This window comes from Megalobrama amblycephala, linkage group LG21, assembly GCF_018812025.1.
Source record: "Megalobrama amblycephala isolate DHTTF-2021 linkage group LG21, ASM1881202v1, whole genome shotgun sequence".
Classification (NCBI taxonomy): Eukaryota; Metazoa; Chordata; class Actinopteri; order Cypriniformes; family Xenocyprididae; genus Megalobrama; species Megalobrama amblycephala.
The window spans coordinates 25,018,629-25,162,807 of NC_063064.1; the positions used below are offsets into that span (position 1 = coordinate 25,018,629).

Consider the following 144,179-nt stretch of genomic DNA (forward strand, 5'->3'; position numbering starts at 1 on the left):
GACGTCTCCAGTCATTTAGTTCACTTAAGTCCTATCCCCTTCTTACAGTCGATTGCAAGCTCACTTTCAGATCTGAACCAAGTCCCCACTTACTTTTTTTTTTTTTTTTTTTAGTCTGTTTTACTCAGATGTAGGGTTGTCAAAAGTACTGACTTCAGTACCATGTTGGTACTGAAATTTTAAAAATGTGAAGATACCAGCATTTCCCCCTAGCATTTTGAGCACTGTTGAGCAGATTCTTAAACACCTCTGATTGGCCATTGTGTTCATGCACTCAACAGATTTGTTATTGGCTACAATGATCAACGCTTCAAAAACATGTTTTAAATAGACATCTTTACACTCATCATTGAGCGCATAGACAGATACACACGGGAGCATTTGAAAGCAGGCATCTACTGTATCAGCGGATCCTGATTTCAAATGTTCCCGTGTGTATCTGTGCAAGCGCTCCGTGAAGAGAGTCAAAAATGTCTATTTGGAGAAATATTGATGGATTCTCATGTTTATGTCAATTTTCTATACAGAGGAGTAATATTTATTCAATATTTATTGTTATCACTATGAACGCTGGATACTGTGTTTACAATTCATACTTGCAGCCGGAGGGCGCTCTGTACACTTTTAGTCCACAAATGCCAATGCTAAAGAAGAATAGGCAATCCAGGAAATAACAACTAACAGAGGCCAGAGATCGCTAACTATGGCTATTCAAAACACTTTTCAAGACAATAAATACACGATTGAGACGATGTATGCATGTATTGACTGAATTTGCGTCTGAATAGCGCTGGCTCCGGGGGCGTGAAAAAAAAAAGTCTTTGCAAGCCAAAAATCCAACAAAAGTTCCTCTCAGACAGAGGAATTAACTCCATTAACTCCAAATTAACATGAGAGATAAATGGGAAAATAAAAACTCCACAAGGGGAGAAAACAAAACTAGAGCACATAAACAATCAAATAACTAAGAACACCTTACTTGAGGAAGCTTGGAAGGACTTGGAAAAACAAAGCAGGTAGCATGCAGTCAAGACTCAAAAACCAGGTGAGGAACAAAGGGGAAAACACAGCTTGGGGACGGGGTTAGTAATATGCGAATGAATAACCAGACGATTCATATGACATAATATACATTAAAATTTATGCTGGCAAAAAAATGAAAAATATACATGGATGAATCATTCACAGAAAGATCAATTACATACATTTAGAAAACAGATAGGGTGAATTTCCATTTGATGGGATTTTAAGTTAGTAAAGTTGCTACTTTAATTAGTTACTCCCCAACGCTACTCTTCGTGATTCGACAGATCCCTCTGCTAAACAATACTATCCAGGATTCTAGACATTGACCACAGGTCTTTGCAAACTCAGAAAACAGCAGAGACACATCTCGGCTGATGCCATAATTTGTCAGAATAATTTATTGAGTTTCTGCGGCTCTGCAAGGCGTTTTGATAAATGGTACAAGTCACACTGAACTGTTATCAAAAGAGAGGGAGAGCGAGCACCGGGTAGGACGAGTGGGAGAGAGACAGATAAGAGAGAAAGAGAGAGGGAGTGGTACGGCAAAGGAAAATTGCAGCAAACATTTCCATGCCATCATCCAATCTGTTCTGGGAGATGGGGAGATGACAGCTCTGAATCCGAGCAGGTGTCTCTTCTACCTTCCATTACCTCCGCTATGTATGAATTAGATTTATACAAAATCTCATAAAAAACCAGCCCCCGCGTTTTTACCTTCAAAATCTCTCCCCATATCCCTTTTTTCATATTATTTGCTATGCTGCAGAGATTGGACGGCTACTACGGATCGGGAACAGTAAATAGCAGAAGCGCACTGGAGGGGCCTAGCGCGGGCAGCTGGAGAAATAAAGGATGATTTACAGAGCAACGCCAGGGCTTGAAGCGCCGCAGACTATTGAGTGAATAAACCACCATTGGGTGAATAAACCCAATACATTCCTAAACATATGACAGCACCAGGCGCTCACAATCCCACCAATCGCCCAACACAAGTCCTTGCTCTTGGTAATATTTAGTTCATAAATCCCCAACTCTCCTGTTCTGAAAGCACACATGGACAGGTTTTAATTCCATCATATTTTCTGCTGAGTTCGAAGGGGATTACGCCGTCTGCTCTCAATAGAGTGATGCATTCTTTGTACTTAGATAAATACACCTCCCTGACCATGTCTTTTCTTCTCAGATTTTAGCTCTGTTCCAAAACCTAGAGAGCAGCCTCACTGCCTACTGCCAAAATAGGAACCTGCTTTCTAAGGAAGCATACTAACCATCACTAAAACACCATAAGTGGCTGATCTGGGATGTTTTCTCTATGTAGAAACCTCATGCAAAGTGCATGGGAGATTTCAAATGAGACTGACATTAGTATGTTGCTATATGATTTAAAGACCCCCGTGGTGAAAATCAAGTTTTTAATGTTGTTTATATATGTGGTGATTTAATATGCTTTAAGACAAACCATGTGCAAATTCATATGTCAGCACCATTGCAGAGTATTTTCTCCTTAAAACTGCAGTGAAAAAAGACAGTCTCAAACCCGTGGTTTGAAATTGCTGGTGTCTGTGACATCACAAACTACCTTGTAACCAATCACGTCAACGTGCCTGCGTGCTTTAGCATATCATTAACAGCAAACTAGCAGGGGAGTCTCGAGAGAAGCCAGGGTATCCCAGTATATTTTTCTGTTGATATGAAAAATCGTGTAGATTTAGCCATATAGCAGGTGTATGATGTATATTGTGATGTTATGATGAACTAAATGCCTTTCTCCACTGACGTTCTGAGTTGTTCAAAGCGTTTGTAAGGATACTGATCATTAGAAGGCAGCTGTCTGACTCTGACATGGCGAACAGGAACATGGTTTGTGTAACATTAGCAACACATTATTAGCTGTATGTCAAACAAAAGGCTAATCATATTAATTACCATTATGTGCTGAATCAGATTGCCTTATGCAAATACCCTAAGAGCATTCGCTAGCCAATTGAGTTCATGCAACACTGAAAAGTAATGTGATTGGCTGTTGTCACTATGACGGTTGCATCAGCACCAAGCTTCAGACACGCCCTCCATCAAGCATTGACACAGACGCCCTGTGTGAATGCAGCATAATGCTCTAGGGCAGTGGTTCCCAAACCTGTCCTGGAGTACCCCCAGCCCTGCACATTTTGTATGCTTCCCTCATTTATCACACCTGATTCAACTCATGTGCTCATTAGTAGAGACTGCAAATCCTGAAATGGGTGTGTCAGAAACAGGGAGACATACAAAATGCGCAGGGCTGGAGGTACTCCAGGACAGGTTTGGGAACCACTGCTCTAGGGTAATTGCATAAGGCGATCTGATTGGCTGACGCCTGCGTTGGGGCATGAAAAGTTGAGAAATTTTCAACTTCTACTGCGAGCAAAGCGAGTGAAGCGACGATGAAACCTACAATTCAGTTCGGCAATGCGTGACGTCACCCATTCAAAGTAAATGAGAAGCGCTAACGCTTCAATTCATTCCCTGCTGAATAACACAATGTTAAAAAAAATGTACTGACCCCAAACTTTTGAGTGGTAATGAACATGCATTCCTGTAGCTCAAATAGGAGAGCATGTCACTAACAAGTCTAGCCTACCAAATGCGTAAAATATGTAAAAAGAAAAATATATATGTATAATTGACACCTGGCTCACCTCGTCCATCATCTTTAATTTATTTATTTTTCCCCATTGCTTGTTGCAATGCATTCTGCTTTCTCCATGAAAGATACACACGTTGCTGCCTTTTTTGGCCAAAACAAGGTATCTAGGAAAACAGCATAATTAAATTGCCTACCTGTTGGAACCTACCTTGCCTACAGGCAGCTCACTAGTTTCTGGAACAGAGATTTTTTCAGTTTTGTTCACTTTATTCTGCCATTTGATGTGATCAACCTTTGTTTTTCGTTTGTGAATTGGGTCTGGGGAATGTGATTGTTTACAGGACTGAATGAGGGAAGCATCAGAAATAGACTAGAGCTGTTTCGGGGTTGCAGACAGACTGAAGTTATCCTGCCTCAGGGCTTAAAACCTGGACTTTCAAAAAGTTGTCTTGCTTAAATGGATTTCATGCTCTCTGTAGACAAGGACTACCCATAAGACACCTGTTGCAATGCTTCTAAATCACATTCCTAGCCTACAAGAGACTAAATCAATAGACTTATTTTTTCTATGTCTGAGATAGACATACATCTCGCCAAAATAACAACAACAACAACGTGTTAAACAGCTGAAGGAGAAAATACTTTGTCGAGTAAAGTGAAAGTGAAATTAATAATTTGCGAAACATTTCTATCCAACAAAGGTCCTTAAGTCAGAAAGTGTTTAAAATCTTACCTTAAAGGGTTAGTTCACCCAAAAATGAAAATAATGTCATTTATTACTCACCCTCATGTCGTTCTACACCCGTAAGACCTTCGTTCATCTTCGGAACACAAATTAAGATTAAGATTGTTGATTAAATCCGATGGCTCAGTGAGGCCTCCGTTGCCAGCAATGTTACTGCACCTCTCAAGATCCATAAAGGTTCTAAAAAATATTTGAAACAGTTCGAGTGACTTCAGTGGTTCTATCTTAATATTATAAAGCGATAAGAAAACTTTTTGTGTGCCAAAAAAAAACAAAACAATTAATAATAATAATATAATGAATTTTCAACAATATCTATATCGGTCAATTTCAATACACTGCTTCATGAAGATTCTGAGCTTTATGAATCTTTTGTTTCGAATTCGGATCTCCAATCAAACGGCTAAACTGCTGAAATCACGTGACTTTGGCGCTCCGATTCAATGATTCGATTCATACAGCTCTGAAGCAGTGTTTTGAACTCTGCCCACAGGCTATAGATATTGTTGAAAAGTCGTTCATTTGTAATGTTTTTTGGCACACAAAAAGTATTCTTGACGCTTTATAATATTAAGATAGAACCACTGAACACATGAACTGTTTCAAATATGTTTTTAGTACCTTTATAGATCTTGAGAGGTGCGGTAACATTGCTGGCAATGGAGGCCTCACTGAGCCATCAGATTTTATCAACAATATCTTAATTCGTGTTCCGAAAATGAACGAAGTAGAACGACATGAGGGTGAGTAATAAATGACATTATTTTCATTTTTGGGTGAATGGCTGTCTGAGCCTGGGCGATGCTTGGCGGTAGGGTCTGATTCAGCTTAATGATTTGAATATCAATCTGTTCGCCAAAAAGATTAATTTGTTGATTCGTTCAATGACTCGTACATTGTTACGCCAGTAGGTGGCGGCAAGTGAAATGAGACACAGCTAGAATAGAGGGTATGCATCGACGTCACTTTCCCGCCGAAAGCGCGCTCCCTCAGCTGGACTAAACCTAATCCATGGATATTGACATGCAGCCCCGTGTTTCCTGACATTTATATGTGCCTGATTTGACGTCGAGGAAATACATAAAGCAATCTGCCTGTGAATATTTTAACTACAATATAGGTAGGTTTAAATCAGAGTAATCACTTATATCATTGTTATATATATCGTCATATTGTCCAGCCCTAAAACATATATGTAGTTTTATAGTATAGTTTTTGTCAGTGTTTATTTAAAAACACCCAATTATGCAGAATATAAGATGGTAAATATTTAATTGATGAGTTGTCAACACAATATATAACAATACAATATATACGGCATGATTTTACCTCAAAATCCAACAATTTGACACAAAATGACAACTGCAAATCCATGTTTCTCTGCCTGGAGTCCAGCTGTTTCTGTGAATTGCAGTGATCCATTTGCTTCTTTTTTTCTGTAGCTTTTCGGCAGTCTTTAAATATATATCTCAGGTTTTGTATCAAATCTATTTGTACAGTCAATCACAAAGCTCTTTTCCGTTTTGGATGTGTTTTGTGTGTTTTTCACGACATTCACGCTGAAAACCAATGCTGCCGCTCTTTTGCCACTTAGCGGGCTTGACCGCAGGCGTAACGGTCGACGGTGATGTCACGTGCATACCCTCTATTTGAGTGACTAAATGACAACAAAGCAGATCAATAATTTTCCTCCATTTTGGCAAGCTAATTGGCCATAACTTTTATCAAGCTATAAAAAACATCGATTTTTTTAATCAAAATAATACGCATAAAAATGTCACATGACCTCATCACATTCAGTAAGTGGCGTCGAATTATCTTACCTCATTAAATATTCATGTGCGCTGTAAAGTTGAGAATCACATGATATTATGAAAATACTGAACGGTAACTGCTAACTCTAAGAAAAGTTGGTTTTGGACTTTATTACTTATGACATTTCAACAGATGTTTAACAAAAATTTCTCAATGTAACTGAGCTGATAATTATGCAAATGTAAACGTTAAACCAGGATTTATAGATGTAGGCTATAACGTTAAATTATGAAGCCCGAATATATTTTAGTTAATAGGCCTATAGATTAATTAACCCAGGATACGTGAACAGTGTAAAACATGATACAACTTACATTTACAAATGGCAATGTGAAAAATTCTTTTAGTTTGATTTTAAATGTCTACCACAGTTGCTGCAGTGCATAAAACAGAAAAAGTGCCATTTACGTTGAATGGAATTGCAATTACTTCATTCTGAACAGTGAGATATGTAAAATGCTTGTAGATTGTGTTGACCTGGTGACCCTGACCTGAGGAGTGAAATTACTGAAATGCATTTTCCACTTTTCCCTCATCTAATTTAATTCATCAGTTTTACTTTCTCTCTTTTATATTTGTTCCTAGGTGAGGATGAATGTGGATAGAAAAAGTGAAGGGGAAGAAAAAGACAATCCAATCTCCCTCCATTGGAAGAGTCTCAAAACAAGTAAGAAGCGAAACGTTTTTATCTTTCAGATTCAGGTTCCTTCTCAAACTCCTCACCTTGCATCCACAAAATGCATGGGCTTTAAGCAAAAAAAAAAAAAAAAAAATTCCAGCATGTTCCCTTTTCTCAGTCATTCACAGAACATCTGAAAATAATTCGTTTCAAAGAACATGATCTTTGAAGTGTGCTTCCAAAACACAACCTTTTAGAGCCTTGTTACTGTTGCAAAAACCATCATGTTTGACAGGTGCATGTTTCTGGATGCTTCGAAGGTTGATGTTTAGGTCCATATATTCCATGCATGTATATAAAACCCATCTCATATGATTACCAGTGTGTTATGCAGTTATAGTATGCAACCATGCAATGATGCTGATTGTAATGGTTCACTCTTCATAGAAAATAGCTTTAAGAAAAAGAATAGCTGGACTGGATACAAATGGATTATATAAAGTCGGTCTGAAGGGAAATGCACGCATCCACTAAGAGCATACACAACACATAATGAATTACATAAGCAACCCAACTAATGGATATTAATGGGCAATTAACCATGCACAAATTGCCACCAACGAAAATAATTTGCATAGAGCTGCCTCATTTGAGATTATTAGGCATTAGGAGATGTCATCCATTATTAGTGTGGGATATTGTGACTCAGTCTTTTAAGAAATCTTCCTTCATTTAAAGTGGTGAGTGTGGTAAACACTTAAACTCAGACAGTAAAGCCAGCAAAAATGTGCATGAGGTCAGGTCAGTGTAAAGAAGATGCATTAGCTTCCACTCAGACCTTTAAAATCAATGAAAGCATTCTGAAATGACTAGCAATTGAATACCTTTACTTTAAAACACGGAGAACAAAATTAAATCTATACCTCAACGTGTAAAATTCAGCTCTTCTCCTGCAATATCTAGCTAGAGCACAAGTGATCTTCTTCATATATTATATATGACACGCTGATAGCTTTCGTTCACTGTGGTGAGATTCCTACCAGGGATGTCTCCCATTTAATAATGGGAATTAAGTTAATATCAGTAACTGAAAAAGAAAAATTTGAACTTGAATCTATCGATCTATCTCTGCCTGTCTGTCTATATAATCTTCAAACTGTTGTAAACTCCAGGCAAGGTCTTGTCAAGTGGATGAACTTTATTCTTAAAGCTGGAATTGTACTGCAACAGTTAAGGTCTTTGCACACTGAGTCGAAATTTTCGTGTCTGTTTTTTTCTATTCGCCGTCCTAAAAATTTGTCATGTACAGAAACAGTCCGATGCGTATTAATCAATCTGCTGCGAAAAAAAAAATACACAAAACAATACAAAATGGAGTCTTCAAGCAGTGAGGATGATTTTGTTGTTCTCTCTCTTCTTAAAAAGAGATAAAGAAAGAGGAAATATTGTAATTATTAAGTATTGTAAGAACTGTTCCTTTAAATAATCCCTTAGTTCTCTGCAATTAATCAACATGGAAAAGCAGGATAATAATCGGTAACGCTTTAGATTACAGCCCGAAAAGTACTGCGTAATTACAACAAATTTACAGCGTAACTTTCAATAATTATAGTGTAACTATACAGTAAGTATGTGTAAGTATAGGGGAACAATATGTAAATTATTGGGAATAAAGGGGTAACAACCAGGAAAATAACAAATTATTTATACTGTAAATATTTTATAACTAAGGGGTACGTATGACATATAACTAAGGGGTAAGTATGACATTACGGGCCGTAAATTAAAGTGGAGCTTGTTACACTCTTATTTCATATAGTTACAGGGTAAGTAATTAATAAAAAATAAATAAATAAATATATATATATATACGCAAACAGTCATATCACTTGGAAAACTTTATTTGAAAAACAACTTATTTCAAAACAGATTTAAAGTTGCAACACTTCTTATTTGTTTCTCTTGCTTGGCTTCCTCCTCCTCTTGTTCCTCTTTTTCTTTCTTTTCACTGATGAATCTTATTTGCTATTCTGTATTATAAGAAAATACAGTACACCCGGAAATGTGCTCACTGTTTACTCATCTTTTACCCTCATGCCATCTGAGATGTATATGACTTTCCTTCTTAAGATGAACACAAAAAGGATTTTAGGACAAAAAGTAAATCATCTGGGAACGCTTTATAATGCAAGCTCACGTGTTCCTAAAAGTCGAAGCATCAAACAGCACATACAGCAATAACTACAGTAATCCATACGACCCTAATGGATGAATCGATGTCTTCTGAAGTGAAACGATACGTATTTGTAAGAAAAATACCAAATATTTGAATATTTTTAAAACTTTCGACCAACTGTCTCCTGCGCGTGCATGCGAGGGTTGAGAGTTCATGCTTGACGTAACTTGAAGCGTGACGTAAGCGTGCCGAGAAACTCACGCAGATGTTGGATGCCGTCAGTTTTTTTTTAATTATTTTTTTTAGTAATGCTCACAACAAAATAGACAGAATAACAGAGACGGCAGTTCTCGCGCGATTTTCACACAAATCTCCCGCGAGAACGTCATGAAAGCTTCACGTTGCTCATTAATATGCTTTGTCAAACGCAAAGTCGACTCTCATGCAGGCGCTGGTGACAGTTGGTCAGAAGCGAAAAGAGGAATAGCCTAAACCATGAGAAAATTTCGGGGTGTACTGTATTTTCTTATAATACAAAACAGCAATGAGATTCCTTCTTAAGATTCATCAGCTGAGAAACAAGAGCAGGAGGAAGCCAAGCGAGAAACAACAACAACCAAAAAACGGACAAAACTTGTTACTTTCTGTCAGGAAAGTAACTCTTTAGAGTTTGAAATGAGAAGTTGATTTAAAAAAAAATTAATAATAAGTGTTGTAGACCTGTTTTTAATGAAGTTGTTTTTCAAATAAAGGTTTTGGAGTCAGTGATATCAGATTGTTTGCATTTTATTAATTACTTACCCTGTAACTACATGAAATAAGAGGGTAACAAGCTCCACTTTAATTTACGGCCCGTAATGTCATACTTATCCTGTAACTACATGAAATAAGAGGGTAACAAGCTCCACTTTAATTTACGGCCCGTAATGTCATACTTACCCTGTAACTATATGAAATAAGAGGGTAACAAGCTCCACTTTAATTTACGGCCCGTAATGTCATACTTACCCCTTAGTTATATGTCATACGTACCCCTTAGTTATAAAATATTTACAGTATAAATAAGTTGTTATTTTCCTGGTTGTTACCCCTTTATTCCCGATACTTTACATATTGTTCCCCTATACTTACACATACTTACTGTATAGTTACACTATAATTATTGAAAGTTATGCTGTAAATTCGTTGTAATTACGCAGTACTTTCCAGGCTGTAATCTAAAGCGTTACCTAATAATCTAATTTAATATACACAAATAAGCAAAAAAACCCTGATAACCAAATCTTAGATACCAGACACGTTTATTTTTAATCCTTATGCACTTTCTAAGTAGCATTGCAGTTTGGCCCAGTAATTTAGAGCGCTATCTCAGAAAGTAATTGTTAGCTTTGTAAACAGTTTTGATGACCGGGTAGCTGAGGAACAGAACGGCTGATTGCGTATTGATCAGGAGAAGGTGTGCGTTGAAGTCAGGATGGAGGTAGCAGGGCGGAGGGGGCTCCCTCACACAAGGTGAAGGAGGTCAGAGACTCGTTCTGCATCCCAGTGTGAGTTCAAGCGAGGGTGGCGAACAAAAAATGTAGCTGAGATGATGAAGAGACAGTGTATTTGCAGAGGGTTTTTTTCTCCATCCCTGTGTGTGTGAATCAATGAAGGGTCTCTGTAAATAAACACACGCCTCTGCCTTCCTGACCTTCCCATGAGGAATAGTTAATAGTTATGTGGATATTTTATGCTGGGTTACAAGTGCAGTGTTGAATACGGGAAAACACTAAAAAAATTGTGACATGTCAATACTAATTTGACCATTTGAGAGCAGGAGTTAATGTTTTAATTGAATTGAGAATGGGTTTCACACCACCTATGAGAAACACAAAAACAGAAAATGTTTTCTGTAATGTTGTTCTGACCTACATTGCTTTTAGTGTTGTGCCTAGATACTTTATTCAGAAAATCATGAATAATGACAAATAATACATGTTTTCAAATACTACAAACATATTTGTTGGTCTGATGATCTAATTAAAGCAATCAGCAAATCTAAAATTTGAATCAGTATGTCCGCTGAGGAAAGCGATATCTTTGTCTTTGTCCTTTTAACATTTAAGGGGATTTCCCATGACAGCACTAGTCAATGCATGTCAGCTGCGTCTTGTAAGATGCTGCTTAATGTAAAAGGAACTTCCTTGCTTACAACCTTGTTTCAGTCCCTTTCAATTTAAAAGTCTTTGCGACTGACTCACTCATAAAGACAGTCTTTGCCGCCATCTAATGGCGTATCAATGTAACTTTTGCTGAAGTCAAAATCACATCACTATTGGGCCCTTTCTTAATAACAAATACAGCATGTTATTTATATAAAATATTATTTATTGAACAAGAAAATTTAAATGAACAACAGTAGCCATTATAACAGCATAAGAAGTTTGTACAGTTGGAAATAAACACAAGCAAACAGTTCAGTCAAAAGTACAAAAGCAATGTTTTAGTTAGTACAGGATTTAATTTCAATGTAAATATAAAGTTATGAAACTTAATATAGCCCAAAAGCCAAATCGATTTTGTCTGAAACAATTAATAGATTAATGAGACCAAAGATTGCCCATGTGATATACCCGAAACAAATTATACCTCGTGTTTAAACACTATCTACATAAGAGCCAGCGGCAAATTCCCAAAGGACTGGCCGAGATGAAGCTTTTCTCTGTGGGTGCATGAGTGCTGAACTGCCGCTGGCGGCCTGGAGCTCAAATCTGTGAAAGAGGCTAAACAAATTTTCAAATAGTTGCTATGTTTACATATTTGAGTTTCGCATATTTGAGTTCTAAATAACTACATTCTCACCTAAAAACTCTTAAAACTACATTCTGTGACATAATAACAGTAGTATCTGTAAAAATATGGTGGACTTGCTTGTCCGCCATGACATTTGATGAGAGAATGCTGAAAGCAGATTGATTCAAATGGTGAAACAGTTCCCGTGGTGATACTGGTAGAATATAACACAACTGGAAAGACCTCTCAGCCAATCAGATTCGAGAACCAGAATTAACTGTTGTATAAATATAAATGGGATATATATTGCATAAGTTGCATAAAATGATTAGAACCTGTCCTAATACCCACACTTGTGGCATGTGCCCTCGTAATCTTTAATCAAATGAACTTCCCCTCCCTCTTTCAGGGTCATCTCTTCTCTGATGACATGTTTACTGGTGTGAGAACGGGACAATCTGTTAAGATCACAGCAATAACAAACCACAGCTATCCAATCAATTACCAATGCACAAAAGCAAGTCCCACCCTACATTTTTTCTTGTTTGAGAAGCCATTTCACTCAGATATTTATCACAATAGGGAGGCAAAGATGATCACAACTTCCGTTTCATGCCGACTTTAAGACACAAGACACTTTGGACGCTAATATACTTATTGTTATAGTTATCTTTATAGTTATCATCCTTGGTGTGAACAGGCTTTTAACATAGAGGCTAATTTTATGCAACTGGCTCCATGTCTTCCTTGGTCAACCCGCTTTATCAGAAAGACTTTGCTGGTTGAGTGTAATGTTTTGGTCATGAACGGCTATGTTAGTCCACCTGCTAAACTGGTGGTTTCAGCAGGTCAACAATACAGACCTAAGCTAACCTTGACTACAAGTAAAAACCTCAACTTTTTCAGTCCGCTTACAGATTTAGAGACATCATAATGATGATTTTGCCCTGCAGTTTGGAGATTTTACTAATACAAAAACACAGTCTAAGCACAACACCGCAATCCTTGTGATATCAGTCCGGGTTTTATAGAGGTGTAACCCAAATCTTACCTGGAGTTTAATTATCAGGCTTAAGAACGTGTTCTCAGCCCACCAACCAGAGACTAATAAACACTCCGACTCCGATTGAACGCATTAAATATTACCCTGATGGCCCTGGCAACTGGTTATTGATAGTGGAAAAGGAGGGGCGTGTGTGAGAGAGAAAAAGAGAGATGGAGAGAATGAGCAGCCTTGGCGGGTTTCGACACTCACCGCTGAGCTGACGGTGGATGAGCAGGGTGTAATGACAAATGAGTGAAGAGGCCACAGCATGAGGTCCAAACGAGCAAACGGGAGGGAGAGGGAGAGAGAGAGAGGTTCTTCCTCATGCTCTGTAAATAGATAAGATTTGGCTGCTGTCAGTGTTCCTGTGTATTCATCACTATAATGTCTACCTTGGGGTTGGTTAAATGTTCCAAGGAAACATCAAGGTCATTCTCTCGGCTAAATAATGTAATAAACTTTAGCAAACGCCTGATTTGTGTGTTTCTTAATGTGCTGGAAATGACAGAGACACCAAGCTGAGCTCATTGTTGTGAGCGATCTAATAAGCCTCTCTATCTAGTAAATAAGGTTAATGTATTTTGTTGGATCATTTACTTCCTGTGCTTAAAATGCCCTCTGATAAATCTCCCTGTGCAACACAGGATGCTATGTTCTTGTTCTGTTTCCACGATTCTGCACATGGCTCATTAGTTATAGAGGAATGTATGAGGTTAGATGAAGTATTTGAGAAATAAGAAATAAAACAGCCCTAGTTTGGACTGTGAACAAATTGAATTACCGGGTCCGGTGGCAAACTCTGCAAATTTAAAGCGCTCAATTTAAGATGCATCACATGGACTTAATACCCAAACTCCCTGACCTTCGCAATACGAATGAAGCGAGCCGTCATAATGAAATGTAGAAGCGGCGCCTTCCTGCGAGAATGACAGGTGCAGGAAATTACATCATCAAACACTGCCACCTGTCAGTTGATTGCCTGTCCTGTTTTGATGACTCAAGAACTCTTTTGACCTCTGAAGGTTTTATCATGTAGGATTGGAAAACAAACTTGCAATAATATAGGCCCATATATATATACTTTTTTTTTTTTTTTTTTTTTTTTTTTAATTAAATTAAAAATGAAAGCCAAGCCAATAGAAACTGATTGACAGTGCAGATACTGAAATCTGAAAGTGGTTGAGTTATTAGCTGGGTGGTTAATTGGAATGGGAGAACTCAAAAGAGCCCTATCACTCTCCTCTACATTGAATTTGTCAAGATAAAGTTATAATTGTGACCATGAGACTGCTCTCAGAACACAGCATTGAGATTTTCTCAAATTAAACCATTTTGTGTTCTTTTTAAATTTCTTCTCTTCTTGCATCGGCCTAGCAGGGGTCTCAGAATGGATTCAGAGGCATTTGCTGAAGATTTATCACTGCATCTCCACACTTTAGACTGCATAAAAACGGATGCTTGGAAAAAAAATGTTAAATAGTCAAGGCCTGAATGTCACAGGGGAATCGCATTAACATCCTGCAAGGCCCTGGAAGCTTCAGTTCAACCTTGACTGTCACATTACTGGACTTTAGACTGCTCTTCCTTAATGGAGGAACATTAAGATTCACACATGATTTCACCCATCAGCACTCTTAAAACATAAACATGTAGTAGCCAAGACTACAGCAACATTTCAGGATGGGTTCATCTTTAAAAGTCAATTTCAATATCCACTTTATTTTTCAACTTGGAAGTAAGAGGATTTCTGTAAATGTGCAAGACGTCTGATTCATTAGCCGCTATAGGGCAATAATGTGAAGAATAACAAAGTGCAGTAAATGGTAAAATATTTGCGCTACAAACCAGTGTGTTATAATTGACAATACATTAAAATAATAGAGTAGGAAATTCCAGTTTGAAATATGGAGTAGCAAAATGAGCTGTTTTGTACACCTGGATGGGAAATATTCAACAGCTTTTTTGTAGTTAAGACTTTAAGGTATGAGTCCTATACTGAAACCCAAAGACAAAAAAATATTCACAAAAGGATGGATGGATGGATGGATGGATCGATAGTAGGTGGGTGGGTGGGATGGATGGATTGGATAGATAGGAAATATTCAACAGCTTTTTTTTGTAGTCAAGACTTTAAGGTAAGTGTCCTATGTTGAAATTGACTGGTGTACCCAAAGACAAAAAATATTCACGATGAATGGAAGGAAGGAAGGAAGGAAGGAAGGAAGGAAGGAAGGATGGATGGATGGATGGAAGGATGGAAGGATGGATGGATGGATGGAAAGGATGGATGGATGGATAAAAGGAAGGATGGATGGATGGATAAAAGGAAGGAAGGAAGAGGATGGATGGATGGATGGATGGATGGATAAATGGATGGATAGAGACAGATGGACAGATAGACCAATAGTGGATGGATGGATGGATGGATGGATGGATCGATAGTGGGTGGGTGTGTGGTTGGTATGGATGGATTGGATAGGAAATTGTAAAGTTTTAGGAAAGTTTTTTCAAGGTATATGTCTTACATTGAAACTGACTGCAAAGACACAAAACAATATTCACAAAATATGTAAAAAACAAAACAAAAAAACATTTTTACTATTTTTATATATAAATAAAAATGAAAAACTAGATGTTTGAAACCAGCACACAAAACCAATGCTATTGACACACATTTATAAATATATTCATAATACATTTTGTAAAGAATGCTTAAAAACTGTTTTGGGGAATTTTTGTATCCAGCTGTCAAAGTTGTGCTTCAGAGATGATCAGTGTAGTTCATTGATAGCGGGCTGCAGCAAATTCCTCTCAGCTGGTGTGACAAGCATGGTTAACTTTTGTTGTGATAACTGTGGTTCATTTAAGTTCATTCCACCCTTTTTCAAAAGATGAAAGAGAAAGATCTTCTTGGGAACTTCTTAATATTTACACCACATAAATACAGTTTTTTAATGCTGCCATAAATGATGGAAAAATTGCACAATTTTTATGCGTAGCCTTTCATCGTCAAGGTTAGAGTATCCCAGCATGCCATGCCTGTCCCCGTGAGAATTCATTCTGGATTTACAGCTTTCATTCTATGACAAGGCATTCACCTGAGAGACGAATGACCAAGTTAACCAGATATGGAAATGATTGCTCAACAAACCTTAACCGAAGACAGCTGGCCCTCTAATTCAGCTAGACTGACCTTTTCATCAGACCCTCTGTGCAGAGTATTAAAAAGATCTGAAGGGGACAAAGCTATTGAAGCTTAAAAGGCAGGTGAAGCTGAGCTGAATGTGAATGAAACATCCTACCTAGCTTATAATCAACGAACAGGGAGTTTAAACCTACTATGTAAACTACTGTGTAAATCGTTTGACCTTCTGATGAATATAAGTCATTTTAGTATCTGTCTGGCGGCAGTATTGTTCTCAGAACTTAAACTCATTTTACTCAATACCTTGGGTAAATTCTCAACATCTTCTGTTATTAAATGTATTTTCCCATGATGAGAATGTTTACCGATCGCACTACTATGTTGGTGTAACGTAGAAACAAGGAAGAGGAGGATCCAAGTAACAGTTTATTAACCAAAGTAAATCCAGTAAATCCAAAGTAATTTCCTCAGGAACTAGGAACTTTGGGGTGGTACTCTGTGTGTTTCGATCGCAGAGACCAGGGTCTAAATGAAGTTCCAGGTAAAAAATATCCCCCTCAGAAGTCCCTGCTCACGAGGTAGTACTTTTCAAAGTTCAGGAATTTTTGGGGGTGGGACTTGAATACAAAAGTGGACTGAAAAAAATATGACTGATGGACCGACAACGAGGTTCAGGCTTTATTAACTCTCTGGAGTCTGAGGCTGATTTGGGGCTTGGAGAAGTTTTGACATGCCCTGACATTTGTGCTTTTTTCAGTTGTTCATAAACATATTAATGACAAAAGTGTCATTACACTGTATTCAGCACAAACTAGGCTACCATAATATGTGAGGAACATGTATGTACATGTTTGTATTTGTGAAGGAATAATGTTTATGCGTGGTTATTGAAAAAAACAAGGTTGTAGACTAGAGTTTTTGCTTCAAAATTATGTAAAAATTATAATGCCTACTTGTTCATATAAAACAATATATTGATTTAGTTTTTGTAAGACACTTTTTGTCAAGAAACACAGTATGCGTGGAGGCATGAATCATCATGAATAAAGGGTCATTTACACCTGAGAAGACAAAAGAATCACATAATAATGACCTGAAATGACTTGCATATTAATGAGGCCTTTCAGTCAGGTAGGCTGTGAAAAAACCCTCTGTAATCATGTCTCAGCTCAATTTAAAATAATGATATTCTATTATATTCTTTAAAATATAATATATTTCTGTGATGCAAAGTGTCTGAACAATTATGTAACCTCTATGACATTTAATATAGCCTTTTAGCTTAAAAGCATGCATATTTGGAGAAATATTGATGGATTCTTATATGTTTATGTCAATATTCTATACTGAGGAGTAATATTTATTCAATATTTATTATCATCACTATGAGTGCTGGATACTGTGTTTTCAATTCATACTTGCAGCCGGAGGGCGCTCTGTACACCTTTAGTCCACAAATTATTCTAAAGAAGAAGAGGACATTTCAGGAATGGTGTTTTCAATTCATACTTGCAGCCGGAGGGCGCGCTGTGCACCTTTAGTCCACAAATTCATATAAAGAAGAAAGGGAATCAGGAACTAATGGCATGTCTTCTAGAGGTCGCTAACCATGGCTTTAACATCCAGATAAACACAAAAGTATTGCCTCTGAATTTGCATCTGAATGGCACTCACTCCGTGGGCGTGGCCGCATTAGCGGATAATGAGCTGAATCACGGACTTCTGACATGGTTCTCTTTTCATACAGATTACATAAACACAGAATGTTTGTTTTCGATTTGACTTGCATGATTTAAAACCTGACATTTCAACGTTTTTTTAGACATGTCTTTTTTTTGTCATTAGTATTCATAAGTTACAGTTCATTTTCTGAGAACTATCAGATTGGACTTCGTGCAGAGGGAGATGAGAGATCATGCATCATTTTAGTTTTCTTTATTTTACAAAACGCACAACATTGTGTTTTTACTCTGAGTGTACACAAATAAAAGAAGACATTCTATAGTTTCAATTGATATATTACTTATGTCTCTATGACAAGAAATGACGGAGTATTTTAAGTCTGTTTTGCTGCAATGTGAAAAAAATCCTGCAAAACGCGCCGGCGACCTCAGGGAGTTAAGCTTATATGTGGAGGACAAAATCGGGCTCTGAGAACGTCAGTGATGTCTCGCGCTTATAATTCAATGAGTGCGAGACATCACTTCCGTTGTCAGAGCGCGATCAGACCTCACTAAGCAAGTACTGAACGCAGTTGGACATAGTGGTGTTTTAGAGGTAAAAAATAATATAAATACTGTTCGGTTTCTCGTACAAACCGATCGTTTCGTGTCTTAGGACATCAATGTGTCGTCACGAGCCGCAGGGTTTAATTTGGATTTGTCTAAGCAAGTTTTATTGACTCTTATAGATGGAGTTCCCATTCACTCGCATTATTTGACTGACAGACATCAACGGTTGCAGTTAAAAATCATCATTTGTGTTCTACTGAAGAAACAAAGTCACCTACATCTTGGATGCGCTGGGGGTAAGCAGATAAACATCTAATTTTCATTTTTGGGTGAACCATCCCTTTAACTTGATCAATAGTGACATTTAAGACTTTTACGTTGTTACAGAAAAAAACGCAAATTTCAAAAAAAATAAATAAAAAATACTGCTCTTTTGAACTTAAAGAATCCTGGAAAAACATATGACATTTCCCACAAAAATATTATGCAGCGCAACTCGTTACAATAATGATAATAATACAAAATGTTTCTTGAGCAGCAAATCAGCATATTAGAATGAACTCTGAAGGATCATGTGACACTGAAGTCTGGAGTAATGATGCTGAATTCAGCTTTGCCACAGCAGGAATTAAATACATTTTAAAATATATTAAAATAGTAAATAGTTATTTTAAAATGTAGTAATATTTCACAATATTACTGATTTTACTGTATTTAGACCAAATAAATGCAGCCTTGGTGGACTTTTTAATAAACTATAAATAATCTTACAGATCCAAACGCTTGAAGGGTATGAACAAATAATGCTCTTCTAAGAAATAAGAAAGCCAAGTAAACTCATCCCACAAATGTTGTAGTTTGATTTGACAGTGTTGCTAAAATATTTTTCATTTTATTTAGATGAGGAATCTGGAACATTTTTAAAACAGTTACCTAACAAATAACCAAACTGCAATGTTGTACAAACATGTTGTAAAGCTGTGAACATCACTTCACTTCCATGCGGCACAGTTTCTGTACAAGCCACTGAATTTCCTCTCTCCATTTTGTGTTTACGAGCTTGTAAATAACCCGGAACAGACCATTCTGCGGCAGAAGTCATATCTGCTTATCATAATAAATAAATAAATAAATAAAAACTCCCTGGATCCCAGCCAGACCACTGAGGTTATGCAGGAGGAGAAGGAAAGTTTGACACCCTGCCTGACGGGACCCTAGAGAAGCTCAGTGATAATGCATAAAAATGTGGAAATGTCAAGTCCACAAAGATGTAGGAAATGAGATGAAAAAACAGTATTAATATTCCATTGCGGTGCGGGATGAGAAAATGTAAGGAGAAGAGAAGAGTGGGAACGAGCCGGTGTGAGACAAGCACTAGAGAATGACAGAGACAAATAAGAGAAAGCCAATATAAGAGTGAATGGGAAATGAAGGGAAAACTAAATATAGAGTTTGTGTGTGCGAGGGAGAGAGAAAGAGATTAGGAGAGGAGAGGGAAGGTGTCATGTTCACAGCCGCAGCGGGGTGTGACATCCACAGTGGTGTTCTGTGATAATGGCGTCGTCGGCTGAATCGAGGAGCCGACTATTTCGCTTTCGTCTTCCGCTCAGCCCTCCTGCCTCGCCTCCGGTTTGCCCACCTTTATCTTTTGAAACGTTTTTTTTTTTTTTTTTTTTTTTACTTCAGTGTATTTTTTTTTCCCCGTGTTTGTTTTTGTTGTTCTCATTTATTGAAATCTCTGATGCTTTGAGGCCTCTGCAGTATTGAGCCGTAGACGATTTGGCAAATGAATAAAACATGTCACATAGCGTCTGCCTGTTTCTCTGTTATTTGTGAATCTGTGTATTTGTGTGTGTGTTTGCTATATTTACAGTTTGTGCTATGGTTTTGATTTTATGTCGACATGAGCCTGAGGGTGAAGACATTGAGCTGCAGCATTGTCTATTCAGTAAAGAATCCACCTCGGTCTGTATTAATTCATAGGAACAAAACTCCCTAACTGAGCAATTACTTCAATATCTCACTCACCTCGACGAGAGCCATTTGACATCTGAAACACAATGAAAGCTGGTCAACCTCTGCCTACACGTTAACATAACACAGCGGATAAAACATTTATTCCTATCTTTGTTGAATGCCCTAAACAAATAGGTCCCTGAAAAGTGTAGTTTTCCTAACAACAGGGCTGAAAGGCTTCTGTTCCTGAGAGATGGAAGAACAAATTTTACCAGTAGAGGAGTGGAATAGTCTATTTGAACAACTAAACAACTGAGATGCCTTGACTTAAGCATGCAGTACCGTTCAAAAGTATGGGGTCAGGAAGATTTTTTTTTCTTTTCATTTCTTTCTTTTTTTTTTTTTTTTTTTCAAAGACATTAATATTTTCCTTCAGCAAGGATGCATTAAACTGCTGTTCTTTTGAACTGGCTAATCATCAAAGAATCCTGAGGGAAAAAATGTATCACAGTTTTCACAAAAATATATTAGGCAACAACTGTTTTCAACATTGATAATAAGCATGAGCAGCACATTTCAGAAGGATCATGTGACACTGAAGACTGGAGTAATGATGCTGAAAATTCAGCTTTGCATCACAGGAGAAAATTACATTTTAAAATATTAAAATACAAAATAGCTATTTTGAATTGTAAAAATATATTTAACTGTATTTTTGATCAAATAAAAGCAGCCTTGGTGAGCATAACAGGCTTCTTTCCAAAATATAAAAAATCTAATAAAAGAAAGACCCAAAACGTATAAACTGTAGTGTATATACCTGAGAAATAGAGATATTTTTTGTATAGCCGTGGATTGATGCCTCTCTTAAAATCACTATAGAATGAAATTCGTAAAAAGAAAAAAAGAAGAAAAGTGGGTGTTACTTACGAGAATGGAGTCAGGTGGTTGGACAGCTTGATGACATCAGCAAATAAAGTTGTATTAGAGCATTGCAACATCGAAATGACTGATGAAATATTACCTAGACCAAATTTCGTCAGCTCATTAGTGGGTGATTAATTGCCTTGAATGCGATTAATATTTGCCTCCAACAAAGTTCAGACAGTATGGGAAAATGGGAGGTTGAAGTCCTGAGAAAGAGAGAGAAATAAGTACAGTTAAAGCTGCAGTCTGTAAGTTTTGCCTCTTTGTCGTCATCTCTGTTTGAAACCTGCAATTGCAGTTATTTGCGGAATTATCATCTTTATGTGGGTTGTGCATCGGCATGACTCCTCAGCTAATGTTTGCTATCAGTCACCACACTGGTGGATACTGTACTTCAGAATCACAGATTCTATGTTTTGGAAAATGTATGACCAAAATATGAATTTTCACCTGAAAATGTCATCTGAACAAGTAAGTAATATGTCTGGAACCAACATGTCTGACCAACTGAGAAAAAAAGCATTGCAATAAGGCTCGCTGCCAATGGTGATTAAATCTAATGACCATGCAAATGATTATTATTGTTATACTTTGTTCTCAAATTGTTAATGTTAACAACATCAGCATTGCATGACTATGTGTATACCTGTAGATTCCAATTTCTGTAGCCACTCCAGAGTCCGAAATCTTTTGTTTTTGACTACGAATTAATCTCCAGTTGTCACTGAAGATTGTCATTTGGACCTTTCTGGATTACAATCCGTCATCAAAATGATAAGTTAGAAAACTGTGAGAAAAGGCTATAAATGATCCGCTACCAGCAGCATCCTCACATGCCATGTAGCCTACAAGCTGGGACTCCTTTATGTAAACAGACGTGAAGTAATGATGCAAAGACGAACGGCGCCATGCTTGAATTTCCCGTGGAAACCTACCAGTACCACTCTAATTAGAAAACATTATTACAAGCTTACCATTGTGAATCGGGCTATCAAGATAGTTTTGAACACTGGCTGGTTTATGCACTTGCTCAAAAATTGATTTTGGATCATTTTTAACCAAAATAAGAAATTGCAGCTTTAAAATGTTGTTAAAAGGTCAATATAGTGCTAAATAATTAGTGTTCACTTCACATTATGGTGCTATCAAAATGACCAAGTTCACTCTGAAGAATAAACGGTTAACAAATTACCTCTTTTATTGAAGCCACAACATCTTTCAGACCAGCAGAAGGACTTGCTTGGGTTGGTTCAGTACCTTTTAAATTACACTTGTCAATGAGGATGTCAGAACATGGCATAATGGATGATGCAAAACACAGAGCCAAATGCTGTCAAAATGTCAACAATATATCTGAAAAGCAACTATTAAAAGGAACAGGGCAATTGCACAGCAACTGCATTTATCTAAAGGCCAGGAATTTATATTAAAGGCATAGTTCACGTAAAAATGAAAATTCTGTCATTATTTACTTATCCTTATGTTGTTCCAAACCTGTATGTTTTTTCTTTCTTCTGTGGAACACAAAGAATGTTGGTAACCAAACAGTTATGGTTTTACCAAATACCATTGTATGGACAAAAAACAAGTATGCTGTATGGTATGGACAAAAGACATTTAGTGCAAGACATTTCTAAAAATGTTTATGTTCCACAGAAATAAATGATATGCAGACAGGTTTGGGATGACACGAAGATAAATAAATGAAGACAGAATTTTCATTTTAAGTTGAACTATCCCTTTAAGAAAGTAAATGGGGTCAATTTTAAAGCATGATGGGAGTAACGAGGGCAGAACTTTGATGTTAGCCATCCTCTGGAAAGTAGCTGATTGCTGCTGCTCTGTCAGAAATCATAGTGACAAGAAGTTCAAGAACAGACATTAGCCCTCAAAACTTTCAAAACCAATTAGGAGTGTGAGGCTTCAGACAAATCCGCTCAAAAGCTCGCCTGGATCTACTGAGAGCTCAGGGGGACACGCGTTTAGCTCGCTATAAGCATCTAAATCACTTCCTCTGTCTTTCTGTTTTAATAAACAAACCAGTTGTCTTGTATAATCTGCAAAAGAATTAACAGAGTGAAAGACAAATCCAATTACCTTATCCATTTATTGCTAATGCCCACGTGGTGCTAAGTGGCGCCCTGTCAGTATGTATTTACAATCTGCTATTTGAGAGAAGTTTGAAGGTTTATTAAAACAGAGAGAGAACAAACTTTCGTTCATGGTTGTTTAGAGATAAATGTCAATGTAACAGCGACTTAATGGATTATCCTCTTTCATTTGGCCTTCTTTTCTGTCATTACAGTGTATAGACCTCATTTATTGTCTTGAGACCACATAAATGTGGCCTTTATTTTCATCTGGATCTGGGTCTTGGCTGAAAAGAAAGAGAAAAAAAATGTCCCTAACCATACACAACAACTGAATGTTCGGACAATTGTTTAGTTTCTATTTCTGTCGTGTTTGCCCTGATTAGCTCCGCCCACTGCGTAATCTCATTGGTCAACAATCTCACTGCACATAACTGTGATTAAAAGTTTCTCGTTCAGTGTGGACAGACAAATTGCCTGGTGCTGGAAACTTCTGTTGCTTAGCACACTGTGTAAAGATGCAGTAATTCTGAACAAAATATTTTGTTTGAAAATGCCATTGTAAGCAAACACTGGAACAGGGCCGAAGCTTCTGGCACAGATATTCTCAGGAGAACTAATCAAAAGAAGGTAAATGCCCAACACATTCTCACAATCTCCAACTATACAGTGAGGCGCTGAAAATATATATATATATTTTTTTATCATTTATACATCCTGTCTCTCTCTCTTTGATAATCTGTCGTCACCCCTCCTCTGCTCATGGATCCTGTCGGATGAGGAGGTGTGGAATATTGCACCCCCATTAAAAATGATCACTCCGTGGTGTTCTCAGCTAAACACACACCGAACACACACTGGGCCTGACAAGACCATCACCGGGCCGACACTGGCAATATTCCAATTTTAGGCCCATAAAAGAACCCTGTAATGGGGACAGTTTCATTACGGCTGTTCCTGAGGAGAGAGAGGAGGTGAAAAAAATAATAACATGACCTTGGGCTGTCAGGACAATTTCAGCGTATGCCGCAAGTCCCTTAGCAACCCAAACATGAGCAGTGGGTACCGCAGGACTGAAAATTTGCCTCATTTATGAGATGGGAAGTGATGGAGCAAAATAAGAGGCGTTAGAAAGGAACCGCACAGTCATATGAAAATTAATTTAACAATACTGTATAAAATGAAAACACATATAAACGAAAGACTGAGAAGTTCATTAAAGTTTATATTTAATTAATGACATTTAAATGTATTCATTTAAATTATTAAAAATTCATTTAAATGTATTTACAAAATAAGACTTAAATGTACAGAGACAATATTCATTCTATTAACACTCATTAATTTTATATTATATTATTATAAATTCATATAATATGAAAGAGTGAGAACTTCATTAAAATGTACATTTATTTATTGGAATTTAAATATATTCACAAGAGTTAGATATATTATATTACATTATATTATATTATATTATATTACAATTAAACTAAATAAAAATTGTAAGACTTATATAAAATTAAAACTTAAACTTTAAAAAATAAAAAAAATTAAAAAATATTCATAAAATATACATTTTATATAATTAATTGTTATTAAATATTATAAAAACAATTGTGAATATATACAAATATAAAATTATGAAATCTAAAGTCAATATGAAACCACTTTGCAACCAACTTTTTATCTATAACGACACATTTCTGGGTAGATACCTGGATCACCTCAGCTGCAAATGTCATGTGACCATTGACATCATGACAACACTGATTGCTTGATGTCACCATACGAATGTACACAGTCCTAAACCTTTAGTGACTATGAGCTGTGATGTTAAAGGTTGCAGACAAGAAACACTAACGTCACAACATCATGAGACTTAACACTGCCTCTCTGAAACAGATCAAATCAATTAAAAGTTTGGGATCCTCTCACTTTTGTTGCTTTCTGGTAAAAACCGGTTTGGTTTGGAGAGCTGAGTGGCGTTTGGACTGAAATCTGATCACTTGTGCTCTATAATGTGGGATTATCTCTACATATGTACTTTGGTGGCCATATGTTGAACAGCTGGAAGCTCATACCATAGAACGGCACTATGGTCTGACAGAAAACCAATCAGAAATGGCAGACAGATGTTTTTTATTTCATCAATGAGGACTCATCCAAGCATACATACAGCTGTTGTATCCAAAGAACAAACTTTAGTTCAAACATATGTTTACTTGAGTGATGAAGACAAACTACTTTTAATACTATTTATCTGAGTTTTTGTGTCACGAGTTGTGCAATACTGAAGCTTACGATGGTGAAGAGTCGACAAACGAAAACTCAGGAGATCGCTGGAGAATAACATACAACCATATTAACACTGGCAATACCGGACAAAGAACTGAACAATCACAAGGCTTAAATACATGGGGAATGTAATCAAGGATACATGGAACAGGTGTGGGAACTAACCAGAGAAACTAACTAGATTAGAACTAAGTGTACATTTACACAGCAACGATGTACTAAAAAAGGAAAGGTTTTTTTGTGTACAGACTACAACGTTGTCAAAACGATCCCCATTCACATGGATCCGCAAAATGATTAAAAACTCTGTATTCTGCTGCCAGGCCAGTAGTTGGCGATGTCACTTTGTAAAGAAAAACTACATGCCTATAAACTGAACATGTAATACGCCTCCGTATGACGTCAAAGTTTCACAAATTTGAGTTTTTGTAGTTTACACAGAGACAATAACGGTCTCTTTTTCATAAACTTGCACTTTGAAACGCGTTTTCAAAAGTTTGCGTTTTCAAGCCGCTAAAACGCCGTTGACGTGTAAATAAATGAGCAAAATGCATTTTTAGTGCAGGCAAAACAGGAACAGAACACAGAGAAAACTAAACTAAAACTGAACATAATCATTACAATGTGTATGTATCATCATAATTTAAAGGAACAGTTCACATAAAAATTAAAATGTAGTCATCATATACTCACCCTCATGTCATTCCAATCTTGGATGACTTTCTTTCTACAATGGAAACAAAAGGACAACATTTATATATGGACTATGTTTATGATCCTTGTATAATGCTTTTACACTCCATTTTAATTTAAAAAGTGTCAGTCCCTATTCACTGCATGAAAAAAGCAACCAGTATGTTATTCACAGAAGAAAGATGTTAGAATTGCCTGAAATCTTTACGAGTGCCATTTCAGTGTGTTCATTGCACTGCCTTGGGCATACAATTATTAACCCTCTGGAGTCTGAGGCTGATTTGGGGCCTGGAGAAGTTTTGACATGCCCTGACATTTGTGCTTTTTTCAGTTGTTCATAAACATATTAATGACACAAGTGTCATTACACTGTATTCAGCACAAACTAGGCTACCATAATATGTGAGGAACATGTGTGTACATGTTTGTGTTTTTGAAGGAATAACGTTTATGCGTGGTTACTGAAAAAACAAAAAACTTAAGTCACTGATATAAGGCCAATAAAAGTATATTAAATCTGTGTTCACAAGACTTTTGGGTATTGAAGGTTGTAGACTAGAGTTTTTGCTTCAAAATTATGTAAAAATTATGCTGACTACTCTTTCATTTATAACAATATACTGATTTAGTTTTTGTAAGACACTTTTTGCCAAGAAACACGGTATGCGAGGAGGCGTGAATCTCCATGAATAATGGCTCATTCTCACCTGTGAAGACAAAAGAATTGAATAGTAATGACCTGAAAAGACTTGCATATTAATGAGGCATTTCAGTCAGGTAGGCTGTGAAAAAAAACTTCTGTGATGTCTCAAGCTCATCATGGTATATGAAACATACAGAAAAATTTTATTACAATATAAAATAATGGTTTTATATTATACTTTAAAATATAATGTATTTCTGTGATGCAAAGAGTCTGAATATAGGCTTTTAGTTTAAAAGCATGCACATTTGGAGAAATATAGGATTCTCATATGTTTATGTCAATTTTCTATACAGAGGAGTTATTTTTTATTTAATATTCATTGTTATCTCTATGAGCGCTGGTGTTTGCAATTCATACTGCAGCCGGAGGGCGCTCTGTGCATTTTAGTCCACAAATTCACCTAAGAAGAAGACGATATTCCATGAATGGTGTTTACCAATTCATACTACAGCCGGAGGGCGCTAAAGAAACAAAAACTCACTTAAAACTTATCAATAGAAGAAAACAAACAGGAATTTACTGAATGTCTTCCAGAGATCGCTAACCATGGCTTTTTCATCCAGATAAACAATTTTCAAGGCAATAAATACACGATTGAGATGATGAATGCATGTGTTGTCTCTGAATTTGCCTGTGAATAGCGCTGGCTCCGTGGGTGTGGCCGCATTAGTGGGTAATGAGCTGAATCACGGACTTCTGACATGGCTCTCGTTTCATACAGATTACATAAACACAGAATGTTTGTTTTCGATTTGACTTGCACGATTTAAAACCTGACATTTCAACGTTTTGTTAGACATAAGTATGAATTTTTTGTGATTAGTATTCACTAAGTTACACTTCATTTTCTGAGAACTATCAGATTGGACTTCGTTCAGAGGGAGATGAGAGATCACGCATCATGTTAGTTTTCTTTATTTTACAAAAAGCACAACATTTTGTTTTTACTCTGAGTGTATACAAATAAAAGGAGATATTCTATAGTTTCAATTGATGTATTACTTATGTTTCTATGACAAAAAATGACGGAGTATTTTAAGTCTGTTTTGCTGCAATGTGAAAAAAAACCTGCAAAACGCGCCGGCGCGTTTTTAGACCTCAGAGTGTTAAAACAAAGCTCAAAATGACAAAAAAAAGCAAGAGAATGCCAAGATACACCACAAAGTGAAGCCACGTCCATCTGAAGGCTATAGTTAAAGTGAGAGAGACTCACAGGGGGCATGTCTCTAACACATGTTAATGGATCCTGGCATTTCTTTGAACATGAAAAAATGATCTTCTCTCTCTCACTTGCTGAGAAAAAAGGAGGGGAAGGAAAATATCTATCTACCTATCTATCTATCTATCTATCTGTCTATCTGTCTGCCTGCCTGCCTGCCTGCCTGCCTGCCTGCCTGTCTGTCTGTCTGTCTGTCGCAGAACCTGATTTCACCAAGTACAACATGTTCCTCATGGATCAACATCTCTGTTGATCCTAGAACAACATCCAAATCAGATTTGAGGAACAAGTTTACAGTTTATGTCAAGTTTAGGCTTACAATCAGGGTTTGATGCTTTAACATCAGTGTTATTCACCTATCACTTCTTTCTGATTTTGTCTAAAAGCACTTCAACAACCAATAAGAAACATTCTGAAAATTTCCCCAGCGACTAATCCAAACACCCTGGCAACCACCTAGCAACACCCTTGCAACCACCCAGAACACCAACCTATAGACCTTCTGCGTCAGAGAAACAAGTGTGTGGCCATCTTTAGAATTTTGTGTTTGAACTTCCGTTTTTGCGATAGATTTGTATATATCTATGGCATCGCTGTCGAAGAGTAATAAGCTGGTGAAGTGGATTTACTGATTGTAGAGTTAATGAAAGTTATCATAGGGATTGTAATGTTTGAAGAGGATGTCATAACAAATGTCAGTAGACTGGGACGATCTATTATTCCGTAAGATCTTACCTTCATGCTTTGGTAATACAAACCAGAACACAACGAGTGCAGCGCTGAGAAGGGACGGGGCTACATAAGGTATATAACACCCTATCAAAGCCCTAAGAAAACACCCAGAGTACCCTTGCAACCACCTGGCAACAATCTTAGCAATACTCTTGCAACCCTCCAGAACATCTTAGCAACCACCTAGTAGCCTATATCAATTATCTAACATTGTTATGGCACATCGTGATCTAGTCTCTTTACATCTAGTCTTGTAGACATTGATTTAATATGCTTCAGGTTCAGGATTAAGCTCCTTTGGTTTACAACACACGCACAGTTGCCACTCATCATCGAGACTGGATGGCCTTGACCTCTGCTCTTTTGTGCCATGTGTACATGTCAATGTGAGCTGGGTTATCAATCTTCCTCCGCTATTCCATGGCCAATCAATCTTCATACGCATGGTCATCTGTCCATCCATCCATCCTTCTTTCAATTACCTCTTTCCGGGATTGGTTGGCTGAAATCTCCAGACTTATTACTGATAGCTGCTTGTCCATCCTGTCTTCCACATCTTTTTCTTTGACAGTTGACCTCCACCGTCTACCACAGACCCCTGATTTGTTATCGGCATTTGCTCATTGTAAGCCCAAACTATGAGAAAAATATACATGCTATAGATATGTTAAAAAACGTATTTAAATTTCCCTAACAAAAGCTCTAAAAAAGCCCTGTGAAAATAAACTGTCCCCTTTCAATGTTAATGCCGCTGTTTTGTTCTGACCCTCACGCCGGATTTGAATTTCTCATCATTTGGTGCGATACAATTGTTGACAGCTTCTCACTCTCTTCGTCAAGGCGCGCATTTCATTCCAAGTGTCGTTTCTTGCACTTTCTCTGGTTTCAAAGCATCTCTCACTTATGGGAGGCTGCAGGTTTTGGCAGGTGTATTGCTTCAACACGGGTTCTTTGTAAGAGAGGAGTGAAGGCGATCAAGTGATCATTCTAAGCCTCTCCTGTAGATGTGAAAGGAACAAAGTGTGTACCTCTCAGGAAAAGTAAAGAACACGATTGTAAGTCAGCTAGATTTTATCATCGTGATATCCGCTGTTACCACCAACCTGCCTCAACTGAAAATCCTTGTACTGCACTTCTAAACTCTGAAGCATCCATGGGACAGCAACACAGAGTTCTTTTCGAATAGTTTTCTAAGCTTGGTAAGAGTTTGGTGAAAACAGTTCAGTCACACGATTTTTAAAAACAGTTTTTTTTCTTTGTTGTTGTTTGTTTCTTTCTATTCTTGGCAAAATAGCTACTGTCTGCCTATCTAGACAGCGAGGGGCTGCTTTCACATGACACGTTCTTGTATTTAACAAAAGTTAAACAGAGCGCAATGAAATGGAACAAAATGCAGGCATCTCGAGATGTGTTTTGGGTTCAATTATTTTTAACTTGATTTAGCATAAAAAAATACAGTGCTTGCGGTGCTCCACACTGAAAAAAAAAAAGCTCAAAAAAGATTTTGACAACATGTGTGACAATTGCCACAAACTGAAAATAGATGATATACCTAAATATCTTGAGTTGCTTCACTGTGTATGTCTAATAATAAAGCAACTCTGCGTAAGATATTGCGAATCTGAATCAGAAAGAGATTTATTGCCAATGAATTTACCTTGGTATTGAAGATTCCAGTACACACACATATAAATATAAAAAGACACATGAAAACATTTAAGAATAAAAATATACAGACTTGTTTGCAAAGATTGTGTCTTGTACATAAGTATATCTTTTCTTACTTGACTAGCAGATTGGCAGATTTCACTTGTTTTTATGATAAATTATTATTATTAAAGATACATTATATAAAGTCTTATGAATATGCAGTGTTGTTTCTCAAATAAATGGCCTGTTTCGAAGACTTTCAGATATTTTAACTTGAAAAACCAGACCAAAATACTTGAGTTTTATTTGCTGTCTAAGTGAGACAACTCCCAACGTTTGGGAATAGAGCTTATGAATGAGGTCTGCAAGAGGATTTACCAGTTCACTGGGCTGTTTTTGAACTCATCAACGTGTATTCATGTCTATTATCATATAAAGAAATAACAGTGTTGTGTGTGTGCACTGTTGTAATTGATTGCTTTGTCTTTCCCTTTGTACCTCTTGTCCAAATTGCCTGGTAAAGTTCAATGGAACGAGTCAGACCAAATATCGCACTGGCCTCTTGCTCCTCTTCCCCTCTGATTGGCCCATAGTCCAGACAGACAATAACAGAGGGATTGTCTTCACCTGATGATAGAGAAACGGTTTAGTCTTTCTCAGAAAGTCAGCTTTGTTAAGTTTTGATTTCCAGCGGCAATGCCCTTAAAAAAGGTACTGCTTTTCTCCACATGAGCGCAAGCAATTTTGGGTCTGTTGGTACGATTGACTGATGTTGTTTGACAGTCCGTGATCCAATTTTTTGTCAGTTTGTTTCCTTTTTTTCTTGCACGTGGATCCGAGAGACCAAGAATGAAAGCATTTCCAATCTGTCTTCAACACAAATCTGATTCCTCTACATCTGTTCATCAAAATGACCCCCTGTGGATGCCATTTCAAATCTTCCTCTAACAAAAATCAATCAGATCTTTGGCAGAGCCATACGCATGTAACAAGTTTCACAAATGTGTTATTACAGAGAAACAGATTAAGTCTACATCACTATTCCATTCGTCGTTCTTCTAAGAGCGCATTACCATGACCCGTTTTTGACCGAATGTGCCGCGTAACATCGATTCTTTCACCTGAATCAGTCAAACATCACCTCCTCTCAGCGTTCACAATACATATTATTCTCTGCCGTACTATAGCGCTTTCTCTTAGTCAGTTTGCTGTCAGTCCAGATTCAGTGGACGGGCGTACCAGCTGCTCACCAGGCTGTTGCTCAGATCGGTGGGGAGGAGAGAGACGGACGTCAGTTCTCTGTGTTTCACCAGTTTGCTAATTGTTCCGAATGCTTTCTGTCACCTAATTATGCTTCTATCAAAGTAATGAATTCTCTCTTTATTCTTTTAATGCCAAGCTGTGAAAAGAAAAGTCAGGAAACGAACAAAGATTCCTATCCGAGAGAGCAAAACCTCTCAAACTGAAAGAGATATCTCGTGTAGAGATGAAACGCTTGGTTGAGTGATCATGAGGATCAGATGAATGAAGTACAATGTGGACTGCAGGTTTAGCTCTTAGTAGGAGACACATTAGAGATTCCTAGAAACAGGTTTTTTTTTTTTTATAAAACCATCTTTAAAGCACTAATTACTGGTGCTTTAAAGAACTAAGAAACCAACATACCCATCTGGAGAACCCACTTCTCACAGGCAAAATTATGTCTCTAACAATGAGCTTTTGTAATTTTTATAATCAATTAACTCTGCTTTTGTCATTTTTTTACAAGATGGACAAAATTTGTCACCAAAAAAGTCATTCGGTTTAAAGGGATAGTTCACCCAAAAATGAAAATTTGATGTTTATCTGCTTACCCCCAGCGCATCCAAGATGTAGGTTACTTTTTTTCTTCAGTAGAACACAAATGATGATTTTTAACTCCATCTGTTGCCGTCTGTCAGTCAAATAATGGGAGTGAATGGGAACTTGGATCAATAAGAGTTGAAAAACCTTGCATAGACAAATCTAAATTAAACCCCGCGGCTCATGATGGCACACTGATGACCTAAGACACGAATCGTGAGGTCTGAACGCGCTTTGACAACGGAAGTGATGTCTAGCACTCATTGAAGTACAAGCGCGAGACATCACTGCCGTAGTCAGAGCGTGATCAGACCTCACTAAGCGAGTGCTGAACGCAGTTGGATATGGTGGTGTTTTGATATAAATACTGTTCGGTTTCTCGCACAAACCGATCGTTTCGAAAGGTATATACCACTGATTAACAATATTGTAGTAATTGTTCAAAATCAATTCCTCTATAGATAAATTAAATGTGAATTTTATTTCCGGAACCCAACTGTTGCAAGAAAATGGTTTCTTAAGATGAAACCTAAATCTATGGTATTGCAAAGGACTCTTGAAGAACTTGTACATGGTTGAATTTTCATTCTTATTGCAGTGTAAAAATGATCAGAAGACACGGATGAAACCACTGAACGTTTATTCTGCTGATGTTTTATAATAACTTTTGTTGAGTAATGCATGTGCAGTTTACCAACTTTCTTTTTTCTTTATTTCTTTCTTTCACTCCTCTCCTCCATGTGTTGACACTTGACTTGTATTCATTTGTTCTCAACAGTGTTTTGATATACACAGTGGGTGTTTCCTGTAATGAATAATAATCACTTCAGAACAGGATCTCACCTCCACACGCACACAGCTGATGGAATACACTTCATTTTCACGTTGGCAACATGTGGCAATATATGCTTGTAATTGTGTTTTGTGGCAAGACACCCAAAATAACACCCCGACAAAAAATTATTTCTTACAAATATTTATTTTAACTTTTTATTTATTTATATTTCAATTTATTTATTAGTTCACCCAGAAATTAAAATTCTCTCATCATTTACTCCCCCTCAAGTTGTTCCAAACCTGTATGAGTTTCTTTCTTCTGCTGAACATAAAGGAAGATATTTTGAAGAAAGTTTGTAACCAGGCTGCTTTGGGCTCCTTTGACTTCCATAGTAGAAAAAAAAATACTATGGAAGTCAGTGGTGTCCCAAAACTCTTTTCCCATATTCTTCAAAATATCTTCCTTTATGTTCAGCAGAAGAAATAAATGTATACAGGTTTGGAACAACTTAAGGGTGAGTAAATGATGACTGAATTTTCATTTTTGGGTGAACTATTCCTTTAAGATTGCTGGCACATTCACTATGTACAGTGCACAGCATAAATGAGTACACCGCCTCTGAACAAATACAAAAGATGTATTTTCTTTATGATCACTAATACAATTCATGGAAAGATGGCAAAACTAAAATGTATTAAACATATACAAAAAAACTGAGAAACGTATGTCATTAATAGCCATAAAATAAGTAAATTAGCCAATTTTGTTTAAATTAAGGATTGGAGAAATAAGTACACCTTAGATTTAATTAAACAAATGTATAATATTCTAGTACTAAGTATGCGCTCCATAATTTTGAATATACTGCTCTGACCCTTCTTGGCACGGAGTGTACAAGTTCATGACAAATTGTCACTTCTGTCCTGTTTTACTCCTGGATGATGAGCTCCTTAAATGCCCAGATCTTTAATGGGGAGTTTTGCTCAACTCGTCTCTACAGAATCCCCCACAGGTGCTCAAGAGTCTGAGTGCAATACATGTCCACAGAAGGTTTTTTACATTGGGAGAATGCATATCCTCATTGTCATGTTGAAAAAATGCCCAACAATGCAGGGAATGTGGAAAGGGTAACATCTTCTTTTTCAAGTTTGTGTATTAAATTACACAGTGGTAGTGTTGTCAAAAGTACCGGTACTTCGGTACCAAGTTGGTACTGAAATTTTGAAAATGTGACGATACCAGCATTTCTGTAGTACCGGTAGTACCGAGAATCCGGGTATATTCGGTACCCACTGATAGGGCTGTGCCAGTATTTACTTGAATATGACACGAGTGAAGCACAAAGCTTTGTTTACAGAAGAAATAATAGGTTAGCAATTAAATGTGACATCGCAGCCATGGAAACATTTTAGTTAATGCCGAATAAGAGAGGTGCGTGAGTCCATACATTTAAGCTTCGTATTCTGTTTTCCGAATCGCGATCTGGTCACCTGATTAGCAGAGAATTTAACAATATTCCATTAGTTATTCCACTGAACATGGAATCTGTTTCTTTTCCCAAATCTTCACTCACGCAGGGGATTATAACGTTTCTTTCGTACGCATTCGGCTATTCGCATTATTTACTGTGGTAAAGTAGAAAAACACCGTAGGACAGAAACCTTTTTGCTTGCACGTCAGTTTCTATTTAACAGAGTTTGTGCTTGTTATTAGACTTTATAAGTTTATTTGTATAGCGCGTTTCACACACCAGTGATTTTTACTTTCGTTTTCTCTGGCAGCGCTAAATCAAACATAGCCTGAATGTCTTGCCCCTGCGGAGGATAAAACACGCTCTTCAGACCTTTTACAATAAGTGTCAGTTGTTTGTAACATCAGGAGATAACGAAGATATTATTAAAGAGAAATCTTGCTCGTGTCCCACATCCCTCTCAAATCGCAAAGCGGCTATATCAAAGTAATAACGGGACTTTGGCTATATATGACGCGTCTTTGTGTGGAAATAAAAAACGAATGCTTTTTGAAATAATATTTAACTTTCTTATTATTTAGGTTACCATTATTTAACGATATTTATTTCATAGTTTTACAGGCTGTAGTGTGTTGTTTCTCTGACGGAATAGCTAAAATGAACACGCACGTCTGTTACCCCTGTTGAAAAAACGAGCATTTGCTGGTAAAGTAGGTTTTGAAGATGGTATGCTGGTTTGAGCTGGTTTATGCTGGTCCAGGACCAGCTTAGGACTAGTATGGACCAGCAGGACCAGTTTAGGACCAGCATTTGACCAGCATACAGCTTCAAAACCTACCTTACCAGCATATGCTGGTTTTTTCAACAGTACACAATGGATGTTTGAGCATTTAATTATTCATTTTTTATTTTTTTATATTTCAAAATTTATTTCATTGAGGTAGCCTATAGGCCTATATACACACACAAACACACACACTCCAAATCATATTTAAAGTTTTTAAAATAGGCTATATAAAATAGTAAAATAGTTCCAATAGATTTTACTGTGGTACCGAAATTGGTACCGAGAACCGTAAAATTTTCATGGTATCGGTACCGACTACTGGAATTTTGGTACCGTGACAACACTACACAGTGGTGTGGGAATTCATGACAGCATTGATAAAGCACAACTCTCTCACACCTTCAGCACTCATACATCCCTATATAAGAGCTTTACTACCACAAAACTTTACTGTGGGAACCAGGCACTTCTCACTGTACTCCTCCTCTAGCAACACCAGAGGTTGCGTTAACCGTTTCCGTCATTGACGGAATTTTTTTATCAATGACGGAAAAATCTGAAGGCCGTCCGTCACGGTGACAGATTACACTCAGGGTGATCTACTGTAAATTGTAACTGTAATTCCCACCCCTGTCCAGTTGGTGGCGAGTGCGCTCCAATGTAGCAGCAGAGCACTGGATCCAGAACAAAAATAAAACTGGCAGGAATCTTTTGCTATGCGTTTGATACTGATAACGCACAGGCGAGTACCCAGAAGCTACAACTCTCTGTCACGCCACATTAAAGAGCGCCAAAACGGTATTTATTGCTTGAATTTCTTAATGAAATGGACAGAATTTGAAATCTGAGACTTTTGTTCCATATCAAAAGCAACACAAAGCGTTAAACCTATTGCGATTTATTGGATGGGAGGCGCACAATGCACTGTTTAATCATCAACTGAAAACAGCATATAGCCTACCAAGAGATCGATTGTGATTTACGAATCGATATTGGTCTCATGCATGCGCAAAACAGCAAGGAGACATTTTAATTGTTTATTAATAAAGTAATGTTTTCTGAATCAGTGTCGGCTCCAAAGATGAAGTTGATATTGACTCTCATCATCTCCTCATGGATGCGCTAGAGAGAGAATGCACTTCATTCGGTTTAGTCTACATAATCAGAGTAGCCTATTTCTTTTAGGTTTGAATTAATTCGTTTTCGTTAAAGTAGGTATTTAAAGCTTTCTGTAGATATATTTCTCATGTCTGTGAGGCAAGCAGCCGCTGAGTTTCGGTTCATTTAGCTGACGCGTTACAGTTCACGCGCCAGTGATCGCGCCCGCGCCTCCATGTCATGATTATATTGTCTGGTATATTTGCTTCTTATTTATTACATCCAGGCAATTGGTTAATGAAACATTGATTAAAATTAAGATACAATTTTTACAAAACGAAATTCACTTTAAAGAAAGGCTTTCTACAAAATAAAACTTAATGAAGTGTTTAAAATCATGTCTGACCCTCTCCATGTCTCCCGATATATTGCGCATCTTATGATGCATCTTACTCATGCTGTTAACTTTTCATAATCAAATAGATGAATTTAAAATATAACATAGGACTATTTAAACATAAATATGAAACTACGTTTTCTTTAATAGCTACCATCGTAGTGAATTACCCGTCATTTTAATTTTCATATTTTAATTATAATAACACATTTAATTGCTTTTATTTTTGTTCAAATGTTATAATAACACATTTAATTGCTTTTATTTGTGAACAAAAATATTATTTTAATAAATAATATTAATGTTATTATAATTAAAATATGAAAATTAAAATGACGGGTAGTAATAGATTATGACAGAATTTTTACGACCCTGTCCGTCAAAATGACGGACAATGTTAAAGTATAACGCAACCTCTGAGCAACACCATAACATTTTGGATGCTGTTAGATCCAAAATGATTGATTTGGTCTCATGAGACCAGAGTATTGATTCCTAATATCTATATTTTGTAAATATGGGCTTTGGAAATGACTAACTGACTTTATTGTGCTTTGGCTACAGTAGGTGGTTCCAGTGAGAACAACAACCATGCATGTCATTTCTGTAGGCTGCATCTTACTCTGTGAGATAAACAGTCACTCTTTTCATAGCCTTTGCTGGCTCTGAGACACCCGCTTGGTATTTCTCCTGCTCTTTGTCTAGCAAAAAAATCCCTCATCACTAAATGAAAGCTTAAAATGAAGGCCTGATTATTTCAGGGGCTTTGTCACAAGTCCATTGTTTTTAAATTTCTGTGTTACTTTTGCTATATTTATACACTTAAAACAATGATTTGGTAATCCTCCTGTACCACTGTCCTCTTTTGTGCTAAGAAATAAGTCTCCTGACAGTTCTCTCCCATGTGCTTCCACTGTTGTCAGCATTAAGTCTGAGAATCATTCAGTGGGCTATATAACACTTTTAATTGTCAAGAAATTACTTCTCTTTAAATGTGTTGGTTCAACATACTTACCTGTTGATCAAACATTTCCATAAACTTACACCAGAAATTTTTAATTTCGTTTTTTTTTTTGGTAACTTTTAGGAGGGTGTACTCATTTTTGCTACACAAAATTTTATCACCTTGATAAGAAAATCTTATTTTCCTGAATAATTTTGACATGCTTCTTTGGTAATTGATTAAGAAGACTTGCTGGAACATTATATCTATAAAGAACCCTAACATGTCTTCTAAGTAATTAAGTAATTGCTGACTTTCAGAAGTTTCAGAGGGGTTGTACTCATTTATGCTGTGCACTGTATTTCTGAAAATAGCTTTGTGAATTGCTAAAAGGGACAGTTCACCCAACTTATTTACTCTCATGCCATTCTAAATCTCATGCCATTCTTATTTACTCTCATGCCATTCTTAAAGGAATTCTAAAAAGACACAATCACTTTATATCATGAACATTTAATTTAGGCATTAAATCACAAAGTGAGTTATGAAAGAATTTTCAATTTTAAAATGTAAATTTTTCCCTTTAAAGCCCTGTTCACACCACAAAAAAAGTGGCTGCATTCAAAATCGCATACTAGTAGTATGCGGCAACCGCTCTAAAAGAGTGTTCTATATGTGTGTTGTATGAATGTAATCCGGACATACTACATTCGCCATGTTGACATTGTCATGTGACCTACTGTATCAGCTGCATAGTACTATATTGGGAAGTATACGATTTTGGATGCAGCCAGTGTCATGATCTCATACATTTCAATTGAGAGCTAGTGATTTCAGGTGACACAAATGGCAGTGACCATTGACAACAGGATGAAGGCGTGTCCAACGAGGCAACAAATTTGAGAAATTTAACTTTATAGAAATGAAGTGCGACTTTTAGGGGTGACAGCTAATAGAAGCTAATAGGCTCACATGTCATACATCTTGAGTGCAAGCAAGACAGAACAGATAATTTATGTAGCGATTTCACTGTTCTGTATGATTTGTCTGTAAATACATAAATTGGTATAATAAAATGATGTGTGAAAAAGTCACTGATGGCAGTCTTAGTGAGTTTGCCTCATACATTGATAGTTCTTGTTGATTATATGATGCAATGAGTAGTTTAGCTCTGTAAAGCATTGTAAAATTCGAATTATGTTTTTTGGCAACATGAGTTAAAATTGTATTTTGATTGATTGTTCATCTGGTAAATGCACTAGCACTTCTGTAGTTTATGTAACAACTCTCTCCCAATAACATTAGAGCCAAAGCACTAGGAACATTCACAAGTGACAAAGGTGGTGTAAATGAGACTCAAGACATTTTTAGCTTGCTTTGGTGAAATATCAGACACTTTATTGTTGCTACCCTTTCTTCATACATTAATACATTCCTTATTTAGGACCAATTAATATGAATTTAAGAATCTATGCTCTTTTCTAAAAACTTGACCTTGTCACAGTGCATTCTGGGATTGGCTTTTTGTGAATTGAGAAATCAACTTTACCTTATGCTTTTGATATATAAGAGGTCATTGTACTATAAGAATATCCTGTAAGTTTCAGAACTGAAAACTTCCTTGTTAGTCCAATAAAAGCTTTTATTGACACCAGGCCCAGCAAACGACTCATCCCAGAATGTGCCTATCTATGAGGTGAAACGCCGCCTCCACAGAAGAAATCAATGCCTACTTCATTATTGCAACGTTAGCCCCACCCACTGGTGTGTTAGTGAGATGACAAGGAGAAAAGAGAGATACAGGACTAAAAATAACATTACTTTTCAAAGGATCCTAATGCTAGGATTGTGGTCATTTATTTTCAGCATTGTGAATGTCTCAGTTGAGCTTTATTTGTATGCAGTACATTTCACTCTGGATTCTTTGGTAAATCAATTGCATTTCAGCGCAGGCTTTGCAAACAGACTTTTACAATATGGACTTGACAGCAATGCAACAACATGTAAATAACTGTGTTAATTCTAATGCCTGATCTGATGTGTAATGATTTACAGTATGTACAGTCAGATGTTCTTTGTCTATGTGTCAGTAAATCAAACCAGTGACTAAACAGTCAACTTCACATTGTTTCTTTTAGTAGGATGAAAATAATCTGTTTGATTAAACAGTGATTAAATTATATATAGAAAGCAATCAAAGAACACTCCCTTTACAATCGCAGGAGCTGTCAATCAAACATGAGTTTATCAGTGACTGAGTTCTGGACTCGCGTCAAAACTCCCATTTTATTCAACTAATCTCTAAAGCCCGGTGTCACGTTTCAGTTTGCGTCTGGACTTTCAGTTTGTATTTTGATTTGTTCCTGTGCTCCTTTGTTCAGTTTCCCGCCACTACTTTGTTTTCATGGTTACCATCATCATGAGTTTGAGGCTGTGCTCCATGGCTAACTGGCTAACGCTACACTGTTAGAGAGATTTATAAAGAATGTGTTTATGAATTATACAGACTGCAAGTGTTTAATAATGAAAATAGCGACCGCTCTTGTCTCCGTGAATACAGTAAGAAACGATGGTAACTTTAACTAGGTCTGTCAACTTTAGTCATTTAGTCGACTAATCAGTCGATGCCGTTTTGGTCGACTGACATTCTCATTGGTCGACCAGTTGCAAAAATTCTTTTTTTTTTTTTTCTTTTTTTTTTTACCAATAAAGAAATTTTTATTGATTTACTCCTTGATATTTATTCCTTTATTAGCAGTTATATATTACTGTATTCTAAATATAATTAGCCTATGTTTTATACCAAACTTTAAATGCTTTAATTTAGGCTATTTTATAACGGCGCCACAGTTTAGCGCACCACATGAACACTCGGGAACCGCACCTGTGGCTGGCTGCACTGCTGCTTCGCGCTCAGTAAGGAATATAGGTAGTTTTGCTGTATTCATTCAGTTAGAACGCTACTTGTTTTGGGCTTTAGTCGAAAAAATGTCCAAGAAATGTAAATCTTTTGTTTGGCTGCATTTTACAAAAAAAGATGACAAGACTGTGGAGTGCAAGCTATCTAAAGCTAACTTACCATAGCTCAACGACCAATATGACCTATCACCTAAAAGCGGCAACCGACATATAAATGTGTCAGACAGCTTTGCTATGTCTAATGTCGAAAAGTTTATATATTTTATTGGTTATGTACTAGGCGCATCCACAGGCCATGCCACAGGCGTTTGTTTGTGTTTGTTTTAAAACGCCTAGATCGGTTGGACAAAAGTTAACCCATAGCTTTGAAAGTAAAGAAGAATATACAGCCTGCATAATCGAGAGCTTTTGTTAGGGTTTTTCATTATTTGGCAGTTTTAGCAGTTATATTTTTTGTAGCGTGTGATGTGGTCAGGTGCACGATTGTGACGGTCACTATAGACCTAGGACAGAACTCCTCACTTTGCAGTTTAAAAAATAACCTAATTTTCAAAGAATTGTATTATTATTATAGTTTTATGTATTATTGATGTTTTTCGTTGTTGTTTTATAAATGCTCTATTATAATTGTTTAATAAATGTTCAATCAAAAAAGACATTGCGTCTTTTTTTCTTTTTTTTTTTTTTAGTCGACTGATCGTTGCGCAGGACAGGACTTTGGTCGACTAAGCATTTCATTGGTTGACTACAGCCCTAACTTTAACCACATTTAACAGTACATTAGCAACATGTTAACAAAACATTTAGAAAGACAATTCACAATTATCACTAAAAATATGATATCATGGATCATTTTTCCATTTTGTCCTTGGTTGCTTACCTAGTCTGATGATTTAGCTGTGCACAGATCCAGACGTTAATACTGTCTGCCTTGTCTAATGCCTTGAACATGAGCTGGCATATGCAAATATTGGGGGCGTACATATTAATGATCCCGACTGTTACATAACAGTCGGTGTTATGTTGAGATTCGCCTGTTCTTCAGAGGTCTTTTAAACAAATCAAATTTACATAAGAAAGAGGAAACAGTTTGAGACTCACTGTATGTCACTTCCATGTACCGAACTCTTGTTATTCAACTATGCCAAGGTAAATTAAATTTTTCATTCTACGGCACCTTTAATATAAAATATACTGAAAACATATTTTAAAAATATTAATATTTTACTATAGTTTTTATTAACATTATGATTACTATAATGTATTAAATGTAAACATTATTAATATTTTATTGTAATTTAATGAAATATTTGTTATTTTCATAACATTAAAAACACTTACTACTTTATAATAATGAAGACTTTGCATCTGGAGCACAGGCAGCTCTCAAGGTTTTGGATCACAGCCTAAGAAGATAATAGTCCTATTCAAGATGAATAAAATGAATCTGAATATTGCTGGCAAATGATTTTGCTGTGATGTCCAGCTGTTTGGCTGGAGGCAACATAGTCGGTCATTGTGGAACATTCAAGGTTTAAGTATCCCATGATGCATTTGAGTCAGCCACCATTATCGCAGTGGTAGGTTCTTTGGTCTTGAATGAATATTTCAACAGATCAAAAAATGCATTAGCTCCCTTATTAAACGATTGGTTTTATTAATTGTGAGAAATGAAATCAGTCTGTTCACCAGGGAGGCAGGGCGAAGCCAGAGGCCTGTTTGCTATGCGGAGAGACGGCACTTTCCCAAGGTCAGATATTGTGAGTGGGGTTCAGGCTGCTTTGTGAGAGGTGAGACGAGGTCAAACCGGCCTTTCGTTGCTGTGCCACTGGGTCTGGATGCATAAAAGGCCGAAAGAGAGTGAAACGGAGAGAAAAAAAGAGAGGTGTGGGAAGGTGTGCATTTTTAACACTGTCTTGTGGGACTCAAGTGACCAGCCATGCATTAAAACACACGTACGCTTTCAGTACACGCATCCATTCGTGTGCCATCCATCAATCCGTTCCTCTCTTCATCACCTCATCATCCATCCATTATTCGGCTCCTGCCTCACGGGTCTTTCCCCAGCGGACCGCACCGTTCCAGCCTGTGGCGCAAACATCAGCCATTACGGAGCGTGTAATGTTGGGATTACACCGCTGTGCTCGGTGTTGAGTGCTCCCACGCGGCAGCTCCTCTCCACAGACGGGACTTCATCACTCCAGCCGGCTCCCATCCTCCTCCGCTCGGGCTGCTCCTTTATGAAAGCCAAATCACATTTGCAGGGCTTCAATAATTGATTACATGGGGACATATGATTTGCCTCCTTTTGACTTAGTCCTGTAAATGAGGACCTGGCAACCGAACGCAGAGGAGGGGATGTACTAATGTGCCATGCAGGCAGAGCTGGGAGTGTGTCTCAAAAACACTCTCGTTTCTTTCTGTCCCTCTGGCTGCTGCATTAAACAGAGCTTCTTCTTTTTCCTTTATTAGGCATTAACAATTCCACTGTTGTTAATGAAGGGAAATCTTTCTCCCTGGGTCTCTGCGGATGCTAATAGCTACATAAAGGGGAGGGGGAGCTGTCATTGCTGTTTCTTTAATTAGTTCAAGACAAAAGATGTCACAATGTCACAAAGACTGAAGCTCAGTGATGGAACGCACAGAAATCCGAGATGTACTTGACGTGAGATGAGGCTTAAAATATGAAAGTCACAGCCATTTTCATTTGTTTGGGTTTGCTTGTGTAAGTTGATGACATGACAAATAGCAAACAAACTTTTTAAATCAGTGGTTCCTAACGGTTCCTACCTCATCAGGGCTGATGAAAATGTTCAATGCATATAAAACAATGCAAGTAAACATAATTGTGCAGTTTATTTGAAAAAAAAAAAAAAAAAAGTTGAAGTTGATCAACTTCAGTGTCTAATAAAACTATGATATTTAGCAGCAAATGTATGTGACACTTGGCAGAAGTTAGTTAAATTTGGCAGATGGCTAAAAAAAATATAAATAAATAAATAAAATAGTCAACATGGGCAGATTACTAAAACATGTCAAAATGGGCAGGTTAATAAGTAAATTAAATGAAATAAATTAGACATCAATATGAACAGTTAATAAAGTCAACATGAGCAGATTAATAAAATTCAACATGTACAATTTAATAAAAAAATAAATAAAAGTCAACACAGGCAGATTAGGTCTGGGCAGTGGTCAATGGGCAGATTAATAAAACATGTTAACACAGGCAGGTTAATAATAATAATAATAATAATAATAGTATAAAATAGATGTCAACGCCCTTCTTTAACGCCTATTATATATTTTTTCAGGACACTATTTAAACGCTGTCCAATGTAAAATCTCATGAAGGGTCTTGAAGCAAAAACAGTTAAGAACCATAGTTTTAGAGTAAACGTATAAATTAGGGCAGTTTGTGCATTCACTTGGCAATTTAACCTGGCAATTTAAATTGAATCGAACAATAACATGGTCATTAATGAGGTTTATATGCTAATGTGAGAAGGAAATCCAGGCTTTTTCCTCTTTTCGAACCAAGCTATATAGGCAGTTCGGATTTTATTGCTTACCTCAGCCCTGGATGCAAAAATGTTGACAGGTCTGCAAGTGCAGCTGTACGAAAATGTTAAAGAGTCACAGTCTCGCAGAGCACTCTTTATACGCAGTGCTATGTAATGCCATGAGAAGGAGGGAGTGTAATTTTGTCACAGTCCTGAAATATTTCTCCATTTTTTTTCTTGCTAATGGCGCTGAGTAATTTTCATTTCATGCTTGACTGTGGCCTTACCGCCTTTAGAAGTAAATCATAAACACTTTTTAGCGAGCAGGATGTCATAGGTGGTTACTAGGGGTCACGCAAACTTGAATTTTGACATGATAATGTTATGGCTGCTGTCACCTCTAGACGCTAATGCAAGAGCTTGAGGTCTAGCGTTATAGAGAAGAGCAAAGCACTTTCAGACCATCTCTTTTCCGTGTCTTTAGTGAAGCTGATACTCCATACGTTTGTATTTATGAGGCCGTAACTTAAAGGCCAAGTGTCACACCCCTTGCAATGTTCATTTATGTATCCAAAAACAACATTTACCATGTTTTACACACAAATGCACATCAAACAATATGATCTTTGCTCTGACTTACCAATCTTTGCTCAGGTCGATGATCTTTGCTCTGACCAATGATCTTTTCTCTATAATGAAGTGGCTGCTCTCTTTCTGTCTTCCTCTCTTGCCTCCTCTGCAGTGGTTGGTAGACAGGTAATGCAGAGGAGGATATTGATGGTTTTATCTCAACGTGAACTTCCGATTACCTCCTCCACATTGGAGCCTTTACCCTCACTTGGCACGACAGTCCTCCATCTGACAAACTCCATCCTTGAGAGGCAGAACAGTGAACAAACCTGCAGCTTAAGAGAGAGTAAGTCAAACTGTCAATATGGAATGGACCTTTAATTGCAGCCAAGTCACACAAAAGGAACATAAATGGCCTTCTGGTTGCTGCGAGGTGAGATGCTGTTGGCTGACTTACACTTGAGCACAAATCCAACATCAGCAATGTGCTTTTTTCAAGAGCCTGGAAGATATTTAACTTGATTAGAACTGCCAATAAGCCTGCAGGTACACTTCAGGCTCTGCCATGGATCCTGGAGAAAGAGGATGCTAAAGAAGGGATTTTCTGCCCGGGAGGACTTCCTGTTCTCCCATGTAGCCATAATACCCAAAGCATGAATGCTGATGTTGTTTTTGTCTGTCAGTGTTGCTCTCACATTTCTGTATTCTCCTGGTATCATTGTTCGTCTTGCCTTTCATTGACAAGCAGGGGTGTATATAGCTAAACCTGATTAACTTTGATTTTATTATAATAAAATCAAATACAAGACAAAAATGTAAAGAGGGATGTATGGGGAAGTCACTAAATACTTGCCACTTTAGCCTAATACTTTTGCCCAGTACTGTATGTGTATATATATATATATATATATATATATATATATATATATATATATATATATATATATATATAGGGCTGGGCAATATATTGCATGCGATTGTCACGCGCATTTCGTCAGTAAAGCCGGTTCCCTGATTACCGCAAAATCGGCATTTGCGTAGCTTGTCAGTGAACTACGGCTCTGTCTATTAAATGGCGCTCCATTTGAAAGCAGGTGATGCCGATTTTGCGGTAATCAGGGAACCGGCTTTACTGACGAAATGCGCGTGACAATCGCATGTGATAAATCGCCCAGCCCTAATATATATATATATATATATATATATATATATATATATATATACACACACACACACTACCAGTCAAAAGTTTGGAAACATTACTATTTTTAATGTTTTTGAACAACGTTTCTTATGCTCATTAAGTCTGCATTTATTTCATAATATATACAGAAAAAACAATAATATTGTGAAATATTATTACAATTTAAAATTATGGTTTTCTATTTTAATATACTTTAAAGGGTTAGTTCACCCAAAAATGAAAATTCTGCCATTTATTACTTACCCTCGTGCCGTTCCACACCTGTAAGACCTTTGTTAATCTTTGGAACACAAATTAAGATATTTTAGTTGAAATTCGATGGCTCCGTGAGGCCTCCATAGGGAGCAATGACACTTCCTCTCTCAAGATCCATAAAGGTACTAAAAACATATTTAAATCGGTTCATGTGAGTACAGTGGTTCAATATTAAAGGGTTAGTTCACCCAAAAATGAAAATTATCATTAGCAGAAGGGGGCGGTAATGCACCAATAAGCTGGATGCCAACCGTCGTAGAAGAAGAAGAAGCAGCGTCACTGTGGATATACACAGACCCGGAAGAGAAGACAATGCTGAATAAAGGCATATTTTTTGTTATTTTTGGACCAAAATGTATTTTAGATGCTTCAAAAACTTCTAACTAACCCACTGATGTCACATGGACTACTTTGATGATGTTTTTATTACCTTTCTGGACATGGACAGTGCACTGTACCTACACTTTCAATGGAGGGACAGAAAGCTGTCGGACTAAATCTAAAATATCTTAAACTGTGTTCCGAAGATGAACGGAGGTCTTACGGGTTTGGAACGACATGAGGGTGAGTCATTAATGACTAAAATTTTCATTTTTGGGTGAACTAACCCTTTAATATTATAAAGCGACGAGAAAAAACAAAATAACGACTTATTTAGTGATGGGCGATTTCAAAACAATGCTTTGTGAAGCATCATAGCATAATGAATCAGTGTATCGAATCATGATTCAGATCGCGTGTCAAACTGCCAACAGCTGAAATCACGTGACTTTGGCGCTCCGAACAGCAGATTCGATACACTGATTCATTTGTGCTCTGATGCTTCACGAAGCAGTGTTTTGAAATCGGCCATCACTTTATAAATTGTTATTTTGTTTTTTTGGCACTCCAAAAATATTCTCGTCACTTTATAATATTAATATTGAACCACTGTACTCACATGAACCGATTTAAATATGTTTTTAGTACCTTTAAGGATCTTGAGAGAGGAAGTGTCCATTGCTCCCTATGCAGGCCTCACGGAGCCATCGGATTTCAAATAAAATATCTTAATTTGTGTTCCAAAGATTAACGAAGGTCTTACGGGTGTGGAACGACATGAGGGTAAGTAATAAATGACAGAATTTTCATTTTTGGGTGAACTAACCCTTTAAAATATAATTTATTTCTGTGATGCAAAGCTGAATTTTCAGCATCATTACTCCAGTCTTCAGTGTCACATGATCCTTCAGCAATCATTCTAATATGCTGATTTGATAATCAGTTATTATCAATGTTGAAAACAGTTCTGTTGCTTAATATTTTTTTTGGAACCTGTGATACTTTTTTCAGGATTCATTGATGAATAAAAGGTTAAAAAGAACAGCATTTATTCAAAATATAAATCTTTTCTAACAATATAAATTTTCAAAAAAAAAAAGAAAGAAAGAAAACAATTACTTGAATGGTAGTGTATATTGTTACAAAAGATTTCTATTATACACATACACACATATATACACTTACACACACACACACACACACACGCACATATATATATATATATATATATATATATATATATATATATATATATATATATATATATATATATATATATATATATGTATATATATATATATATATATATATATATATATATATATATATATATATATATATATATGTATGTATGTATGTGTGTATACACAAAAAAAAATTATTTACATAAATTACATAAAAATATGGTACTTTTTTACTTGTTTTATGGTGAATTATTTAAAAAAATACAAGTTATAATTTTACTTGGTCGATACATCACAAAATAAATTAAGTAAATTAAAATTTAATTAAAGAAAAATATAATACAATAAAATTAATATTCTATAATAATATTGTACCAGTATTTGCCAACCATTTATTCAATCTTTTCTAGCAAACCCTCATGACATCATTAATAGGCACATTAAGAATTCAGATAAAAAGTCTGGTTTGAATCATTTACATGTGTATCAGCTTATGATTGCGGCGCTATCGGTTTAGCCCCATATGTTGTTATATGTCTAGTGACGCCCCCGCTAACTAGATAACTGTTTTTAGACAAAAGACTTTGAAGAGGTGGAATATTTACGTCATAATGATCGCAAATACATTTTGTTCTTCTATTAACCGTTTGGCCGAACATTTGTATCCCGTCCCTCTAATTGAAGTCAATCTGTTTTAGCTTTCGCGCCTGCTTAATATGACAAAATGAGACACAAATGGAGAATAATATTTTACCTCATGAAATTAAATCTGAAATACATTCTGATTAGGTTCATTCTCTGCATGGATTTCATAATGCCTGCGATTTATACGGCCCCATGAGAGGACACTAATGATGAGAAACATCAGTCAAAACTGCCTTCATCTGGAGAATTGGGTTAGCATAGCGCTAACACTGGTTCAGAGGGAGTGGGGAACTCTAGAGATTATTTTGTGGTCTAAATCAATATAATCACACCATAAAGTTTTAATATTAGTTTAGGCTGGTTTCAGACGTGATAGTGGTTGATATTAATTAGGCTTATGTTTGTGAGGATATTGTATATGAACAGTCAAGACACTTTAGCATCTCTGCTAAAAAATGGTTTTCGTGTTATTGCTGCAGGTAAACAAACACTGGCCAGTGAAGCCATGCTAAAACAAACATGAAAGTGTCCAAAAGCATACCTTTTACTCGTTTGCTGGTCATTTAAACTAGTCGCCAGTTTAGCTAAACTAGTCTATATGCATGTTTTTCAGCAGGGGTGCAGCATCTAGGACATAAAAAGAAATACACTTAAAACATAAAGCAGTTTTATAAATGATGTGATAGATGGCAAGTTTCTTTTCATTCACATTGTGAGCCACAGGAAGGCAGCACAAAGTTATGAATACCATAAAATCTACACTCCTGCTTTATAGCCTGTCCTAAAGTGAAAGTTCAAAGCTGTTATTCTATAAGAGTTCAGATCGTAGAGCTTTAAAGAAGCAGAGCAGTAAATAATGAGAGGAAAAGTTAGTCATCACGTCCTATCGCACACCTCCTGATCTCAGTTGTACCCCTCTGGCCCAAACGCAGCAGTCTACCTTCCAAAAATCATTACAGGCTAAAGTTTTGAGAAACAGAGCAATGAGGAGAGAAAATTCACTCTAAGGCCTGACATTTTTAGCACCTCTCTGCCATGTTTCTGCCTCTATCCACTTTTATGAGGCTCATTCCAATGAATAAATGGTCAGGGAAAGGTCACTGGATTCCCTGGATGAGTGTTAGCTTTGGCACAACCTTACTGACTATGAGAGAACTTTCGGTTCAACACAGTTCAGAGGAAGTGAAATGGCAGAAAGGCTGTTAATGAGCACTCAAAGTGAGAAAGAATTGATGTAAGTACAATTATTGTTAGTTATATATATAGTTTTTTTTTTTTTTTTTTTTGATAAACTCATAATTTTGTACAAGCAAAGTGTGATTGGTTTAACATGTCAGTCATATGGTCTCTTCATATTTGAAGGGATGATTCATGTCCAGAATAAGCTACTAGCTCTCTTGTCATTTGGTACTAAAGCGAGCACCAGTAGTTTATAAGAGCTGCTAGGATGCAGGAATAATTACCGTTACTCTCTCATTTCCAGTCCACTTGAAGCACCAGGGTTCCAATGAAAAACGTTGAGTCACTGAATGAAGTGTTCAGCACTGTGTGCTCAGTCATGGAAGGAATGATGACAGTTGAGAGTCTGTCTGATGTTTTCTGTCCTCTAATGTCATTAGCTTGACATGGTAAGAGTTGGTAGTGTTTGTGTAGGGGGCTTGTAGAGTGGTCAGTGGGCTTCTCAGAATAGATTTGCATCCTTTTATCATTTGCAAGTGCGTGGGTTTGTGTGCAAGTCCGCATGCAAGAGGTTGTGTGTTCATGGTCACGCATTAGTCAGCCACTGAATCTGCTTGTTAAACCACCAACATGGCAGCAATTAAAATCTTTCTGAATTTGAATTACCAATGTTCTACAAAGTCTCTAATTAGAGAGTATTCTTGACTACTGGGGACAGGTTGTCCATCAGAGGCAGCGAATAACAGACGTTTGTTTGATTAGAAACTTTCTGAGACCTGCATGAGCATTTGGAGAGATGTTCTGCCCCCTTGTGGCCAGACTGAAACTCTAATTGCATGCCAGTTCAATTCAGAACAGGACACAAAAGCTTTGGGCCCGTTGACATACAGAGAGGCTCAGGATGAGAGCGACAGAGAGTATCTAATCTCCTCTAAGAGTCCGTCCAATATATTCATGCGCTATTGGATGGGTTCTTTACTTTAAAAGGAATGAAAAATTGAACATGGTGAAATTTTTAAGCTACATTTTAAGGCCTACTTCAAGGTTAGTGAGGTCAGAATCAATAGTTTTCCGAGCGTATCTTAACTGACAATTCTTAGGAAATTGCAATACAATATAGTACATTTACAAATGCAAATGTGTATTTATATTAATGATTATATTTGTACATTTTGAAAATTCCATAAAATGGCACTTGTAAATTTGCAAATACAATTATTGAATATTAATTATTATATATTATTACAATTTAAAAATGTCAAAATAATAATAAATAAATAAATGAATCTTACTGACCCCGTATACACTAACGATCAAAAGTTTCGGGTGAGTAAGATTGATTGACTGATTGACTGGATTTATTTATTATTTAATTATCTAAGAATATATCTAATTTTAGTTTTCTAAGCATATTTCAACCGACAAGTACTGAATTATGAATACTAATCAAATTTCATAAGCAAAAATGATATTTTTACACCTAAAATTTTAATTTATATCTCCACAGTAAAAAGTATATTTCCTGCAGGCAGCCATAACTTAAATCTTTCCACTTTTTCTTCAAATCACATTCCCAGCTGGACTCCTGCAGCAAATGACATCCATTTCAGTGCAAAAACTGTATTTGGACAAAACCAAGGTCAGTGGTTCTTGTAAAGGGACATCTTATGAGTCGCAATGACACCGTCTTTGACCTAAAGCAGTGCTTTTTAATTGCAGATATTGCTGAAGATGGACTAACTTGACTGTGTGTGAACACAATCAGTCCATAAACAACTACATTCAAATGTCAAATAACTTAAAATCAGGAATGTGGAAACATTTGTACTTTTGCTCAGGTAAGTTTATGGCTTGATAATCTGACTTTTTACATACTCTAAGAAGCTTTTACACATCAAAACATCTTCATGTGGTCATCTAAATCAAGAGATAAGAGAGAGAATGTCTGGAAGTAGACATGCCTTTTTAACCATTATTCACTGTGTAGTTTTTACTCTTGGGTTTTTTTGTGAGCTTTCAGGGGCCCATATTTCAGCCATAATATATGAGCCCTTAACAGCATTACCTGGTTATTATCATACCAAATGCACACCTAGAGCGGAGACAGGGGGAAATTACCTCGGGCTATGTGAAGTGTGGCTGTCAATCCCCGCTCAATGAGGAAAAATGTACATGAGTTTAAGATGGAATGCCTTATCTGTATATAAAGCACAAAGACTGTACAATTCCTCATAAAAGAGTACCGCAGAGATACCAAGGTACAGTGATGCTATCAGATAATAATACAATGGTATTTTGACATATATCATTAGCAGGGTACTTGAAAAATGTCATGGTACAATCTCACCTCTCCAATATAATTTTCATATTCCTTGTGACACCAAAGGCTGCCATGGTTCTCATGTGTCTTGCAACCCGTTTGAATATGCAGAAGTGCAGTTGTCAGTGATTAATGACATTCATTTTAGTCCGTTCCCCAAACAGAGCTATCGCATGGCTTCAGAAGATCTGTAAAAAAGCGTTTGAATCATATTTACATTTGCATTACTTCATTTAGCAGACATATTTGTCCAAATCGACTCACTTTTATGATGCTTATTTGTCCTAACTAACAGCCTCTGGTCTGTTTTCTTGCACTTTATGGAGAAGAACAGTGTGAACATTTATCAAATCTCCTTGTTTTGTATTCTACAGAATAAATAAATCTTACAGGTTTGGAATGACATGAAGGTGCATACATGACATGAACTATTCCTTCAAAATCAGCAACAATATGACATCTTCTACAACCCAGCTAACAAAAATACTGTGTGTTCTAAGAATGTTTCATTGATGTTGCCATTTCAAGATTTTGCAAATATTATGGGAATGTGACTTAAATGTAACTAAAATGTTCTAAACATTCTAAATCAAGCAGTAACGTTTAATAAACATTAGATGAACATCCAACTAAAACGTTTTCAGAAATAAAACATTCCATGAACGATGTATAACTAACATTTTTGTGTTAATGCTTTGGGAACATTAATAAAGACCAAATAACTTTGAACGAAAAATTCTATTAACATTAGTGGAAGAATTTTGGTAATATCCTTAAGAGAACCTTTCCAGAATGTTCCCTGTTAGCTGGGAAGTCAGTCAACCATGCACTATTTTCCTTATTTCTTTCAGTGCAAACAAGTCATGTGTCACGCTGGGTCAAAAATACCTGTTTTGAATTTCGCCCTCAATTAGGAGTGAAAAAAGCAGTTTCTGAATGTGCTGGAGCCATGTTCCATGAAACATTGATATATGCATGACTGTCTCTCTTTTCTTCTCATTCTTTTTATTCATCACATTCTCTTTGTATGTTCACGGTAGTTTAGGCACAGACTGTATCTTAGGCCAGCATGGAGCAGAAAAATTGCTATCACAAGAAATTAAGGTTGCAGGTGGTTTAGTGGCCCCCGTTGCGACACGTTACAGCACTAGCTGAAGCCATGTGCTTCACAAACAAACACATGTACATTAATATGGCAATGATTATGGGCTTCTTTAAATGTATACATCAGAAGATAAGAGGGAAAAAATGACCTTTTCCCCCTTCTGATTTTCTGTAGGGAAAGGGAAAAAAAGAAGCCATTGAATTTGATTGTTCATTCGCTTCAGTGGTAAAGTATTTCATTACAGCAACCTCTAAAATGTAACTTACTAGCAAGAAGTCAAGGTTTGGCTAGTGAGCATGATTTTCCTGAGGTTTCAAAATGTGATTAGTCTCATGATAATTATAACTCAAGTGAATTGCTCAAAACGTGCTTCAATACCAAGAGCGAAAACGTTTAAAATTGCGCACTTCCTTGCTAAGCAACTTCGATTAAGATGAAAGCAAATTGTAATCGATAACTTTCTCCAGGTTTTCGTATATTTTTGCACCAATTTTGTAGAATTTCACTCTGCAGTCTCTTTCTTCTCATATCTAGGGCTGCAACAACAAATTAATAAAATCAATTATACTCAATAATGAAAATCATTGATAACGAATGTCATTATCGATTAGTTGCGTCTGCCCACAGTGCACAGAAAACTTCCGCCAGTCGCGTCAAAGTACAGCACTGAATAACGCATTTCCATGGACAAAATGCATCTAAAAATAGTGGAGGAAGCAGTTGCGGGAAAGGTACGTGATCAAAACATGAGACTTCTTTATTTTAAGCTTCAAACTAATGCATTAGCATAATGTTTAACATGACTTACCCTGTCAGGTGCTTTGACAGATGCATGTGCTTCTTTAATGTTTGATGTGTTTCCTCAGGGAAAAACTTTAATTTTACGGTTATATCCTTATATGTGTTAAAAATTCACACGAGTATTTCCATTTTGCATGAAGGCTCATCCTGACAGTCTGTGTTAAATTTCAGATTTTACTGAAAGAGCGCCAGTGCGCGCATGCGCTTCAAACAGACTGGACGAATTAGAGAGGGAGACAATTGATATTTAGTGCAAAAATATTAATTTTGCTGAAATATCTGTTGTTGGACATTACATTTAGATTTAAAAGTCAACATGTCATTCAGTATTTTATAAGAGTAGTAACTGTAAAGGAATAACAGCGTGTCATTGAATATAAATGTAATAACAGTAACAGGTTTTCTTTATTATCTTTATTATTATATTCAGTTATGTTCAGTTTTAATGTAGGGATTTAAACTGTCCTTTTGCTTTATAGCTCTTTTGCATATAGCACAGATATAGATGTACTTAATTTAATAGAAAATTGGGCTATTTAAACGTTCAATTGATTAATCATATAAATAATCGGCCAACTAATCGATTACCAAAATAATCGTTGGTTGCAGCCCTATATCCAACTCAACTCAAATTGTTACAAATTGCATTTGGCAGACGCTTTTATCCAAAGTGACAAATACTGCATTCAAGTTAAACATTTTTTTAGTTTTCACATTCCTCGGGAAATGATTGGTTTGTGCTGTATCAGTAGCCAATGAGCTCATTTCAAACACTGGTCAGCATTTGCTGTTTAGCAATTGCAGCACGCTTCAGAAACCCTCCACCTTCCCCAGCTCCACCTGTATATATCTGCTACGGGTAATTCATGTACGCTATATTGTACAGCTGCAGCACGTCTTACTTGCTCACAGCAGTGTGTCATGTATGTATTAGCAGTAAGCCCCGTACTTGCTCTGCAGCAGCAGCAGCAGCAGCAATAACAGCTGCAGCACAACAGATCTATTCCACCAAGACCAAACATACAACTTTGTCACATCCATCACCATGCCAAACACTCTGAGAGTTGTCGTGACAGAAATGTCTTTGTCACTTTTGATCAATTTAATGCATTTTTATGCAGAATAAAAGTATTTTTAGTCTTTTTGATCAAAAACTTTTGAACATTAGTGTATTTATTTGGTAAGTATCCATGTAAAAAGTGGGATAACATACGGTCAGCGTACATCATAATGTGCAATGCACATTCTCCCTTACAAACATGAGCTCTCAGTCCATAGTTTCCACTCTATTCTGACTACCTGCGAGCACAGCTCATATTTAGTATTCGAAAGATAAAGAGAGTAGGAGAGAGGGTGGACTCCAGCCCAACTGGTCTGATGTGTATTCTCCTCACAGGAAGTTGACCTTGAGGTGAAGCTGTTACTGCCACACGCAGCACACAGCATTACAATGGCCACTGGCCCACATCATTCCCCTGTCCTATCAGCTTTCTCCTGCGTGCTTGCACACACGTCTGTGTATGAGATAGGTGAGGAGAGAGAGGTCTATCTGCACACACACGCGCACACACACAGGCTTTGTCTCAAAGTGATGGCAGACATGAGAAATATTCTCTCTGCAGTCTCTGAGGAAGTAAAGCTAAGGACTGCAGAGGAAAATACAAAAAGGACCAAATAAAAATGGAGAGAGAGAGAGAAAAAAAAGAAATTAACAGGTTTTTCTTAACATTACAGACAAGGCACATGTCATCTTAACCTGATATTAATGTTAGCATACATATTGATGTTGCTTCTCCTATAGTGAAGCATGTTTTGTTTTATAACTTGTGCATTGGTAGCAGGAACAGATCACCCAAAAATAAACAAAAATCACCTACACCAAATATTGCGACAAACATTACTTTAGGTCATGTGATGTGGAAGAACCAATGAGGTTTGTCGTTAGTTGGTGTTAGAGGCTCATGTCACCATATTTGATATATGTTGATTAATATTTTGGGTGCGATTTGAAAGTGAATAAAGTACCATTAGCCCGTTTTGTCCTAAAATACTGTATTGTTTTATTGTTTTACTAAGACAGGTCAGAAATAAACAGGGCCATTTTAAAGTCCTTTCACACAAGCAAACTCTTTTGAGTTTAAAATGCATATTTAAGAGTCTCTATGCACCTTGTTCATTTCATACTGTGCTTTTTTGTCATGTTTTAATAGCACTGCACCTGGTGTGAATACTGTAGCTAAGATATAAAACATGAGCCCCGCTGGGCTCTAAAATAGTAAGTAAGTTAGCATTGGTAGCCATTTTCTCGAGTGAATAGCTGTAACACACTGACACTCCAGGCGAGAACAACTCAACCTCTCACCGAATGGTTCGCAATGCAGCCCTTATATTCTTATCAAATATAGAGGGAATTAATGGAGTTAGATGGAAGGAGAGAGGGGGGGGGGCTACAAGAAAGACGACTGGAAAAAGTTCATGAGCAAAATGTCATAAATCTTTTTTAATTTTGAGCTTTCTCTCAATTCCATTAGTGGGGTAGTTTGACGAATATTCTCTGACACGTCAACGACAGAAAAAGAAAATGAGGGCTGAAAAACCAGACAGGTAATGTGACTTGGCGTGCCCTAATTATGTATGAAGACAGCTAAGACCCAGAGTTAAGTGGAAGAGAGAGAGGGAGAAAAAGAGATTGGAAAGTGTGTGTGAGAGAAAAATGAAGAAGCAACAGCTTGTTCCTCTAAAATCCTCAAGATTACAATTGCTAATTTATTGTGAAAACCACTCAATCAGCTTGGCAGGCTATGGCTTTGCATAAGAACTCGAGAACATGCGTGCAAAGGCTGGCATGTTGAACTTCACATTGCATAAATTCATCTTCTGACTGGCTGAGATCATTCTGAGAAGGAGGAGAGCGTGTGACTCAGGAAAAGGATGATGCTGAAAGAGTAATGTCAGGGTTTCTGAAGGTGCCAACGTGAGGAACATGCACATGCACAGCAGTAGACGTTCAATGGAGCTCGACATTTACAACATTTCATGTTCCGTTATCATAACCTGAAAAAAAAAAAAAGCATTAAACTGTCATTTTTACTTCGCAGACTGACATCCTAGACACTGCGTTTTTTTTGTGTGGGCATTTAAGTGTGTCGGTTTTAGGTTCAAAGAATGGTGTTTTAATATTAAACTTTATTTTAATAAATATAATATAACATAAAATTAATATTAAGTACATTTCTGTTGTTATAGCTCGACTAACCCTCTTATAAAAGCACATAACCTGGTTTACGAAAGGCTCATTTCCACCGAAGGATAAGTTTATGAGATGTACTCGTCATAGACGGAAATATCATTCATACTCACTCTAATACACTCTCCTGAGATCCAGGCAACCGACGGCAGCCAATCAGTTTGACAAATCACTGAAATAAAGGTGTGATTTAAACCCATGAAAATATGCTGCATGAACACAGATGTGCTAAAACAATAAAATAAAGGAAGAGTGAGAACTGCTGTATTTCTGAGGTGAAGAAATGGATTTAAAAATCACTATAAATGCACAACTGTTTTCCATGTAACTCTACTCCTATTTCTGTTATCATTCAGTTTAAAATCAGCAAGGCACATTTACTAATATCATTTCATTCTCTAATCTGAAAAAAAAAGCTAAAACCATCCATTGCAATGGACTCACAAGTAGTTGTTCACACTACTAAACACATCTCTTTCTCAACTAGACTCTAGCCGTATGAAGAGGCACTATATGTAAATGTACAGCTCTACTTGCCATCAGTCTGATTTATTCTCTGTGTTCAATTCTGAAAGCACTTTTTGGTTTATTTTGTAAATGTTTTTGTCAAAAGTTTAACTGTATTGTGTCTGAATTTCGTGATTCCATTCATCATGGACAGCAAGCCAAACCCTCATTCTACTGAAGAATTTTATTGACATGAACTTGTGAATATCACAAACAGTTCAGCAGTCTAGTTCACATTTTATCCCAAAATTTAAAAGGAAAAAAGAATATATATTTTACATATAGAAAATAAAGCATTTACACAGTCTAATATAAATGAAAATGGATATAAATATATACATTTTGAATTATTTATACAATATTCATTGTAATGTCTTAAATATGATTTTTTTTTTTTTTTTTTTTTGTAAAACGGTATTTTTAATGTAAAACAGAGTAATGAGAATCATTATTATAAATATAGAGAAAGACGATATCAGATGAACTAAGAACTTGGGGGTAAAATGTGCTTAATTGTTCTGAAAACAATATTATGATACCTGATGCAATGCAATAACTATGGAAGCTTGTTTCCACCACAAAATAAAAAAATTTAAAAGATAATTTCAACTTTTCTCTCACAATTCTGACTTTTTTCTCACAATTGCGAGTTTACAGTACATCTCGCAACTCTGACTTTTTTTTCAATTGCGAGTAATAAAGCCAGAATTGCGCGATATAAACTTGCAATCGCAAAAAATACATTTGCAATTACGAGATATAAACTTTTTTTATAAACTCTATAAAGTCTTTTTTTCCTCGGAATTGGACTTTATAACTCGTAATTGTAATAATTCAGAGAAAAGTAGTCAGAATTGCGAGATAAAAACTCGCAATTGCGAGAAAGTCAGAAATGTATTACTCGTGAATTACTTGTGCAAATTTATTTTCCGTAGTTTATATCTCATAATTCCAAAAAAAGTCAGAATTGCAAGATATAAACTGTGTTTATATCTTGCAATTGCAAGATTATACTTTTATTTTTTTTATTGCAAGTAATAAAGTGAGAATTGTGGGATATAAACTCACAATTGCAAAAAAATATAAGATTATAAACTCTCTATTGCTAAATATACTATTTATATCTCACAATTCTGACATTTTTTCGCAACTGCGAGTTTATATCTCACAATTCTGACTTCTTTTCTCAGAATTATGAGTTATAAATTCCAATTCCGAGGGGGGGAAAAAGACTGACTTTTTTCCTCAGAATTGTGAGTTTATATCTCACAAGTCTGATTTTATAACTCGCAATTTTGAGTTTATTTCTCACAATTCTGAGAAAAAAGTCAAAATTGCGAGATGTAAACTCTCAATTGCGAGGAAAAAGTCGCAAAAAAAAAGTTGCAATTACCTTTATTTTTTATTCAGTGGCAGAAACAAGCTTCCATAAATAACAAAGCATATTTTGCATACAGAAAATGGGATCTCTTATTTCTTTTGGCTTGGATTGATTAACTCAACTGATAATTTATGTAGTAAACAAATAATATATTTCATATATTTTATTGTAAAACTGTGATGTGTACATAGTACTTTTTTATTATTTGTTCCACTTGTTGAATATTCATAGCTTTGGGGCTTTCGTTACATCGTGCCATCAGAGGGAGGCCTACACACAAGCCTATAAGAGAGTCAAGTATGTGCAGTTGAATGACAGATGGGAGGCTGAATAAAGCTTCTCCAATTCCTGTCAAACACAGCGCTACACTGTTGCTATGGAGGCAGATGCAGCCTATGCTGCAACACAGCACTCCAGGCTAAATAATGAAATGTAAATGAGTGGCATAGGAAGTTGGGTAAAGACAGAAAGTATAGCACAGAGCTCAAGAGAAATCGCTACTGAGATCTGGCTATCTCATGACTCACTCTTTTCCCCTCACCTCCACCTTATCTTTTTAGCCTCAGGTGGAGTTGAATAAACATGCAATCCCAGAGCAAGGACTTCAAATCTCAATGTTTGGTTTTGAGGTGCTGTTGTTGGAAATGTACCAGATAGCGATGGACCTGTCCTGAAACATTTACAAAAACATACTATGATGGTACCATGGTACAATTACAGCTTTAAATGGTAAAACCATGGCACACTGACATATAATTCATACATAATACCTTATATACTATACTATAAGGTGCTTTAAAAAATAACATTGTATAATTCAGATTCCTGAATTTTTCAGTGATTGTAAAAAGCTTTTTATTTGCCCATGAAGTTTCCTAAAGAACACGTAGTTGAAAAGATGGGAAGAAGATTCAATGAATCTGTAGCACACAATATTCAGTTTGTTTGCACCAAAAGTTTAGGATCGGTGTGTGTGTGTGTGTGTATAATATATATATATATATATATATATATATATATATATATATATATATATATATATATATATATATATCAGTGACCTTAAGGCATTCTGATTGGACAGGCTTCATCAACATGGACTACTGAAGCTTTTTCATCAGGGACCAACTACATTTCTCTCAACAACACCTGCTTAAACTCCCCAGGTTTCAGTTGAAATAACGGTTTACTCTGGTGTTGTCCGGAAAGTAAAGCTGGAGAGGAGGTGATCAATCACCGCAGGCACTATTTAGGTTTGACAGAATTACATTGGTGGACTGTTCCACTGAGGGAGACAGTGAACTAGGGGACGAGTCTCTCTGAGTGGACGTATACCAGTTGAATTAGGCAATTATGGCCAAATAAATCAACTGCCTTCCCCACTGCAGCTTACAAAGACAGGACAAGGGATCCAAGCCAAACAACCGCTGAAAACACAAAAAAACACACATGAAAGCTCACACATGCAGCGTGATTTTATATAATTATTCAAATGCAACTCTCTGTAGTTCTCAATATAGAATGCAAACTTGTGAATACAAACTTGTGATGTTCCCGAACAGAAAATAATGTAGCTATAACATAAAACATTGATGGGATCAAAACTGTACCATGGTGAAACTTTACAAGGTACTAATAATACCATGATACATGTCCAAAAATACTATGGTACTTTTTTGGTAGAAGTCCATTTTTCTCCCTATCACTCTTCCTAACACACAAAAAGCCACAAAGGCAGACGAAAACAAGCCATTGTTTATATCTGTCACAGTCGTAAGACACGGCACTCTCTCAAACTCTCCTTTGATCTCAGATGAGAAAGAGGTGAAAAGGAAAGCATCTGATTTGAAGTTGTGTGAACTCTTTGGCTCATTATTTTAAAGGCTTCCCAAAGAGCACAGAAAGTGGAGCACCGCAGGTTCAGGCAGTGACCTTGGCGGAGGGGGCTCTGTTGATCTTTTTTTCAGACGTTTGTCTTAAGTTCGTCTGCTCTGAACTGTAAAACACACTTTGATCCTGTCTGCACACATCTGGTTGCGTGTGAAACACAAAGAAAGATAGATGTTTGCGTATAAAGTCTTCTTTTAAAAAATTATCCGTTGAGAGAAATATACAGGTTTACCCAGTCCAAATGTTCATAATCTGACTGAGACCAGATTCTGAACTTTTTTAGCTTCATTAGATACAATTCTTAATTTAGGAATTCACAAAAATGGTAAGATTTTTTGGTAACACTTTATAATAAGGTCTCATTTGTTAATATTAACTAATGTATTAACTAACATGAACTAACAATGAGCAATACGTATATATACATAAACAATAAAATTACAATTTAAAACCACCTTTCGATCTATTTTTTAAAATGTAATTACAAAGCTGAATTTTCAGCATCATTTCTCCAGTCTTCAGTGTCACATGATCCTTCAGAAATCATTCAAAAAACATCTTATTATCAATGTTGTGCTGCTTAATCTTGTTGTGGAATAGAAAGATGAATAGAATAGTAAGTTCAGAAGATTTGAAATAAATACTATGGTTTTATTTGTTTATTTAGTAACATTATAAATGTCTTTACTGTCACATTCTATCAGTTTAATGTGTCCTTGCTGAATAAAAGAAAATATACACACAATTTATTATTTACCTGCTATGGTATTTACATGGTGCTTCATGGTACATCAAATTTAAAAATTGGTAATTTGATATATACAGTGTACTAAATGATTACTATATGCACGTCATGTACGTCAAATAATACCATCATATTACAGTGTACGTCCATAATTTCTAGGTACTTTTTGGTAAAAACTCAATATTTCTGAAGTAAAATCAGGGGTACAAACCAAATGCTGTTGGCATAAACACTTTTTATACTAACCCTCCTTAAAAACAAAAACAGATTAATATAGTTTGCTGGTCTCAACTAGCCACCTAGATAGTCTAGTTTGATGGTTTTAGACAGGTTTTGGACACTTCTAAAAATTCAGTCTGGTAAACCAGCTGTCACACCAGTTAAACACCAGCTTGGCCAGGCTAGGAAACCAACTCAAACCAGCAAACTATCAGGGAATAGCTGAAAACATTGGTAATGTTGCATCAGCAATACTAAATTTGAAAAACGCAGCCTAGATGATCAAATAAATGTTGAAGTATTAAACGTTTCAGTATGACAAGGAATATGTATCTAAGGTGATGGCAGCAGTTTTAGAAACAGTAGTAACGGTCACCATAGTGACTGTGCGCAGCAGTGTGAGATTTGAAGGGTCTGATTTTCTCCTCAGGGACGGTGAGCGTCAAAGTGGATAGACCAGCGATGTCCGCTGGTTTATTGTGTTTCATGGCCATAAACATCCTGACCTTGGGTTTTCTGAACAGACGGTCCATGGCATTTTTTACTACCGCCATAAAACACATACATCTGAGCTGTCCGCACACCGTGCCCACACACACAAAAAACACACATATTTGGATTGTGTCAGCAGAGTAAGCGCAGTGTTTAAAATAACTAAAACATCTAAGTCATAAGCAATGAAGTGATTGTGTTTGCTGTTCTTGGAAATACTAGTTAAGTTAATGTGACAAACTGTAAACAGATTAAACTGAAACAACACACTTCAGAATGCACTTGCCTGTAACTTCCTGTACGATGGTATAGTATGATGATGCAAACCTTCTTGATAGGTGTCTTGTGTATCTAAGCCTGAATAGATAAATAAATAAATATTACTCTAAAGCAGCCGTTTTCAAAATGAGAACACGTCAAGCGTGGACAATGACGATTAATTAAAAATGTTTTTAACTAAAATTAAATCAATATGTAATATTTTATTTAAAGATAATTGAAAACGTTGACGTAGTGGAAAATACAAGATAATTAACACTTTCAGATGCCCGGAAAGCTACTAAAGACATATTTAAAACAATTCATGTAACTACAGTGGTCCAACCTTAATACTATAAAGCAACGAGAATACTTTTTGTGCGCAAAAAAACAAAAACAAAACTTTATTCAACAATATCTAGTGATGGGTGATTTCAAAACACTGCTACATGAAGCTTCGAAGCTCGTGTATTTCAGTAAATGAAGCTTTATTACGTCATAAGTGTTTCGAAATTTCAATGGCTCACCACCGGGGGGCGTGACTTTGGCAGTTTGATACACGCTCCGAACCACTGATTCAAAACAAAACATTTAAATCTTCTGTTTATTCAGCTACAGCGATATGACACGTGTTCTACTTCGGCAGCAGGGCATATTTGCAGTTTCTGCGCGAGAGCGCCCTCTGGCTTTCAGATGGAGAAGCATTTACTACTGATCACAGAGCCGAACAGCTCTGACAAGCTGCGCATAAAATAATAGCAGCCTTTGCCAAATCTCGTGCGATAAAATACCGATAAATCGTGCAGCCCTTACTTGAGGGTAAGTAAATGATAACAGAATTTTCATTTTTGAGTGAACTATCCCTTTAAAAAAGAAACAACTAAATACTCCTGCTTTTTACACTGAAAATAAGTGCAAATAGTAAACTTTTCACAGTAATAAAATAAAATAGAACAACACATAATTAATGATAAAACCTTGATAAACAATTTTTTTTTCGAAGGGAGGCCCACTGTCTTGACTAAAGTATAGAGGCTTGTCATGCATTAATGACATTATAGTGTCACAGCTTTAAATCCCATTAAGCTTTATAAAGACTGTTATAAACAATAAGACCAGAAGTTGAATGCAAAGATTTGGTGAAAGAAGAAAGGTGTAAAATGGAGGCTGGAGAAAGGGAAGAGAGAGAGAGAGAGTTTTTATACAGTCCTGTACAGAGTGTCAGTCCCTCCCTTACACTCCACTGAGCTCTGTATCTCATTCTTTCTATCTTTCTTTTGTTCTTTTTTTAATTTCACAGGTGCTTCTCCTGTCTTGTTTTTATTTGTTTCCCCAGCCACCACATTAGACAGGCATCTCCAGCATATGAAGTGCTAGTCTTATCATGATGTGAGTGCGCGCGTCCACAGGCAGAGCTGTAAATGGGTCGTGCCTTTCTGATTTCTTTACAAATAAAGCAGTCAATGTGTCTACACAGGGAGCATCTTCACATCCCCTGACCTCATGACCCCAGCCCTGTCAACTATGTGGGGAGGCAGATGACTATCATTGTGCTATCCCACAATCACCCTCTTCCTTGTCAGTTCTTCTCACCCTGAGTTTGAGTGCAGCCTCCAGCAGGATATTACAACTGCCACATCAACCAGCAGCCATCTGACCTCTCTTACTCATTTAGTACTAAGGGATGCATTTAATACACTGAAAAGTGGATTTATGTCTTAGTTCTCTTAGGAAGTTCACAGTACAATCACTTACTAACTTCCCATCTTGAATTCTATTAATGAAGGAAATATTAAGCTGTTCTCAACATTGATAAGAAGAGAAATGATGACACAGAAGCAGGCCCGTCACCAAGGGGGGGGCATTATGGGGCAGTGCCCCCCCCCAAATGACACAACATGCCCCCTAATCTTATGGCCGTTCAGCAAATTTACGATTGAGAGCAAAAACCTTATTTCTGTGGATTTGGCCATTCACGTATTCCCTTACGAAATGTCTTCAGCAGCATTTATCTCACAAGAACACTATTTCTACAACGGTATCTTTAAATAACACATTATCCGAGATCGCGAATGAATTAAAATGAGTGAGATTTAGGGAGCGCCCTTCGCATGCTTTCTGCCAAGTCCAGCGCACGTAATCTGTTAAAATTAACAGTGGTTTGTGAACATCAAGTCAAGTTGTGCAGTGGCAAGTAACTTAAAACTATTGCAAGGAAATCTATTTAAATGTGTTTTTAAATGGGAATCTCTTTACCCTGGAGTTGGTTCACCCTCCGCCTATGATCAGAAAATTCATAGTTAACGCATTATTACACAAAACGGAACTTGAAACATAATTAGGCTATATTTATAAATGACTATCACTTGAGACCCGTCACCTTCAATTATTTTAATGGTGAGTACACTCAGTCTTTGTTGCACATCAATATGCTACAAAAACAGGACATTTTTGTGTGGTGTAAATTTAACTTAATCTGAAAAAAAATATTACATCAGTGTTCTATCAGCTTTAACATTTAAACCTGCATTTTTGTGATATTTACCCTGAAGACGTTTTTTTAACCTTTATAAAGGGTATTTCCCCTAACCTTATTAAATGTGTGCTGCATCTTTCTTTTTTTTTTTTTTTTTTTCAAACTTTCTAATTTTTTTTATTTGATCATAAATTCAATTAGAATAATTAGACACACAGGGCTATTATCAATCAAATCAAATCAAACCATTACTTATAAATGACAGCTACTTTAAATAAGAGATTATTTTAAATATTTTTTGAAAATACAAATAAGAAATATTGGGGAGAAAATGATGATTTTTAAACATGAAACTAAAACGGCAGTAGTTGGCGGCATTTGACCGCCTTAATAATTGAGTCATTGAGTCATTCATTCAAACGATTTGTTCAAACGGCCGATTCATTCAAGAATGAGTCAGTTGTTTATGAATGGGTCATTGAATCTTTGATTCAACCGTTTTGTTCAAAACGCTGAATCATTCAGTAAACAAAGACGGCTGAGTGTTGCTGTGAGGTACGTGCGCAATGGTTCCGCTGTGATCTTTGTTTGGAACCGTTTTCGCTGCTGAAATAGAACAAAAACATTCAATATTGTGTCTTATGTAAGTGACTATATATTATCTACTTGTTTATTGAACTGTCGTGAAATCAGTGTTGCATTTTCATTCGTGATGGTAACGTAATTGAGAGGGCAGCACTCTTGGTTGTGTGATGTTGCTTAACTGTATTATACATTATAAATATAAAAACTCCACATTTTGAATTTTTACCACAATAACTGAGTTTCTTTGTGTGTGCTGTACTCATTTGTTTCAATTTCTGCTCGAGATGAGCTGCATGAGCCTCAACAATTTTATGTAATAAAATCAGAGTCATTCTTTAATTTTTGGTGTAGTTTTGTCTAATTACGATGGACTATCTTGTGTTTTGGTGTTAATATAGTTTATTTCATTAATAATAAATACGGGATATTATTGTTTTGGTGAGTCTGTTTCTCAGATCTGTTCTGGTGACGGCCCTGCACAGAAGAGAAGATATTGATGAATAAAGTTGTTATTTTTGTGCACAAAATGTATTCTTGTGACTTCATACAATTAAGATTGAACCACTGCAGTCATGTCGACTATTTTAACAATGTCTTTAGTACCTTTCTGAATCTTGAAAGTGGTGGTTATATTGCTGTCTATGGATGAGTCATACACCTATCGGATTTCATCAAAAATATCCTTTTTAAAGATATCTTATTTTTATTAAATAAATTTTATAAATTTGTGTTCCGAGGTTGAAAGAAGGTGTTACGGGTTTGGAACGACATGAGGGTGAGTAATTAATGACAGAATTTTCACTTTAATGACGTAAATATTGTCAGTGTAGATTTCAGGGATTGTTTAATAAATTTGTTGTTAATTTACTCTCATGCCATCCAAGATGTACAGTAGGTGTCTTTTTCTCTTCAGTAGAACAGTAAATAAGATTTTTAGCTGAAACTGTGGTCCTTTGTGATTCATTTAATTCAAGTCAATGTCTACCGTCACTTTGAGAGTCAAAAAAACAAACAAAAAAAACAACATATTTAATTAATACCTGTAGCTCCTGACGATACATTGAGGGCTCAAGAAGCGAAACTATGTGCAAGAAATTGTACATGGTTTACAATAACAACATTATTACCTGTAATCCACAGCCTCAGCAAATGGCGCGAGTCTGGAGCACGAGCTTCGGCTTCCTGTAGCATAAAGACGTATGCACGAGAGCAACCTCACTTGAGCTTATGCTGTGTTTGTTTACATCAGCGAGGGAAGACGCGTGCGTTGTGTTGTTCATCAAAATGGTACTTATGCTTATCCTGGATGCCGCAACCTATATAAAAAATTAAGATTACGTTTGCTTGCGCAATCTCATCGCTTACAGAGGCTATGGATTAACGTTACAGGTAATGATGCTGTAAATAACAGACTGATCGTTTCGCTTCATAAGACCTCAATCAATCGTCAGAATCCACTGGTATTAATATTTATGACTGTATATGTTTTGTTTTTTGATTTTGACTCAAAATGACGGTATGTCATGATAGCCATTGAATCACCAAGGACCACGCTAAAAATCATCTTCACTGCTGAAGAAAATAAGTCACCTACATCTTGGATGGTCTGAGGGTGAGTAAACTAACTGCACATTTTCATTTTTGGGCGAACTATCCCTTAAAACTCAAAATAAAATGGCATTCACGACCCATTTTACTTTCATAATGTGATGCATTTTAAAGGGAAACAGGATATTCAGCAGATATTTCTTTCTTCAGTTGAAAAGAAATGAAGGTTTTTGAAGAAAACATTCCAGGATTATTCTCCTTATAGTGGACTTCAGTGGTCTCCAAACGGTTGAAGGTCAAAATTTTATTTGAAAGTGGATTAATCCTTTAAGCAGACGTTTTTCTCCAAAAAGTTATAGTTCAGCCAAAAATAAAAATTCTGTCATCATTTACTCACCCTCATAATTGTTTCAAACCTGTACAACTTTCTTTGTTCTGTGGAAGACAAAAGATGATATTTTGTAAGTCAGTGGGGTCCAAACAACAGTGTACGAAAAACAAAAACACTGAGGCATCTTCTTTGATGACAAAATTTCATTTGTGGATGAACTATGGCTTTAAGACTGCAAATCACTTTAAGTTCTCTTACTAAGTTCAAAATAAGTAACACTGGCATATTTAGAATAGCTTCTCATCTTCAATATACCCTTTATAGTCAACATGAAATGGTGCTCGCAACCCATTTTACCACATACTACGTACTTTTAGTTCTCTTAGAAAGTTTAAAAGAAGTTACACTGACTCACTCTGTTCCCTTAGCCTCCTATCTTCAACATTTACACTTAAAAAAGCACAATACTCCAGAGAGAGCATAATTATATAATGTTTATAAGAGAATGCTTCCATTTCTTTGCCTACAGCTATTCATATCCTTCACAAAACAGCAGACCACAAAACATTGTTCTTTGAGGCTTTATTGCGGGTTCTCTGCCCCCTCTTTAACTCAAAGCGGAGGATTTTATTTGACATGGTTAAACTGTCTCATTGTAGCAGCTTCCTATCTCCCACACATGCACAAAAGACACTAATGCGGCTGCAATGTGACACGTCCGCATATCGGGCCACGCTTAACATATGTGCAAAATAGACAGATCTCTCTCTTTATTTGCCTTTCGTTCTTAGTTATTATCTCTCTGCCACCCAGAGCAGGGTAAGCTCACAGAGATTCAAGCCATGGGGGATCTGCTTTAGCTCAGACTGAGTAATATGTGCCCAGGCGGGCATGGGATCAAACGGACGTTTGCCTGTCACATGTGTTCAGACTTCGCATGCGCCTCTGAGCGGCATTATCAAACACTCTGTGTGTGTGTGTGTGTGTGTGTGTGTGTGTGTGTGTGTGTGTGTGTGTGTGTGTGTGTGTGTGTGTGTCCGTTCATCCCTCGACCTTTTTGTGCAGAGCAGAGAGAATTTGAACTATGAACAAATGACATTAAGTCCCTGCAGATTTACATGTCATGTGTACCTATCTGAGTACATGTGTTATTGATGACAGGAGTGATGTTTCTATGAAGTTCACTGATGTGATGAGTTGACTGATTCCAACCGCTGTCATGATCTCTTTCTATCTTTAAGAAAACTATTTTCCTTCTGTTTTTATTCACTGTAGAAAGAAAGAAAGAAAGAAAGAAAGACCAATGAGATTTCAAGAAAGTTTCAATAAAGTCCATTGAAGAAAGAAAGAAAGAAAGAAAGAAAGAAAGAGAAAGAAAGAAAGAAAGAAAGAAAGAGAATTAATTAATTAATAAATTAATTAATACATTTTGGACCAATGAGATTTCAAGAATGGTGTTTCAGTAAAGTCAGTTGAATTAATGAGAAGAAAGAAAGAAAGAAAGAAAGAAAGAAAGAAAGAAAGAAAGAAAGAAAAAGAAAAGGAGAGAAAGAAAGAGAGAAAGAAAGAAAAGAAAATGAATGAAATAATGGACCATTGAGATTTGAAGAATTGTTTCAATAAATTGATTAGGTGAAACAAACGAACTAAAGAATGAATGAATGAATGAATTTTGGACCATTAAGATTTCAAGAATTATGTTTCAATAAAGTCCATTAAATTGATGAGGTGAAACAAACGAAAGAAAGAAAGAAAGAATGTATTTATTTATTTATTTATTTATTTTGGACCAATAAGAGTTCAAGAATTATGTTTCAATAAAGTCCATTGAAAACGTCTCAGGTTACCTATGTAACCATGGTTCCCTGAGAGGAAACGAGACGCTGTGTCAAGCGCTTTGGGAACGAGATACCCACGCTGCCATAAAACCAAGTGCCTGTCCTTGTGAAACTGTCCAGCACACACTAAGACTCCAGCACTCTTGACCCCGGGGTCGAGACCACATCTAGGTTTTAAAACCTAACAAAGGTGTGTGGCGAGGACCAACCCGCCGCATCACAAACTTCTTGGAGGGACACTCCAGACAATAAGGCCAAAGACGCCGCCATACTCCATGTAGAGTGAGCACAGACCTTAAGTGGTGAAGGATGTCCGGCAGACTCATACGCAAGTGAGATAGCCTCAACTACCCACTTACTCAACGTTTGCTTGGATGCTGGGTGCCCCTTACGTGGGGCCCCAAAGCACACGAACAGTTGATCCGTTTTACACCACAGGGCAGCTCTGTGGACTTAGGCATCCAAAGCCCTGACAGGGCACAGCAAATGAAGACTTTCCTGGTCTGGATCCAGAAATGGAGGAGGACAAAAGGCCTGCAACATAGTAAGGCCCGCCACATTAGTGGGGACCTTAGGAACATAACCTTCCCAAGGAAAGAGGAAGGATTTAACCATGCCTGGCGCAAAGTCCAAGCAAGATGGTGAGACCGAAAGGGCTTGTAGGTCACCAATTCTCTTTAACGACGAGATAGCGAGGAGGAAAAGAGTCTTTAGAGTGAGAAACTTTACATGAACCTCTTCAATAGGCTGAAACGGAGCAATAGATAGGCCCTCCAACACTATGGCCAAGTCCCAGGTCGCAACTCTCTGACATGCCACAGGCCTCAACCTCAGAGTACCAAGAAGGAAGCGAGTAACCCATGGGTGTCTGCCAAGAGAAGCACCCTCTAAAGGCACATGGTTAGCCGCAATGGCAACCACGTAGACCTTTAGCGTAGAAGGAGACAAACCAGAAGAAAACTTTTCTTGAAGAAACTCCAGAACTGTACCGGCTGGGCAGTTAACAGGATCAAAGTTACGTTCTCTACACCATGAAGAGAAAACATTCCATTTCAAGGAATAAAGCCTCCTCGTGGAGGGAGCTCTGGAATGGAGCATGGTCTCCACTACCTCAGTAGGGAGACCAGAATCTATGAGCTGTGCCCCCTCAGAGACCCCGTCCTGGCGCACTCTCTCCAAAACTCCCGGAAACAGGGCAATCAGGGGAAAGGCATACAGACGCAGCCTCGGCCACGTCTGCACCATGGCGTCCAACCCCAGGGGGGCTGGATGTGTAAGGGAGAAATATAGGGGACATTGGGTCATTTCCAACGCAAACAAGTCTACATCCGCTTTCCTGAAGTGCTCCCAAAGGATCTCCACCACCTCAGAGTGGAGTCTCCACTCCCCTGGCCTCAGCCCCTGCCTTGACAGGATGTCTGCTTCCTGATTCAGATGCCCTGGGATGTATACTGCCCTGACTGACAGCAACTTTCCCTGGGCCCACAGAAGGATCTGGTGTGCCAACTTGCATAAGGGGCGTGACCGCAGACCCCCCTGATGGTTTATGTAAGAGACCACCGCTGTGTTGTCCGTGCGGACCAACACATGATGGCCCCTGAGATCTGGGAGGAAATGTTTGAGTGCCAGGAACACAGCCATCATCTCCAACTGGTTTATGTTCCAGGAAAGATGCATCCGTCGTTAGTGTTACGGGACGACAAGGAGCCCCCAACACCGGGCCTTGGAAAAGAAATCAAGGAAATCAAGAACGACCCCCTGAGGGCACCGAGGGGAGACGGGCACCGTGCACTGAGGTGGACACAGACTCACCCCGGAGGTGACGGCCCTCAAAGGCCTGATACCACTGGCGTCAGGACTTTTTTACCCAAAGCCTCCCGTTGGATAATGACAGCCCTCAGATCTGTCTTACCCTTGGTCGACTTCGGTTGTGAGCGCTGACCCGACCCCCAGTCTTTCTGTGGGGGGGTGCGGGAAGCAACGCTGACTTTTTGTTGCGCCCGATATGAGGAGCTCGTACTTGGCTGGGACTGCACTTTTTGACTAGCAGTCCCAGAGACCTGAGATTGGCGGGGAAGAAATTTAGAAAAAGCAGCCGTCTGTTTTTTAGCTTCCTGAAACCTCTTGACGACTGTGTTAACTGAATCGCCGAAGAGGCCAGGCGGTGTTAGTGGAGCATCGAGAAGAAAAGACCGATTTCCCCATAACCATGCCTTTTTAGTTCCATTATATTGCTGTTATTCGATATCTGCGGACTAAAGACCCGATAGGACATGGGTCTGTTCTACGACCTCGACACCTCGGTGTGGAGGTCGGGAAAAATGGCAAGCCCCGACACGGAACTGGAGCGCTGCAGCATCGGCGCTTCACCAGGGGCAGAAGAAACCGCAGAGCGTGCTTCTGCCTCCTGAAATGAACCGCTGGGTCCCGCAGGTAAAGGCAGAGAAAGGGCGGGGCCCATCTCTAACCCCTCTGCGAGATCCATTTGCGAGCCCCACGACGCGAGCCTTGGGGAGCGCAAACCGAACCGCTTTCCTCGAAAAGCGCCCGGCGGGAGCGGATCGTCTTCATTGACATTTGCTCGCAGTGCACACAGCCAGCTCCCTCGAGAGCTGACTGTGCATGCTCCACTCCCAGGCAAACAACACAAAGCTCGTGTGCATCTCCCGCCGTGATGTAGCAAGGACAAGGAGGTGCACACGGCCTGAATTGCTGCACTTGCTTAGTCGCCATAATGTCTTAAATGTGTGTGCTTGAATAACTTGGTAGACAAACAACAGTAAATAAGACAGACAGTTTCACATATAGTGCTTGCTCAAGACACATAAGCTAACTCTGTTTGGGTCAGGTGTGCTTTATAGTTTCCTGGTCATGACGTCACCCGCCTATGACGTTCCGCCACACCATTGGACAGATTTCACATGTGCTTCACGACGCAATCACGCAGAGGCGTTCCCAAAGTGCTTGATGCAGCGCCAGTTCCCTTGAAAGGGAACTATTACAACACCACAGAAATACAAAACAAAATATATTAGGTATCATCACTTCTAACCATCTAAATATTCACCACAATATCTACTAACAATTCTCAAAATTTCTTATTTCATGTCAGGTTTAAAAGTTTGTGAGTGTGAAGTCTGAATTCTGGTTTAATTCCCTTTAACTTTTTTTTTCCCTTTGTCACTTTTAAGACTTTCCAATTTGTCTGTTTATCTTTCATTTCCGCCCTTTCCTCACCTTTCCTTCCCTGGGTGGACTTTTGCCCAGTCATGTCCAGATTTATCCATCTCTTCTTTTTAACAATGTCCTCCTCTCCTCTGCTGCATGAACCCATAAGAGATAATGTTCAGAATTCAAATCAGAGATACATCTATACTTAGAATAGAAAAAAATGTACACTTGCATTAATACCAAACAGGTTATTTGTAATATAGACTAACAATTAACAAAACAACATAATTATGTTTTTGAACACATACTGTATCATGCTTTTTTATGTTTCAGGACACATACCAAAAGATAACATGATAGTATAATGTTTTTCTGAAGGCATTTTTGGAAGTACTATTATATATTTCAAAGTACCCTAGTATTACAATCTGACACCATAACTGCACCATACCACCACAGTACTTTTTTGTAAAGGTAGATTTGAATCTACCTTTATAGCAACTAAAACACCTTTGTTACTGTTTGTCAGTCTGAGTTCATTATATGGTGAAAATTTCTCAGATTTCTGAACCTTACATCAGCTGAATCTATGAATTTCAATTGCTCAGTTTGACATTGGCTTTAGTTCACAATGCACAGAATTTTGATCAAGGCATAGATTATCTGTGAACAAGTCTGACAGCAGGTAAAGTTCATTGCTTGAAGTCTCAAGGCTGAAATAGGCAAATCAGCCATTGTACTTTTGAGTGTAAACATGGTACTTATGACTCACTTCTTCCCAACTCGGTCCCCGTCGTTTCCAGGTATGTAACCTTCTCTCCCTTTTCTACCCTCCCTCCTTCTGTCCTCCACAACATCCCACACAATCTGCGTCAGCTTCTTTCTTTCGGTCTCTGTCATGTAGGCCTACGTTTTTTCATTTCTGCTGTCTTATTTGAAATGTTCTTCTCTCCAGCTATTTTTCTCTGTTTGCCTTGCTCTCTTTCTGTCCACCTGTCCCTTTCTCCTCTATGTGCCGTCTCTATTTTTCAAACTCGACATGTCTTTTCATGGAGTTGCATGAGAGTCCCGGGAGAGCCAGGCTGTTGACGGTTTTGGAGGTGAAGACCTCTCCTCTTTGTGGACTCATCATGGGACAGACCGGGTGAAGGAGGGTCAAAGGCACACATGTACACAAACAAACGCAAACGCACGCAGTTGCTCTTTTCAAATTAGTTTGAAGGGGATATAATTTGAGTAGGAGAGGGTTGCTGTTCCTTTGTTTTCTTTGTCTGGTCCAGACTGCAGCTTGTTCTAGCCAAGTAACAAGAAGACACCATCTGACCAAACATGTTAAGCCACCACACTTTGTTTTGTTTTTACGTGAGTGGTTTTATCTGATGCAACTGATATTACAAAAATAAATTTGGAAGTCACAACAATAAATATTAATAAAAAAAAAGGTTTAAACTTTTTCTCTCTCAAAAAGTATTATTTCACAGACAGAAAAAAAAAAAAAAAAAATATATATATATATATATATATATATATATATATATATATATATATATATATATATATATATGTTCACATGAACATGAGTGCTGTAGTTTAATATCTCATATTTTTATACAAGTTCCAAATGACAGTTCACTCAAAAGTGTCATCTCACCCTCAAGTTGTTCCAAACCTGTATGAATTTCTTTCTACTGCCGAACACAGTAGTCAACTGTTTGGTTACCAACATTCTTCAAAATATCTTCTTTTGAAATCCTTCTTCAGAAAGAGTCACTGAAAAATCCCCATCACCAATAGATAACAGTATTACTAAATGTTCAGAATTTGGGTTTTTTTAGATAAATTTTGTTTGCTTTAAATAAATGTGCAATTTTACTAATTACATCATGTAAACTTTGTGCTGTCTCTAAATCATTTTTGAAAGAAGTGTAAGTTCACTTGCTTTCAATAATCAGATATAAAGGCTTAGTGGTTATGTTTAACTAAGCCACATTATGACCGTAATCATATCTGATAGATGACAATATTTACATCAGCCTAAATATACACACTGACAGCAGTGTTAGTGTTTAGAGAGACTATAAGGAACATAATTATCACCAATTTAATGAGCTCATTTCAAAAAAGCACCCTAGTTTACAAGTCCACAATAATTTAATATGCCAGTCCAGTAACATTGTTGTAATAAGCCATCTAAAACAATTTATTGGCTGTTCTTCAACCATAACTCAGCAGTGCCAAGCATGTTTTATGGATAATCAATCATGCTGTGAACAGCAACAGCCATGGATTGCTAGAATTCAGTTCACTCAAACCAGGCCAGACACAAGAGAACCAAGACAATTATAAGAAAACAAAATTGGAGGCAACTGAAATGAACATTTGGTGTATAAACAGCCAAAATTGTACTATATCTACATATCTTGGGGAAAACTAAGCTATTTAAAGTGTAATTTAAAGATGACCTGTTGTGCCCCTTTTTACAAAATATAAAATAAGTCTCTGGTGTCCCCAGAGTTTGTATGTGAAGTTTTAGCTCAAAACACTCCACAGATCATTTATTATAGCATGTTAAAACTGCCACATTTTGGGTGTGAGCAAAAACATGACATTTTTGAGTGTCCCTCTAAATGCAAATGAGCTGTTGCTCCCGGCCCTATTTCCAGAACAGGGCAGAGTTTCAAGAACTCATGGTCCGCACCGCCGGCATACCAGCAACAACAAAACAGGACAATCTTGTGCACCAAAAATATCAGAAAGGGCATTCATGTGCAATTTTTTACAAGGAAATTCTTGTTTATGATAATTCTAATAGCACATGACGGCAGCATCAGTTCTGGATATGAAGTATGAGCACAAAGCGTTGATATTGACCCATCCTTCACAATCAACCTTTGAAAACCCAGCATTGAACAGACCTTTGTTTGCGAAGCAGTCTGGTGTTTGGACGATTTGTGCTACATGGCGGGAGTCTATGGAGACTGGTTCATAATAGCAAGGATACAGAAATGGCAGACTCTGGGCTTCTCACTCAGGTTGTGGGAGGGGCTTCTCCTATGATGATGTCAATGTAGGGGAGAATCTGAATCGTCTCATTTGAAGAGACACACTGCGAACACGCATCAATGTTCAAACACCTTATAAAATGAATTTTGCATAATAGGTCCCCTTTAACGCATAAGAAAGATTGCTAAAACATAACGCTCATTAATCTCGATTTTGCCATCATCATATGGCATAAACTACATCCTGTAACCTCTCAATCTGGTTTTCTTAACCTGTAGACAAAGCTGCATATGAGATGAGTTTTGATCCCTTATGTATAATCTATAAATGTTGCAAGACAAACAGGAGACCATTGCCAGTGTGCTAGTGGCTTAACATTAACTATGTTTACATGTAGCCTAAACCAATAGTAGGATTAAGCAAATTAAAATGTTTACATGAGTAAACCTCTTCCATGTACTGTTCCATGTACATTCGCATGAGCCATAATTCCACCGCAGGAACTTTATCCAGGAACTAGGAACTTTGGGGTGGTTCTTGGTGTGTTTCAACCGCAGGAACCAGGTTCTAAATGAAGTTCCAGGTAAAAAAAAATTCCCCTCTGAAAGTACCTGCTCGCTAGGTAGTACCAAAGACTATAGAATTACACAAGACGTGTCACTCGTATTGTTTTGAATGGGAGAAAGTGTAACGCGCAATATGGCGGAATAAGTCCCGCCTTCTAAATAAGAGCCAATCGCCGACTGGTAAAGTCATCGCGTCACTTCAGCGGCCGTTAGAATCACTGGTTTCTATAGAAACAGTCTGACGCGCGCCTCCGAAGAGACGCGCATTTAGGTCTGCGCATGCTCATTAGCTTGATCCAGCCTGAAAAATACAGTTTTTTGTCATGATTCGAGCATTTAGAAACTACATTTATGAGCCGGTTGTTGTTAGATTTCATTGGTGATTTCAAATATGAAATTTAATCTTACGGTTGGCGAACAGTTTTGGAACAATTTGATGTTTCCCCATTCAAAGAGATTGCATGATGCCCAGGATGCCCGAGAGGCGTTTCAAAGATGGCCGCCGAGTGAAATGACTTGTCTTAAAGGGACTTTGGTAGTACTTTTTCAAAGTTCCAGAACTATCAGGGGTGGGACTTGCGTGCTGAACATCATGATTGGTTGAGTTCATGTTGCATTTTGATTGGTTGACTCCAAGCAGCATTTTATTTCAACCATCGTTTTTTTTAAAAGTCTGTTGTAGTGCGTGCAGTAAGAGTTGTTTGCTATTCAACAATGGAGTTTAAAAAAATACAACCAATGGACTGACGATGAGGTTCGGGCTTTATTAAGCTTATATGCGGAGGACAAAATAGGTCTGGGGGGAAAAAATTCCTGGGACAAATTGTTCCGGGTAATTTTGGTGGAAACTCGGTTATACATTCTTTAACCCTCTGGAGTCTGAGGCTGATTTGGGGCCTGGAGAAGTTTTGACATGCCCTGACATTTGTGCTTTTTTCAGTTGTTCATAAACATATTAATGACACAAGTGTCATTACACTGTATTCAGCACAAACTAGGCTACCATAATATGTGAGGAACATGTGTGTACATGTTTGTGTTTTTGAAGGAATAACGTTTATGCGTGGTTACTGAAAAAACAAAAAACTTAAGTCACTGATATAAGGCCAATAAAAGTATATTAAATCTGTGTTCACAAGACTTTTGGGTATTGAAGGTTGTAGACTAGAGTTTTTGCTTCAAAATTATGTAAAAATTATGCTGACTACTCTTTCATTTATAACAATATACTGATTTAGTTTTTGTAAGACACTTTTTGCCAAGAAACACGGTATGCGAGGAGGCGTGAATCTCCATGAATAATGGCTCATTCTCACCTGTGAAGACAAAAGAATTGAATAGTAATGACCTGAAAAGACTTGCATATTAATGAGGCATTTCAGTCAGGTAGGCTGTGAAAAAAAACTTCTGTGATGTCTCAAGCTCATCATGGTATATGAAACATACAGAAAAATTTTATTACAATATAAAATAATAGTTTTATATTATACTTTAAAATATAATGTATTTCTGTGATGCAAAGAGTCTAAATATAGGCTTTTAGTTTAAAAGCATGCACATTTGGAGAAATATAGGATTCTCATATGTTTATGTCAATTTTCTATACAGAGGAGTTATTTTTTATTTAATATTCATTGTTATCTCTATGAGCGCTGGTGTTTGCAATTCATACTGCAGCCGGAGGGCGCTCTGTGCATTTTAGTCCACAAATTCACCTAAGAAGAAGACGATATTCCATGAATGGTGTTTACCAATTCATACTACAGCCGGAGGGCGCTAAAGAAACAAAAACTCACTTAAAACTTATCAATAGAAGAAAACAAACAGGAATTTACTGAATGTCTTCCAGAGATCGCTAACCATGGCTTTTTCATCCAGATAAACAATTTTCAAGGCAATAAATACACGATTGAGATGATGAATGCATGTGTTGTCTCTGAATTTGCCTGTGAATAGCGCTGGCTCCGTGGGCGTGGCCGCATTAGTGGGTAATGAGCTGAATCACGGACTTCTGACATGGCTCTCTTTTCATACAGATTACATAAACACAGAATGTTTGTTTTCGATTTGACTTGCACGATTTAAAACCTGACATTTCAACGTTTTGTTAGACATAAGTATGAATTTTTTGTGATTAGTATTCACTAAGTTACACTTCATTTTCTGAGAACTATCAGATTGGACTTCGTTCAGAGGGAGATGAGAGATCACGCATCATGTTAGTTTTCTTTATTTTACAAAAAGCACAACATTTTGTTTTTACTCTGAGTGTATACAAATAAAAGGAGATATTCTATAGTTTCAATTGATGTATTACTTATGTTTCTATGACAAAAAATGACGGAGTATTTTAAGTCTGTTTTGCTGCAATGTGAAAAAAAACCTGCAAAACGCGCCGGCGCGTTTTTAGACCTCAGAGTGTTAAAACTGGCATCCTTCCAGTTTACATGGAGCTGTTCAACTTTTAAAAAAAGCGTCTCGAGACCTTGCTGGGTTTTTTTCCATTTCCATTTTTTCAATGCAAAAACATGAAATGCAGGGCAGCTGAATGAAACTTTTAGGGGCAGTTGTGACCTAATGGTTAGAGAGTCAGACTGATAACCTGATGGTTGTGGTTTTGATTCTCAATACCGGCAGGGAATGACTGAGGTGCCTTTGAGCAAGGTACCTAACTGCCAATCACTCCCCAAGCGCCACAGCAAAAATGACTGCCCACTGCTCCGGGTGTGCGTGTCCACGGTTTGCAGTAAGTGTGTGTGTGTTCACTACTCACTACTCCTAATATGTGTGCACTAGCTTGGATGGGTTAAATGCAGAGGACAGATTTAGAGTAAGGGTTTCCATACTTGACCTTGACATGTCACTTTCGCTTTAAAAGCTGAACTTTTAACTTGAGCCCTGTGTTTATAGAATGCTGTATCATGTACCAGATGTTACAAAAGATGTCAAACATGTCCATGTAGTGCATTTTTACATTGAAAAACAATGGACAAGAAGCTCAGTAGAATGCAAAAAATGTTCTGTGAGAACAGCCGATGGCAGTTTGTAATTATAATTTAATTGGTGGCTAATTCATATGAATTTGTACATTTTCGTACCATCTGCCTACGCACCACTGATGGATAGGTTTTAGGGGTGAACCTTCATGCTTATGTTTTTTCTTAAAACTCTTACATTTCTGTATGAATCACATGGCACAGATTCAAAAGAAATGGCCAGCTTATAAAATAGACATGTTTTCTCATGAGATTGTGTTGGAACAGCCCCTAACACACCACTGATGTTGTCCAGCCCAGTATTGTTAATAAAATGTAATCACCTCCATACTTGCATTGCAAATGCCTTGCTTTCATTGTCTTTACTTGTCTTTAGGGACTCATTTGTATCTTCTAAGTCAGCACTTGTACAGTAGCAGCCCAGCTTTGTATTCATTTATTGGCAACGGGATTAGAAGTTCAATGTATTTACACTTGCTACATGAGCTGCTTCTTGCTGTTCGAGGCACTGTTTTGCATTCTCAGCTACCTGTCCTGGTGGTATTGTTGTGACTTGTGCATCTTATTAAGTCCTTTCGATGAGAAAGCATGGTAAAAATGTAAATGAAGTAAACTCTTGTCCAAACCCTGGTGAGGGCTGGACTTCTGTTTGTCTAGCAGCAGGAATGGGAACAGTAGGGGGCGATTGAGGGAAAAAAAGAGTGGTCATGTAATGATGCCATTTCTTTGATAACGGTGTGGAGCAGTGAGGCTAATTATTTCACCTGTGTGTATATGTGTGTGCGTGCAGTAACTGGCATTTAGTGTGTCGGTGGCTCAGACACACACATCATTGATTTAACCTCAAGTCCAGATCTTCTGTTCAGCCTCATTAGAGCTCTGCTGCACCAGCTCGGTTCAGTATGTGTGTATGTGGTGAGGTTCACGGCACGTATGTGGTTTGTGTCTTCGCTTTCACTGTCTGTTGCACCCACACATACACAACCGCTGGATTTCAGCCTTTTCTCCTGTCTCTCTGTCTCTCTCCCTGTCCTCTTTTGGCCCATGTCCAGTCTTGCTCTGCTCAGCATTCCCATTGTCCGGTCGTCCTACAGCTCTGCGTCCTCACGCTAGAGACTCGGATAATCCAGCCGTATAATGTCCCGTTATTTAATTAAAACTCCTCACCGCTGGCTCTTATCTGCCTGTTCTGCTCCCCGACCTGCCACGGCTGCCGATGGGCTCAGAAAAAACCCACATTACTCTAATCACCGCACATTCTGCGGCCACGGTGAGCTCAGATCTATGCCTGAGTGGAGCTGTCTGTCTCTCCTCGGGGTGGGTTGGCTGTCTCACAGCGGGCGGATGGAAGATTGAGACCTGCAGGCGGAAGGCAGACAGGGCAGACTGGGTTTTATTCATCTCTTCATTACATTCAGAATGTGTCCTGTGCATTTCAACAGTCATGCTTTAGCTTAAAGGAGTAGTTCAATCAAAAGTGCACATTTTGTCATTCATTTACTCATCCTGTATGTGGTTATTTTTATGGGGAATACAAACAGAAATTGAAGAATTTTTGACAGGGCTACAAAAGGGAGAGAACAGCTGGAAAAGCACAATAAAAGTAGCCAAAATTCTCAGACAAATAAACGTAATCTCATCAAATGGACAGGAAATCTCGTATGGAAGACAAGGGGTGACAAAAATAAAATGAAGGAACAAGTTATAAATTTAATAATTCAAACATAAAAAAGTAGTTAAAATAAAACAATAAATACATAATTTTTTAATTAAGAAATTGTAATTTAAAACTACATTTATGTTTTAAAATGCAGTTAAATAAAACAATAAAATAGTAAATAATTGTACACAGTGATTTTCAGTCAAATGTGGTCATAAAATTATAAAAACTGATTGGATATTATTCAGTTAGGGGCTGGAACACATTGGACTTTTGGCATTGCAGCGCATTTCTATATGCCATTTATCTTTGAAGAAACTGTTAAAAATTACAAACTGTGCTGACTGCAAATAGGAACTGAGGCAAACCAAATTCTGAACATTATTATAAGTGAGAAAATTAGTTTAAATGAACAGAACAGTTGCTAACAGAAAGATTTTCAGTAAATAACTTACAGTTATGTAATCAGATTACTTTTTTCAAGTAACTAGTAAAGTAATGCATTACTTTTCAATTTACAAAAAATATCTGAGTTACTTTTTCAAATAAGTAGCCTAAATTACTGTTTTCCCATTTATTGACTGACAGCTCTCCTGTCCCATGTTGAGAGAAATCGGGAATAAGGGCGTTGTGTGTGCTGTGTGAACATGATGGTTATTCTAGACTAGGTGTTGACTAAATGTGAGCGTACATTTACTCATTCCCTGCGTTCAATGAAGGGCTCATCCCTATGCCCCAAAGGGTTTACCCTCCGGAGAGGGAAACAAACTCTTTTTGGAAAGCAATTCTGCGTCATCTTTACAAGACAATCAAGAGACGCCTTCGTCACACATTTTGTACGCTGGTTTACCCCCCAAAAAACACGCTCTGAACGATTGTGCAAGCTGCACCTTTTGTTTAACGTTACTTTATTTATTTATTTTTGGTTTATCGCACCTTGTATATTGTGTCTATGTATTTGAAACATTTGAATGGACTGATAAAGGTAGCTGTAAAGTATTTTTGTTTAAGTACAATGTCGCATAATAATGCACCAAATCTAACTCGTATAGAAATTAGAAAATATAGAAAAATACTATGCATACATTTATAGGTAAAATCGAACTCAGAGCCTCCTGTACCCATTCTGTGACGCCCAAACAACTTCTTTGTGCAAAGGATCATGGGGGCCCGAAGTGTCCATCAGTTGTACCCTTCGAAATCCTTCATTCCAAAGGGCCCTTTGAAGTGGCCAGTTTTGAGCACTTCGGTTTGGAACGACCCTTCAATATAGCGGCCATGATTGTTTTCACACTGAAGTGCCTTTCAGAGGCCAGTATATCCCATTTGGAATGCACCGATTTACTTCTATGCATCCTATTCTTCTGTATTCCAGAATGGCAGCACAGCTGAAAGGCTTGTTTGTTTGAACTGCGCCTTCTAGTGTACAGGCATGAATTTGCATTTCCTTCAGTCGGAGGCTTATTCGTTTCACTTTTGGTGTGAAAGGGCCTTTACATTTGCCAAAAATAGAACTTTTTTGTTGTTATTAAAACAAACAGCCCAGCCCAGATGAGAAAAAGTAACACAGAAGTAATGTAATGCATTACTTTCCACAAAAAGTAACTAAGTAATGCAATTAGTTACTTTTTTAGGGGAGTAACGCAATAGTGTAATGCATTACTTTTAAAAGTAACTTTTCCAAACACTGTCTTTTACATACAATGACAATTCATAGTGGCCACAAAAGTAACATCTAGGCACTGTATTTTGAGTCTACTGAAGCCATGATATGTGAACAGACAGAACTTGCATTACTTGTAATGCGTTATCTCCAACACTGGTAAAATAGCAAAATTGATGAAAGCTATAAATACATACACTGCATAAAGATTAAAAATGTTTTCTTTTGTAATCCAGGGGGGGAAAAAAAACAGTACAGGCTTAGAATAACATTGAGGGCTAAAAATAAATAATAACAGAATCTGTTATTTTAAATAAAGTTGCCATTTTCAAGGCTGATGTTTACTCTGTAAACAATTACGATATAACGAGTGGTATTTTATTTGTCTGTTTAATTAAGTTTTATTTTTATGAGGCATAAGAGCTAAGCATAGGTGTGATTAGGAGAGAAAAATGGCTATATCACAGATTGCTCAAGACACATTATAGTTATTCAGAACAGAGTTAGGATACTTCTGAGCATTGCATATACACAATGATGTTATGATTTATGACTCTCCATCTCTAACACATACTCACCCCAAAAGACCTGAAATAAAACACTTAACGCCAAAGCTAATGGGACAATGAACTAATGAGTCCTCCTTGTTTGTGAAGCTCCTTGACCTTTGTGATTTTGGGACCCAGTACTGATACTACAGCTCTGTTGGACAGGGAGCTATTATGGCCTGGTTAACTATAATGAGGTCTTAGTGCCTTTTTGCCGCTGTGAGAATGTACTATTAGAATCAGTGTTATGAACTGCAATGTACAGTGCGCTAGTGTTTATTCCCATCTTGGCAAACTTAATTTTCTGATTAAGTTTTATATTCCAGATTCTGAAAGACATCTACATGTTACAAAGTTTCTAGACTATATATATAATATATATATATATATACCGCTTCACCCAGCAATTCTGTGTATCACTACACAACACCTTAGCATCCACTCTTAACAACATAAACTGTATGTTCTCAATTGATATTGTTCATTGAAGCTTACTGTATTATGTAGAAGAGTATTGTGAGAAAGAGATCGAGTGAGCGAGTTTATTACCTGCATTCAGATTTGGCATTTTCCTTCAGGTTAGTCCTATGTTCATAATAAAACATCTATTTAAATGTTCAATGTATTATCTTGTACTTTTTAGGGATGCTCCAATCCGCCTTTTTTGCTTCTGATACCGATTCCGATACCTGGGATTCAGTATCAGGCGATGCGATACTGATCCGATATTCAAGTACTAATAATAAAAAGTGTTGAATTACCTAATAAACTGTATGCCTCACTGTATGCCTCAAATTAAACCATGGAATTTGGAATATAGCGCACAAAAACTTTATGCTGCTTTTTAATGTTTTTGTGCCTTTTGTGGGGCTTACCAATAACACAGAATAGTACACGCACGATATCGGATTTGGATCGGCCCCGCCCGGCCGATACCCGATCCGGATACACTGATGCCGCCATCTAATGGTGTAATAATGTAACTTCTCTTGCTGTTCACGGTCAGGGACTATTTTTTCCGGTGGAAGGAAAGCTTTTAATTAGAGTTTACTTCATGAAAGTTGCATTAATACATATTTTGCTTTAATATTTGTATTGTGTGCTCATTGTTTTATAAAAGAAACTCGAGGCAAGTGCTGTATCATGAATAAGTCACGGCTGAAGGGGTTGCAGTCACTCCGCTTCGTGTTGTGCCAAACAACACCATTCAGCCGTGACTTATTCATGATACAGCACAGCCTCTTGTACCTTATTGCTTATATATATTTCATTCAGCAAGGATGTATTAAATTGATCAAAAGTGACAGCAGCCTTTTATATTGTTACAAAAGTGTTTAGTTTCAAATAAATGCTGTTCTTTTGAAATTCCTATCATCATCAAAAAAACATTAAGCAGCACAACTGTTTTCATCATTAATAATAATAATAAAATGTTTTTTTTTTTCTGCACCAAATCAGCATATTAAAATGGTGGATAAAGGCGAATGTTGATGGTCAGTGAGTTGTGCAGCAGGGATCACATTTCCTTAAATAAATTTACAGTAATTATGGCAAATCACTAATTAAAACACAGCACGATTCCAGCACTTGATGCAAGTGTTTATTCTGGTGATCTGTGTATTCAGCACAAATCTAGAATATAAACCATAATGAACACAAATAGCACTCATAATGCATGATGAAATTGTCAAAATGATCAAAATAAAACCAAACAAACATACATAAAGCGGTTTGCTTGACTAATTCTTTCCATTTATTTCTCTTCTCTGAAGTTAAAGAACAATCCTATCAAACAATCTCAGACCAAAACCTACACCTTCCCCTAAAATCAGATGGAAATGGAAATGTCCTCAACCCTACAATCTGATTGGTTGATTGGAATGCAGTTCCAGGGCCGACAAGGATATCGATCCAGGAACATGTCCTACTCCGGTAAATCACGTTAAGTGTCAAGGGTAACAGCGCTTCAGTCACCTAAAGATTCATGTTCAGGTTTGGGGAGACACTATTGACCTAGGCTTTTTTTGGAATGGAATAATACAAAATATAATGCAATATATGTTGTATATCTTTTAAGAATAGTCAAATTCAGCTTCAAAAGTCAAAAATGAACTGCATTATGGGATGCCATATTTTGCTAAATGTACACTCTTAAAAATAAAGGTTCCAAAAGGAGGTTTTTGCAGCGATGCCATAGAAGAACCATATTTGGTTCCCAAAAAAACCTTTCAGCGAAGAGTTCTTAAAAGAACTGTGATTTTCTTAGCGTGAAGAACATTTTAATGATCTAAAGAACCTTTTTTACATTGTAAAGATCCTTTTGTGCAATGGAAAGTTTCCAAAGACGTCAAAGGTTCTTCATGGAACCATCAATGCCAGTATGGAAACTTTAATTTTGTGTAGCAGATATTCCTGCAGAAAATTGCCATATGTTGCCCAGTATACTATGTACTATAATAGAGTAGTTTTTAGAGTATGCCATTTACAGCCCTATCTTCAAAGCTTGCATTGAGACATTGATTGCTCTATGCCTAGACGTCTGATTGCATGAACAAACATATGCAGATTTCATTTTAGACGCCAGTACGCGATGAGCATTCTCAGCCACGCGTGATCTTCCCTTAACAACTTATTGATCTGGTCCTCACAATTCAGAGCAGTCTCCTCCTCTGATCACACTCTCTTCTATTCTTTGTACAACAGGTTGTGGTCCACTCTGAATAAGACTATCCCAGAAAATGAGGGAATTATGCAAATTAATCCCACCTATAACAATGCATTATGAAGAATCGCTCCCTCACATTTTCTCTGGCTTTCTGTCTTTTCTGATAGGGAACATTTTAAATCCCAGAATAATGAGTCATCCAACATAATTCATTCACTCTCTCCCACTTTTCTGAAACCAAATCCCGCAGCACTTTCTCGTCATCTTGACATTTTCCAACTGAATATTTCTACATTATGCAACTGTTGTGGAAACAAATCTTTACACATGACCCGAATGAGCAAATGAAAACAATGCAAATGATTGAGAGATTAGAGCAGCATTACAGGATAAAACACCAACAACCTCAGAGGAGCTAAAACAAGACTGTTTTCTGACCCCTAGTGGTCACGGAGGTGAAGTTTATGATGCCACAAAACAAAAATTTCCTGACACTGATGCCTGTTAACTTGCTCTTGCTCTCAGATATTGTACTGACCTTCACACCACGAATAAGAGAAGACATAGTAGCGTGTTTGAAGTAATCTCCTAGGTTTTATGTAGGAGCTTTGTGGGTCGTACTCCCTGTTTTTCTCTCTGTTCATTTTAGCTTTTTGTACATTCGAGAATCATACAGTGATCTTGAGATTTCCCTCAGTGGACTTTATCATTTCAAGCCTTATTTGCAAGCAGAAGTCTTGCTCTTTTGTTTACTGTACTATTTTGATATGCGTTCAAAAGCAAAACTTCCTTCCCAGTCCATTTACGAAAACTAAAATGCGAAAAATGCTCATTCAAATTCTCCGCCGAGAATATCAGAATATCTTATTTTGTGTTCCACAGAAGTCATTAACTATGCCAGTAAGGAGAGTATAGCCAATTATTAAAAAAAAAAAACACTTATATAAGTCTTAAAGGCACAGTAACCACAGTCTGTGTAAATGTGTCAGAGTGAGGAAAATAGTATTGAAAGAAAAGAAAAAAATGAAAAAATGCAATTTTTAGTGCAAAACTTCTTGACATTTTAAGTGAACTCCTGGGGAAAAAATGTAAACTGTCAAATATGTCACCTTTGAAGTTGAAGTGTATGATTTCTGCCCTACGATTGGCGCCAGAATTGTAAAAATGGTGAGTGCTTTTAAACAAACACCCCTGCTGTTTCCCATTGGTCATACAAAAACACATCCTGCCCCACACTCACGTTATTGGTTGAGCCAACGTTGCTGTTGGTCGGGATGCACAAACAAACAGATCAACGTTGTGAAAGTGCCACAGAGATACAGTGTTTACACTTTTCTGGGAAATCAACCTATACAGATGAATGACTTAAAGTCTCTGAAAGTACATTAGCAAAAAAGGAACATTTAGTTTGTGAGCTCTAACCCATTTATAGACAGAGAACAAGCTTTAGGAAAAATGAAAGTTTAATTGTTTTTGAGCAGTCACCTGCAACAAATGGCAGGCACTAAAAAACGGGTTGGAAAAATGTTCTCACCAGACATCATGGCAGAAGAGGGACATTCCTGTTCATGATATCAAGCCTAAATTAGATTTCTTCCCTTTCTGATTTAATAAAGGTATTCCTGGTTGCGCAGGAGCACGGAGAGCGGAGATGCGTGTGGACTTTCAAGTAGGTGCCGCAGTCCGTAATGAGGAAGTGGAGGATGGGGTGGAGGAGGAAACAGGATTCTACCACATACCTGTTCCCTTTATCCAGCTTTATCTGGCCAGTGGAGATTGCACCGGTGTTTAATAATCACCTCACATCCTGCTCGTTGAGCCACATAGCTCAAATTGTGTTGAAATATGTTTATCCTTTGCACAGTTAAGGGGAGGCTGGATGAAAACTGGGTGGGAGAAGTTCACACACACAGAAAGAGAAAATGCACACCTCATAGGACTGCGATTAGCAAACACACAAGACAGACACGGTAATCATACCAACCCGCTTGTGTAGGTCTTTAATGGAGATCTGTATCTCCAATTTGGATGAAATCCTTCATGTCAGGTTAGTGAGATGGAAGAAACGGAAAAACAGTGAGAGAAATATACTGTACACCGATTAAAAACCATCTAAAAGTGGGGTAAAGAAATGTGTTGGCATTCCCATTGATCTATACCTCTGATGTCAGAAATGGACCATGAGCTCAGCTCCTGATGTTGGCAGTCTTGGTTATTGTTTTATTATGGGAAATCTCAGCTCACAGGCCTCTGTAATGCTTGAATGAACAAATCTGATTAAGGCTTTTGATTTAACTCATTCAGCCGCTGAGAACAAAATAAAATTGGATGTTATTTCATTGTAACATTCCATCAGACACATCACATTTCACATGAAATTGAAACTAAGATGTGTGAATCTTGGACCATTTGAAAGCTTTACATAACAAGAATCAGAATGCTATGCCTGATTAGAACAGAACTGCAGTACTGCACTTCCATCTACAGGCCAAAATTGTCACTGCAGGAGAATAGAAAGAAAACTTTTGTACATCTAACCTCTAGGAAGATTATTTATTCATTTATTTTTTTGCTATATAATCCACTTTTATTCATTTGAAACTTGCATTCGGGCCTTTTTAAATTTTTAACATGATCAAATCTGCTGTACACAATCTTCACATGTCTTCTCTTTGATAGTTCATACTTTTTCAGCAAGTAAAATGTCTTTTACTGTAATGTAATTCATGTTATTACATGCATCTTTTTGCTGTGAAATCTATGATTTTTATAAAGTATGCATAAGCATAACCATATCAGATATGTTAATACGTCATCATTGGATTGCATTATATGTTTTGGCACATATTATTTGGAGGTATAAAGTGACAACTTTTTATACATTTTATGCAAGTAATCTGCTATACTGTTTTAATTTTAATTAACATTTGCACTAAATTTGCTCAGTTTGCGCCTCAGAATAAAATTAACGAACTTCTATAAAATTCTCCTATATCGTACTATATGAGTTTATAGGGTTAATGGGTTTCTTCACCACTGGCAAAATAGGTTTTCAATAAAACAAAAAAAAAAATGCTACCTGACTAGAGAAAAGCTATCGTCTTACCGTTTGCCAAATAGGTAGGAAAACTTCAACACCCATAATGCACTGGGCATGTTGCCATCCAAGGCCACTCTCATCAGTCTGCTATGGATATGCTTACCAGTCTTGCTTTAGTAGGAACTACTTCTTAGCAAACTTTTAGTCATGATGGTGTAGACTTGTATTGTATTGAAAGGTGTAAGAATTCAATGAGTAAACGTTTAGCGGGCGTGATTTTTTATTTTTTTTTTTCAGTTTCCAGTGAAGGATCTAGGACATTGTAGGCGGTGGCTAAAGGCTCCAAAGAATCAGATACAGAGAGAACACCGCAAGGTAAACTCTGCGGCCTTGTCCACACCAATATGTTTTCATTTGAAAACGCAACTTTTTCTATCCATTTTGGCTTTCCGTCCAGCTTTTTGAAAATGCACTCTGAAAAGTGCAAAACTGGATGACCACGAACACAGTGTTTTAGGCCAAACAGAGGGGGAAAAACCAAAAAAAAACCTGCAGTTTCACCCAACACCCCAAAGCAAAAAGCTGTCGTGTTCAGGTAACAAAGCTGTTGTCACCATGTTCCGACTGTTTGTGGGCAGGGATACAAAAATGCAGAAGAATAATCTAGTTTTCACGAAAGCCCTGGAGCTATCAAATGTTTTGGGTCATCTGGCAGACTTTTGCTGACAAATAAACATTTCCTTGTTCAGGTAAGATGGAGAACGAAGTTCATTTGCATAAGCTATACCAGGATTGTAACAATACAAAGCGGGTTGAAAATGGGCGAAGTTAAAGCGTTAGTTCACCCAAAAATGAAGTTTGTCATTAATTACTCACCCTCATGTCATTCCAAACCTTTAAGACCTTCGTTCATCTTTGAAACACAAATTAAGATATTTTTGATGAAAGCTGATTTCACGGTTTTATATCCCCCATAGGAAGCAACATAATTACCACATTCAAGTTCCAGAAAGTAAGTAAAGACAAAGTATTCTCGGCACTTCATAACATTAAGGTTAAACCACTGTAGTCATGTTAATTATTTTTACAATGTCTTTACAACTTTTCTGGACCTTGAATGTGGTAATTACGTTGCTTTCTATGGAGGATAAAAAAAATATATCATCAAAAATATCTTAATTTGTGTTCCAAAGATGAACGAAGGTCTGACATGAGGGTGAGTAATGACAGAAAGTTGATTTTTGCATGAACTAACCCTTTAATGGTGTGTTCAAAGTTGTGTGTCTTAAGAAGCACAATTCAGCTTATTTTAGTCTAAATGCATTGAATTAAAACAATATATACAAGATTTTACAACAATAGACACTAACAGACCTTAATCATGGCCATAATCCACTACTCGCCAAAAAAAAAAGAAGAAAAAAGCCCCAGCCCCCAAAACTCGATAGAGCTAATGTTGCTGTACTAGGGATACTCAAACAGCAATTTTAAAAGGCCACAGGACCAACTTTACATTTCAGGGATAATTAAATGTTGTCTTTGCATATTAAGCTGGGATTGAAAATTATTTCAAGCTTTTTAATAATAATAATAATAATAATAATTAAAAAAAAAACTACATGATATATAAATAAATAAATAAATAAATAAATAAATAAATAAAGGGCATGATGCATATTTGTACTGTTAAGTCTTTTCAGCAATATATGAAGTATAATCATCTGCACAGCACCAAGGCTGGAAAATATACCTATTTATTCATCTCCCTTTCCTTTCTCAAATCATCACTGTGATCTGTGTTAATTAAAGCAATAAAAGCCTCAAATAAATGAACTGACAGTGCTAACCGCAAATGACTTTTATCATAACTGACTGAATTAAACTTTAACCCTGTGGCAAACCCAACGTGAATGTTTACTTTTCCGAGTGATTAACACAATCAGCTATATATACTTTAACTGCCTCCAAGTCATTTAATTTCTTAGAGCAGACTTCTAAAGGATAAAAAATAAATGCTGCACTTAGTGGATTTCACTCAGATCTGTTTGCAGACCTTTTTAAAATAATTACTTTGCCAGTGATAAACAAGACAGAGATCATAGAGAGTGCACACTGACTGTACATGACTGTACCCTTACTTTTTGTAAGACCACTTCCGTCTTCGAGATCCACCGCATTTATATTCAGTTTTCTTTTGTTCTACACCTCTCTCTTAACTCACTTGACCTCCAAATGTTCCAGCTTGATTCGGCTTTTAGTGGATCGTCTTTTTTCAGTTCCATTTTTCCATGAAACTGTGAGCCTTTTCATTCATATTGCAATGTTCCTGCTACTATTAATTAATGTTTGTGTCTATGAGTGACGCATGTTGGTTAATGAATCCATTCAATAGGGCTGAGGAGAGATAAGGCAGTTCTATTCTATCAGTGATCTAAGAAAAAAAGATTTTTTTTAAGAAAAAAAAAACTTTTATTAAGCAAGGATGCATTTCATTGATCAAAAGTGATAGCAAAGACATTTGTAATGTTCCAAGAGATTTCTGGGATTTACATTAATCAAAGATAACTTCCTGTTTTCAAAAATGATAATAGGAAGAAATGCTTCCGCAGTAGGTCAGCATATTAGAATCAAGGATCATGTGACACTGAAGACTGAAGAGTAATGATGCTGAAATTCAGCTTTGCCATCATAGGAATAAATGACATTTTAAAATATATTAAAATAGAAAACATTTATTTTAAATTGTGTTATTATTTTACAATATTATGGTTTGTACTGTATTTTTAATCTAATAAATGCAGCCTTGGTGAGCATAAGAGACTTCTTTCAAAAGCAATCTCACAGATCGCAAACTTTTGAATGGTATATAATATAATATAATATAATATAATATAATATAATATAATATAATATAATATAATATACAGGTGCTGGTCATATAATTAGTCATATAATCAACAAAAAAAATTTTTTTTATTGTAAATTATTTTTAAAAATGAAACTTTCATTTATACTAGATTCCCTACATGTAAAGTAAAACATTTCAAAAGTTTTTTTTTTTTTTTTTTAATTTGTTGAGCGTACAGTTAATGAAAGTCCAAAATCCAGTATCTCAAAATATTAGAATATTTACATTTGAGTTTCATTAAATGACCTTCCCTACAGTATAAATTCCGGGTATCTCTTGTTCTTTGAAACCACACTAATGGGGAAGACTGCTGACTTGGCAATGGTCCAGGAGACAATCATTGACACCCTCCACAAAGAGAGTAAGTCACAGATGGTCATTACTGAATGTGGTGGCTGTTTACAGAGTGTGTATCAAAGCATATTAAATGCAAAGTTGACTAGAAGGAAGAAATTGGGTAGGCAAAGGTGCACAAGCAACAGGGATGACCACAAGCTTGAGAATACTGTAGCTTCACAATGAGTTAAATGAAGCCGGAGTCAGCGCATCAAGAGTCACCACACTCAGACATCTTCAGGAAAAGGACTACCAAGCCACTTCTGAAACAGAAACGTCAGAAGCATCTTACCTGGGCTAAGAGTCAAGAACTGGACAGTGAACAGTGGTCGAAAGTCCTCTTTTCAGATAAAAGTAAATTTTGCATTTAATGTTGAAATCATGGTCCCAGAGTCTGAAAGAAGACTGGAGAGGGACAGAATCCAAGCTGCTTGAAGTCTAGTGGGAAGTTTCTGAAGTTAGTAATGATTTGGGGGGCCGTGACGTCTGCTGGTGTTGGTCCATTGTGTTTTATCAAGTGCAAAGTCAATGCAGCCATCTTCCAGGAGATTCTGGAGCACTTTATGCTTCCATCTGCTGACAAGCTTTATGGAGATGCTGATTTCCTTTTCCAGCAGGACTTTAGCACCTGCCCACAGTGCAAAAACCACTTCCAAGTGGTTTGCTGACCATGATATTACTGTGTTTTATTGGCCAGCCAACATGCCTGACCCCTGAATCTATGGGATATTTTCAAGAGAAAGATGAGAAACAGTCGATCCAACAATATACAGATCATCTGAAGGCTCAATAGTGCCTCAGCAGTGCCACAGGCTGATCACTTCCATGCCACACTTCACTGATGCTGTAATTTGTGCTAGGAGCAAGTCATTTGCTGTAATATGTGCTGCCGACCAAGTATTGAGTGTACAAATGAACACACTTTAAAGAACTTGAACTTTTCTGTTTTGAAAATCCATTTTTTGATTGATCTTAGGAAATATTCTAATATTTTGAGATACTGGATTTTGGACTTTCATGAGCTGTACGCTCTAATCATCAAAATTAAAAAAAAAAAAAAAAAAAAAACTTTTGAAATGTTTTACTTTACATGTAGGGAATCTAGAATATATGAAAGTTTCATTTTTAAAAATAATTTACAATAAAAAAATTAACTTTTTCACGATATTCTAATTATATGACCAGCACCTGTAATATAATATAATATAATATAATATAATATAATAGGGGTGTAACGATAATGCTGAGGTCACGATACGGTACGTATCTCGATACTGGGTTCATGATACGTATTACGATATTTTGAACTAAATTTTAAAAATTAAACTGAAATTCAAATAACAGATTTATTTAAAAAATATTAACAATTTTAATAACTTTGTTGTAAATACAAGATCACATTTCAAGGTTTAATAAAACCTTCTGTATTCAAATTAACAGCTGAATAGGTCTGTCTGTCACTGAAAAAAATGTTAAATTTAACATGAACTTAGAATTAAGAAGCCTAAGACAGAACTTCTTAAAGCAAAGCATCGCAAGCATCTTTTGCTTTTCCGTGAGCACAGCTGTTACAGTGGCACTGCGGTGAAAGAACGCCACGGCTTTTCTCACGCGATCAAGCAAGAGACTGACGCGAGAAACATTTAAACCTGCTTGCAAGATTCAATGTTTGCGCGAAACACTTACTGAAATAGAGAGCTGATTGAGACACACCCTTAATATGTGGTGACAACACGGCTTCTCTCACTGCCACCTCTATGTTGTGTGCATTATCAGTAACAACAGCAGTCCTATGAGGAGCTCTTTCAAGCTCCCACTCTTGTACAGTGTTGTGCAAGTTATATCCAAACTGTAATACATTATAGATTACTTGTTACTGTTATTTAAAAGTAATTCTTTACCTTACAATATTACTGTCTCAGAATTGTAATGCGTTACATTACTCCTGTATTACTTTTGAGTTACTTTCACCAAAATAACTAAGTATAACTTAACATTCTAAAATGACAAAATGTACTGCAGAGCATTTTACATCCAGTAAATTTTGGGCTAAAAGTGTGTTGTAACACAAGCATTACTGAACATGTACCGAGTTAAATATTACTGAAAATTGATTAGTAATGCCTTACACTACTGCGCTACAGCAAAAAGTAATATGTTACTGTAATGCATTACTTTTGAAACGCGTTACTCCCAACACTGCTCTTGTAGGGCCGCTTTTAAAACTTTGGCTATATTAGTTCCAGTGTGTGATTAAAAAAGCAGGCGAGTATGAAGCATGACAATTTCCATTTCCCACTGCATGTTAATAACATGCGGCGTGTCTGTAATATAGCTTTGACAAAATGCTGCCAGATGTCGGACTTATAAGAAGACAGGGCATCATCAATTTCAGTTTCAGCCGAGCTCATGTTCAGTTTAAAGGGATAGTTCACCCAAAAATGAAAATTTGATGTTTATCTGCTTACCCCCAGGGCATCCAAGATGTAGATGACTTTTTTTCTTCAGTCGAACGCAAATTATGATTTTTAACTGCAACCGCTGCCGTCTGTCAGTCAAATAATAGCAGTGATTGGGAACTTGAACAATAAGAGTCGAAAAAACTTCCATAGACAAGTCCAAATTAAACCCTGCGGCTCGTGACGGCACATTAATGTCCTAAGACACGAAACGATCGGTTTGTGCGAGAAACCAAACAGTATTTATATAATTTTTTACCTCTAATACACCACTATGTCCAAGTTCGTTCAGCTTCCGGCTAGTGAGGTCTGATCGCGCTCTGACAACGGAAGTGATGTCTCGCGCTCATTGAAGTATATGGGCGAGACATCACTTCCGTCTTCAGAACGCGTTTTTTGACCTCACTAACAGGAAGCTGAACGAATTTGGACATAGTGGTGTATTAGAGGTAAAAATTATATAAATAATGTTCGGTTTCTCGCACAAACCGATCGTTTCGTGTCTTAGGACATTAATGTGTCGTCACGAGCCGCAGGGTTTAATTTTGATTTGTCTAAGCAAGTTTTATTTACAGTTATAGTTGAAGTTCCCATCTACTGCTATTATTTGACTGACAGACCGCAGCGGTTGCAGTTAAAAATCATAATTTGCGTTCGACTGAAGAAAAAAAGTCACCTACATCTTGGATGCACTGGGGGTAAGCAGATAAACATCAAATTTTCATTTTTGGGTGAACTATCCCTTTAAGAGATTTCTGCAACTGCAATGAAAGCACAAGCGACACTGTTGCAGAGTAGGTCATGTCGACAGCTCAACCAATACTATTAGACTGCTGTCTATATTATATTATATTATATTATATTATATTATATTATATTATATTATATTATATTATATTATATTATATTATATTTTTCCTCTTTAGAGAAAAACTAAAATACATAAATACTTTAAAAACCTTGTACTTACTAAATATAAACATGCAGATCTGATGTTGACCTCTAGGAGCAGTAGAGTTCTGTCTCTGAGAGCTGTCACATGAACGAGTCAAGTCTGCTTGTATGGATCAAAGGGTCAAGGTTTGGCTTGTTAACCATCCAGTTAACCATTCACCTGATTATAAAAAAGCCTTGTGACTAATAACTACGAAGTCACAGAAAAATTACCATATGAAACGATGATGGCAACATAAACACACTTTTTACAGACTTCACAGTGACTGAGCCCACATACTGAATTTCACATACCTGTTGCAGCATGAACTCAGCAGTGAATTGTAAGTTAATTACTTTAATAGCATTTTATACCAGGTTGTAAGCAATTGTAGTAAATGTAGTATAATAGCAGCACTGAATAAGACCATGCAGCCAGCAGTTAAATTGCACTAATGCTGGTTTTGCTCCATGCTGCTTGTGTGCTCCTTGTGAATTAAACAGCCAGAACAGCCTGTAGCAAACATGGGATTATTACACTATGCATAGCCAATTTGAACATGTGCAGAGAAGTGCATCCTAATGTGCACAAGCTTTTTTTTTTTTTTTTTTTGGAGGGTACTGGTTAAGCATAACACAATTTAATAGGATTTTTATATATACAGTAAAACTATTTTAAAATTTAATTGGATTGTTCCTCATTCTAATTCAGCTCATTATATTCAGACATTATGGGTGGTTTTGCCCTTCCTCTCTTTATAGTAGGAGCTTTACCTTTATGTTGGTGAAGAATCTCATCATCAAGTCAGTCAGCAGCTGGAACTAATGCATATGTTTCAGAAGGAGATTGTGCTCTTTTATACACTTCATAGAAATCTTGGAGAGAAGGAAGATCAGAGGGGTCTTGATCACCAACTTTGACTTGTTTAGTGGTTTGAAAATTGTGCAGCACACTCCAGTCCTGAGGTACAGAGAATGACATTCAAGTATGAACTGAATAATAATAATGATAAAATAAATAAATGTAATTTAAAAAAGTAAAATTCACCGCCTACCCTGACCAGGGCATGTTCTCAAATGAGTATGTGAGACTGACCTGATGGCTTTTGGTCATGATCCAACAGATTATGTGATAATGATAACTGATGATAAAATAACACTAGAACTGAACTTAAATTTGAATGTAGTATTTTAGTGATATAATGTGATTGTTTTGACATTTACATTATTTTATGTATTAATTTGCCTACTTATTTCACATGTAATTATACAGTATCTGCAGTGTGAAGGGGGAAGTGGTGAGACTTGCTGATGAAAAGAGTCCCATCATTTCCTTGCATGCTGGTTCACTCTAAGGAAGATGGAAACATTTAAAGTCCTCCTGAAATCAAAATGTAAGTTTTTTTTTTGTTTTTATTTTTTTAGCTTTTAGTATGAATAGAATAGCTTTAAGGTTATGAATAAGCTTGTGTGTTCCAAAAACAATGACAAAAATTTGCATTTAGGAGATATAAGCATTCAAAACTATAAGCATGTTGTTACTGTCACATGACCTACCAGCGTCAGTTACATCCCTTCAACTCCATTCACAAATCCTCTCCCGTGGCCTTATGGGATAGCAAAGTGTCCATTGTATGCACACTTCAGAATCTCACCAGAAATAGTAAGTCATCCGGGTACTTTTCGCCTACTGTTTTTCACATACAAGTATTTAAAGGTGCCCTAGAACTTTTTTTTAAAAAGATGTAATATAAGTCTAAGGTGTCCCCTGAATGTGTCTGTGAAGTTTCAGCTCAAAATATCCCATAGATTTTTTTTAATTCATTTTTTTAACTGCCTATTTTGGGGCATAATTAGAAATGAGCCGATTCAGGGCTACTGGCCCTTTAATCCTCGTGCTCCACGCCCCCGGAGCTCGCGCTTACCTTGAACAGTGCATAAACAAAGTTTACACAGCTAATATAACCCTCAAATGGATCTTTACAAAGTGTTCGTCATGCATGCGGCATGTATGCGTCGGATTATGTGAGTGTTGTATACTGTTATATTGTTTACATTTGATTCTGAATGAATTTGAGGCTGTGCTCCATGGCTAACGGCTAATGCTACACTGTTGGAGAGATTTATAAAGAATGAAGCTGTGTTTATGGATTATACAGACTGCAAGTGTTTAAAAATGAAAATAGCGACGGCTCTTGTCTCCGTGAATATAGTAAGAAACGATGGTAACTTTAACCACATTTAACAGTACATTAGCAACATGTTATTGTTCTTGCTTGCTTACCTAGTCTGATGATTCACCTGTGCAGATCCAGACGTTCTGCCCTTGTCTAATGCCTGTCATAATGTTGGGAACATGGTAACAGTCGGTGTTATGTTGAGATTCGCCTGTTCTTCGGAGGTCTTTTAAACAAATTAGATTTATATAAGAAGGAGGAAACAATGGATTTTGAGACTCACTGTATGTCATTTCCATGTACTGAACTCTTGTTATTTGACTATGCCAAGATAAATTCAATTTTTCATTCGAGGGCACCTTTAATTTCGGATGCAGTGTTACTCTCTCACTTCCACTAAAATGGATCACGGATTTTCATGACATCGCAGCGGACTTCAGCTTCTCATCAAATCTTCTGTCCAATCAAATGCTCTCTAGAATCTGATGTCCCGCCCCCTCCTACACTATAAACAGGCGCTGAAGCTGTGGCTGAAATCGATCATTTGTTCACACATTTATTAGAATATATGGTGAATGGCACATAGTGCACTACATAGAGGATAGGGAACAATTCAGACAGTGTAAATTTGCTTTCTATTGACGCGAATGAAGTCTGTTTTTTAGCGTTAGTGCCACGTGAACCACCCCAGCGGGAACACAATCTGTTCCAGTCCAGAGACACGAGAGTACAGAGCGGATCATACGCGCGAGTCGGCACAGACCACAAAACGTTTGGACACATTTGAATTCTACAAACAATGTTATATTTTAAAGCAATATGGAGGAGAAACGGTTAGAGATTATGAGGTTTTACGAGCTCAACGGCTCTGGAATAGTTGTGATCTAGGCAAAACGCTATTGGCTATTTTGAAAATAGGAGGGGCTTCTAGATATATCCCTCCCTGTCTTCCTGTTTCATTGGAAATTACGTCAACACAGTAAATAAAGCTGCGCGTTCCAAGGCACTTCAGTGGGCCTTTAAGCATTGTACAGTCAACTTAGACTGCTCAATAAAAAAATTAGTTGACCAGAATCCAGGGAAGCCACAGATAGAAAAGAGCTGAGAGAAATGCCTTCTAAGAATTTTGTAGAACATGAAAAATGCATTTATTTTTCTTCTCTTGACTAGGTTTCCTACAGGGATGTGCCAAAACATTGAGAATTGTGAATCTATTGATGAGTCTTTCACATGACTTCCGGACAACTTTTAAAATTCATATCCTGCCTCACAGCTGACCAGGTCCAGCAGCACTGGTTCCAAAAGCCGCATGCCCTGGAGCAGTCATATGCTTGCCTGGCTGTGGTTAGTAAACAACATAACTGACCAGGGAACAATCCAGGGAGCAATCCATACAAAACTGTATTTGTTGGGTCAAGACACTGCATTACATTAAAAACAAAAACATTTAGCTTTTGGTTCATCAGATTTAAATACATGAATGCAGCTGAAAATCCAATAAAAAGCAGATATTTTAGATAATAAAAAATGAGTTTCAGCATAAAAAGCAAGCATTGCCACTAAATATCTATAGAGATACAAATACCATTTAAAATTTGAGTCAGTACGATTTTTGTCTCTTATGCTCACCAAGGCTGCATTTATTTGATTAAAAATACAGTAAAACAGTTGTGAATTGTGAAATATTATTACAATTTAAAATATGTTTTCTATATTAATGTTCTATTTTAAAATGTAATTTATTCCTGTAATGTCAAAGCTGAATTTTCAGCATCATTACTCCAGTCTTCAGTGTCACATGATCTTTCAGAAATCATTCTAATATGCTGATTTGCTGCTCAAGATACATTTCATAACCAATGCTGAAAACATTTGTGCTGCTTAATATTTTTTGCAAAAAATCGTGATACTAGGACTTCTTGATGAATAGAAACTTAAACAGCATTATAACATTACAAATGTCTTTACTGTCACTTTTGATAAAAATAATGCATCCTTCCTGAATAAAAGCAAAGGAATTAGAAAACTTTAATGAAAAAAAATAAATAAATAAAAAATAACAGTTGTTTAACCAGTTTATCCCACTTCAGCATTTGTCCCCCATCCTGATGTTCATTTAACATTCACAATTTTTAATTAAGACTTGTTTCATGCAAATGCTGTCAGTCACATACCAAGCCGCTGCCAGGAAGCCGACCAGCATCATAATGGACATCACTTGCACGTTCAGGCTCAAGGGAGCGTATTTCCATCAACACACTGGGCTCCCACTGCTCACGAGCTGCTTGAGACCGCATGGGCTGAACATTAGTTGTCAACATGAACTCAGTGTTGCTCATTGAATTAATATTCAAAATTAGTCGGCCTAAGCGAAAATCTCATCAACGTGTCACGAGCATGATTATAAATTGCTCGCTGATTGACAGTTCGAGCTTTTAATTATGCAAATCAAATTTTACACAGGGTTTTCAGTGAATTCAGCAGATATTAAGCTGTAGCATTTATTCACACTGCATTCACGATGGGGACATTTCCTTTACCACGTTCTTCCCCTTCAAAAATGTAGAACCAGGATTTGGGTATTACATGGTCAGTATTCCTTGGGCGGTATAATGAACAGTGTCGGGTGTAATGCATTACTAAGCAATTAATTACTGTAATTTGTGATTTTCCCTTGAAACGTTAAAATAAAGGATTACTCTTAATGTTTCGGTAATGTAATTGCATTAAATACTGTATAGACCAGGGGTATCCAAACTCGGTCCTGGAGGGCCACTGTCCTGAGTTTAGCTCCAACTTGCCTCAACACACCTGCCTGAAAGTTTCTAGTATGCCTAATTAGACCTTGATTAGCTGGTTCAGGTGTGTTTAATTGGGGTTGGAGCTAAAGTCTGAAGGACAGTGGGCCTCCAGTACTGAGTTTGGACACCTCTGGTATAGACTATAGAACAATTCCAAATAAAACAATCAATTTAACATCAAAATTTAACGTCTAATGATAAAATGCATGTTTTTAATGTAAGCTTCTCCCTTTAAATACTTTGGTCAGTTCAAGAATAATTAATGCAATTTTATATTATTTATTTGAAAGAATTAAAAGAGCAGTTCCATGTCTATCCTTGAATTGTTCAACTGAGGTTGATATGGGATTTAGAAAGTAATTAGTAATAAGTAATGCAGTACTTTTTTTAGAGAGAGTAATCTGTACAGTAATCTAATTACACTGTTGAAGATGTAATTAGTAGTAATTAGTTACTTTTTTAGAGTAATTTACCCAACACTGCTACTGGATTATAATTCTTAACCACTTGTGTTGTATTTTCTTTAGACACAGAGTTGTCTTTTTTTTTTTTTTTGTCTTGGGAGTCTTGGGAAATTCAGACTCTTTCATGGCACATTTTTGAGACAGTGTATGTCTTTAAATTTTCCCAAATGGTGTAAACTTCAATTCAAATATAAATGAGCCTTAATCTGATTTCACAGTACATACAGATGAGGGCAGTATTGTGTAGAGGATGTATTGTCCAAGAGAAAGATCAGATTTCAAAGCACTAATGCACTCTTCATAACAGGGGGCAGCATGACATTAACACAAGGCTTTTCTGTTCTTGAGTCGAGAGGAATCAAACCCTTGGAGTTCTATAGATGGCATTAAAAATTGTGCCTTCGGCTAAAATTGTAATCCTTTCAGCAAGTGATAAGAATGTACTCTCAGATAATTTTAACACATTTTATGCTTAAAATCCATAGGGCAGTATTCCACAGATTTCCCTCCAAAATCTGTGCAAAAAACGAGCCACAGATTCTGTCTGTACCAACAGAAGCAGAAACACAGCTCTTAAGGCCCATTCACACCAAAAGTGGCTACTATAACATATAATTTTGTTCTGTTTACTACACTGTAAAAAATTTATTTTCATGATTTATCTTTTTTTTTTAATTATTTTGTCAAATCAACTTAGATAATTAATGTAGTTCAGATAACATAATATTTTGAGTTTCTGTTGATTAAACAAATCGCCTTCATTGTATTAACTCAAATTTTTAATTTCAATGAACTCAAAATTTTAAGACAACCAGGTAACACATTTTTTTAAACCAACAATTCTTTTTTACAGTGTATAAGCAGGATAGATTATGATTGGCTGTCAAAGATTGTATTATTCATCAGCTGAAAAAAAAAAAATTGTCAAACTGATTGCAACAATATTGTTTTTCTGTGCCATTGTCCTTATAGGTGTGGTGTGGATGATTTTTAAAACTATATCTTTATCGTTATAGTTATTGCCCTTGGTGTGAACAAAGTTCTGTGAAACATGTTAATCTATAATTTAAATATCACTCAGCTGAAACCACTAAACCAGGAGTTATCAAAATTTTGATAACATATAGCCTATAAAGATTTATAGGACAATCTCTGTGGAAAATATTTACTATTGTCTCTTTTTTTCTATAGCCTAGCTGTCGATAGAATCTATAGAACATAATTGGGATTTATCCCAAAATTTTCAAACATTCTTTAGAATTAAATGTCAAATTTAGTCGATTTTAACTATGTATTCACACTTCCCATATATTTTAAGGCTGTGAGTGACACATCAAGTCGATGTAAAAGAACTAGCAGCGACGACTGCATTGTCGCTTCGCGTCGGCTGCATCTCGGCCAAAAATGCACTTTAACACTCCAAATGGACTACAGTCAACTGCCAATTAGCACATTGGTTCTGCGCCTGCGTCTAAGAAAATAACTCTATATCAGCAGGTATCAATAGTCTATATTCATCACTCAAAAAGAGTAACCTAAACTAGAACTGCAGATACACAAACCGTAAACAAAGCAGAGCTTGCATGCCATTTTAAATATCAGTCATGCAGATCACTTTCTTCACTCTCAGAAAACAGGAACAAAAGCTGTAACTGGGGCAGTATTTTTTCAAAATGTACACTTTTGTACTTAAAAAGTGCATATTGGTGCCTTAAAGGTACCTAAAGTGTACCTTTTGAAAAGGTACTGCCCCAGTGACAGCTTTTGTAGGCCCTATACTTTTTTTTTTTTTCTTTTTCTGAGAGTGTTCATTCTAGGCGGCTCTATGAAAATAAAATAAAATACATGAATACAGCTAAAAAAAAAAAAAAAAAAAATCTGTGCAAATTGCCTCTGGAATACTAAAGAAGTGAAGTTCAAGACAAGTTAACATTTGCAAGTAGACTGTCACATTAGTAATGAAGCCATTCTTTTATATAGGATACGCAATGCTAATGAGGTATAATTCTAAAGAAATATGACCTTGCATTGCGGTCCCATTGTCTATAAAAAGTACTGTATCTATATTCAGATGATACCCACAGTAATGAATCTGGAAGTGGAATCCAGCGTCCATACATCACACCAGGTGTGCCAATATTACAATCCATCCAGACAGCCTTCTCTTTTGAATGCGTTCCCATTTATCCCACTTTGGCATGCAACATCTGCAATGTTGAAAGTGTAACACCCTAAAAGTGAGGAAACCAGGAGAAGAATCATTCAAGAAAAGAATAAAAACATTATTAAAGTTATAACGTCTCATTCCAGGCTATAATTGAGAGTCACGAGGCAGAACGAGGCAGAATAAAGAGTCGTAAAGCCTTAATTTTGTAATATTGTGGCAATTACTGAGAAAAGCTATGATGGAAACAGCAATCTGATTGTCTTAGATGATGGATGGGCTTATTTCAGAGTGATCTAGATTGTGGTAAACCTATGATTAAAACCTAAAGCGTGTAAAGAGACTTTTTTTTTTTTTTTTTTTAGCAAAAGTCCAATATGAACAACCCCCCTCTGGTATGACTTTCTTTGATGAATAATAATGTGCTCCTGATTTTGGACTCAAGCCACTTTTTTCAGTCATTCATTCATGTGATTCTTTATTCATAAAGATTTTTCTAAGGACAACGTTATAGCTCCAAATATAAATCTACTTTTTGCATGCACAGAAAACCACTGCTCCTGTAATGCATTCGAGAAAACACAATGGCCCATTCAGGGAAACATCCTCCGTATCTTACGCAGCAGAAAGCGGGCAGGATAGATTGTCTCTGCAATTGTAATTAATCCTAAGGGAAACATTTGGGGGGTGCTCTACTTCCAATTATCACACTTAATTTAGTCTAGGGAATCTAATTTGGGAAATCTATTTACAGAGATCCCACGCTCTCCACAAAGGGAAATCCAGCACCTCCAATGAAAAAGTGACTTTGAAAGAGTCATGAAAGCACAGCCAACTGTTATTAGCTTCTGACAAAGTACCAGTCATTCATGCATTTTCAATATAAAGTTCATGCTGAATAGAGCTGCAGTGAACTAGCTTGAGGCATTTTTAAACAGGGTCTTCCAATAAAACGCAACTAGGGCTTTCAAAATGGTAATACCTCAACATTTCTACATGATTTTGGTTTTAAAAATATCACAACTGGGGAGGTGGTATTGTGAATTGAGAATGTATTACCTGTCATGTAATACAACGTATTATTGTTATTTATTTTAAAACGGCACAGAGCCATCAGTCTTTTTTCTCTTTATATTGTGCTATTTTAGAGTCGTAAAAGCATGTTTAGTTTGTGCTAAGCTTTATTTTTCTCTTGTGTTTGTAAACTGGACAACTATGACAGATGCGCCTTCAAGGAAAAATACATAAAATGTTCCTTCATAGAAACACAGCATATTCTGTTGTATTATACTCTACGCTGCTCTATTGCATCATGCTGCAGGAAATACAATACACAGAAGCAAATGCGATTGTAGACTTATAACAGAATAACACTAAAATTGTTGAAATCAAACAGTGATTAACATACATCAAACTATAATGGTAATACAATTCCCAAACTCAAATTCTTAATCTCTTTGTTTGGGAGAGTTCCCAGATAGCATGTGGTAATCGTGCTGAAATCTGCGGCACTTGCGGCTCAGACTCTATACTGGCATGCATTATCAGAGCCGAGTGCAGCTCACAAATGGCCGCATCGAGTTTTTAAGTAATGCACAGGGCAGATTCAGGTTTACTGTAGCTGGGCCAAATCTATGGAGACCCTAAAGGGACATGGTGGTGGGAAAAAAAAAAAAAATGATGATGGGAGGAAATATTATATTTCAATGCTTTTGCATTCCCCCGAGAAACTTTGCACAAAGTTTTTTGGGGGAACACAATCCACCTTATTCCCTCGCCCCATGACGCTTTGCGCGAATTATGGGTGTAACTCCCGTTAAGCTGTATACAGTCAGTGAAAGGCTCGCTCTATGAATGCAATAATGCATTTTTTTGTTTGTTTTTATAAACTGGTTACAATAAGATGACATTATTGTATTGAACATTAAAAGGACATTTAAAAGTGTAAAAGCATCAATAAGGTACTTTCAATAGATCATGAAAAAGCGTGATTATTTCCACAGCAATAACAGACGGGATAAAAATATAACTATAGTGATATATATCTGTATTATGTAAAATACGTTGCCATGATAAAAATGTTCATGAACTTAAGCATTGCGTGATACTATTTCAAAGTTATTTCCATCATTTTTACAGATAATAAATTGTATTTACCTGTGAAAACAAACCTGGAAAGAGACGTGAGGATTTGAGGAGAAAAACGAGAGATTCTTTGTGCATTCCAGTGAATTATTAATTGGATATATCATAAATTATATCGGGAGAACAGACCACAAATGTGCAGTATATCTTGACCTTTGCATACCGCTGTAATAGTAAAAAAATAATTCTTGCCATAGATATTCTTGTTATAACGTTACGTTAAAAAAACAAGCGTTACGTTATTCTCATGATGTCTGAAAATAAAACATGAAAGAAAAATTGACGGCTCATTCAGTCAGATGGATAAGCTTTATTTGTAGGGCAACCTTATGATTTGAAATGATTCCTTTCAGTCTTTTTGAATGGAAGTTCCCCAAACCAGAAGTGCCACCAATAATTCAAAACACAGTAGGCACGTCAGGAATAAGGTGGATAGTTTTTGTGAGGGAACACATACATTTTGCGAGTTAATGCAAAGTTTCTTAGGGGAATGCAAATGTTTTGTGAGTCAACAGTTTCTCAGGGGAAGGCAACCCTGTTGAAAAAAACAGCATATGCTAGTAAGGTAGGTTTTGAAGCTGGTTTGAGCTGGTTTATGCTAGTCAAGTGCATAGGACCAGCATGGAACAGCAATAGGACCAGCACTTGACCAGCATAAACCAGCTCAAACCAGTATCCCAGCTTTAAAACCTACCTTACCATGCTGGTTTTTTCATCAGGGAAAAGTTTTGAAATATGTGTTTTGCACATCGTGCCATAAAGGAGGCGCTCGCGAGCACCCTTCTGAAACATAAAATGACAAATGGGACACCCTACAGACTTGTAGACTTCACAGGCACACGCACGCGGTGGCCATTGTATGCAGTGTTGCCAAGTCTGTGGTTTTCCTGTGGAATTGGGCTACTTTAACACTGTTGCCGCACATTGTAGCAACCCCAAATAACATGATATTTAGCCCCTGGAATGCAAATTTTACCAGGGGACCCCCTGAAATGCGATTGGGCTAGTTTTGAGTAACAATTGGGCGGGTTTTGTTGTGAAAACCTGACAAGCTTGATTGTAAGTCCACAAGTCTGCAAGTGCACATTAAGTGTGCCATTTAGGATAAGGTGCCAGATTTCTGAAATGGAAACCGGGGACATTTTCTATTTGAGTGGTCAAAATATCATAGAAATCTCATTTGTAATTATATATTAATTAAAAAACGGGGACAATACATTTTTGAATGTTTTTGTTTTTTAATTGCTGTGGGTTCCTTATATTATTGCATAAATAATTATTATGATTTAGTTTGACTATTAGGATTTTTGGTCTAGTTTTAATAGCCTACAATTCACCAAAAAACTATTACACTATTCATATAGTAACCATTGCAAAAGCAGTATGTTATAACAGAAGTATGACTTTAGCACATTACATTACAAAAATAAAACAACATAAATATAAGATAAGACCAATAAAATGGTATTTAACAAATATTTTTTAGCATTCATTATTGAATTTAATATTTTAATTTTCACAAGCTTTTTATACTGTATACATTCTGAAATTAAAACTTTTTAATGTTTAAGTTAAAAACTTAAGTTTAAAGTACGGTGAACCATTGTAAGTCCACAAGACCGAAAATGCATAGAAGTGTGCCATTTGGGACAGGGCCTTGATGCAGGGGTCGGGGTCAAGAACACATCCAGGGATTTGAACTGTACTTGGCTAGATGTGAACTTTGAATTGGAACAGTACTTGAGCAGCAACTGATGACGTTTCACATGTCCACAAGTACAGACAAGAACACATATCTATAGTCCCCATGAACCGGAAGTTGCAAATGACTTTTTTCCAGTGTTGTGATGTATTTCGAAGTGAAACAGAATATTGAAAAGAGGGCAGGGTTTTACTTTAGTGCTCCTCCTCTCCATCTCTCGCTCATAGCAGACTAACGGTTGGAGGGGAGTGGTTTAAGTGTGTCTAACCCAAGCCATCAAGGGAAGGAACGCCATTCCAGACTGGAAGTATCTTTTCAGATTTTGATAAAAGATTACCGCGACAAACCATTTTTTTTCTGTGTATTAACTTGCACAGATTATTTGTTCACCACAAGACTAGTAATACGCGCTTACAAAGTAAATAGGGTCAGTTTTGATTTCATGACGACTTTAAGATGTATGTGTGAAAATTGCTGCGTTATGACTGCTGAATTTTTGTGGACGTTAAATTGTGCAGAACAATCCCACACACTGTTGAGGCCCTGTTATAAAACACACAAACAGTATTACTTTAGTTTAACATGAATAGTTAGTATGATACTATCTTGAGGCCAATAACAATGTTTATTTTGATATTTGACTGTTCTTCATGAACAGCGGCGCTCGCGCAACTAAGTGTAGCAGTGTAGCTGCACAGCCCCCTCTGCTGGTGAATATAATCACTACACGATTGCTCCGTTAATCAACAGGTTTGTTTTCTTTGCAATGTATTTGCGGGTTGTTTTAAACGAGCTGTAAAATGGGGAAATTTCGGGGGACAGCTCCAGTCGGGGACAGAACACCAAAAACTGGGACTGTCCCAGGAAAACTTGGACGTCTGGTCACCCTAATTTAGGAAAGGGCCTTGGTCCAAGTTGTAAGTTGCCTCAAAACAATGAAGAAGTTTTTTCCTACTATGCTATGCGATTCTCTCTCCAACGTTTCTGAAATTCTCAGAATCGATTCTGAGCTTAGTTTTTAACCGCATATGCGTGATTATGCTGCATGTTTCAGAAACACCGGTATTCTGCTTGCTTCCAATTCCTCTCTCACATACACACCACTCGAAACTTCCATATAATAATCTTTCATAAAGTTCGGAAAGGTTGAAGCGAATTGGATATGTGCTGAGAGAAACGCTTTGCTTGATTTTATGCTTGCAGTGTGCGGTCTCGCCCGTCAATATTTTCCTTAGAAAATGATCTACTAAGGCATCCTATATGTTGTTTGGAATGCAGTGGGTGGGCTTATACATTAAAAATATGAAACTCACTGACAGAAGGTATCAAACGCTCTTGTGCGCTTTGTGAGGAGAGATCTGTGCATTAGTGTGAATGCAGCTTATTAGATCTCCCGCTGTCTATGAGTAGTAATCAAACAACAGTAAAGCTACGAAAGAAAAAAAATCACTCACACCTCTTGAATGGAAAACGTTCAGATAGCCTATTCTTATTTCTGCTACATAAGAATAACGTTCAATTTAAAATTAAAGAATTGAAATGCAATAAATCTATTAATGTGGATGTCAATTTTACACGTAGGCCTAACATTTGTCAAAGTTCAACAGAAATTAAACTGCCAGTTTTGCTGCTTTGCCACAAAAGAGATCCATTTTATTTTTGAATATTTGATTAGTTAATAAGTAAACGTGCATGGCTTTATCACTAATAAATGTAGCAATAAATACATAAATACATATCAGTTATAAATTATATTGGAGATATCAATTACTACATACAGAGTCAGGTTTGAGATCTGGTCCAAAGTTACAACTTGCTACAACTTGCCCAAAGTTTATTGCTTCTCAGTTAATGTTTACACACCAGCAAACTTGCTCTTCCACTTTCTGTCTGCTCTACTGCATCTGGTAAAACAAAAGCATTTTTCTTCTGTCTACATAAAATATCTCTGAAAATGGAGAATGGATATTAGTCTACTAGCAATTTTGCTGTAAACAGTGCCTGAAGGATTGCTTGTTAATTCTGTTGGGAGAAGGTGAGACATTCTATTCCTCATTATCATATTTTTCATAGTAAGAGATTTCAAAGAGCTTTGTATAGTGGCTTCATTTCAAAAGTGCAACACAAATGTACATTTCAATTGCTTTCAATACGTTGCTGTCAGCATGTAGATTGGTATTAATTTGCTATGTTCTCTGGTATGTTTTTCATTTCTGGTAATTGCATACTAAACGGACACTGCATGCCATAGCGGAATTAAATGAAAGAAATGTATAGCTTCATAGTATTTGTTTCAGAAATTCAGCTATAAATTAGTGTTAATAAATTAGTGTTCATGCACATCAATATTTGTGTATTGGGGGGGGAAATCGCAATGTAATTGCTCTGTATTTTGGTTTCATTTTCAGGAAAAAACAACATTTTGTGTTTTCTAAAAACAGGACCAATGGCAATCGAAAAGGGTACGTAATACATAACACAAAAGTAATCACAAACTCAATACTCAAGCATTCTTGGTAATTCTTGAGTTCAAGAACTCAGGAAACTTCACAAACAAAAAATTCAGCCGTTGAATAAGGATAAAAAATGAATAGTTACAGCAATATGCTAGTGGTACAAAAATAACGACTAAATGCTTCAACTTCAGCTTTACAGCACTATCTGAGAGTCCTCCACCTATTATTAACATTTAATCCATTATTCTTTCTCAGTTTGAATGAAACAGGGACTTTGCCCTTTCAGATAAACCCATGAAAAATTGTCTTCTGCACATTTATTGCACGGTATTTAGTCGTTGGTCTTATCTACATTTATGTGACCTGCTTCACCCACGTGTCAACATCATTGTGCTGCTCATGATTGAAAACAAATTGGTAGACTTCACCCTGAAAACAAATACTGGCCAACAAATAGGTTATGAGTCATTATTCCTTGAAGTAGTAATAGGCATAAATCATTGTGTTTTATTGAAGATAACACAGATATGCGTTATGGAACCTCAAATTTAAATTTAAAGAAAAATCTACAACAGTATAAATGACAACTTTTTAAATTTGTTTCATTTCTAGTGATGGATATTCCCTCTGATAATGTGTATGCTTATGCATTATCAAAAACCCTCACAAAGGTTTCTTCCCCTGTGACGGTGGGTCTGTATTCAGAATGTCACAACAGGATCAACATGGTGCTCAAGAACATTGAGGGTAATTGTGCACACTTTTTTTTTTTTCAAACAACTTAAAATGACTAACGCTACAAATCCTTCTAGATGATCTCCAAGTCTTGGAGATTTTGACGTTTCTGCGTCTTTATCTCCCATTTGTAGTGCATATGAATCAAGAGGCAAAAAGAAGAGAAGATAAGTGCACTAAGGAACCAAAGCCTCGCTCAATAACACCATCTGTTTCTGATCTGCTCTCTCTGATCTTTCGGCTCCTCTTCTATCGGCCTGTGTGGACGGAGCAGAACCAGAACATGAAAAACATTCGGTATCTGTTCGTGAGGTTCAGCGCGTGGCATTTTGCAGGCAGCGACCTGCTCTGGGCTGCACTGGTAATGCAGTTGTGCAAGGCTCTTCAGAACAGCTTTGGTAAGCTGCAGCTGGGCCTTTTCCGAATCGCCCAACACGACGAAGAGAAAGATGCAGGGAAGAAGAAGATTGAGGATATTCCAAAGAACTGGAGGTCCAAAAAGTTGGGCTGCATCCCCATTTGGGCACTAATACTGATGGGATTCATTGGTTCACTCCTTATTCTGGTTCCTCTCATCATACTTGGATTTCCTGATCTGAAGAACCACGAAGAAGGAGAAAAGGTTGAGTCGTCAAGTGGGTATGGTGTGCTGGAAGGTTTTGCCATCGCTGCACTTGGTGTTCCTGCAGTTGGAGCACTACGATTCATATTATTATTGTTGAAGAACCTCATCTTCAACCAGGACCTTAAAATTAGACAAAGGCTGGACAACAAGAAGGTAAGTCAGCAGCTGGGACTAATGCATGAAGTTCGTAAGGAGATGAGACTGCTGTGCTGCTTCATTTACTTCATGGAGATCTTCGAAAGGAGGAGGATCAGGGTGGTGTTGGAGATCACCAACTTGGATCGATGCACACCGAAGAAAATTGTAGGTGTTTTGGATGCCATTAACATTCTTCTATCTGATGAAGAGAGTCCCTTCATTTCTGTGCTGGCTGTTGATCCAGAAGTCCTGGTTAGGCAAGTCCAACAGGCAGAAGACTGTCTTAGCAAAAGAGACTCTGCATATGACTTTCTAGATCGAATAATCACACTGCCCTTCACCGTACCTCCATTATCTGATGCATCAAAGTCCAGCGTCTTTGAAAACATTGTCCGTGGTCAGTCTGAGAACCCTGAAGACATTCGTCTTAAAGAGCCTGAAGCATCTGCTTTAGGAGGTCCTGAGACATCATTCTCTGTTGAAGATGAGTATTCTGTAAAGTACAGTGAGACTAAAGAAGATCAAGTTATCCCTTTGATTTCAAAAACGGGAAACTTTGAAACCTTTGCTACAGCAGAACTTAATCTAAACGAAGTGGATAGGTTAATCGAGTCTGCATTTTCTTGCATCTTCTCAAGAGATAAAAGCAAACTTCAGTCATATATTTCTGGAGACACCATGTCAATGAGAAGAGTGATTAACTCAATTCGAGTAACTATTATGATTATGGAGACCCAAAAAATGGAGCCTCCCCCTCCAGAGAAAATAGCAGCGTGGGTGGTTTTGGTGGACCGCTGGCCTTGCAGATTAAGTTGGATTATTCAATGTGTTGAAGATGACCAACAGAGTGACGAGATAGATGGAACATTCTGCGCTGCTGATAATACCAAGACACTATGGGAAGTGTTCAATTACAATAGTCTGGAGCTCTGCATCATTGGATATGAGGTGGAGAACTTTCTGGAAAGCGATGGAGACCCTGAGCTGTTTGAGATTTTCCTTAGGAAAGACTTCAAGTTCACCGTAGAGGAGTTGGAAATGTTTAAGCTTTGCACAGTGAACTTAAATTACTCTATGAAGAATGAGCTGGCCAGGGTTCGTGGGAGCCGCAGACTGAACAAAGCAGGGAGAAATGCTTTCCAGTCCCTATCATCACGAACTGTGATGAACATGAAAACTGAAGATATTTGTCAAGAGGTTTGTAAGAAAAAAAGTCTGTTTCGACATAGCACTCTTTACACTATATATACTATGTATATTCAAAAGTTTGGGGTTGGTAAGATTTTTTTCAATGATTGTTTAATGAAAGTGTCTTATGCTGCATTATATTTTAATATATTTTAAAATGCAATTTACTCCTGTGATGGAAAAGCTGAATTTACTGGAAAAGTCATTACTCCAGTCTTCTGTGTCACAAGATCCCTCAGTAATCATTCTAATATGCTGATTTGGTGCTTGAAAAAATATATCTTCTTATTATTATGCCCCTAACTTTTGTATATATGCTGGATACAGTGTGCAGAAAATGTTTCCAAATTTATATGGCCTTTTATATACAGTAAATATGTGCTTTGTTCCTTTTTAGTTGACTAAACTAAGCTTCCCAGAGAAATACCTTGAAACGGTAAGGAAAAATTTCATAGATGGCAGAACGATCCTCTTCGGTGACCCCAAAGACCTCAGGCAAGTCCTGCAAATGACTCTGGGAGAATGGACGGCTTTTAAAATTCATTTCCTTGGGGTCACGCCTCCTAGTCGGCCATCTCTGGCAAAAACTCGTCAAGACACCACAAACCCTGGAGTGGTCATATGCCCATCTGGCCATGGCCAGTAAGCAGTACAGCTGACCTTGAGGTTTGCATCACTGCATTTTTCCTCCTGTGTATGCATTCAGTGGACTAAGATTGTTTCAGGAAACAATACTGTATACAAATTCCTTACGGTGAAGCAAAAATAAGACTGTGAATGTACACCAGTGAATCAGACTACTCAACAAATGATGATATTTAAAAATAGAGCTTTGTTATGCAGAAAACTCTTTCAATATTTAAACAGATCAAATTTGTAAGATGTATTATTCATAACAGGAATAAGTTTTATTTTGCTTAACTATTAAGATTTTGCATCGACTCTATATGAAACTATTCCTGAATGTAATTTCTGTATGAATATAAAAAAATAAAATAAAAAAAAACAAAGGGAAACAGTATTTTACAAATTCATTTTCTCCAAAAACATGAAAAAAAAGTTAAGCTAGTCTGTAATTATTCTCACACATCCATACCTGAGACACACCAGGCCCAATAATAACACCATTCATCAGGATAATACTGTCTGACCAGCAATACGATCTGTGAAGGAAAAAGAAATATAATCACACAAGGCTTTGGACTTTATAGCTCCAAAGTTTGTGTTTGGTAAATTATAAGGTTTCTGTGCAACAAAACTAAAAAAAGAATTGCAAAACTATTAACTGTTTTCAAACTGTTTTCCTGAACACTCCACCAGTCTGCCATTGGTTAAACAAACTCATGCTATTGGTTGAGCCAATGTTACTGCAAATAGTTTTCTCTGCATATTACATAATTTTTTTTTAGAATGAAATATATATATATATATTAAGAGGAGATATTAAGTTCACCCAAAAATGAAATTTCTGTCATTAATTACTCACCCATATAATTCAAAACCCGTAAGACTTTCGTTCATCTTCGGAACACAAATGAAGATATTTTGATGAAATCCGAGAGGTGAAAGCAATGAAATTACTACATTCGAGGTCCAGAAAAGTAGTAAAAACATTAAAATAGTCGACCTGACTACAGTGGTTCAACCTTAATGTTATGAAGCGACGAGAATACTTTTTGTGCACAAAAACAAAACAAAAATAACGACTTTAGTCAACAAATTCGTCTTTCCCGCAATTCTGCTTCATGATTGGCTGGCTCCTGCGTAATTTTTGTTTTGTTTTTGCGCACAAAAAGTATTCTCGTCGCTTCATAACATTAAGGTTGAACCACTGTAGTCACATTGACTATTTTAACAAAGTTTTTACTATTTTTCTGGACCTCGAATGTGGTAATTTCATTGCTTTCACTGGAGGATAAAAAAAACCTCTCTCGTATTTCATCAAAATATCTTTATTTGTTTTCTGAAGATGAACAAAGGTCTTACGGTATGAGGGTGAGTAATTAATGACAGAAATGTCATTTTTGGGTGAACTAACCCTTCAAGTTCATAAGGATCCTAAAATAGAACAGCATGCCATATTTGACAAATATCTCAGGGTTCATTGTAGGTTCATGTCTATACACATAAAATGTTTATGGTCACTAAAGGTTCATCTAATACAGAGCTACAACATATAAAAAAAGTGCAATAAAGCATTGACACAAAATATAAAACATCTGCAAATATTAAAATTGTGTAAAAGTCAAACAACCTCATATTCCATGAATCTAATCTAAAGAAATACTACAGCATGTCATGTTGCACGTCAACCATTTCTCATGAAATTCCCATGGTGGTTATAAAGTTTCCGGTTTCATTATATCACTGAGTTTTTCCATACAAAAACTTTGGCAGTGTTCAGAATCTGTACTTTGACACTTTAGTTTTACTTTCTATAAAACTTTAATATAGGACTGAATGACAGTGTGCAGATGTTTTTTTAATCGCAGTGCCTGTCACTGAGTTTTACTTTATGCTCTGTGGGAATGGGGCTTCTGAGAAAGCGGAGAAAATATATATCTCCCATGCAGCTCAGCGGAGACCTCCCACGGATCTATGGAGGAACATAACGCTAATGCAAAAGTTGAATTTTTTTTAGTTCTAATATGTTCAACTGTGCAAGCAACATGAAAGAACATCCTAGAAAATATAGCACGCCTTTTATGCTTGTATTTGTATACAGATCGGCTACATACACATATATTTGTTTACATATACACATATGCACATGTATATATATGTGTGTGTGAGTGTGTATATTATATATATATATGTATGTATATACACACATACAACATTATCATATGTATAAACATATGTAATTAATTTGCTTTAAAATGTGTGTGTGTATTGCAGAACAAGCAACATGAAAAAACTAGAAAGTACGTGCGTGTGGAGGATAAACACACACACACGTACTTTCTAGGAATTTTTTTCATGTTGCTTGTTCTGCAATACACACACACATTTTAAATCAAATTAATTACATACAGTATGTTGATTAATTGGATTAATCAATTAATAATAGTAGTGGTAAGAAAATCCTTACAGGTCAAAGTACATAGCTAATTGTGCTTCTTTGTTGTATAAATGAATCTCAGTAAATTAATATTAAATGCAGTCTTAGAAACATAAATACTAAAACTGCTTGAAAATTACACCTAACTGCATCTAACAAGATGTGATTCTGAAACTGCATGCAGTTAATATGGTTGCCTTTATTGAATCTTGTCCTCAAGAACAGTCAAGACAAACCAATCGACAAAGAGAGGTCGGTCGGTGTGTGCCGGACTGAAATATGACTCTGAAATTGTGAACATCAAAGTGGGGGTTCGTATGAAATCGATATCATGCAGACATATTAAGGGAATTTAATGGGCCAGGAAAGGGGGGGATATTCTTACCCCTCTCACTCAGAATCAATGCAGGAAAGCGTCCTTGGTGTAAGCAGAGGAAATAGCTACACGGTACACAGCGATGTGATTTTAAAATAAAATTGTATCGATGGATTCTTTACATGGAAAATGAAAACAACGACTTCTGCTGAGAGTGCATAGGATAACGTTCAGATGAACACAAAGAAGAGCCTTAAAATACAATACTGCATCATGCAGCATTTTCCTATTCAGGCTGTTGTCCTGTTCTGCAGGGGTCGTTAAACACATAATGTGCATTTGTATCAAAAAAAATGCTTGTGAAAAATGCTCACATAACACACAGCTGAGTAGTAATGTCTGCACCAACAATAACATCAACAATATTTGATATCAGGATGGATGAGCTGTGCATTTCGCCTGTGCCAGCAGGACAAACAGCAAGCCACGGCATTGATTGTGGAGTTTGATGCATAAAGATGGATAGTAAAACGCCATCTCGCACCACAAGAGTAATGAGTTAAAGTCGGGCACGTAGAATAACAGCCTAATAATAAAAAAAGCTTGTTTTGATTTCATTATTCAATCTTTATGGCCTCTCATACGTCAAGGGCCTCCATTTACGTGGGGTTTTAGAGCTATAAACAGTGTTTTACAGAAATGAGATGGGCTTCCCCCACGTCAGCCAATATAACGGGGATTCTCCCCCCTTTCCGAGCTTGTTTCTTTGCGGACCACTTGGCGAAGACCCCATAAATAAGGGGAATTGCTTTTGATGGCGGACTTCGACTGTATAGAGAAAGGCTAGACAGCCGAGCCTTGCACTGGCTCTGATTATATCATGTCTCCTGCCGTGAAGGCTGTAGGCTAAGGGTAAAACTAATGAGGAAGTATTTCCGTGGCATTTGCAATTTCTCTCCGAAGGCCAAGGTCGACAAACGCAGCAGCTCAGCTAACAGAGACATCGCTCTCAGAGCAAACCAAGCTAAACCGGGAGATGAACATTAAACTCTATGAACAGACTGACTGGGGGAGAAACAGAGGAGAGGAGGCCATTCAACATAATCATAGCTGTAGCTCAAACGAGGTTTTTAAAGTTAAATGGATTTTGCAATGCCAGAAATCCCAACACGAAACATACCGTGGTGCATGGGCCGTGGATGAACGGCTTAATTTGCACTAGTGTGAAATTATAGATTACATTTCTCTCTGGCTGAAATGTAATTAAACATTCACAGCTGTATTGACTCTACTGATGGATATTCGCAGTTAATAAGCCACTTGTGGCTGACACAAATTCAATATGGGTAATATCTCTATTCTGAAAGAGATGGCTTAAGGATCGTCTGTCATATGACTAAACAGAAACAGCCGAAAACAACTGTTCCCAAGTTCATAAGCCTTATTGATCTGTATGGTACATCTAAAAAGAAATATTCAAGAAATAGATGAAAAAAAGTCATTATTTACCCTTATATGTTGTTTCAAAGCTGTATGCTGTTAATTTTCCCATGCAATATTTTGTAGAATTTTCCCACAGCTCTTTTCAAAACAACATAGTGACCACAGAAGCTCCGAAAATGTTTTAAAAACACATTAAAGCAACATAAAATGTATTAAATTCTTCTACTGAAGTAATATAATAGTTTTATGTGAAGAACAGACCAAAATTTAAGGCATTGTTCACAGTAACTCTTCTCCTGTGCTGCATTTTATAGTGCTTTGCCCTTTTTGAAGTTTCACAGACATTAGCAGCGTTTCCATTACAGATTTGCGCAAAAAAATTATTTTACGCAATTAAAGGGATAATTCACCCAAAAATGAAAATTTGATGTTTATCTGCTTACCCCCAGGGCATCCGGAAAATATATCAGAGGTCTGATCGCGCTCTGACAACGGCAGTGATGTCTCGCGCATAGAGTGCTAGACATTACTTCCGCTGTCAGAGCGCGATCAGACCACACTAAGCGAATGCTGAACACAGTTGGACATAGTGGTGTATTAGAGGTAAAACATGATATAAATACTGTTCGGTTTCTCGCACAAACCGATCGTTTCGTGTCTTAGGACATCAATGTGTTGTCACGAGCCGCAGGGTTTAATTTGGACTTGTCTATGCAAGTTTTATTTACTCTTATAGTAGACGTTCCCATCCACTAGCATAATTTGACTGACAGGCGGCAACGGTTGGAGTTAAAAATCATTTGTGTTCTACTGAAGAAACAAAGACACCTACATCTTGGATGTGCTGTGGGTAAGCAGATAAACATCAAATTTTCATTTTTGGGTGAACTATCCCTTTAACCATTCTATTAACCAATGTTATGTGACTAAAACGTCTTTTTTTTTCTCTCTCTCACGATAAGTCATGTTGGTAGGTTTACATATATCCCAACCACTGCACTAGCCATTGTTTTTAATCAAAGAAGACATAGGCACGTTATCCAAGCATTAATGGCAAGGAAAGCCCCTTATACTTGGGAGCGGCAATGTATGAGGTGTTTCTTGGTGTTTCTCCCTCATACCTGCTTCGAGGTCTTGATAAATTCAAATTGTGGCATTTCTTTGTTGTTTAGAATCCAGTGGTTCCATAATACTTTTGCCTTTTATGAGTTTAATAAAGAACTGTCTCTCGTCTTCTGTCCAAACATATAGTGCCATCTTTAAAGAATGATCGTCTTTTACATACAGACCTGTAAATGCGAAAAAACTGTTTCCATTGCAGTTTTGCGAAATATTCCTTTTTCGAATAGCCTGAAAAACCACCTCATGCGAGTGTAAAACTTTTTTGCGATATATGGGACTTTTTGCGAAATTGATGCGTTTCCATTGAGCATATTTTCAATTCGCAATTTTAATTTGCGCAATTTAAATGGTAATGGAAATGCGGCTACTGTCACTATAGAATGACTATACAAAATAATGTTCATAAATTCTTCTTTGTGTTACACAGAAAAAAATAAAGGCATACATATTACCCTTCAAAAGTCAGGGGTCAGTAATTGTTTTAAGAATCTGATACTTTTATCTAGCAATGATGGATTGAAATGACCTAAAGGGCCAGTAAACTTTCAATGTCATCAAAGAATCCTAAAAAATAACTAAATAAATAAGCAGCACAACTGTTTTCAACACTGATAATAACAAGAAATGTTTCTTGAGCAGCAGATCAGCATATTAGAATGGTTTCTGAAGGGTCATGTGACTCTGAAGACTGGAGTAATGATGCTGAAAATTCAGATTTGCCATCACAGAAATAAAGTACATTTTAAAACAGAAAGGTTTTTTTATGTAATAATATTTTTCAATATTACTGTTTTTACTGTATATCTGATAAAGAAGTAACCTTAGTGAGCATAAGAGACTTCTTTCAAAAACATTTAAACAACAGTATTTTCAACATAGTAGTGAGAAAATATTTGTAGATGTAGAACTCTTTTAATATAAACCTTGATTTCCTTTACTTTTATCCACATCTCATTCTGAGTTACCAGGAGCAGGCATTTTCACACTTATACAATCCTTAGAAAAAAATAATAATACAGAGATGCTAATGTCTCAAAAACAACAACAACACTATGATCGAAGGTTAAATGGTGCTTTCAGATGAAATCACACATTGGAGAAACCACAAACTAGAATAATTTCTTATATTAGGTCTACAGAACACAGTCCATTGGAGAAGCAAATCCTCAGAATGAGACTTGTGTTGTCTAACCCCAAAATTTACGCTCTTCAAGACTGCGATGGCTTGTTTATTCAGTTAACAGCCATAAAAATACAAAAATGACAGCTTTAATGAAGCCAAACCAAACAACAGTTGTGCAAGAAGCTAAGTCATAAAAAACCTTCTAAATAATAATGAAAAAAAATGTGGGTACCCATCACAAACCGATAATTATGCACCAGCTGCCTTTTAATGAAGTTCAAATATGTTTGAAACTTTTTAATTAGGACGCCAAGCTTGACAGGGCGCATTTAAAAAAATAAAGCTGCTACATCCGTTGTGCGCAGGCTGAGGGAGGCATAATTTTAGACATGACATTCAGTCAGGGTTTGCTCTTTGAGCTTTTGAACAATCAGCACCCAAGCAAATAAGCCAATCAGATATGTCTGCCACATGAGAGGTATTTGTAGCAGTTTGTAATTGGAGTGTTGATTGACACGTGGAGGAGGGGACCTCAAGATAAGTCTCAAAATAATGATGGTAATGTGTTCGCTTCCTCTTGTGTGTTAGTTGACACCTAGCATCTGCAGCCACACAACGCCGAGAGACTGATAGCAGCACAATCGTCTGTTTAGAGATGATAGACTAAAACGATCCTTGTTTGCCTGCAGCTCGCATCAATGAGTGGAAACAATGGGTCCTTGATTGGCACATTGTGTATACTGTGAAATTAATGTCAGTGCATGAACAGGTGGATGTTTCTGTTTGTATAAATGGTGCATGTGGGAGTGTGTTTGTCTGTGTTTACCTGCACACTGAGACCTCCTACCCAAGAGATCCACAATGCCATTACACAGAATTGTTTATCGTCTCGTTGTAGAAATTTGAATCAGAATCATTTCATTCGATTCTTCAGGGGTGTAACAGAATTTGCTCTGCTTGTTTGAACAGAAAAACACAACAACAGAGCAAAAGACGATGAAAAAAAAACAGGAGACTTGTGTTATGTAACTCCAAAATTTATGCTCTTCAAGACTGAGATGGCTTGATTATTCAATTAACAGATAGAATGACGGCTTTAATGAAGCTAAACCAATAATATAATATAATATAATATAATATAATATAATATATTTTTAAATAAATAATATATTTTTAAATAAATAATATATTTTTTAAAATAAAAATATATATATTTTTAATTGTTATTATATTTTGAAAAAACTAAAACCTAAAAAATAACTTTACAAAAACTAAAATTACTTTAAATAAAGGATGGAAGAAAATAAATAAATATAATATAATATAATATAATATAATATAATATAATATAATATAATATAATATAATATAATATAATATAATATAATATATAATTAGGAAATAACTTTACAAAAAGTAGAAATATTTTAAATAAAAATGGAGAAGGAATATATAATATAAAATAATTCTTAAAATATGATATTTATATTATATTGTTATATTTTAAAAACTAAAAATTAGTAAACAACTGGAAGAAAATAAATGAATAATATAATATAATATAATATAATATAATATAATATAATATAATATAATATATATTTTTAAATAAATAATATATTTTTTAAAATAAAAAATATATATATTTTTAATTGTTATTATATTTTGAAAAAACTAAAACCTAAAAAATAACTTTACAAAACTAAAATTATTTTAAATAAAGGATGGAAGAAAATAAATATAATATAATATAATATAATTAATATAATATAATATAATATAATATAATATAATATAATATAATATAATATAATATAATATAATATAATATAATATATCATTAGGAAATAACTTTACAAAAAGTAGACATATTTTAAATAAAAATGGAGAAGGAATATATAATATAAAATAATTCTTAAAATATTATATTTATATTGTTATATTTTAAAAACTAAAAACTAGTAAACAACTGGAAGAAAATAAATGAATATAATATAATATAATATAATATAATAACTTTAAAAAAAGTAGAAATATTTTAAATAAAAGGATGAAAGAAGAAAATAAATAAATATAATATAAAAAGCATATATAAAATATAAAAGAAGGAAAATATAATATAATTCTTTAAAATATTATATTTATATTATATTAAAAACTAAAAACTAGTAAACAACTTTACAAAAAAAAATATTTATTTTAAATAAAGGTGTAAATGCAAAAAGAAAGCAAATGAGTAAATAAATATAATTAATATTTTACAACAAATTTAGTCATTTAAAAAAGTGGGAGTATTGTAATGGTTGCTGCTCCTCTGGCTTTAACACATTTTTAAATTTGAAGTGAACGTTTTTTGGACACTGCTTAACTTATGCTTAATTATTTATAATTTCAGAGTAAATTATTGATTTTTTTTCTTCTATTCTGCGCAATAAAACTGTTCAAGCAGATATGCACATCTCACATACTGACACAAATTAGCAAAAAGGACCTCATTACTGGAAGTCACTGCCGTCGTTAGCTGCAGGTTATGGTTTTACTGTCTCACATTAACAACCTTGTTATCCTATCAAACTTGAATTTACTCTGGTCTCGTGATGCTTGTCCGTACTTCAGAAAGCAAGAGTTGTCTTGTAATATGATTAATTCAGTGGATACAAGTGTCTTTTTCAAAAAAGCGAACAAGCACAGATGCCAGTTAATATTAAAGGGTTAGTTCACCCAAAAATGAAAAAGTTCACCTTTACGAATCTTTTGTTTCAAATCAGTAGTTCGGACCATGTATCAAACTGCCAAAGTCAAGTGATTTCAGTAAACGAGGCTTCGTTACGTCATAAGTGTTTTGAAACGTTTTGAAATTTCAATGGTTGTGACAGCTTGATACACACTCCGAACCACTGATTCAAAACAAAAGATTCGTAAAGCTTTGCAGCTTCATGAAGCAGTGTTTTGAAATCGCCCATCACTAGATATTGTTGAATAAAGTTGTTATTTTGGCGCACAAAAAGTATTCTTGTCACTTCATAACACTAAGGTTGAACCACTTTAGTCGCATGAACTGATTTAAATACGTCTTTAGTAGCTTTCATGGGCATTTGAAAGTGTTAATTATCTTGCTGTCTTTGAAGGCCTCACTGAGCCATCGGATTTTATCAAAAATATCTTAATTTGTGTTCTGAAGATGAACGAAGGTCTTACAGGTGTGGAACGACATGAGGCTGAGTAATTAATGACAGAATTTTCATTTTTGGATGAACTAACCCTTTAAACTAAATATTACAACTTCAAATGCCAAAAAACAAGAAGACTGTGAACGCAAAACTACATGTTATGACTTCATCTTACGCTCTGTGTATCTCCATGCACTGATTGTGTATGACTGAAATAAAGCAGTGTTTGGGGGTATAACAGTATTGTTCTCTATGAATGAATGAATATATGAAAGTGCCACTATCCAGTAAACAATCCAATATTATTTCTAGTGCAAATAACACCTATGATGCTCTCAAAGGCTGTGTGCAAAAAGTGAAAAATGCTGTCTTCAAGGCAGTATTTGGAGATAGCAACAAAGCAGGTCTGAATGCAATGTTTATGTCACATCCTGTCAACTAAAATACCTTCATCTGGTTGATTTTTGAAGGGAGCACAGGTGTATCTTTCACTGCTTATTATATTCCACGATCTTGTGTGTGTGATTCGGCATTTGATTGAAAGAATAAAAATGGCATCTGAAGGAGAGGTTGAAAGGAGTGAATTAATTTATATATCAATTGATTCCATTTTATTCAACGTATAACTCATAAATAAATAAGCACTGCAGACAACATATTTACTTGGCTATGTCTGAAGCTCTCTTCAATTTGTTTTAGATCATTAAACGTGACATTATGGCCTTGGAGGCCAGTTTGATTTGTTATAAACCACTGTTACCATAATAAGAAGGATATGAATTGTGTACATTAAGTGCTTGGTAAAACTTTAGAATAAGGTTTAAGATGCTAAAATTGAACAGTTAAAGGGTTAGTTCACCCCAAAATGAAAATTCTGTTATCATTTACTCACTCTCATGCCGTTCCGAACCTGTAAGACTTTCATTCATCTTCAGAACGCAAATGATGATCTTTTTGATGACAGAATGCTGTCAGATTTCTCAAGCTGAAACTTTGAAGCTTCAAAAAGTTCATAAAGAGATCGGAAAACGAATCCATATGAAACAAGGGGTTTAGTCCAAATTTTCTGAAGAGAGTCAATTGCTTTTTATTAGGGCTGGGACAATACATTGATGCATTGCAAATCGGGAAATGAATAGCTAATTACAAAGGTGATTGTAGTGGGCTGTTCACATTAATCTCGCATCATAAAAGCATTCTAAGTTGCAAATACATTCTCAGAAACAGTCAAACGCACGAGCGTTCTTCTTTGTGAGTATTTGAGCATGCGGTTAAAAACTAAGCTCAGAATCGATTTGCGATGCATTTGGAAAATATCAGAATCTATCCACAAATCACGATGTATCGATACAGTACAGGTGCTGGTCATATAATTAGAATATCATCAAAAAGTTGATTTATTTCACTAATTCCATTCAAAAAGTGAAACTTGTATATTATATTCATTCATTACACACAGACTGATATATTTCAAATGTTTATTTCTTTTAATTTTGATGATTATAACTGACAACTAAGGAAAATCCCAAATTCAGTATCTCAGAAAATTAGAATATTGTGGAAAGGTTCAATATTGAAGACACCTGGTGCCACACTCTAATCAGCTAATTAACTCAAAACACCTGCAAAGGCCTTTAAATGGTCTCTCAGTCTAGTTCTGTAGGCTACACAATCATGGGGAAGACTGCTGACTTGACAGTTGTCCAAAAGACGACCATTGACACCTTGCACAAGGAGGGCAAGACACAAAAGGTCATTGCAAAAGAGGCTGGCTGTTCACAGAGCTCTGTGTCCAAGCACATTAATAGAGAGGCGAAGGGAAGGAAAAGATGTGGTAGAAAAAAGTGTACAAGCAATAGGAATAACCGCACCCTGGAGAGGATTGTGAAACAAAACCCATTCAAAAATGTGGGGGAGATTCACAAAGAGTGGACTGCAGCTGGAGTCAGTGCTTCAAGAACCACTACGCTCAGACGTATGCAAGACATGGATTTCAGCTGTCGCATTCCTTGTGTCAAGCCACTCTTGAACAACAGACAGCGTCAGAAGTGGCTAAAGACAAAAAGGACTGGACTGCTGCTGAGTGGTCCAAAGTTATGTTCTTGCATTTCCTTTAGAAATCAGGGTCCCAGAGTCTGGAGGAAGAGATTGCTTGAGGTCCAGTGTAAAGTTTCCACAGTCAGTGATGGTTTGGGGTGCCATGTCATCTGCTGGTGTTGGTCCACTGTGTTTTCTGAGGTCCAAGGTCAATGCAGCCGTATACCAGGAAGTTTTAGAGCACTTCATGCTTCCTGCTGCTGACCAACTTTTTGGAGATGCAGATTTCATTTTCCAACAGGACTTGGCACCTGCACACAGTGCCAAAGCTACCAGTACCTGGTTTAAGGACCATGATATCCCTGTTCTTAATTGGCCAGCAAACTCGCCTGACCTTAACCCCATAGAAAATCTATGGGGTATTGTGAAGAGGAAGATGCGATATGCCAGACCCAACAATGCAGAAGAGCTGAAGGCCACTATCAGAGCAACCTGGGCTCTCATAACACCTGAACAGTGCCACAGACTGATCGACTCCATGCCACGCCGCATTGCTGCAGTAATTCAGGCAAAAGGAGCCCCAACTAAGTATTGAACGCTGTACATGCTCATACTTTTCATGTTCATACTTTTAAGTTGGCCAAGATTTCTAAATATCCTTTCTTTTTATTGGTCTTAATTAATATTCTAAGAGATACTGAATTTGGGATTTTCCTTAGTTGTCAGTTATAATCATCAAAATTAAAAGAAATAAACATTTGAAATATATCAGTCTGTGTGTAATGAATGAATATAATATACGTTTCACTTTTTGAATGGAATTAGTGCAATAAATCAACTTTTTGATGATATTCTAATTATATGACCAGCACCTGTATATCATCCCAGCTCTACTTTTTATGATGAACATATTTAATTTAGGCTTTTACTCGCATGTAAACATTGATCAGCGAACATAAGGAGAAGCTCAACCTAACCTGAATAACGCACATGAGCAAATGATGTTGAGTAAATGATGACAGTTTAACAACAATTTAAGCTGATCCTTATTGGAAAGTGTTACAATTCTATCTAAACTAATTCTATCTAAACTAAACTAAGTCTATTTTCACATAGTTAATGACCACAAACATGTTAAAGATGTCTAAATGACTAAATATTTCTGGGAAAAAAAATGCTCTCCTAAATATAGATTATCTGTACTTCACATTAAAGCAATCACCACTGTATTAATTATAAAAGAGGTGTAGGTGGTGAATGAAAAAATTTATCTCTTACCAGGAAAACAAGCTTCTCTATTTTACTTGGCAGATGTTCCTCAGTTATGAAGACATTAGTAGTCATGGCATTGATATGGTGAGACTCAGAGGGCAGAGCGGGGTGTTTTCCTGGTGTCAGCCAGACTTGCATTGCTCAAGGGTGCTTACCAGGAGAAGAAGAAAAAAAAGACATTGAAAACAGCAAGACCAGGAAGCAGTTACGCATATCTGCTTTCTCATTTTCTCAAGGGCTCAAATGCCTCCGTGAATTAATCTGAGAGATTAGGCGAAGACGCCGACCTCCCGGAAACGGCATGCAGATCGCGATTTCAGCTGCCATGGAGGTGGAATGAGCAATCCTCCATTCCTCTCGTTTCTCTGCCCAGATTGCTAATTAAGCCCCTGTGATAATGATGAAGGAGATTCATTTGGCCAAAATGTCACCACATTTCATCCCCCTCTCCTCTGCTAATTTGAGATTTATTTATTTTCTGAGCCGTGGTTCGGGTCAAAGCTACTTAAAACGCAACTGTTAATAGACTTGCCATCATCGCCATCCGAGCGAGCGTGTGACTCATTTATGTATATTCCATCTAAAACCGTGCATCCGTTTCAAGAACTGCAAAAGAAATAAGAAGTCTCTTTGAAACAGACATTAGCATTTGAAAACTGATCTCAGGGTCTGCTGGAACGGAGCCTAATTGGTGGCTCTTGGTGACACAGGTGTCTTAATGACCAGTGATGACCATGTGCTGGGCTGTAATGGAGCTAGCTGGCCAGGATCCTAATTGACCATTTCACTTTTGCGGGGTCTGATGATGCCAGAGGACCCTGGTGTGTGTTTGAGAGTGTGTGAGGAGTTTGTGGCCTTGCAGTCATTAAAAGCACTGATGATCTTACTCGAAGACGAGCACTACTAATGGTGGCCGTTTTTGCCATGGAGACGGTGAGTGGGAGGCGGATGAAAGGCTGTTGTGGTATCTATGGCGATGCTTTTCCCTTAATGAACACGGCCAGCCATTAACTCTAGGTGATACGTGAAGAGCTTGTTTGGAGAGACACTAATGCAAAAGTAAGACCTCCATCACCGAAGGATGAGGAGAAATTATTCTGTCTATCTTTCCAGAATCTATTTCATCAGGGTAGGGTTGCACCAGCCATCCGTGAGGTCTTTCTTAAATTGGACAAAAAGTTAACCCTGGTTAGTAAGTAACAAAACTCTGTACTTTGTTTGGTTGCACTATTTGTTAGCTTGTAGTTTGGAAGCTGTTCGTAATGTGCATTTTGTTTTTTTTTTGTTTTTTTGCTTCATGTAAATGTCAACAAATGTGAACATGCTTTCATAATATATATATATACATATATACCGATCAGGCATAACATTATGACAACTGACAGGTGAAGTGAACCCTCAAAGTTGATGTGTTAGAAGCAGGAAAAATGGGCAAGCGTAAGGATTTGAGCAAGTTTAAATATTGTAAATATTTCGTTTATATGTGAGGTTGTGTTTCAACTCATTTTAATAGTGCAACTCAACAAATATTGACTTGTTCGCAAGTTTTAACCACAACTAGGCTACACTGTAAATTACGCACAGCTGGTGCGATCAGCCCCAGTTCTCTTGTTTATTTCTGAGACTTATTCCCTCCATGAGAAGACAATATAGTAAAGGAGCTTTAAAGATGTCAAGAAGGAACAAGCAAAGAAGAGCACATCATAAAAACACATAAAGGATAAAAATACAACACCTTGAGGGACACCTGTGCTTCAAACTCATGCCTGTAGCTGTGGCCTCCCCACGGTTTTGCCTGTCTTCAGAAGATGAGGTACATGAGTGCTTCAGAGAGCTCTCGGTTGCTTGAAGTAGGCTATTCACAGATCTGAAAATCCTCATTCGCTCGAAAGACAAGCACTGCCAACAGTGTGTACAGCACCGGGAATGTCTGAAACAGAAGACAGTTGCCCTGTTGGTCAGTTAGTCAGAGCGGCCTTTAAGGCTTCATTATGGTCTGATGGCCTAAAATAAATTCAACTGAGCTTTAGAGATACAAGCACAGATTTAAAGACTACAATGTTTATTTACTAGCAGAAGTAGAATGATTCTTGTGGGTGGGGTGTACAAAAAGATTTCAAGCAACCTTCTTAACTATTCGTCGTTCTTAAATTATACCTTAAGCTGTACCTTAAGGTTAATATGTGTTTACCGAAACACTATACCTTCTGTAAGTCATTCATTTGTAAGGTTGGTCTGGACCACTCTTAGCTATACCTTATCACTACTGACAGTCTATACGAATATAATTCTGAAGTTGTAATACACCAAAGTGTTCAATTAGGATAAATGGCAAAGAATAAAATGCAAAGATTCACTGCTAAATTCAAATGTGCTTTGGCGCTGAGCAAGAGACAGACACGCTCAGTGCTTGTCATATATTACAACTATTCAGTGTTTTCAACCACATCAGGTTTATTTTAGGTTTCAGAGATTTAAATACACATTCGAATGAAGTACTAGGCTATATAAAAAAGACATTTATAGTTTGTTGATGTCTACGAAAGCTGCAATAATAACCCTTTCAATTATATAATTTGACAAAGTGTTTCATTTATATCAGATACACATTGTGTATGAAATAATAAAATTGACTTTATTCTCCCAGTTCACCGGCTACATACTTTTATGTATTTCGGGGAAAATTTCGTAAATCCGACAGCTCTTAATTGCAGTGCCAACTCATCGCGTGACGAAACACATTCACTTGTAAAATATTCATAATATAGTTAACAAGTTTGTGAATATTTTGAATAAAAAAGGAAAAACAATATAAATAGCGATACCTACATATCTGTCAGCTTCATGACGCGTCTCCAAGGAATTAATACGTTCGAAAATAATGTTCTAAAATAAAGGTCGCCTTAAACTCACGCTGGGGGCTCCGCTAGAATTTAGAGCTCTCCGAATATAGATAAATTAAAATATAGATTTAGTTTGCAATTTGGATTATTTTTGTAAGATCCCATGAGTCCTGATAAATGCAATTTCTACTTCTGAAGTGATTCTTTTATAAAGATAACCGCTTTTACACATAACACAGCGAAGCAGCCCTGCATAGAGAATTATCGATTCTCGAGCTATCGATTTCAACCAATTCAGCACCACCGCCATGGACAGCACCAGCTAACGTCGCACTTAAGAAAGGTTGATTCTAAGGTATAGTTCGGGGAAATACTTCAGATAAAGTATACCGTAGCGAGTTAAGAGACAACATTATCGGGAAATCCAGCCTTGTTCATTAACATGAGAAATTAAATAAATATGAACAATTCTGCAAAGAATTTATTAATATAAGTCAATGATATTTTCAATAATTTTCACATATTTTTAACATTTCAAGTTATAATAAACCCAATGTATGAACAAACATTAATTTGCTAATTAACCAGTGGTATATTTATAAATAAATTCACATTAATCAGCAGTTATCATTGTTGAATGTTTGTCGATACTACTTTTTAGGATTCCTTGATGAATAGAAAGTTTCAAAAGAACAGCATTTAAACAGAAAACTTTTGTAACATTATACATGTTTTTACTGTAACTTTTGATCAATTTAATGCATTTTTTTTTTTACTTTTGAATTATATGTATCACTATATTCCACAAAAATATTAAGGGAGCAGAAATTTATATTTATAATAACAAATGTTTCTTGAGCACCAAATCATCACACATGCCATACATAATCATAATTGAGTTTTGAATAAATTATATTTTAATATATATTCAAATAGAAAACGTCTCGGTTACATATGTAACCCTCGTTCCCTGAAGGAGGGAACGGAGACGTACGTCAGTAGTGACCGACGAATTGGAATTGGGATATCGCTTAGAGAGCCCTATCAGCTTCGTGTAAACTAAAACAAGCCAATGGAATTGCCGTGCGATATTTGCATAATGCGCACCGCCCCCGACAGGTGTATATAAATAGGAAGCAGATGCAATCGCACTCTGTTTTTCGCTGAGGAGACAACTGGTGTCCGCGCTACAGCGAGGGTACAGAAACTGTGGCGACGGGACGTACGTCTCCGTTCCCTCCTTCAGGGAACGAGGGTTACATATGTAACCGAGACGTTCCCTTTCAGTCGGTCACGTTCGACGTACGTCAGTAGTGACCGACGAATTGGGATCCCAACTAAAGCGCCACAGTTACGAAACCCCTTCCAGTGCCCAGCGCAAGCTCAGCCGCCCATAGCACCGGCTGGCGGTGAAGGGGGCGAGCTTACACCGAGAGAGTCTACTGCTGTCTAACCAATACCCACTAAGTAAACTAGACTACACTGGGGAAGCGAACCCGTAAGGGACGCTGCGGAGACCACTACCTACCCAATGGGGAGGAGTTTACGTGGGAATACACATATGGACTGGCCCGGGGGGCAGTACGCATATGGAGTCCCTGGGATGGCTCCACCTGGTTAGGGGGAGACTCATCTGACAGGTGACAGCAGAGCTGGCTCTGCTAAGGGAAAGACACGGACTCGCCGTAGGGAGTTTTAAACCGTGGAAAATTACACATATGGGACCGCTCACATAGAGGGGTCACGACATATGGGCCCCAGCCAACAGACAGCGTCAGCGACGGATGTAGGCCTGGCCTCAGACACTCCGCAATGTCCGAGCCGAAGGGGGAGGCGGAGGAACTCGACAGGGTTCGCCAAGCGGGGAACTCGACTGGAGTGAAGTATGCACGTATCCGGCCAGTGGCGGGAATGGCATTGCAAGCCGACACTTAGAGCAGGTACAACACGTCTACCGACTAGTGGATGCGAGTACACGTGAAGATACTGGCTCTACACGTAGGCTATAAAACCTAGCGAACGTGTTAGGTGTCGCCCAGCCCGCAGCTCTACAAATATCTGTCAGCGAGGCGCCATGAGCCAGCGCCCAGGAAGAGGCCACCCCTCTGGTGGAGTGGGCTCTCAACCCGAGCGGGCAAGGCACGCCCTGGGATTCATACGCCAAGGCGATGGCATCCACTATCCAGTGGGCCATCCTCTGCTTGGAGACAGCCTTTCCCTTCTGCTGGCTTCCGTAACAGATGAAGAGCTGATCTGAGGTCCTGAAGCTTCGCGTTCTATCCACGTAAACGCGCAGAGCGCGGACGGGACAGAGCAAAGCTAGGGCTGGGTCTGCCTCCTCCGAGGGCAGCGCTTGCAGGTTCACTACCTGATCTCTGAAGGGAGTGGTAGGAACCTTGGGCACGTATCCAGGCCGGGGTCTCAGGATGACGTGAGAATCACCGGGCCCGAATTCTAGGCACGCTTCGTCGACCGAAAACGCATGCAGGTCCCCTACCCTCTTCAGGGAAGCCAATGCGACCAGAAGGACAGTTTTTAGGGACATAACCTTCAGGTCGACTGATCGCAAAGGCTCAAAGGGATGACCCCGGAGAGCTGTGAGAACCAGGGTCAGATCCCAAGAGGGTACGGAGGAAGGGCGAGGAGGATTTAGTCTCCTCGCCCCCCTCAGGAACCTGACGATCAGATCGTGTCTCCCCAGGGACTTACCCTCAACTGCGTGGTGATGTGCAGCGATAGCGGCAACATACACCTTCAGGGTGGAGGGAGACAGCCTTCGCTCCAACCCTTCTTGCAGGAAAGAAAGCACAGATCTGACCGAGCATGATCGGGGGTCCTCTCGGCGAGAGGCGCACCATTCGACGAACAGGTTCCACTTCAGCGCGTAGAGACTCCTAGTGGAAGGAGCTCTAGCGGAAGTGATGGTGTCTATGACCGCTTGCAGGAGATCACTCAGAACCTCCGCATCCCGTCCAGGGACCACACGTGGAGGTTCCACAGATCGGGACGCGGGTGCCACAGGGTGCCCCGTCTCTGAGTCAGGAGGTCCTTCCTCAGAGGAATCGGCCAGGGAGGGGCTGTCGCGAGGAGAATGAGGTCTGAGAACCAGGTCCGAGTGGGCCAGTACGGAGCCACTAACAGAACCTGCTCCCCGTCCTCCCTGACCTTGCACATGAGTTGTGCGAGAAGGCTCACTGGGGGAAACGCATATTTGCGCAGACCCGGGGGCCAGCTGTGTGCCAGGGCATCCGTGCCGAGCGTGCCGCCGGTCAGGGCATAAAACCACTGGCAGAGGGCAGTTTCCGGGGAGGCAAACAGGTCTACCTGGGCCTCGCCGAAATGCTGCCAAATCAGCTGGACCGCCTGGGGGTGGAGCCGCCACTCGCCCGCAAGTGGAGGCTGCCGTGAGAGCTCGTCGGCTGCACGGTTGAGCACACCTGAGACACGAGTGGCCCGAAGGGACCTCAGATCCTTCTGATTCCACAACAAGAGATGGCGGGCGAGTTGCGACATGCGACGGAAGCGTAGACCACCTTGACGGTCGATGTACGCAACGGCCGCAGTGCTGTGTGAGCGGACTAGAACGTGCTTGCCTGACAACAGCTTCTTGAAGCGGGCCAGCGCAAGACGAACCGCTAGCAACTCGAGGCAATTGATATGCCAATGCAGCTGAGGCCCCGTCCAAAGACCTGTCACTGCATGCCCGTTGTACGTGGCCCCCTATCCCGTGGCAGAGGCATCTGTGGAGACCACAGCGTGCCTGGACACTCGTTCGAGGGGTACTCCGGCCCGCAGGAACGAAGGGTCCGACCACCTGACAAGGGTGCGACGGCAGCTCGGTGTCACGGGAACACGGGGCGTGCCGCACTGCCACGCCCATCTCGGGACCCGGCCGCGGAGCCAGTGTTGAAGCGGTCTCATATGAAGCAATCCGAGCGGCGTTACCGCGGCTGCAGATGCCATATGCCCCAGGAGCCTCTGAAAATCTTTCAGTGGAGCCGCTGTCCTGCACTTGAGCGAGCTCAGGCAGTTCAACACCGACTGGACGCGCGCCTCGGTGAGACGCGCAGTCCGTGCGACCGAGTCTAGCTCGAGACCGAGACAAGAGATCCTCTGCCCGGGGGCAAGTTTGCTCTTGTCCCAGTTGACCTGAAGACCCAACCGGCTGGGAGCTAAAACCATGTCGGGTAGGACTTTGTACTGACATGCCCGACCCTCGAACGCAGACCGGAGGAAGGATCTGTGTCGAGGTAGAATCGAGACATGAAAGTACGCGTCCTTCAGGTCTATTGCTGCAAACCAATCCTGGGGACGGTCCAGGATTGGCCGTAGCCCACCGCCCTTTTTCGGTACAATGAAGTAGGGGCAGTAGAACCCCGACTTCATATCGGCTGGAGGGACCGGCTCGATTGTATCCTTCGCCAGGAGGACAGCAATCTCCGCCCGGAGAACAGGTGCACTGTCCAACGACACCTGAGTGAAGTGGACAGCCCTGAAGACCGGGGGACGCCGGGCGAACTGAATCGCATAGCCGAGTCTGATAGTACGAATGAGCCAACTGGACAGGCTGGGGAGCGCTATCCACGCTTCCAGACACTGAGCCAGCGGGACCAAAGGCACCACAGACGCACCGGGAGTGGGGCAGCAAGGCAGAGAGGGACCCGACTCGGACGGCTTGGGAGCGGCCCGGAGTGGGGTCGGACTCTGCGAGGCAGCAGTGTGCATGGGAGACGGCGCACGGGACGCGGTCTGCGCCATCACACTGCCGCCGGCTGGCGAATGGGGAGGGAGCTGCCAGCGGCGAGGCGGGGCCTGACACACTGGCAGACACACCTAGTTGTGACCTGGAGTTTGAGGAAACTGTTCTTTTTGTGGCAAAGTGGGTACCGCTGGACTCCGGAGAGCCAGCGGCGGTAGATGGACAGCCGCCACAAAATCCCCCCGGCCCTCCTCCGGGGGTGGGAGAGCAGATGGAATACTCTCCCAAAGGGCAGGAACCTTCCGCTCCAGGTCGCCCGTCTCAGGGCCGAGTTTTCCCCGACCGCTTGCCACCTGGGTTGACAGAGACGGGCTGGGCACCACGTCCGCGACCAGCACCCTGCTGTTTGGCTGGTGTAGGCTGCTGCTTTGCCGACTTAGCAGGGGCGGAGGAAGACGCAGGCGGGCGCCCTCGGCGACGAGCGGGCTGAGGCTGAGCCACGGGCGGCTGGGTGGAGGCAGCAGCGGACCGCCGTGGCATGACATGTCTGATAGCCTCAGCCTGCTTCTGTGCAGCGGAGAACTGTTGGGCACAGCTCTCCACCGCGTCGCCGAAAAGGCCGACCGGAGACACGGGGGAATCCAGGAACCGATGTTTGTCGGTCTCCCTCATGTCTGCCAAGGTCAGCCAGAGGTGGCGTTGCTGGACTACCAGAGTAGACATCGCCTGGCCAACAGAACGCGCTGTCACCTTCGTTGCCCGGAGGGCAAGGTCAGTGGCAGCGCGCAGCTCCCCAAGCAGCTGTTGGTCAGGACCTTCCTGGGGCATCTGCGACAGCGCTTTTGCCTGATAGACCTGCAAAAGGGCCATCGCGTGCAGGGCAGAGGCAGCCTGCCCACAGGCACTGTAAGCTTTCTCAGTCAGACCGGCTGAGAATTCACAGGCCTGGGACGGGAGACGCGGCTCACCGCGCCAGCCAGCGGCCGTTGGACACAACTGCATCGCAACAGACCGCTCGACTGGCGGGATCTTCGCGTATCCCCTGGCTTCCCCGCCGTCCAGGGAGGTGAAGGCGGACGAGGGACCAGGCCCTGTACGAGCCCCATACGGAGCTTGCCAAGACCTGGTCACCTCATCGTGTACTTCCGGGAAGAAAGGCATTGGGGCGGGACGCTGGATTTGACCAGCGCGACCCCCCCCCAAGTACCAATCGTCCAACCGAGATGGGCCAGGACAGGGTGGAGGGTTCCACTCAAGCCCGACGCACAAGGCGGCCCGGGAGAGCACAGCCGTGAGCTCGGGATCCGACTCGGGCAACGCTACCGTCCCGGGCGGCAGCGCGTCCGGATCTTCCTCCCCCGAGGACTCAGGCTCACCTTCCGATGCAGCAGTCGACATCCGATCCGCCGCCGGCACACCAAAGGTAACGGCTGGACAGTCCGTAGAGGGCCCAGCGGAAACCAACGGTGGCACGATGGGTTGCGGTGCTGATGAGGCGGCAGGGGCCCGAGGAGCGTTTCCGCTCGGCGGGGAAGCCCTGACCGTAAGCCTCAGGTCACCCTTCCTATACACCGCCGAACTGTCATTCCGGCCCGGGCCGGAAAAAACGGTCGAACGGGGCACAGGGGAGGGGGCCCCCGCTTCCTGAGACTTCAGGAAGGAGAGTCTCGACCTCAGCACCGCGATAGTCATGTTCCCGCAATGGGAACATGAACCATTCACAAAAGCTGCTTCAGCGTGCTGAATGCCCAAACACGAGATGCAACGATTGTGCCCATCAGCAGGGACCAGGGAACGACCGCACCCATTAACGCACAGACGAAATGACATACTGTCAGGGTTCGTCTGTAAAGCTCTTTTAGAAGGGGAAAACAGTCAACTCGCTCGTGCCGAAGCACACAGGGAGTGACGCGATGTGCCAGGTACACCACTCCCTGGACACACCGAGGAACCGGCCCAAATCGCAACACACACACTTTCACTCTAGGCGTGTGCTGTGAAAACAGCAGTTGAGAGCTATAGCTCGGATCCTCGGGAGCTCGCGACCTCGCTGTAGCACCGTACACCGGCACACACGGCTTGCTGTGAATCCTCTTCGAGGCAGTTTAGTTCACACAAACAGTCTTCTTAAACAGGACACCACTGAATGGCTCCGAAGCGAAAGACAGAGTGCGATTGCATCTGCTTCCTATTTATATACACCTGTCGGGGGCGGTGCGCATTATGCAAATATCGCACGCCAATTCCATTGGCTTGTTTTAGTTTACACGAAGCTGATAGGGCTCTCTAAGCGATATCCCAATTCCAATTCGTCGGTCACTACTGACGTACGTCGAACGTGACCGACTGAAAGGGAACTGTATTTTTGATCAAACACATGCAGCCTTGGTGAGCATAAGAGACTTAAAAACACACACTCACACACACACATATATATATACTGTATATGTAACGGAGGCCAGCTAGTAGTCACTGTGCGAGTAAACCTCACTCCTCTGATCTCAAGAGATGCTCTAGCGACTGACGCTAGAAGTTTCAGCCTTTAACCTCTTTGTTAGAGCGTTCGGCTCCCACGCAGAAGACCCAGGTCCGAGGCCTATGCAGCGCGGGGCAAGTAGGACCTGGGTGAGGGGTTACATTGGTGCCGTGACCCGGATGGGAGTGAGGTTTAGGGGGCTGAGTGTAACGGAGGCCAGCTAGTAGTCGCCGTGCAAGTAAACCTCACTCCTCTGATCTCAAGAGATGCTCTAGCGACTGACGCTAGAAGTTTCAGCCTTTAACCTCTTTGTTAGAGCGTTCGGCTCCCACGCAGAAGACCCAGATCCGAGGCCTATGCAGCGCGGGGCAAGTAGGACCTGGGTGAGGGGTTGAATTGGTGCCGTGACCCGGATGGGAGTGAGGTTTAGGGGGCTGAGTGTAACGGAGGCCAGCTAGTAGTCGCCGTGCAAGTAAACCTCACTCCTCTGATCTCAAGAGATGCTCTAGGGACTGACGCTAGAAGTTTCAGCCTTTAACCTCTTTGTTAGAGCGTTCGGCTCCCACGCAGAAGACCCAGGTCCGAGGCCTATGCAGCGCGGGGCAAGTAGGACCTGGGTGAGGGGTTACATTGGTGCCGTGACCCGGATGGGAGTGAGGTTTAGGGGGCTGAGTGTAACGGAGGCCAGCTAGTAGTCGCCGTGCAAGTAAACCTCACTCCTCTGATCTCAAGAGATGCTCTAGCGACTGACGCTAGAAGTTTCAGCCTTTAACCTCCTTGTTAGAGCGTTCGGCTCCCACGCAGAAGACCCAGGTCCGAGGCCTGTGCAGCGCGGGAAAAGTAGGACCTAGGTGAGGGGTTACATTGGTGCCGTGATCCGGATGGGAGTGAGGTTTAGGGGGCTGAGTGTAACGGACCTCACTCCTCTGATCTCAAGAGATGCTCTAGCGACTGACGCTAGAGGTTGCAGCATTTAGCTTCCTTTTTGGAGCGTCCGACTCCCAACGCCGGAGACCCGCGCAGAGTGGGGCGAGTAGGACATGGGTGAGGGGTTACGTTGCAACCTCTAGCGTGAGTCACTAAAGCATCTCTTGAGATCAGAGGAGTGAGGTTTTTTCCCACAGCAACTACAAGCTGGCCTCCGTTACATGTATATTATATGTATGTATATGGGTTGTAACTTACCAACAGATGAGAAACTTCAATAAAAGTGTGAAACTATCTGAATGAAGCTGAAATTCCCATTTTAAGAGGCCAAGTGATCTTAACAAGCTGTTTTAATTTGTATCTCTTTATGTTGTGAGACATTAAAGGAATCACATTAACAGCTTGAGATCACAACTTTTAGCATTTACAAGCATTTACACTGCACTTTATCTGACCAAGAAAATGCCTCCAAAGCTGTGTTTCTCCATTAACTTTTGTAGACTTATTAAAAAGACATTTCAGCAGACAGGATGCTACACTAACATTCGATTCGGGTGGCATTTTAAAGGTACGGACACACCGTTTTTTCAATGGGACTGTTATTTTGTGTGCTGGGAGGACAGGTTAGTGTTATGTGATGTGAAGTCTAGTGGTGTGGTGGATTTCAGTGGCAGTATTTCTTTACACTGAGGGACAGACTCCGGTTCTGGGAACTGTTTTGTTGGCAGCACTGAGCTATTGAGGCTGAGAGAAAACCGATGAAGAAACTGACCTGACAAGGCAGATAAGCGAAAGAGAGGGAGATTGTGAGAAAGGTGGAGGAGAGAAAGAGGAGGAGGAAGGGTTGAGGTGAGAGGAGGCTGTGGTGTTTGGGTTGCCACTGTGATGGGAGATATTCAGCCTGCAGCCAGAGTGATCTGCAGGCAGGTTGGCTGTAGGCAAGACAGCTCTGCCAGGTTCCTACTCACACACACACACAATGTTTTTCCCTCTACCCTTATTTTCAAAAATTCCCTTGAGTGAGTCAGTCTGCCATAGCAATGCACAGAGAAAACCAATAGGAAGAGAGAAAAGTAGTAGAGAAAAAAACAAAGAGCAGTGTTAAGCACCAGGCTACAATCCTTTGCCAATATACTGTAATTACTGTAAACAAGTAGGCAGTATATAACAAATATGTTGCTTAACAGGCTTTCTTCTAGTTAAAACTCAACAAACGTTCATTAAATGTAGGATTATTATGACCAAAAAGCAGAAGTACCTAAATCTGCAAAGCCAAGGGCTGGTTGTGAAAAATTAATTGAACATAAGAACTAACTTAACTTAAAAAAAAAAAAAAAAAAACATTATTGATCTCCACAATTTAAGTCCACCATTACAGGCCAAGAAAAAATAAATAAATAAAATAAAAAGACTCTTCAAGACTGGGATATGTTGACACACTATATGGGGTAAATTGTCACAATGGTTTGAAACCTGCTATTTAATAGCACATTAAACATGATGTATAAATATAAATATTATAAAAATATAAATAAATATGTGTACCATATTTCAGGAAAATTTAAAAATAAACAATTACGAAGCACAAAACAATAAATGAAACATAAAAAATCTAATTATTGTTTTGGAAAACAAATTTTGAAATGAATATATTTGTATAAAACTGCAATATTTATTAAAAAAAAATTAAAACAGGAACATAAAATGCCATCAAAACATAACAACTTGCCACGACCCAGTGTTGGGCGTAGTGCATAACTAAGTAATTAATTACTGCAATTTAATTACTTTACCCTTCTATAAAAAATAAAAAAAAACTTTTACATCTAATGTTAAAGATTCATGTCTACCATTGTATTGTTCAGCTGGTCAAGGTTGATATGGGATTTAAAAAGTAATTAGTAATAAGTAACAGAATACTTTTTTGATAGTACAGTCATTTAATTACACTGGTGTAGATGTAATTTAGATGTAGATGTAACTTTTTTTTAGAGTACCTTACCCAACATGACATTAATGAAAAACCGTTGAGTACACATTTTAACCGATCGGTCCTTCATTATAGTTGAATGTATGCTGTGGTAAATGCGTGGTTTTATTGGTTTATAATTGTTTAATATGTTTTTGTAACATAAAGCAATAAAAATTTTTGTTTAGAGAATAAAATGCATGAAAACTGTATTTATTTACAAGTTTGAACTAGGTGTATGAAAACCAACATACAAAAACACTGCTTGGACTTTTGTCTCAGAACCTTACAGTTACCAAGATGTAATCCTTGTGACATCTTACCCATGTGACAACTAGCCCCGTTCTCCCCTCCATCAGAATAAATTTTACACCTATGCTATACACTTCTCAACCAAATGACCCTTGCGCCATCCCACCGACCTTAAAATCTTATGTTTGAACATGGAGTGTCACCATAGAGATTACCTCTCTCTGACATTGCATCCTTGCAGGTCCATTAATCAAAGCGGCAAGACACCTCTGAATAATTTAAGTGCTGTGTGGGACCCATCTCTCCTTTGTTTTATTAATTAATTTAAGAGGGCAATGGGAGTGTTCATTTGCTTCCTCTTTGCCCTATCATTGTTAAATCTGCAGATTGATGGCTCAATTTGCCGAGAGATAGCAGGGGAGGTCGTTCCATTTGATTCAGGACCTAAATCATTGTGCTTTTGCATGCTCCTTTTTGAAATCTTCATCATTCTGCAGAATTAATGGTCGAATGCTCTTTCTGTAAAGAGATACATAGAAAAAAATTATTATACTGTTTGTTTGGCCAAATAACATATGACTCAACTGAGCATGTGAGCATTTAAGCTCTGATACAAAACCTATTTAGACAGATTTTTAAGCACATTCAAACTCAACATGTTAAGGCACATGTAAATATAAAGATGTAAATGGTACATACCTATGTCTTTAGCTCAGCAACATGCTAATTCCAAACTCTATATTTGACACTGTCATCTTTGGCTTGCTCACTGAATAATTAAGGCACTATTTATGTAAAATTGCTCTGAAACAATATGTATTGTATAAAAAAAAAAATACAAATATAGAAATAGAAATAAAACTGACTTGAATCAACAAAAAGCATGTTTATTGGTGCAGCAACTCCCATACCTCATTGGTAACACAAATAGTCGGCTTATCTATATGTAAATGTATTTATCCCCACTCGACCCATCTGCTGAGCTGCATGTTACAACTATTTTCATTTGACATGGCATCTTAAAAGTGCAGTGCTTATGGCATGAGACACTGAAAAGCCAGTGAAACATACTTTAAATGCCAAATGTGTTCATTTAGCACACATTTACATCCTACGACTATTATGAGTAGTGGCAAATCAGCCTAAATGCGTTCAGTTTAAGTAAAAGTTGTTGATTTCTGGTGATGCAACTAAAGTGAACAGAGTTAAAATATGGAAATGAGCTACAACATGATGCGGCAATTGCCAGTAAGTGTGCAAAAAGTAATCTGCTGCCTGATACAGCACTCAAGTATAATACACCTACTATAAACCAACAGCACGGACACTTGGGCACCTCCAGCAATTTAATCACTGTCAGTGTAAACACCCCTTTAAAAGGCAGTTGTCTATGCAGGCAGAGATATAACTGCTGACCTTTCTGTACTGACGCTAATATTTATGTAACCGTATTTACTTGCAGACATTTGAAAATGCTGTTACAAAGATTTAAACGTAAATGAATTGGATCAGACCGTGTACAATCAAGTTACCGTTATCATTATAAGGAAAGACATGGATCCAGGCATGTCTGTCTCCTCCCCTAATAAAACAAACCATTGATCTCATTCCAGGGTTTTACTGTAAGCTATTGTTTAGCTACAGTTATATTACTGCAGAGCCAAGGTGCCAGGAAGTGCTGGGAACACATGCTGATAGATTGAAAGAGTAGGAAAGAGAGGATGGTAGAGGGCACGAAAGTGAGTGTGTGAAGTGAGGGAGAGCGATAAATGTACTGCAAGAGAGTAGACAATAAGGGAGAGGTAATCAGGAAGGAGAAAAATGACATTGAACTGGAAGGTTTTGACTTTTAATCAGCACTAGAACTGATAATGACAAGAAAGCATTCATTAAATATTACTGAATTATACACTTGCTGATGAAAGCACAGTTTTATGCAGCAGGTCCAAGGAATATTAAGTGGTGTTTCATAATGGAACATACACTAGCGCTCAGTTGGACCAGGGTTGTGCACCAGTCTGAACTTAATTGACAATGCATTTTAAATTACAATTTGAATTTAATTCGAATTTAAGTAGTAGGCTGCACAAATTTGAATGCAAGGACGTGGAGTTAAAATAAACTGCAAATTCAAAAGATGGATGGATGGATGGATGGATGGATGGATGGATGGATGGATGGATAGATAGATAGATAGATAGATAGATAGATAGATAGATAGATAGATAGATAGACATTAACTGATGTTATGCAACTAAAACACTCGCAATGAGTCATTTTCCTCTCGCGATAAGTCATTTTCATTTTCTACTTCTTTCTTAGAGCTTTATTTGGAGCTTTATTTGCCACGGCTTCTGGAAGCCCTTCTCTGTCATATATGCTTCCCTTGCTGCTTTTCAATACTTCAATGGATGCTTCCTCATTTCTTCGATCTTCCAGCCTGTGACCTTGAAACCATTTTTTTTTTTTTTATTCTATAAATACCATTGAAATTCTATAAATGCACAGCAAAGAGGTGAAGAACAAAGAGTGAGAAAGCTTCCTGAGGAGCTATGAGCGAGGATGCACAGGTGCATAGACATCTAATACTATTAAGCCTGGTTTACACTGCACACGTCTGTGGTGCGTTACGGCTCTGACAAGGTTTTGTTCCGTCCTCTGAGCGGTGTCAACTCACACCAGAAGCATTTCAGAAGCGAAGCGGCTGGATATGCGAGACCACTAGATTTGCCTGTCCAACGTTGTTTTTAATGGCTAAATGGTTATATTTTGTGCGGTTTAATTGTGTTAATTGCTATGCCATACGTTATTTTGCTGTAACCAAACAGATGAAGTTAATACACTTAAAATTCCAGTTATGGACAACAAAAACAAAGAAATTTCAAGTTTTTCAACTTCGAATCTCTTGTCGTCAGTTTCTGGCATCGTAGTGATGTGAAATATGAGCAGGAGTTTACACAGGGTGATTATTTTGACTTTATTTTGTATTTGAGCTGCGAGTCTTGGACGCGGCAAGAAATAGGCTTGAAATAGTGTAAACACGAGCATTGACTAGAAAGGTCGCGTATCAGCTCCGGTAGCCGCATCGCAGCCGTAACACGCCGCACACACGTGCAGTGTAAACAAGGCTTTAGTTTCTAGTATGTTAATTATTAGCCTAATTGTTAATAGATTAATACTATTAGTATTAGATGTCAAACTTCAATAACATAAGATACCTCGAGGCTCGAGCGCAGCTGATGACGCTTTAAACTGATGCTCAAGGGATCAAGAATATTCCAATATACAAATAAGATTTCCTTCGAATACCCCGTCCTCGTTTTCTTTTTTACCTCCTCCCACTGCATCTATGGGGTGAAGCTGAGGCATGAGGAAAGAGATGCATAAATAAGAAAAGAAAAGCACCGCCTGTCTCGGCTTCTGTACAAACATACCGCACTATCTTTGAAGAATGATGATGTGACAGTATGTCAGGTGACATGTTAATGCGAAAACATTTCCAAAAAGTTTCCATTGCAGTTTTGCGAAATATTCCTTTTCGAATTGCCTGAAAAACCACCTCATGCGAGCGTAAAAACTTTTTTTGCGATATTTAGGAGTTTTTGCGATATTCACGTGTTTCCATTGAGCATAATTTCAATTTGCAATTACAATTTGCGCAATTTGAAGGGTAATGGAAACACAGCTACTGATAGCCAGTTGCTTTAAATGCTCCCTTAAGTGTCTGTGTAAACACTTTGTGAAGAGGGTCAAAGGTTTCTATTTACAACGTGTTTTGCAGCATTGAACTTTGTAGCCAATCAAGACATATCTGTTGAGCGTGTGAACTATCAGATGTGTGCAAGTTAGTCAGAATCCGCTCAACACCGCTGAGTATAAACAATGTCAATAAGAGATTCATTGCGCAACATAGAAAGCTGCATTGATTATAACAGGAGTTTTCACAAAGAGTGCAGCTTTGTGTTAGCCTGACGTGGTCATACTCAATTCTAGTTCGAATATGAGTCTGATACTGCTCCATTGGGCTTTGATTATGGGGGTGTATTTCAACCGATCCAGGAAAGACCTCAATTGGATAGACCTACAACCAATCAGAGCTACAGAGTAAGTGACGTATGTTAAGCGACGCATAGTTGTCAACAGAACTCTTCTTAGCGACCATCGGGGCCAGCTGATAAATCAAACTTTTGCCAAATCCCGTAGGAAGGATGGCAAAGACATCTTTCCCATCGACAAATGCCTTGATCGTGGTCCTTTGTTCCTTTTTTATAATTAATGCGCTGTCGATATCTTCTATAACGGACGCGATGGCGGAATCTACACATCTCAGTTCTTCAACAGCCATCATTGTTGTAAACTAATTGACCTTTCGCAAAGACCCGCCCCCCTTAGTTACTGTTGCTTTGTCCGACAAGCCGTGGCGCTGTCACGCCACACAGAGTGGAAAATACATCGCGGAGCAAAGAGGAAACTGACAACACATCGACAGATGAGACAGAGCAGGTTACTTATGATATTAAACAAAGTCCCAGCTTTCAAACTGTGTAGTTATTAAAAAAATTCAAACAATAAAAACCGTTTTGTGGCTCTTTAATGGGTTGTGACCATGACCGTGACAGATTGCTGTAGCGCCTCAGCTCAAGAGGCTCGTGAACCGATCATCTCTTCCTACTAGTCCATTTATAGCATCAAATAAACATGAATGAACATGAGAATGAATGTTGTTTCAAACGCGGAAAGACGTCAATATGCACAATTTTTCAAGTTTAACTCCACTGAGGTTAATCTTCTAACTCCTGACTGCTTTGTCGGACAAAATGGCGGATGCGGCGTTCTGATTGGTTAGATCGCTTGTCAATCAAACTCCCCAAGCGCTCTTTGATGACGTGGCTGATTACGTTTCTGGTGATAATCTGTCAATCATCGCCCTGACAATGTGATTGGTCCGAACAGTTTCTGTTCGGGCATAATTACTCCTCTACGGATCGATTCCAGACCGAACTCCCCGACCTCAAAATGTTGTGGGCGGGGCTAAGTTCGGTTGGCATCCAGGCTAGCTTTGTGTACCTCGCATTACAATTAATAGCTTCTGGGATTATAATGACAGCGATCTTTGCTTGCTTTCTTCCTAATATAGGCTATTTTTCATGCATAAAGAATCTGATTGACAGTGATATGGATGGATGGATGGATGATAAAGGACATGTGTTTCATTAATTATCTGGTCCAACTCATCCATTATACTTGATAATTCCAAGCATTTAAGCATAATCCTTCAGATTTTTAAGATCTCAAGATATTCTGAAATGATTTGTGTTCAATTATGTTTAATTTATTTATTTAGTTGTTTCATGCCATATTATCATTCAAGGCTATTTTCATTTCAGTTGCATTTTGACACCTGGTCAGAACCAAATGGACACTCAGGTCTGAATCACAGTTAACACTCGCTTAATCTCACCTTCTTTTGAAGTTGGACTCGCTTCAGAGGGCCAGACTAAAGATTATGCGTCAAGGTTAAACGCGGCTGTAGGATGATGAAAAGCAGGAAATGGGCCATGTCTGCCTTTAGTTATTACTGAGGTAATGTATGTCACCCTGGCAACAACAGCT

At 37.9% G+C, this 144,179-nt stretch overlaps 1 protein-coding gene and 1 long non-coding RNA gene across 6 annotated transcripts; one reads left to right on the forward strand and one right to left on the reverse strand.

The window, feature by feature from the left end:
- The first annotated feature begins 5,475 nt into the window (after window positions 1-5,475).
- nkpd1 (NTPase, KAP family P-loop domain containing 1) lies at window positions 5,476-112,946 on the forward strand. Of its 5 annotated transcripts, XM_048172126.1 has the most exons (9): window positions 5,476-5,517; window positions 6,798-6,879; window positions 87,202-87,254; window positions 88,923-89,000; window positions 96,535-96,655; window positions 109,123-109,176; window positions 109,783-109,917; window positions 110,040-111,865; window positions 112,254-112,946. In XM_048172126.1, exons 6-9 carry the CDS (start codon window positions 109,161-109,163, stop codon window positions 112,500-112,502), a joined length of 2,226 nt encoding a protein of 741 aa, XP_048028083.1. In that variant the 5' UTR covers window positions 5,476-5,517; window positions 6,798-6,879; window positions 87,202-87,254; window positions 88,923-89,000; window positions 96,535-96,655; window positions 109,123-109,160; the 3' UTR covers window positions 112,503-112,946. The 5 variants fall into 5 exon arrangements, with proteins under 5 accessions (XP_048028083.1, XP_048028084.1, XP_048028082.1 ...); XM_048172127.1 differs by lacking the exon at window positions 87,202-87,254 and having other exon boundaries at window positions 5,484-5,517; XM_048172125.1 differs by lacking the exon at window positions 96,535-96,655 and having other exon boundaries at window positions 5,495-5,517.
- LOC125256277 lies at window positions 78,481-112,395 on the reverse strand. Its single transcript, XR_007182085.1, has 5 exons — window positions 112,284-112,395; window positions 102,786-102,934; window positions 99,613-99,719; window positions 96,036-96,222; window positions 78,481-80,408 (listed from the first exon to the last, which is right to left on the reverse strand). It is a non-coding gene; the product is annotated as an uncharacterized LOC125256277 (long non-coding RNA).
- Window positions 112,947-144,179: the final 31,233 nt, after the last annotated feature.

Excerpts from the sequence above, each read along its gene's own strand:
- nkpd1 (XM_048172126.1), top strand. Across the intron at positions 109,918-110,039 it reads GGTGCTCAAGAACATTGAGG|TGCATATGAATCAAGAGGCA; the intron begins GTAATTGTGCAC and ends TCCCATTTGTAG. Across the intron at positions 111,866-112,253 it reads CTGAAGATATTTGTCAAGAG|TTGACTAAACTAAGCTTCCC; the intron begins GTTTGTAAGAAA and ends GTTCCTTTTTAG.